At 38.9% G+C, this 119,840-nt stretch overlaps 1 long non-coding RNA gene across 6 annotated transcripts; it reads right to left on the reverse strand.

Moving 5' to 3' along the window:
- Window positions 1–13,893: 13,893 nt before the first annotated feature.
- LOC140639396 (uncharacterized) lies at window positions 13,894–117,523 on the reverse strand. 6 transcript variants are annotated; one of them, XR_012036129.1, is made up of 7 exons: window positions 117,415–117,523; window positions 117,109–117,234; window positions 97,905–98,015; window positions 86,995–87,077; window positions 55,697–55,809; window positions 43,058–43,352; window positions 41,184–41,634 (listed from the first exon to the last, which is right to left on the reverse strand). It is a non-coding gene; the product is annotated as an uncharacterized lncRNA (long non-coding RNA). The 6 variants fall into 6 exon arrangements; XR_012036124.1 differs by lacking the exon at window positions 117,415–117,523 and having other exon boundaries at window positions 117,109–117,310; XR_012036126.1 differs by lacking the exons at window positions 55,697–55,809; window positions 117,415–117,523 and having other exon boundaries at window positions 117,109–117,310.
- Window positions 117,524–119,840: the final 2,317 nt, after the last annotated feature.

Below are 119,840 nucleotides of genomic sequence, written 5' to 3' on the forward strand. Positions count from 1 at the left end.
CCCTTACTTCAGCCAAGGAGACTGCATGTGGATCTAGTGGAGCTGCCTGATAGAAGCAGGTGACCCTGAACCACCATGGGAAGAAAATTTCCTATGGAACATCATCAAAACCTAAATGGACTGTATGAGCAAGAAATACATTTTCATATGTAAGCCGTTTAGATTTTTAGTTTTGTTTGTTACTGCAGCATAACCTAGTCTATTCTAGCAAATACATCCTTCACCAGCATCTCTCTGATGCAGGAGAAAAGCTGTGCCAAGTGGGGAAATTAAGTAAAATACACAGTTATATAGGTCACATCTTCAGATCCTCAAATATCTGATGGGGTAGTTAGTAAAGGGACACTGGGGAAGAGCCCATGAGAAGAAGATGGCACCATCCCAATAGGTCTGATGTAGTGGAAAAGTGGAATATTAAGACATTTTGCTATGCAGTGTTTAAAGGATCAGTCATAAATTGTCAAGAGGTAAATTGATACAACATTTTCAGAAGGTACATTGACAACATATATGAACAAGTAAATTGTGCAGATACTTGGGCTCATGAATTTCATTCATTCTAGAGAATGAATCTTCAGAAATAGAGAAGTGTGAAAATGTATGTGTTCAAGGATGTTTATTGTAAAACTGGTGGGAAATTATAAACTTCCTAAATATCCAACAATAGGGAATTGTTCAAATAGCCAATTGTTTCATTTCTGCCTTAGAATATTATGTAGGTGTAACAACAAAGACATAGAGTTTTACATATCGACATGGAGTAGTCACTCACAGCAGTAAGCAGCTTTTGAGATGATCCCCAGTGATCCCTGCCTCCTGGTATTTATGCCCTGGTTTAATCCTCTTCCTTTGGGTGTGGGTTGGGTCTAGTGATTTGCCTCTCATGAATAGATATGACAAAAGTAATGGGGTGACACTTTTGAGATTAGGTTAAAAAGAGAGTAGCTTCTGCCTTATTGTCTTTTGCTCTCTTGCTTGCATGCTCTTAGGGAAGTCAGCTGCCATTTTTGCAAGCTGACTTCTTGTAATATTGTGATTTAGAATAAGAAATATATGTTTGGGCTTCATCCCCATTCCTCACACAGAGCTCTTAAAACCATTGGAATTTCCTAAATGATTAGAGTGACAAAGGTGTCTTAGGTAACACAAGGATGGGGCCTGGTTGTCAGGGGACCAAACTATATGATTAGAGGCTTGGGACTTCCAGGGAGGGAAAAGGGGCTGGAAGTTGACTCAATTGTCAATGGCCAATGATTTAATCAATCGCAACTATGTAATGAAGCCTCCATGAAACCCCAAAAGGATGGGTTTGGAGAGCTTCCAGATTGGCAAACATGTGGAAATTCAGGGAGTATGGTCCTCACCCTTTCCCACATATCTTGCCCTGTGCATCTCTTCCATCTGGCTATTCCTGAATTCTATCTTTTTATAATAAACCAGTAATCTAGTAAGTAAAGTGTTTCTCTGAATTCTGTGAGTGGCTCTAGCAAATTAATTAAACCCAAAGAGGGGGTTATTTGAACCTACAACCTAGGGACACCTGAGTGGCTCAGTGGTTAAGCACTTACCTTTGGTTCAGGGTGTGATCCTGGAGTCCCGGAATCGAGTCCCACATCAGGCTCCCTGCATGGAGCCTGCTTCTCCCCCTGCCTGTGTCTCTGCCTCTCCCTTTCTGTATCTCTCATGAATAAGTAAATAAAATCTTAAAAAAAAAAAGAACCTACAATCTATGGCCAGTGGGTCAGGGAAACAGGTGACAAACCTGGACTTGTGACTGGCATCTGAAGTGGGAGCCTTCCTTGGGACTGAGCCCTTAACCTATGTACTCTGATGCTATCTCTGGGTAGATAGTGTCAGAATTGAGTTAAATTGGATTTGGCTTCAGTGCAAGATAGTGACCTATGAAGACACCAAACTCAAACTCCTCCATGGAACACATCAAATTATACCTACTGATAGAACAATTCCTTTTGAAGAATTAAGCTGAATGGTAGGACACACTCAGCTGGTGTCAGAGAATTGCTTGGTGTTGGGGGATAACCTCACTTACTGGAACTGGATGTACAGTCTTACCTGAAGATATCTACACATGTATCTCCATATTTGGCACATAATACCTTCAAAAGATACATGTTGAATGTTTGTATTTACGTATTCATCAAATATTTACCAAACACTTATAAGCCAGCTAGCATTTTGCTGGCTCTGTGGGTACAGTGTTGAGCTGTTGAACACTCATAAAGGACGCAGTCTAGGGCAGAAGGCCAACATCGAGACAACAAAGAGAGCAACCTGTGGGGAATTCTGAGGTAGAGGTAGTCTTGGAGTATTTGGGGAAATGAATAATGGTGGCTGAAGCCAAGTGAGGGAGAAGAAGATGGTGAGAGGTGAGGCTGCAGCAATGGGCAGAGGCCACACGAGGATTCTCAATTTTATCCTAAGGGCCATGTGATGCACAGGAAGGATTTCGAGTAGGTATGAGCTACTTTATTTTGAAAAGATTATTGTGACTGCTTTGTGGAGAATAGGTTGGCATTGGGTAAGAATTGAAGCCGGAAGTCTAGTTATGAGGTGATGGCGTTGGTCCATGTGAGAGAGCTGGCCATGGAAAGGGGGCGGGGGATGTGGCAGGTTTGGTATACATCATGGAGACAATTGTATTGACAAGGTTGGTGATGGACTGAGTATAAAAGTTGAGGGATAGAAAGTGTCAGAATAACCCTTATATTCTGGTTGTTATAGTGCCATTTACTGAGCTGGGGGAACATTGTAGAGGTACTGCTATATGAGGAGAGATGAAAAGTTCATGTTGAGATGCCTGAGAAATATTCAAGAAGAGTTACCAACTAGGCAGTTAGAGAGTGGGTCTTGAATGTAAATAGAAGTCTAGGCTAGAGATAGCAACTTGGGAATGATTAGCTCACAGATGTTTTCTAAGTCCATTGGGGAAATGAGGAGGAAGAAGAATGTGAGAAGTCAGGGCTTAGGACTTGAGGTAACACATAGGAATATGCTCAGTGCTATGTTTGGTACAGAGGAAGCACTCAACACATATAAGTTATTGTTATAATTTATAACAGCTTTTGCTGTTGCTGTTTCTGCTGTTGTCACTAGCAGGGACACAGATAAAAAGCAGGAGAGTGTAGGAGAGTGTGATGTCACAGAAACTGAAAGGAAGGCATGTAGAGGAGGAGGTGGCCAAATGCTGCAAGAAATAAGAGCTAGACACGTTGCACTGGAAACATTTAACTATTTATAGAGTGATGTACCTATACCTATGAGGTTCCAATTTGGGACCTGGCTTCAAAAAGCACAACAGTATTCCCGATTCCCTTCCTGTCATTGAGCCATCAATACTTCTTTGCCACTTAAACTGGGTTTAGGAGACCCTCAGGACCCTCCAACCATATTGGCCTATTTTCATCTTTAACTAAAACAACAGTGATGAATCTAAGTGGCACTGAGGTAGGTTTGTTCCCATTTTGTTCTGAATTGGGTAGGATCAAGACATAGGTGGATTAAGACTACTTATATGATGATATCAGAGAGAATTCTCATCTTGTCCCCAATTCTCCCCTGATTGGGGGAGGGAGGGAAGGAGGAAGAATGATGTCCACGAGCATCTGGAAAATGGTGTGGTGATGCTGAACTTCTTCAGGGAGGCCTTGTTGTGGAAGACTATGATAACTAGAGAGTATACCCCCAAGACACAGAAAATTGTATGAGTATGTAGAGCGTGTGTGTCCAGCTAATGTGTGAACAAAGGACAATTATGGCATGGGAAGCTGTTGGATGGAGGAGGAGGAGTAGCTGCTCAATCCTAGACAACTGCTTTTGCAAATTAGATGGCCCAAAGTATCTAAATTTCAGGACTGTCCCAGCTATGAGAAAGGAGCATTATCTGACCACAGGGCCTCATCACAGGCTGCTTCCCTGGCATAAGGTGAGATTGAAACTTCTTAGATGCTGTCTATTGCACAGGTGGCCTCATTTTAAATAAATTCAATAAATAAAAATCCAAATTCTTGAAACAATTCCTTGAGTTGGAGTTTGATTGAGGGCAAAGATTATGTCTTGTATTTCTTTCATATCCTTCACCCATTAGGCCCTGCATAAATACACATTATTTCTCTACTAAATAATTCATCTCAGGGCTCTTGGAAATAATGAGCTCCCCCAGTACTAAAAAAGATACATTTCTATTTTCAAAGATTTCCTGGCAACTCTTTAGGGGTATATCTATTCTACAGTCAAAAGTACATCTGTAGACAATTTTAGTTCAAGTGTACATATAACCAAACAGAATCAAATTCATGCATTTATAATGACTTATCATGATATTACTCAGCTTGGCAGTTTTGTTTTAATAGGCAAATATGTACTTTACAATCAATGATGATTATATTCCTAGATACACAGGAGGAAAAAGGAGCATAAGACATACTGTTATAGGAAACTGGGTACTTCGAATTGAAGTTAACTTTTCCAGGAAAATAGTTATAACTTTTTAAGGGTCCTCTTGGCTTTTAGAAGAATAAGTTTCTCAGGGCCCAGATTTGTTTAAAAGAGAAAAATTAATTTCCTGAATTTGAAGAACCTGCACTAATTCCACAGGCCAAATTCCTCTTCATCCTTTTTCTCTGTTATAATAGGGCAGAGGTGACTCATCTGGTGGTCGTGGCCCTCAATATCTGGGTGAAGCTGGGGGCTTACTATGGGCTGTGCTGACTTGCTGTCCTTCAGGCTCAGATTCTGAGGGATACACACCACTGCTACAACCACACATAGTCAATGGGAGCCTTCATTCTCCAAGTCTCAAAAGGATGAGACTTTTTACCTCCAAGGAATTTTTGTTAGTGCAAGGAATCAAAAGTTAAGAGCCTCTTTAAAAAAAAACAAAACAAAACAACAACAAAAAAACACCTTTGTAACTTTACTTTTTTATTCTTTCTAAAAGTCCAGATTTTAACTTCTGCTACTGTTGGGCTTATGGTTGGGTTCATAGACACAACCTTCCTTTTGGCATTTCTGTTGAATTCCAAGGAACTAAAATGTTTCGAAGGAGGATGGTAGGGAGGGGAGCAAAAGGATCCTATCTTATAAAGAGCTGGATTTATTTTCTCTTTGTTTTTTTTTAACTTCTCCTGGTGTGTGTCTCCTTGTACCATTGCTGTAGTACATTATGACCACAAATATTCCTCTCCCTGATGGAGTGCTGTGTAGCATGTTCCCAGAGAGACAAGTTGTTTGAAGTGAATACTTTCACTCCTTGAGCCATGCTAAGAACAGACTTTTATGCACTTATACCTGTGTGGCCACCCAGACCGTAAGCATCTTGGAACTGTGGGGCTCATAATTCAAGGAAACCACTTTTATGCACAAATGAGAAATACATCCCTGGTTCGTGCATCACTGAGGGCTGGGCCATGAGGAAATGGCAGCCACAGCTCACAGAAGGAACAAGAAAACCACAGCTTTGCCTGCAAAATTGGCTGCTTGAAGCAAAGTGTGCTAGCACTTTGGACAGGTTATATGCTCAAATTTGCTAAATCATTTATAAGAATCTCTTTTAAAAACAGAAATGTTTCCTTAAGCATCTGTGTTCTGAATTAGGCACATCTCTATTTAAACTTCTTTAGGCTTTACTATTATGGTGAAGTGCAGGTGCAAGTGTGGAAAAGCAAACATTTGAGAAAAGCTATGGTCTTTATAGAGCAGCAGGGCTCAGTTTTCAATCATCTGATGCTTTCCAACAGGTCAGCAAAGACCCTAAAGATTGTATTCTCTGTAGGATGATGAGATTGTGATATAGTCTATTATTTTGACTTGTTAAGACAAGTAATAGAAAACTATTTCACGAATTCTCTTTAGGCACAAGGGTATCATGGAAATCTTTTCTAACAGGCTATTATTTTGGAGTATGAGTGGGAGCTGGCTACAGCTGGCTGGGAAGAAGGTCTTGAAATCCAGCTAAAAACGAAGACTTAATTGATTCTCCAGGTCTGGGCAGGTAAAGAATCAAGTCCTTTTGTCTAGGCAAAAGGTGCAGGTAGATTACAATAAGTAGGAATAGAGGCATTAGAGTTGAGCACTGATCCTTGGGTACAAGTCAAGTTTTCTTTGCTTGCTTCTGTGCTTCCTGTTGGGTATGGCTAGACCTGAGTTAATAGGTTCTGATTCCTGACTGAAAGAAGATGAGGTCTGTGGGTGATGACAATGATGATGATAGCAAGCATTTACCTCATGATTACTCTGCTTACTATTCTAGACATTTTATATAAGCCATTAATTCTCACAATAACTGCTAGCTCATAGATGCTAACATTATTTCCATCTTATAGATGTAGGAGATGAGATAAGAGTTTACATAACTTGCCTAAGCACAGTAAATGATGGAGCTAGGATTTGAACCCAGGCTGTCTGTCCCCAGAGTTTGAGTACATACTCATAATTCTGCTTCTTAGCTTATATTGTCCAACATAATAGAGCTTGCCAATTAAATGCTTTTTGTGAGTTAACTTGGAAGCATAATACTTTAAAATACCAATGTTCTTTCAGCAAATACCTCTGGCAGCTGGGGAAATATGAAAATAGCCTCTATGATTTGAAGTTTAAATTGGTCCCATTCTTATTTGCCTCAAGAATGTCCCTTAAACACTTCTTTTGCACTGTGGCATGATTAAGAGTGCCACGAGGTAGGAGATCTCTGAGAATCTCTTCAGGCATTTGATTCTAATGTAGTTGGCTCTGAAGAGCCAATGGTGAATGGCCAATAAAGTAACAGTTACCACTTACTAAGCACTGCCTACATTATAGGCACCATTCTGGCGTTTCATGTGCATCACCTCTCTTAATCTTTGATCAGACTTGACAAGGCAGGTATTCTAATCCAAATTTTACAGATGAGAAAACTGAGGCACCGAGAGACAAATAAATTGCTTGCTTAACATCCCAAAACAAGAAAATGGTAAACCTTGGATTTGAACTTGGGTCAAGGATGACTCTCAAGTTCTTGTTCTTAGCTACTGCAGTACTAGGGCTTTAGAAAGTAGTGACATTTGTATGGTTAAGAGTGTAAAAATTGCTATGTCAAGTTCCCAATCATAATCAAGGAATTTGTGATGTTTTTTAGGGTCTCAACTTGGCTAGGCTGAACTACATTTCCAAGAATTAACTTTCTTGTATGTTTCTGGTCACAAAGGAACCACAAGGAAAATTCTTGGGAGATTTGGAGGATGGCCAAGAAGCAGCAGCCATCTTGTAACTCACGTACGTTGTTGCTCATCTGCTGAGTCACTTGATGATTGGTGTTGAACAGCAACGGGGCCTGGCCTGCAACTGCTCTACTTCCCCTGCTTCAGTTTCTCTTACTCCTGGGCCAAGAGTTTGTTTGATTAGCTCTCAGAAGTGTCCAGCTTCTGTCCATCACCAAGATCAGACGCAGGATTTATCTACCCTTGAGGGATTTCAGCATGTGCCTCTGGCTTCTAGCCTGTCCTTGATATCCTATACTTTATAGCCATCTTCTCTTCCTGACTGCCTGTCCTGTGGATGTCAAACTCCACATCACATGTGTAAACAACTGCCTTACAGACACTGTTTATTCAGCTCCTACAATTGTACAAGGTCAATCTCTTAGAACAAATTCCTGCTGGTTCTGCTTCTTAGGGTGAATCCTGACTGATACAGTTCTCTGTAGGTCAGCTCTACAGCATGGTCCATGCCTTAGCATCAACACCATTATTTAGGATCTACATTCTAGAATGCTGTTTTATTTGATTCTTACCTATAAAGTAAACAAGATAGGAACTCTTGTCCCAATTTACAAAAGGGAAGCTAAGGTCCTATGAGGTTTGAAGACTTGCCCACAGATTGCACAGGATTAGAACCCAGACCATTGGACTTTAGTTAAATGTCCTAGTCCTACTCTTAGCTTCAATGTTAGATTTTTTGGTGTTAGATCTTTTGTACAAGATCAGCCTTCTCCATGTATAGTTTGAGCTGAGATTTCTCAGTGGGAGTCAAATTAATGGAGCTTGATTTGGTCTTTCTTTCTTTCTTTCTTTCTTTCTTTCTTTCTTTCTTTCTCTTTCTTTCTTTTGCTCTTTCTTTTTTTTTTCTTTTTATACCTGTTGTTAAGACTGTTTGTTTTCCCTCCTCCCCAAATTCACATTTCATACCTTAGTCCCCAACATGACAGTATTAGGAAGTGGGCTTTTTTTTTTTTTTTAAAGATTTTATTTATTTATTCATGAGAGACACAGAGAGAGGGAGGCAGAGACATAGGCAGAGGAAGAAGCAGGCTCCATACAGGGAGCCTGACATGGAACTCCATCCGGGGTCTCCAGGATCAGGCCCTGTGAAGGCAGGTGCTAAACTGCTGAGCTACCCTGGCTGCCCGGAGGTGGGGCTTCTTGAGATGGGACTTTTTGGAGGTGATTAGATTGAGAGGGAGGAGCTCTCATGAATGAGATTAGTGCCCTTATAAAAAAGACCAGAGAGAAGTCCCAGGAGTCTTTTGTTAAGTGAGGACACAGTGAAAAGACAGTTGTCTATAAACCAGTGTATGGGTCCTCACCAAACACCACATTTGATGGTGCCTTGATATTGTATTTCTCAGCTTCCAGAACACTGAGAAGTAAATTTCTGTTGTTTGTAAGTCACCGAGTCTATGGTATTCTATTATAGCAGCCTGAAGGGACTAAAGAAGTTGCTGAGGAATTTTTTCAAGGCTCACATGCACACTGTTCACATTTTCTTATCTTGCATAGTCAAAGATATTACTGTCTAAGGTGAAGGAGTCTAATACTGCTTTCTCCTGATCAAGCACCTTGTGAAGAAAGCAGAACAATTTGAGGAAATCAATAATATAAAGTCTTCTAGGAGCTTATAAAACAGATGTGATGTATTTATATAGGAATGACATGATCAGGACAAAATTCTAGAAGGCATTAACACACAAGAGATTATCTTGTCTATGGACAGAGAAAACTTTTTGTTTCCTTCATTAAAACTGAATCTTACATGAAACTTCTTTACCATGGTTCTTGGCATATATGAACCACACATAGTGCCCAGCCCACTAGAATGTAAACAACATGAAACTGGAGACTTTCTCTGTCTTGCTTATGATGGTCTCTAACCCCTGGCATGTAAACCAGTATTACTAGTGTAAACCAGTGCTTAGTACATAGCAAGCATTCAAAACACATTGACAAAATAAATGGCTTTTAAGTGAATTGATTGGAGAGAAATATAGGAGGATGAGTATTTCTCTCATAACAAGAGCAAATACTCAGATACGATTTTATGCTTATTTCTTGATTTTGGAAAGTTATAAACTTAATGACAGTGACAACCATGATGACAATGACAGCAAACACTTACATAGCAATTAGCTCATTTCATCTTTATGAAAAACATAAGTAATATTGTCACCTCAAATGCTAAAATTGTGGCACAGTTTAAGTAGCTTACTCAAGGTCACACAGCTGGTTAGTAGTAAAGTGAGGTCCAATTCTAGACTATGGTCTTCACCAGTATAGTATATTACTACTCTGTGATTATTGTTCATAATTGAATTGGATGATTAATCCAGTTTAAGCAATGGATATGTTGATACCCATTGCCAGTTTGTGGTTATTTCAGCCCAACTCTTGTTTAAGAACATATGTGCATAAGACGTGTCTACACATACATACACACAGGCATGTGAATATGCACACAGATGTTTACTCTTATGACAAATCTCTTTCCCAAACACTGCATAATAATCATGTAGGGATTAGCCATAAAAAAGTTGACGATCCTTAAGTGCAGAAGTTTTCCTCTCATGTGACCATACTACCATCTTTATATTGACTAGCATTCTCCACTGTTTTTTGGAATAAAGTGCGAAATGTGAACTAGAAGAGAGTGGGTGGGGCCACCTTGAAGTTTCCTAACCACAGGGTAGAAAGGAAGAGAAGGAAAGGAGGGGTATTTGGAATAGCTTCCAAGCTGAACCGATGCAATAGACACTAAATGGTAACAGTCCTCCTTAAAGGAGGGAGGGAATCTTTTTTTTTTTAAAGATAGATTTATTTATTTATTTATTTATTTATTTATTTATTTATTTATTTATGACAGGCAGAGAGAGAGAGAGAGAGAGAGGCAGAGACACAGGAGGAGGGAGAAGCAGGCTCCATGCCCGGAGCCCGATGCGGGACTCAATCCCGGGACTCCAGGATCATGCCCAGGCCAAAGGCAGGCACTAAACTGCTGAGCTACCCAGGGATCCCCAGAGGGAGGGAATCTTTAAGACACAGGGGTCAGGACCACTCTGGGTGTGATGCATGTAAGCAAAGTCTTCAGGAAAAGCAACTCTCCTCAGTTATCTGTCACACTGAAATGAACTGAAGAACATAGTAAAGCAGTAATTTTGAAAATTTGGGAGCTGGCTAGTCTCTTTATCTCATTGGTTCCAATCCCCCCACTCCCACTGCCTTTCTCCACTGTTTGTCTCAACTACTCTGCTTTCTTGCTCAGCTCTCTCTAGTGATTCAGGTTATGCCACATTACCTTGGTCATCACATACACTGACCATGAGGTAGAGCTCAGCTCATTGAGTCTAGCGGTTCTCATTTGCTAGAAATAACAGGGATTTCTAGTGCTGTTATAAAGCTTATCTGCTCATGTTATTTCTCAGTATCAAATCACAGTAGAAAAACAGAATTCCCCCTGCTTAACACAGGTAGGATTACACTTGGGAGTGTTGATGACTTAAGCAAAGATTTTCCACCTACAGCCAAGTGATTGATGGCTTATCCATCTGCATATAAAACCATTGTTTAAGTCTTGGTTCTATTTAAAAAAAAAAAAAGGAAAGAAGGAAATAATAGGCCCAAAATGGAGTCACTCGTGCTTAGCCCATGTCACCAAACCGAGACTTAATACTTAAACTAATTGCAGTTTCAGCTTTTCCCAGGAATGTAATCTTAACTAGTCAGTCTGGAATTTCCTGGTCAGCAATAGTGAGGTAATCCACCTGATAGACCCCTGCCATCACCTAACGGAAGGTGATTTTGCCTGAAACAATCCACTCTTTGCTAGTAACTTCCTTGTTCCTGCCCTCTTCTGCCTATAAAAGTCTTCCATTTTGTACAGCTCCACGGAGTTCTTTTCTATTTGCTTAGATGGGAAGCTGCCCAACTCACGAATCAGCCAATTAAATCTTTAAATTTACTCAGTAGAATTTTGTTTAACAGTTTGAATGGGTCACATCACCTGCAGTTTCCAAACAACTGCATATTCCCAAAGTAAAATACAAAACAATGAGAACGAAGATTTGCAAGTTAGCTTCTTATTTTTCCCAAATTCGACAAACCTGGAGGAGCCTGTCATTTGTTATGTTAATTGCTCTGTGGCTAGATTTAGTCCGTGGTTTGTTCCCAAGTTGTCTTCTCACAGCTAGAAGAGAAAGTCATCCCAACAGGTGTCATAAACACAATTTAATTACTATTTAGATCTTATTATATGACTAGACACAATGGGTTTTTTACTTTCCCTAGAAAACTGTGAGAGTGTTTTGGAGGGGAATAAAATGAAAATTTTGCATGTTTTTCTGTTTCTGTTGTTGATGTTAAACTCTCCAACAATTTTCTCCCTATTTGGGTATCAGAAATTGCTTTCTATTCAACTTCTGTTCCCAATTTTAAAAATACTATGTGTATACTCCTCAAGGTATTATATATATATATATATGTAAGATATATATATCTTCCTCCAGATATATATATACACACACAGGCACAGTATTAAGCCACTTCTATTTTGAACAGCATTCAGATTGGTGGGATGTCTAAACATCTAAAGAATAGCCAACATGCTATTTGAATTATGCTACTCCTTGAGCCTTCATTAGTTCTCACTGTTCTAGATTCCTAATTAGACCTCCTGGTTTCACCCTTGACTCTTAACTGCTGTTTTCTACACAATAGTCAGCATAATTTTAAATAGTAAATCAGACCATATCACTTCCCTGCTTATAGTTTTCTGGTAGCTTTCCCTTGCAACGGGAGGAGAATCCAAATGTCTTCCCATGGTCTGCATAGTCCTACATCATCTGGATCCTGCTTTTCTCTTTGAGCTGATCTCAAAAGGACACCTGGACTTCACTCTATTTCAGGATATAGATATCTGCCTTAGGAATCCTTCTACTTCCCCTTTCCCCTGCCTAAACCTTTCTTCCTCCAGATCTTAACATGACAGTTCTTTTTTTGAAATTCATTCAGGTCTTAACCTCAAATGACATTTCCAACAGAGGACTTCCCTACTCACCCTGGCTAAAGGGAGCTGGAGGGGCATGCTTCTCTATTACTCTACTTTTATATTCCTTACAGAATTTGTCACTGCCAAAAGTTATCTTACATATTATTTGTAAAGATGTCTATTCTGTGGTACCCCATAAGATTTCAAGTGCCATGAAGGCAGTGCCCTTATCTGCTTTTCCGTTACTTTACTATGGTGTTTAAAATCATACGGGCATATTTTAGGGCTCAAAGAATTATTTGATGAATGGATGAACCAATAAATAATATTGGCAGCTAAATATAATATAAATAATATTGGCAGTTAAATATAAACTAAATAAATACAAATATAAATAAATAATATTGGCAGTTAAATATAAACTTTAAAGGCAGTTTTGTGTAAATTTGTGGATTTGGTGCCAGCTTCTTTACTTGAAAAACTTTAATCATAATTACCAGTGCTGATTGGTAATTAGGGAATATTTTAGTTGGAAATACTGTACAATCATTTTTCCAAGGAGGCATTCCCTTAGCAACATCCCTGTCAAGGGTCATCTAGTTTCTATTAAAATATTTCCAGTGTTGAAAAGCTCACTCCTTATTTATGCAGCATGTTCAGATGTTAGACAACTCATTTTTTCTCTTAAAATAAACTAAATTCTTCTTCCCATTATGCTGAATCTTAGCCCTAATTCTGTCTGGAGGGGTTACATAAGATGTCTTTTTTCTCTTCCACACAGAATCACTATCTCATGTAGTCTTTTCTCAGCTAAGCTTTTTTTATAACCCAACAATTTCTTATATGATACTTTTAACAGGACCTTCATTTTTATAATATTTTTCAAAAAATGTTTGCTTCCTTCTCCTTTATCCTGAATCCATCCTTCATTGTTAACATTCTTGTTAAATTCTGCCACCCAAAGTGGAGTATATAAAGCCATTTGAGTATGGAAAAAAAATCAGGGATCAAAAAAATCATGAAGAGGTTGAGCACCATGAGAGTTCCCTAGTGAAGAAAAGTCATTTTTACCAAAAGACTTCTTTTTTCATTTTATCCTTTTTTTTTAACCATATTGGTGTTTCCTTAATTATAGACTTGAGGGAAAGGAATCATGAGAGGTCATTAGATCTCTCCCTTTATACCACCATGCAGATGGATGGACTTTGCAGGGATAACTCTTTCCCCCTTGACCCTCAGTAAGGACAGCATTCTTTCTGGGAGAAAAGGAGCTCTTGACTCCTTGACTTTAAGGTCCTGTTCCATCTTCAGTCCAAAATCTCAATGAATATAGATTATTTTTCCAACACTTAGTATTGCCTAAAGGTAATATTCCTTTATTTCTTTCTTACCCTCTCTCAACTTCAATAACAGCCACAGTACAAAAGCTAGATTCATAGTAGAAACTAAGTGGTGACTCTCTTTCAAACAGAAAAGTGATCAAATGGATAATCTCTCCTCTTTCAACTTCTCTAGAAATACATTGGTCTGTATACTTTGAATGGCATGTGAATTGCATGGCCATGTTGAAGTGGCTTGAATGAATTCCAAGAAACCACTGAAGTCAAAGTAAGAATAAACAAACAAATAAAAGACACTTAAAAATTTTTTTAAAGTGGGCCAAGAAATGTTTATTTTTTTCTGTTCCAGATGACTAACTTTCTTAAAATCTATTTCTGAATAATCATGTACTTTTCTGAAAATCAAAATCCATTTGATTCTATTGTCTTGAGTGGTAGTGATTATTTTCATGAGAAAAAAGAAAACTTCGATTGACAAGTGGTTCTCTATAAACACTGTTGTCCCAATCATGAGGTAATTGATCTTATTCAAGCCTCATGGCTTGGGGACCCCTCTGCTATAAAACTATGGGCAGAGAAAGAGAAGATGGCTTCACAAGCCTAAAAGGGACATCATACTTTTAGACCTATTTTCAGTCATTGAAGTATTCACTGCCAGCATCTTGCTCAAGGCCCAGAGTTGGATGACACTTCCTACGTCCATACCCACCTCTTGGCTGGCTTCTTGGACTTGGACAAGTGACTTCTTTTCCTCTCCAAATCCACCCTTAATCTCTATTTCAACCACATAAAATTTTACAGCAATAGCGATGGCAGATAGAAGCTATGAAATTTACCCTAGTGATGTCTGTGGGCACCTCATTTAACTAGTTTTATGAATAGACCACCTCCAGCTCTCCTAGCCCTTCCTTAAAGATCTGATGGTCAGCTGATGTGGAACCCAGACATCACTAAGCTGGAAATTCCAATTGAATTCAGTTTAAGATTTTTTACCTTCCAGGTGATTCATTTGTGCACATTTGAAGGAAAAGAAAGATTTCAATATCAGGCTTATTATTGATTCTGGATATTTGTGGTTAAGGGTAACAGAAGGGATAGTTTAAATATTTTTAGTTTTCTCTAATGGTCATGGTGGCTTTATGTGAACAAGCGCCATGATCTTTGCTAATGAATTGTCCTTGATGAAATGAAGGAAAAAGGAGAAGGGTGTATGGAAGAGGATAAATGAAATAACAATGATGTTGTAGAGGCTGGAGTGAGAATTCAAGGACATGAGCTAGGAGGATTGGTAGAGTCCAAGGAAATTATTGTAGCATCTGTTTAATAGTACTCCTGGGAGAAGATGCACCAGTTTGCGAAGAGAAGCCAGAGCAGATTTATTTCGTAATGTGTGGCCCATCTTCCACAACAGAGAAAATTAGATCTAAATCCATTAAGTAGAGCTGGAAAATATAGGTTAGAGATCTTTTCTTTGTTACTGGAGTGTCACCATTCTATGTAAAAACCAAAAGTTCCTAAAGACAGTGCAAGAAATCAAAGATACACAAATCTCAAAAATTATACCTCTGAGATAGATGATGATATTTTACAGGAGAGTGTTCTATTGTTATTACTCATGTAGATATTTAACTTAAATGTTCTTGAAGAATCTCTGTAGAATGAGAATAACATTAATAAACAAATGCAAAAATTGTATGGTAATTGGTGTTCTGTGATCAAGATCCTTAAATTGCAGTCTTTATCATAAAATCAGAGCTAGTGTAAACAGAGTCTCTTGTGAGGTAGCCAATGTTTTGTACCCATTTTGGAGGTAGTGCACTAAAAGGAACTTAGAGTAAATTATACCTAAAGACAAATTTTGGTTATCTTCATTGGATAATTTCTTCTTCTAGGATAAATCAAGACCACCAATAATTTGCAAGACAGTGTGTAGGGATGAAAAGATGAAAAGCAGAAGACCTGGTAGCTGTAATTTCCTCTGAATGCAGACAGCTAAAATTACAGAATATAGCACTTGTTCTACTGGATTTGCTCTATTTATTTCTTGTTTAGGAATTCAGACAGGCCTATCACTGTTTTTTTTTTTTTTTTTTTTTTTTTTTTTTCCATTAGGGTTTGATCTCTTCTTTGTCTTTACCTGGGGTCTCTGTTCATCTATAGTTGAAGTTGGTTTGGGTTCAAATCCCAGTATTGTGCAGCATTAAAAATGTCATTACCTTAGCCCACTTAGCCTAGAAAACAAAGCCTGAGGCAAAGTTGTTGATGTTGTCACTTTGGTGGGAAGCATCATCTGAGAGAAACACAGTGGTAGAAAAAGGGAGGGAGGCAGCCCAGGACGAAGAACAAATGCAAAGGAGTACATTCTCAAAGTGGCCAGAATTTGTAACCAGAATTGGTGATTGCTCAATCTTTCAGGACAGCTTCAGAGAGTCTGCGTGAGTCATTATATCTCAGAACAGTTCACCTGTGTGAAGAAAAAGAAGGAATTATCCATCATTTTTCATTTCCCTTTGGTCATACTTTGACCCATGATCCCTCTGCACTTTTGGGTTGTACCAGCTGGTACTCCTAACAGCCGCTGTGACAGTAAAGGTCCAAGATGGCAGCTGCCTCTTCCATGTGAGTCACAGTCCAGAGAGCACACTGTAGGTAGCAGCAAGCCAGGGGCCTTCTGGCTAGCCTTTCTCTACACTACATTAAGGGGTGAACTAGTGCCTATACATGAACACCAAAAGGGGCATATGGTGCCTCACACCACAGTGAATAAAACATAGTCTTTGGCAAGAGGCAGAAGGTTCCAGGAGTGAGGTGAAAGAAAAGATGGCTTTCAGTTCTGCCCACAGTAGCATCAGATTCCAGAAACAGCTGTAGCGGCAGTTTCAGCTGGCTTAGCACACAGACCACCATGAAGACAAAGATGAACTTTCCTCTCAGACTGTGCTTGGTCCTAGGAAAGCTTTCTGAAGGGTCATGAGCAATAGGAAATAATTTCTGAGTGAATGTTGGGTGAGGAAGTATATAACCTGGGTCTAGGACATTATCCATCTTTTCTAAACCTTGGTTTCTTTATGGGTAAAGAGTAGTAGCTACTATTATTTCCTCTTTTCCCCCCTTTCCATGTTTCCTTCCATAGCATCCTCTCCCCCTAGTCACATGCCCTGCTCAAATCTAAGTCTGATGGCTTGTGGTCTCTTGCCTTTAGAATCCTTTGCCAGGCTTTCTAAATGGCCTCACTACTAGTTTTCAATGATCCTAACAACCCATTTTCTTGTATGATGCCTTCTCTGACTGAATAGGAGCGCCTCCTGTATATTTCTCAACTTCCAAGCAAAATACATGAGTGTGTTATTTAGGCTTTTTATTTTTTTTATTTTATTTTTTATTTTTTTTTATTTAGGCTTTCCTAATGCTTTGTTTGTGGCCTTAACAATGACTTTATTTGGAGCCTCTCTAAAAATATTGTGGGTATTGATATTTCCCATATTATTCTATGAACACCAGAGACTGTTTAATGTATCTTTTATAAGTAGCAGCAGAGTTCTCTTCTTAGGAGCAAACTTATTGTAGCTTTTGGCTGTTTACAATGAGAAGGTAGGAATGTTCTTTGCTGCAACTGTTTTTTTTTTTTTTAATAATTTCACTAATACTCGTGAACATCCCCTTATTTCACTCTGATCCTCTCACCTGAAGAGGGTAATCTTTTTGTGTATTTCCATGGCATGAGATTCCCTAATAAGGTAACAAGCTGCCTTGCAAGAGAACAATGGATGATATGCCCGAACACCACCCCTAACTCCACTGGGATTGGAGTTCGACGGGTCAGGATTGCAGTTTGAGTTCCAGGGACCAGAGCTGGGCAGGGGAAAGAAGAAGTTACCATCTGTGTGTCCAAGAGTGGAACAAGTCAATGGATGATTCTGATTCACTGTCCTTAGGGAGCATGGAGGATTAACACTAGCACACACAAGTGCTGCCATTAAATACAAGGAGCTGCTTTCAGGTTGGCCGATGGGAGGCAAAGTCAAGAGTTAGTTGCTGGGTGGAACCAGAATGATGCAAGATCAGGAGCAATAGAGGAAAGTTTTGGATGGTTGCAAGACAGAAGCTGGAGCACAGCAGCCTGCCTTTCATGGCATTGGCTGGACAGAAATCAGCATGTGAGAATGCTGAAATAGATGAAAAGTACAGCATCAGGGTAGGGCTGATGCTGGGAGTGCCTGCGTGGCAAGGGACATCTTAACAAGGGGCATATCTGCCCTCATATATCTAGTTGCACATAGGCACTGAGCTGTACATTCATGGAAGATTAATATATGTGTAAATAATTCAAATTTGGCCAAGGAAATGATGTAGCAGCAGGTAGAATTTGCCTACTTGCATTGACTTTCCCCTGGCTGGGCGATGAACATATTTCATAATTGGTAAATGCAGAGTGGCATTTGCCACCCCTCCCACACGTACGCCTTGGCTTGTTCTTGTCATAGGTTAAAAAGCCAAAGACCCCTTGTTTCACACTGTTTCAGTGTTTCATGTTCCTTTATGTAGGAAACCTCCCTTTCTTGTTTTTAGTATGGAGACTTCTTAGCTCACAGCCTGAGCAGGGAAGTAATATTTGGTTAATGTCAAATTTACTCTGAACTTCGCTGGCCTCAAAGTTCATGTCTTGGAAACTGTAGCTCTTCCCATGGTTTGGATATTTTACATCTACACATTACATTCAGAAAGCCAGAGTTTAGACTAATGGAAAAAAATAGCTAAATTGATGACTAATTTTACATCAGAAGCTTTTCAACCAGAGAAATAGTGTGCTACAGAGTAAGCAGAGCCACCCCACCCCTGGCCCCCTGCCTTCTGCTTGAAGTGAGATTTTCAAGTGTCTCTTTGAGAGAGGGTGGAGGAACTACAGAGTGGAGGCACAGCTGCACAGACCCACACAGCAGATGGTCCAACTGAAACACAGGCGGCCTGAAGTTACTCTCCACTGGGTACTACTGACCAAGCTATTGAGTCATGCAGCCACTTGTTATGCTGAAGAGGATTGTTTAGGAAGAAAAAGGGGGTGGTTTTCTTTGCTTAATATATCCCTATTGAAGGTCATGACCCATCTTTCTTATTGCCCACTTTTATTTATACACCATAAGGAATAATTTTCAGCTCACCTTCCCCACTCCACTCCTTTGCCAGAACATATAGAAATGTTCATGTTTAAAATGAAAAGCTCTTGTTTTCTTGGCTGAATATCAAGATTTTTCCAGATTGTCAACTCCTTAAGAGGGGAGAAGCATAAAATCCAGCTGTAGAAACCCAAAAGTGACCTAACATAATCCAGGTGTTTCTAGTTTTCTTAGGAAAGAAGGTGAATGTATATACAATGCCTGACTGACCGTACCTAGAGGATACTGCCCGGTAACAACTAGGTTGTTCTGACAGGGGGTTGTGAGCGAGTCCATAGGGTGTGACAATGATATCTGATTTATCAAGACCGGTTTTGTAGTGGTGTTCTGAAAGTTTGTGACCTTGTATATATATCTTCCTCCTTATGATGTAATGCTCATAAAAATGAATTTGAAAGCTGTAAAGTTGTAAAGACAACATGGTCATATAGAAAATGCAAGGAGTGGGAAAAAATGAGTTTTAGCTTCAGTTCTGCCACTTGTCAGCCATATGTCCACGGACAAGTCTTTAATTTCTCTGATCATCATTTTAAAATCCATAAACAAATAAAATAATATTTTCCTTTACTGCTCTACTATAAAATGAAAGTGTTGTGTTGGGACTGATTTATATGAATAACTTTGACAAAGCTATGAATTAATGTGCATTTAGTAGTCTGCAGGCTTATCTGTTTAGTCTGTAGAAACATTCTGACCCACCATTCACTGACCAGATATAGTCTACGATATTTTTCGATTATATTTTTTATTGGTTAAAATGGAATAAGTTGGGCAGAATGAACTAATTCTCCAGAACAAATACCAAGCCACCTGCCAAAATCTTCCTCAATGCCACCTACTTCACAAAGCACTCTGAAGGTGTGTTAACCTGGAAGGACTCCCTCTTAACAACTGTTCCTTCCCAGCATGGGCTATCTCTATGGCAGCTCTTCTGCAATACTGATAGTGGCTAATGATCAACCAGGAAAGTGTCTTCCTCCCAGGATAGGAAACTAGACTTAGTCAGCTTTATATGTATCCACCTTACCATCTGCCATGTGTGTAGGTACACAATGAATACTTTCTGACTTAAATTACTACATTTCTTCAGTAGAATTTGCATGAAATGGCAGCTGCTGAGAAGCCTCCATCTGATATTGGTGGAGGATAGTGTAGGTGAAAAAAATCAGAATAAGAGTCAGGGAACTGGATTGTAGTTCCAGCTTTGCCACTGCATTGTAGTATGTGGCTTTGGATGAGACACCAAACTCTCAACCTTTGTTCCCTTCTCTTTATAATGAGAGAATGGGATGAGTTGGCGTTTAAGCTCTTCACAACATGTCTACATTTCCTGTTCATGCTACCTTCATCTTTAAGCAAATCAGGAGAGGCTTTAAAATGAAATTATCCAATAGGGTGATTCGAAGGCAATAGGAATCTATTTTATTTTGAGTGGTAAGGATTATTTTATATAAATATGAGATTCAGTGTAAGGAGTTGATATCAAGTCTATCTGTGGACAGTTTATTTTTTAAAATTTTATTTATTCATTCATGAGAGACAGAGAGAGAGAGAGACAGGCAGAGACACAGGCAGAGGGAGAAGCAGGCTCCATGCAGGGAGCCTGACGTGGGACTCGATCCCCGGTCTCCAGGACCAGGTCCTGGGCTGAAGGCGGCGCTAAAACGCTGAGCCACCCAGGCTGCCCCTGTGGACAGTTTAATATTAAAAAACTATCATCAGAGGAGTAACCCAAGATTACTACATTTGGACTATTATACATATTGTGAAACACGTCGTACATATTAAAGATAAACATAGATTATAATTTTAATAAAGTCCATGAATGTTGGCAGTATTTATTATTTAAAAAATTTGATCACCCTTTTTTTCTCCATTTTTTCATATTAGAATAACTTGGAGTTACCCTGAAAGTTGAAGTATCCTTTACAATAGCATTCTGTGAGATGTATCTTTAGTAGTGGAGAAACATAGAACTCTTTTGCATGTTTTGGGTTAATTTCAATTCCAAACTGTAGAATATTTTCTTGTGGAGTCAAATCAAAGTTGGTGGGTTCTTAATTGTAGTCTTTGAGCAGCATGCTCTATACCATATTATTTTATTGCTAGGTCCTTTGTAATTTATTGAGACCACTGTAATATGATTTTATTGGATTATATATATTTATATATATGAATATATGAATATTTCACTTCTCTCTGTATCAGTTGTATTGAATCTACAGTATAAATTTGGCAATATAGTCAACTTTGTAGAACTTTTATCAAGTTTGACTTTCTTTCAATCTATCTTCTTGAGGACCAAGAAAGAAACTCAATAAATATCAAGCTTTTTTTTTTTCTTCTTCTTCTTCTTTTAAATGCAGTGGAATCTTCACTAGATGAAGTCAACCTTTAAATGAGTGAACTATTTCCATTGTTCAGTTGTCCAAGTAAATTTAAAGCAGAAGGTGTTTTTGACAGCTTTGTTAATGCAGCTTTTTTTTCTCTCTGGTAATTCAAGCATTATTGACATCTCGTGTTGAACTTTAATTATGTGCTTGAGACTTGAAAAGGAAGCTTGATGAGGCATGTACTGCAGCATAACCTCTCAATTATTCACACATTTATATGACTATACTCACCAAGGCCTCTCATTGTAAATATTATGAGCGCTTTTATAAGACATTGATATGAGCTAATAGATAGTGAATTACAACTCAAATGGTGAAACTACAAATAGTAATCAGAATATGGTCAGGGTCATCAATCATAATTAAAACCATCATTGTTCATTTCTAAAATCTCTGATGCTGTATCAAGTCACATTTGAGTCTTAACTGAGTCATTTCCAATACTTAAACTCAAAAAGTTGGGTGTGTTTGACAATGACTGTAGACCTTAAACATAACACTCACTGGCTTAGCTGAGGACAAGGAAGATGGCCATTTTTGTGTCTTGCTCTTTTAGATTCAAGTAACTTAGCAGATCTCTATCATTCAGCATGATCTAACAGCTGTATTAAATAAAGTGTCTAAATTTGGATTCAGTTAGTAAAATAATATCTAATAAGATGGGAGGGAAAACCTACAAAACATGTTATTAGTGATTCTTACCTCAATCTGTCCCTTTCTCCTTTCCTGCTTACATCAATTAATTAATTTAATCATTCGAGAAATACTAATTGAATCATTGTCTTGGGTCAAATATATACTAGGCACCAGGGGAACAATCCAGGTAGACTTTCTCACTGTCCTTCAAGTGCTTATATTCCAGAGCCATAAAGGAAGATTTGGAGTTTCTTGAATCAGTTTATCCTGGACACATCTCTAAGTCATTAAAAAAAAAAAAAAGGAATCAGTTGAGATATATTGTTAGAATAAGTCTGGGTAACCCACTTCCTTTTCCTTGCATGGTGGATTGAGAGTGCAATTATAAGTAGAAGATTGCTGGCCATTTTTTGTTTCTTTCCTTGAAACAGTTGGGGAGATGACTGAGAAGATGATAAATTATCAGTTCCTTAAAACATTTTGAAAGAAAAAGCTCCATACTCCTTTGCGGTAGTTTTTCCATTTCTTGAATGCTCTTGGGATGAGCAGCAACAGAAGTATCCATTTCCAGGTTAAATGAACAAGAAAGATGTGTGTTTAAGTTCCACTGTGATTAAAAATCATATACAGCTTATTACATCCAGTTAATGTAAGTGTAATTATGGGTAACAAATGATCATTAAGAACACAAGAAGGTTTAGACATTCTTTCCTAAGTCCCTCCTCTCTAAGGATTGTTGAAAACCCAGACCAAGGTAACTAATAAGAGACATTAATGCGGAGACTCGGGATGCCTGGGTGGCTTAGCAGTTGAGCGCCTGCCTTCAGCTCAGGGCATGATCCTGGTGTCTCAGGATTGAGTCCCACATCAGGCTTCCTGCATGGAGCCTGCTTCTCCCTCTATGTCTCTGCCTTTCTCTTTCTGTCTCTCATGAATAAGTAAATAAATAAAAATCTTTAAAAAAAATACAGAGACTGAAAATAACTACTGACCCTAACAGTAGCAGCATCTTCTTAATTTTATTTCTCCTCTTGGGTCCTCTTGGGTCCCTCTTGGGACCTTCTCTTGGGTCCACAACAGTGGCTGTTGTTCCTCTTCGAATGTCACCCTCACTCTTCTGCAGACTGTTCTGGCATGAGCCTTTTCATGTACCAGAGTCCTGAGAGAATTTGCTCCAAGTTTTTTCCAAGTACAGTTTTGTTCTTGTTATTGTACTTTGGTTTTAACAAATTTGATTTCCAAGAATACCTTGCTCCACCCACCATCATAGTCTGAAAAAATGTTTACCTCTCATCACTCAGTAGCAGGGAATGCCTTCCTTATTTCTATGTACTTGTATAGGTTGAGATTTTTTTTTTAACCAAAATATACAGAGGAGAATACTTATTTTCAAATTGTTCACAGATCAAAATGAAAACAGAGTTCCCCATTCACTGGAAGCAAAGCTGCCATAGCATTCATGATCTGTGTCTTCTCTTAAGTGCCCTCCCTGACAGCAACTGCTCAGTGCTATAGTGTTCTGCTATGTTCATGTCCTCAGTATGGTGAGCTCTGCTTGGGTATCCCTTTACAGTTTCTGCCCTGATGAATCAATGACTCCATGGGATGATTCGACAAGACCAGATTCAATTGTTGGGGCACATACGGTCCAAGAATGACCTCCAGCAGGGTGTCTGGGTAGAAAAGAGAAGACATCTTCTCTTTGCTCTCTTGTTGGAATTTAGAATTGAGGAAATTCAGAACCTGAGCATGTTAGGTTTAGGAAACTGATTTGGAAGCCCACCAGATTGACCTAGGCAGTAATTACAAATTATAAGGATGAGGACCAAAAGAATGGGGACAACACAGCAGAGATGCACTGAGAAGGTGTGGGTGAGGGTGCCTGCAGTCCCTGAAAGAAAGGGAGGAAGACAGATTGACACAGAAGTTTGTATACAGGCACCTAGCAAAAGCTACTTAACTCCTGATTGCTTTTTGTTTCCAATTTAAGGTCCCCCATGCTTTTATTTCGGGACACCTTGACTAAGCCAACTTTGCCTCTTATGACCAGATGAGTCTTGACAACATTAGTAAAATTTGTTGAGTTTTTGTTAAATATTATAACACTGTAACTAATGGTATTATAGCAACCAAGATAAGTTAACCAAAAGATACATAATGTAATTGTTGTCCTCCTGCTACCACTTGTCAACTGCGAATTTTTTTTTCTAAATGCCTTGACATTAGAGAGTAATTGGAAAACTCCTAGAAATTGTCTCTTGCCAATGTTCATTAAAAAATAAAATAGCATCAATATCAGAACTCAGAAGTCCATAGCATATAGTTCTTTATTACTTCATTTTAATGAATATTTTATGAAACTAGTAAGTTGTTATATAGGACATTAAAAAAGGCTACGACAAAGATTTGTGCTGAATATATGATCTGGAAATCACAATACGTTTGTGTTTCATTCTCATGGTGTGATAGTTGACATCAAATTACTCTTAGTAAGGAATGCCATGTTCTTTTTTTTTTTTTTTTTTGAGATTTTATTTATACATGAGAGACACACAGAGAGAGGCAGAGACATAGGCAGAGGCTCCCCAGGATCATGCCCTGAGCCGAAGGCAGACATGCAACCACTGAACCACCCAGGCGTTCCAGGAATACTATGTTCTGATGGCAGCTGAATGCAGAACTCAATGCTCTTTGGGGTAAAGTGAAAGAAGAGTATTTGGGAGCACTTACATATATAGATATCTTAAATATCTTACTGTTCATTTGTGTGAATATGGCTTGGCAATGGGGTATAATAAAGCTGTTATTTTGGCAGGTGGAGGATATCACTCACTGAGTAGGTCTTTCCAAACGAGTTGTATAGAATTTACAGCATCTGTGCTCACTTACATATTTCTCTTATGCAGTGTGTGTATCTTCTTTTATCAGCTTTCTGTGACTTTGTCATTGTTTTTGCCTTCTGTCAGCCCTCAGCTGTCATGGAAAGAGTAGATGACTTAGAGTGGAGTGGAACATAATGCCATCTGTAAGTGTAAGCAGGTAAATACAGACTTAACTCATTGGTCAAGTGAATAACAGGCATTCATGTGTGTTAATATCTATCTGTTTGATCATCTTTGGTTTATATTCCCTACCCAGCCTTTCTAACTACACACATGCACACACACAGACACACACACACACACAGGAAAAAAAAAAAACAAGAGAACATTAATTGACTTAGAAACTATGTTTTTGCTCAGACAATGAAAAGGAAAATTTTCCTCGGGTAGGATAATTCTAATGGTAATTTCTTTTCCTTTAGAATTTTTAACTACAGAAGGCACACTGAATTCAGTGCTGGAGGCAGCCATCATCCCATGAAGAGATATTATTTGTCTCATTAGCACTGTGGGAGTGCCATGAAAGGGTCCATGACCTAGAGCCCATCTTGCTTTAATAATGGCTTAACACTCATAAAAGATTTTAAATGGCTACATGAGACATATTTAAATATTAAACGCCATTCCTCTTTGTTGATTCACAAACCCCAATGAATAGGACTCCTTTGTCGCTTCCAAGATTGAAGAAATGTGCCTGGCTTCTCACGCCAAGGAGTGAACAAAACAAACCCAGGAACGGAAACACCTCACCTCTGCCCTGCTAACCCACTTGCTAACCTGAAAACCGTGCATCTCCAGGACTCACCAGCTGCCTTGAGTTCTCAGAAACAATTTTCATCTGTTTGATACCCATTTCTAATCCTTTCATAGGAGAATTAGGAAGATGGGCATATATATATGTATGGAGACTTTTTTCCCTAAATGCAACTTTTTGGCTTTCATCATAATGCAATCCATTTGCTATGGTTCCCTAGTGTTGCCTCAGATGAGATGGATCATACTTCTACTTGGTAAAACACTTTTTGTGATATCTAAATTTGAACAGAATGACGTTCATTGATTCTTCCGTGTATTTAAGTTTCAGTAAGGACTCACAAGCCTGGTAACAATGGGACTATTTTTCCAAAGCCTCGGGATGGAGTGTGACATTACATGAGAATCAGTGCTGTTTGTTTAAACAGAATGAGTCCTCCAAAATCAGCACCTGTCATCTAATTCCTAAGTGTGTGACGATCCTGTGAGGATGACAAGACCCAAAAAGGTTGTATTTGCCTTTCTTTCTTGCCTTCTGGTGTGGATGTCAGACCTATACTTTTAGAAATGCTTTTATTTACAGAAGAAAAAATTGAATCACAGACCCCTGTTCTGAGTAGAGCTGCCTGGAGAAAATGAGGTGGAAAGGTATTCTCAAGTACAGAGCAAGGCTATATGGGCCCAGAAACACTTGGGGTTTGGCAAGCTTTGTAGTATTCTTTAAATATTTGGGGTACAGTGGAACCAAACAGGTATTTTGCTCTAAATACCATTTCTCTTTCTTTTTTTCCCCAAACTGTATATGTTCTAGGGAAGGTTAATCTGTATATTTTGGAACCATTTGACCAGCATTCATCAAAATATTGCAAAGTAAATACTAGATCTGGGTTCAGGGCATCTCTTGAGCTCTCCAATAAGCAGTTTTTTCCTTGGAATGCAAAAGTAAAATTTTGCTTCTTAAATTATGTCCCAGCCAGTGTGCAGAGCTTTATATGCATCTTGTATAAAACAGTGATGGGGACAATGCTTTTCCAGGGGCAAGGCCTTCAAAAATGGAACTTGCACATCTACGGGCTTTTCCACTGGAGCCTCCCCGCTTGGCTCTGCTGGCATTAGATCTCTCCTGGTGCAGCCACTGCCCCAAGTTTTTCCCAGCTACTCCTATGCCTGGTGTTTCTGAACCCCAACATTCCATGTTTATTTAAAGTTATATTTTGTTCATCATGGAGTTTGATGCATTAATTTTATTCTTAAGACAGAAATATTATTTACCTTGATGGCTAAGTTTTTTGACGTCTTCTTACATTTTGTGCCTGAGGCATGTACCCTACTTGTTTCACCCTCATCCCCATCTCACCTCCTTCCTGGAGCTTCCTTGTCCCTTTCATTCTGTGGCTCACATCTAACTGCACATGGCATCTGGATAAGTCTTACAGGAAGGGTGGTGTGGAGACCTTGGGAAGAGGTTAGTTAATCTCAAAGTGGGTCTCTGGGCCCATAACCCAGTGGAGGCTCCCCAGGACATTGTGTGAGGTGGGAAACAGTGGTAGAGCTTTGGTACTAGCCCATTCTTGACGTTTGGGTACTGGATGGTCTGTATCCAGTGCCAGTCATGTGCCCCCTTCTCACATTGATTTGAGTTAGTGCTTAGGCCATGGGATTTGTAAATTTCCTCTTGTCGGGAATTATCTGCGAGTGCAGAGTAAGCATGGAATAAATACACTTGCTCCTAGGACATGATCTTCTCCCCTCAATATGATGATTTCATTTTAATCTAATACAGATTGAAAACAAGCAACATTTCATTCCCTCAATTATCATTCCAGTGATACCTACGGGTAGATCCAGAGCCAGAGAAAAGGGAAGAAATTTGAGTTCACAGAGAATGTTGTTGTCAAGATTGGCTTTTAATTCAAGATCTTTCTTTTTTTTTTTTTTAAGATTTTATTTATTTATTCATGAAAGACACAGAGAGAGAGAGGCAGAGACACAGGCAGAGGGTGAAGCAGGCTCCATGCAGGAAGCCGGATGTGGGACTCGATCCTGGGACTCCAGAATCACCCCCTGGGCCAAAGGCAGATGCTCTACCACTGAGCCACCCAGGCATCCCAGTTCAAGATCTTTCTATTCATGATGGCTTATTGGAAATGGTTATTGCCAATAATGAGTGAGCAGGACCAGACCCTGTGTCAAGTATCTTCTTAGGTTCATGTGTCATTTAAACAATACAACAGTCTGGAGGTGGGACTATTATTGTTTCCATTTTACATTAGAAAACTGAGCCTTAGAGAAGTTACCCAGATAGGTAATAGTAGGATCCAGAACTTCCTAACTCAAAGCTTCAGTTCTTATTCTTGTTCCACACACTTCCGCTCCACATAGGAGAAGAGCTGTTTCCCCTCTTTTATGGGCATGCTAATAGCAGTGTCTTTCATATTAAGACACTGAAAGAATAAAATGCTATAATTCTTTTATTACAATTTCTGTTTCAATGTTTTTTTCAGTCTATTTTTTTAATATTTTATTTATTTATTCATGAGAGACACAGAAAGAGAGAGGCAGAGACACAGGCAGAGGGAGAAGCAGGCTCCATGCAGGAAGCCCGAAGTGGGACTCAATCCCAGAATCTCGGGATCACACCCTAAGCCAAAGGCAGACGCTCAACTGCTGAGCCACCCAGGCGTTCCTTTTTTCAGACTATAATGAAAAAAATTTTCAGTATCTAAATCATAGCAAAGCCAAGTCTTTTTTTTTTTTTTTTTTTTTTTTTTTTGCCATGTTATAGCCCTCACGATACTTTTCTTCTAGAGTTCCAGAGCCTAGGTTCATGCAAGCAGGTGCCCTTGATCCAGTTTCTGCAAGCCTAGATGGAATCAGACAGATAGCATTTTACTGTAAGCATTTTGGGGATGAGCTGAGGGATAGGAAACTCTCAAGAATTCACATTCATCTGGCAGCCAAGTATGCCTGTCTGCTAACCTTAAAATCCTGGATCTAGACCTATTATGTATTCTTTACTGGCTCCTGCTCTAAGCACACTACAGATTCTGTGAGGAATTCCCAGCAGATTGCTCTGGTCATTCTCTTCTGGGAAGGCTTTGCACCTGGCCTCCAAAACACCATTGAGAGCATCCCCTTGACTATTTCTTCAACCAAATCCCCAGTCTATAGACTTGGCTTATTTCTTGGGCATCTGATTTAAAGAATGTGGTGCCTTGGGTCCTTCCTTCATGTGGGACACTGTCCCCTCACTCCCACCCCTAAACTTGTGAAGTTCAAATGAGGAGGTTTTAAAGGAGGAGCTCTTTAGCTTAACAAGGCAATTTAAGGGTCTGGGATTGAGAGCACAACAGCCTGTGTCCAGGACTGGTTATGTAAGAGAGTCTCCAAGAGAGGACAGACATGGTTTTTTACAAATAAATAAGGCAAAAAAAGCCTACACTCACGAGTGCCACAGCTGGGAAGCAACTATGAGCAATGAATTTCTCATGCTAACAAATCCAAGCTCTTTGGAAAACAGATGTTGAGCCCTGGGACTGGCACTGGATCTCCGCTGGCAATAACTGCAAGGTTCAGAGATGGAAGGGTATCTAGAGACCATTTGTTCATAAACACAGCTGAGGGCCAGTAACCTGCTTTAATGCCCTGTCTGGGCTGCACTGGTGGACTCCTTCCATCCAGCATTTCCACAAGAAGACAGGCATGCAAGGCTTCTGCAGCCCACACTCTAGAGAAATAATTAAACAGTTTTTCTTAACCTCTTGAACTTTTCATTTATTATTGCCATCCATTATGTCTACCTTCTCAAATCGCAGAATCCCGAAACTGAGCTCTGGGGTCAAGGGTTTATTGTTTAATGGAGATAGAACATTTTGTAAATTGCACGAAGTCACAATGTTTATAATAGAAGCTTCTGGTGTACTGAATCTTTTCCATTTAACAAACAGTGAGCTTTGACATGTGTTCTTCTTACATAGCAAGAAATTTGGGGTAAGTGCAGTACTGGCATGAACACGTTACCAAATCTTTCCTGTAAACCAAGTGACATCCACAGTCAAATAAAAACATTCTTTCCACCAAATACCAGGAAATGCTAAAAGTATCACTATTCTTCTAAGGTCATGCTAAAATGAAGTTTTGGCTTTTAGAACACAAAGTAAGGATGAAGAAGGCCAACATTTTTGTCCAATACACATTTGCTGCTACAAGTCCTCAGGGACAACCTTCTGGTTCAAATATGAACATGTGTATGGAGGATTTTTCCTGGGACTTAACCTTCAAATGAAAAGTGTAAATATTTTAAGAAAATGTATGAATGTTAAAAAATATTCCTGTTTTCTTTGTTTTTACTAGAATTTGTACTTTCAAGTCAGAAACGGATTTACTTAAAACAAAGCAAACATCCTCAAAAATGTACCCAGCCAAAATAACCAATGTATAAATTCCAAAGATTAACAAAATATGAATATTCTTCAGTAAAGAATTCAAGAATTGGAAGTTCTTGAGAAGAGACAGAAAAGAATGTCTTCAACCTATAGTTTTAACCCTTTGTGTTGGAGCTCTAATCCTTTCCTTCCTCTTTTGAAGGAAAAAAATGTGCATGTATTTCTTTTGGGAATTTTTAAAGTTAATGCTACATAAAACATTTTGGACCATCAGTGTAGCTGATAAAAACCTATGTAGGGCAACCCGGGTGGCTCAGCGGTTTAGCGCTGCCTTCAGCCCAAGGCGTGATCCTGGAGACCCGGGATGGAGTCCTGTGTCAGGCTCCCTGGATGGTGCCTGCTTCTCCCTCTGCCTGTGTCTCTGCCTCTCTCTCTCTCTCTTTGTGTGTGTGTGTGTCTCTCGTGAATAAATAAATAAATAGATAGATAGATAGATAGATAGATAGATAAACAAACCTACGTAAAAAATCACCTTCCAAGAGTAACTAGCACAACAATGTTCTTAACGCTGAATAATTGGTTCTAGGTGCAGGATGTATTTAGGGCTCATTTTCATGAGGTCAAAACATATAAAATCCTTAAAATTTATATTTATAATGGTTCAGGCTGATTTCCCTGCAAAGCTACCCCCTCCCAAGCTGCTCACGGAAAGACAATGCTCACTCAATTTTTTCTCGCTAAGTTTCTAAAATAATATTATAGTACTTAATATTTGTTTCAATAGACTTATTTGTTTATGCCACTGGACTCAGAGGCCTTTGCCGAGACTGTATTGCCATTCCTGCTTGGCCAGCAGGTGTCACTGTGGGTTTGGGTGGTAACCCAATTGACCATAGAAAAGAGTGACTCATGGGGGGTGGGAGGTGGATAATGACAGAAAGGGAAATATAAAAGCAGGTTCTTAGAGGAAGAAGTTAGTAAAATTCCCTTATGTTTCCATAGCCCTTTTTTTAGAAGCTTGGAATTCTTTGTACTACCATCTTAGCTCCTGTAGACTCTGAAATGAATTCACTTGTGTGACATCTAATGATGCTCAATTAGTCACTGAAGATTAACTTCATTGGATAAAGTAGCAATAAAGATGAGCAAAATTGAGAAGTGGATTCTTGTAGTCCTTGTCTAATCTCATGTCTTACCTGTGTGTTTCATGGCTGTACATCTTTTTGAGCCATAGGCCCCTTTTCGTAACCTCAGAAATGTTACAAAGTCTTCCAGCTCTTTGATAGGTCATAGACACATAGCTTAAAATAAGATCTGGGCTATCACTAACCCCAGTGGTAAAATAAATTCAGTTTCATTAGTTGAAGGGGCATCTTGTCTGGAAAGTTGGTTCTTACAGTTCCTCCAAATCTGGATTGCTCATTTTCAAAAAAGCTAGCCTACCCAAGTCATATATCTTTCTGAATACATGGAATTTCTTAATAAATAAAATTTCAATTGGTAAAATTAACACATATTTCTTGAACAACTGTCAACTTTTCAAGAATGGATGACCATAAAACCTCCCTGCACAGAGAGGAATTCACAGCTGGCCTCATTTGAATAACAGGCTGTAAATTGATTTCTTTTTTGGCTTGGTACTTGGAAAGGACATCCATGTGCTGGTGCAGAAAGAAGACAGTTTGTTAAGAAAAGATACATGGTTTGACTTCTCCAAATAAGACTTAACGCATGTGTGAAACATCCCAATTTTAGTTGAGGTCTGAGGAAAACAATGCAGAAAAGGGTTTTGAAGGAAAATAGAATTCTTTTCTACATTCGGAAGAGCTTCTTGATTATGTTAACTCTAATATCTACTCTGAACTCTACCCATCTCAGATGATACGCCATTATCTCATGATGGAGTTGTAGTACCTCATTGGTTGAGGTTCTAAAACCCCGGGGTGGGGTGGGGGGCGTTGAAAACAAAAGCAATGTGCACTCTGTTATGAAGGTCCTGTGGTTTCTATCTGGTTTTGATTTCCTCACCTTTATGTGCAAGTCAAGTTCTTAATCATATAATACAGTCTTCTAGTGTTGGTTCTAATTAATAATTAAAATAATAAAGCTCAGGAAAAAAATTGATTAAATATGCCAGTTCAGAAATACTCGGAAAACTTAACTACAAAGTATGAATAATTGGTTTCCATCTAGCTTAGTCATCCATTCACAAAGATAAGTCACTCTGAAGTAAGATGATTTGTGTTCAGGAAAGAAAAATACAAAGGATAGCTTATAAGTAACTCCAAGTAAAATTTCCTCAGAATATCCATGCATATATATATGTCCCTTTCCTGACTCTGAGAAGGCTGTTTCCTTTGTACAGAACAATGTGTCATTAACGTAACATCATTTTCTCTGGTGCTCAGAGATTAAGAATCACTTTTGCTTAAGGATTTCTGGCAGGATACATAGGAATCATAGCAACAGCCACTATAAGCACAAGCAGCTGATGGGTGTGGGGTGGGGAGAAGAGAGAGAAAAAAGAGGGATGTTAAGGTATAAAAATATTTATCCAGGGTAACAGAGCATCAACAGAATTTTCTTTTCAATGGCATGTATACATCTATGAAGAATGGAGTCCTTGACATTGGTTTATCCTTTGGAAAAATGCCCACTATTTCCATGACAACTTTTGAGACTGTTAGAAATAATGATGATCCTTATTTCCTCTGAACCACCATGCCCATTGTGTATTGTAACTGCTATTGAACCCTTAATCCCATATGGCTGGGTATTTTGTGTATGTGTAAGCATGTGTGTACACATACTTGTGTGCTTTCCCCAACAGGAGTCTAGTTTCTAGGACAGGAATTGCATGTTATGTATCTCATGTCCCTTAAAACTTGTGCCTTGATACAAAGCACGTGGTAGGACTTAAAATGAATCTTTGTGGAGCGAATGAAAATTATAAAGGATACTTTTGTTTGGCAAGCATTAGTATTGCTAGATTACTTTTATGTAGTCCATATAAATAATTCACTTCTTGTGGCTCCATATCCTGATTTGAAAATTATGCATTTACTGTGTTTTCATAGATATTAATGGGAGCTATTAAAATGAGAAGTTGTTTCTAGGTTGGTGGTCTTAGGCCTGGTATTGAATGAAAAAGATGAGGTAGATTTTAATTGTGGAGGGACGCCTGGGTGGCTCAGTGGTTGAGTGTCTGCCTTCACTCAGGGCGTGATCCCGGAGTCTGGGATCGAGTCCGGCATCGGGCTCCTTGCATGGAGCCTGCTTCTCCTTCTGCCTGTGTTTCTGCCTCTCTCTCTGTGTCTCTCACGAGTAAATAAATAAAATCTTTAAAACAATTTTTTTATTGCAGAAAAAATAAAACTCCACTCATTGCTTTGCTAAAGTTTGACAGTGTGCACGATTTTTCCTGTTTATTTCAGAAAGAACAACAGTAAGACATCAATTTTCTTTAACTTCAGCATGTAATGTAAAAAGGAAAGAGAATGGAAAAAAGCGGGTAGAAGTAACCAATCTGACATTGTGATATTTCTTGTCCTTAATGTCAAATATTTTGTTTAAAAAGCATAGTTTAAAAGTAAAACTATAAATATAATAACCTAATTGAAAATCTAAAGAAAAATGATTATATTTATGCTTTGGTACATGAGGTTTAGCTATTATGAACCAGATGGTATTATGTTTCTGTTGGAAAAATATTTTTAGAAGTTATTTAAAGAATTATAAAATGAAACAAATCAAATCATTACTTATACTTTTTTTGGGTGGAGAGGACAGTGTGAGGAAAAAGTGCAGAAAAGACTAATGTTTGTATCTAATGATTTCATTATCATGTTTCTACTTTCTTTGTCATCCAGGGTAAACTCTAAGGATATGTCATGAATTCCTGAGCCACAATAAATCTGTGAATGTCAGACTCTGTGTGTGGGTAAAATGGATAATTTTCTGACCTTTAGTAAGCTTTCACTAAAGCAAAGGAAGTCCCTCCACATAATGTTTCCCCACTACAAAATACTGGCAAGAAGCCAAAGTATGCCCTTTGGCAAATCTCCAGTCTGGATGGCTTTCCTGGAGCTAGAAGACATTCATGAATCTACCCAGCCCTGCACTTTTTTTTTTTTTTCTTTTTTCAGAAAGGCCTTGGAAAGACCTTTCCAATGTGTAACCTGCTGAGGGAGATGTGAGAACACATTAATCATGGATTTCTTCAAAAGAAACTTGGGGCTGTACTGCTCTAATGCAACAGGTCCACCTTCCTGCCCAGTGTGAGCCGCAAGGCTATCGCAAAAATACTGCAGATAATCTAGAATGGATCCAGCTGAAAACTAAGGGTATGATAAAAATGAATTAGAACTTATTGACTCTTGGAGCTGAGGTTCAGCCACGGTTGGCTTTACTTCTGAAGGACAAAACTGATAGTAAGTAAAATATTTTAGTAAAGATATTGTTTATTCTTGTTATTCCTAAGTTTTATTCCAAATCTCAAATCATTCCCATCAAACAACAAACAACAAAATGGGTTGTTTATAATTCAACCCATTTTCATTTTTAGTCATCACAAGTTAGAATACTACAGTTTTTTTCTCTTAAGACTCAGGTGTCTGGTATTTAAAACTTGCTTGGACATTTCCAGAGCCTGACTAAGGTGAACCTATATTCCAGTGTTATCTCTTGCCATTCCACAAATTTACACCATCATCCAGCTAATTCACATGACTTTCTCTTCCTCTGTCCATGACTTTATTTCAGCTTGGAACATCTCACAAGCTTCATTTAAGCCCAACTCATCTTCTATAGCCCAGGTAAAGTGTACTGCCTCCCCAAAGCATTCCACCCCACCCCTTATCTAATAGAGACTCAAGCCTCCCAATTCTTGGGGTATTTGAGGTGATTCTACATTAGTGACACAACCTGAATTGCATCAGAATTATTTGTTTGTGTGACCTACAACTAGAAGGCAAATTTCTTGACACTAAGTGTGATTTTTCATTTGCATACCTATAATGTTTAGTATAAACTACCTCTTCAACATTTGTTGAAAGATTAAAATGTGAAAAATGTGAAACTATCTTAAATATTGGCAATGAAATGTTCAAATTCCTTCTTTAAACATAAATGGTTCTGTAGAGAATATGAATTATAGACTTGTTTCATTTCCTTTAATCATGAATTACTCACTTTTTAATTCATGCTTTCGATAAGGCTTTGATTGGCTTTTAAGGACAATACATACTTACGGACCAAGAGGGCTTGACAATAAATGGAAAAGATTGTAGTTAAAATTTAGGTGATAAAACATACTTTAAACAATGTGAATATTGCTGATATATATTAGCACCAAGGTAACAGGTATCTTGAGCTACCATGCTCTGAATATTAAGGCCTTACTCTTTCACCTCAATTCAAAACAAGTCTTAAGGGTCATCCTATCTTCAGAACACCCTGCAGGCTTCTTACAGCTTCCATTAGGACTGCACTGTAGCTCAAATTCTCCCTCTACCTAGTCCTGCTTCCTTTCTGTCTCTTCTCTTCTTCTCTATTGATGTTGTCCTCCAGAACCCAATAAGCTCCATCCTATCTCTGTCTCAGAGTCCACATCCTCAGGCCACCCAGCTTGTCTCTCTGCCCCACCCCACCACTACTCCGATTTTACTGTCACTCCAAATATAAATAGATTTCCTGCCAGATTCAGTCCTGTTAAGCCCCCTACCAGCTAGGCAAGATGTAACCCTCTCCCAAACTACAGATGATGGGGATGGCCAGGTGTTCTAGGTTAGGAAGGAAAGGAATGAACAACTGAACAGGAATCAAGAATTCAGACTAAAAACAGGTAGAGAAAGTACCAAGTGATATCAATTATAAAGGGGCCATGTTGGAGAAGCCATGAATAGACATTTTTCCAAAGGAGATTTACAGATGGCTAACAGACACATGGATCAACATTATTCATCATCAGGGAAATACAAATCAAAACTAAAATGAGATATCACCTCACACCTGTCAGAATGGCTAAAATTAATAACTCAGGAAACAACAGATGTTGGCAAAGATTTGGAGTAAGGGAAACCCCCTTACACTGTTGGTGGAAATGCAACCTGGTGCAGCCACTCTGGAAAACAGTATGGAGGTTCCTCAAAAAGTTAAAAATAGTACTACCCTATGATCCAGCAATTGCATTACTAGGTATTTATCCAAAAGATAAAATAATACTGATTCGAAGGGGCACGTGTGCCTTGATTTTTATAGCAGCATTATCAAAAATAGACAGATTATGGAAAGAGTCCAAATGTCCCCCGACTGATGAATGGATAAAGAAGTTGTGGTATTTACATACAATGGGATATTGCCCAACCATAAAAAAGAATCAAGTCTTGTCATTTGCAACAATGTGGATGGAGCTAGAATGTATTATGCTAAATGAAGTAAGTCAGTCAGATAAAGACAATACTATCTGATTTCACTCATATGTGGCATTTAAGAAACAAAACAGGTGAACATAGGGGAAAAAAAAGGGAGAGAGGCAAGCCATAAATCAGACTCCTTCAATAATAGAGAAGAAACTGAATGTTCCTGGAGAAGAAGTGGTTTGGGGATGTGCTAAATGGGTGATGGGTATTAAGGAGTTCACTTGTGATGAGCACTAGGTGTTATATGTAAGTGATGAATTACTAAATTCTACTCTGGAAACTAATATTATACTATATGTTAACTAGAATTTAAATAAAAACTTGAATAAATAAATAAATGAGCAATTTTGGGATCAAGTAGGTAAAGAAGTTAGGAGAAGTAGGTAGTGAGCTAGGCTGTCACTGACAACCTATGAAGGATAATATGGCCCCAGGATTGGTTAGCCATGTGGATTTAAAGGTGTAAGGGATCTAAGTGATTCTAAGGTGGTTGTATCTCTTTGCCATGATGAAACAAAGTTTATAATATTACCCAGAGTTAATTCATGATAGAGGAAATGAGGGCAGGAAGAGTGAGGATCTGTGGAAGGAAGAGGTAAAACTAGAAACCTCATGATTTGATTAGAAACCAGCAACAGGGTTTACCTCAGAACATAGAACTTTTTATGATAAACATTACCTGTATATGACATTTAGGTATTAGGCTGAACCATGTGCAATTGTCAATATTTCATGTATTTGACCTACAAAAATGACCTACAATTTCATGTAGTTCAGTCTCAAAATTTTATTTCTTGACTGTCTTCCCATGCTGGAATGAAAATATTAGTTTGTTCAATACTGTATCACAGTACCCAGCACAGTGTCTAACACAAAGTAGGTACTCAATGCAAATCTTGGATGAATTAATTAAGAAATGAATTACTTAGCTCCAAATTTTTTAAACCACAATTTACTATATTACTTAACCCTTCCTCCATTATAAATAACAGAATTCCAATTTACATTAGATAAGCAAAGAAGAGAATTTATTGGTTCACACAATTAGGAGTTCTACGGAGATCAGGTTACTAGTTTCAGGTACAGTTAGATCCAGAGGCTTTAATAATGTTATAAATATTTGATCTCTTGCTGGCATTCACCTCTGGGTTTTTTTGTTTTTGTTTTTGTTTTCCATTTTGGCTTAATCCTCAGGCAAGACCTTTCAATTTGATGATTCCTAGTGGCTCCAGGCTTATTATCTATCATTAGCTTAGCAAATGCCGGTGAAAACAAAATGCCTCTTCAAATCAAAAGGCCCTGACCTTGACTCTCAAAGAAATTACTCTGGCAATATCTGAGAAGCTAAAGTAGGGAATCAGTCCACCTCAGTTAACTGGACTAAGAATGAAATGGTGGTTCCCTGAAGGAAAATCATGGTGCTGTTACCAAAATAATAATAGCCAACAAACTGAACCCTTATCTCCCAGGCACCAATCCCCTCAACAGCCCTGTGAGGAAAGCACTATTATTATCTCTACTATATACATGAGTAAATCAAAGTGTAGAGAAGTTGAGTAACTTGTTCAATATTGTAGCTGGGGAAATAACCCAGGATTAAAACATCAATAGTCCAATCTATGGCCCATTCCTTTAACCACCTCACTCTGCCATCTGAAAAATGTTTAGGGATAAGGGAAAACATGACCGTCTACTTAGCTTATTAATTTATAGAGCCAATGATTTGGAAGCATCTAATTCACAGTGGTAAATGGAGAGTTACTGGTTCACTTGTCAAAATGTTGCTGAGGAGATAAGGCCATCCCAGAAGTTTTCTGGTTGCTAAGAAAGTAATTCCCTACAACTACAGGTCTTTCATTTTTTATTTCCTCCTACACCCTTCTCCACAGCTTGAATAATTTCCACCAAGTCAATTGATTCTGTTCAAAAATAATATTTGGAGCATCTTCCATGTGGAAGAACACTATTTGGTTGTTAAAAACATATTATTAAATATATGAGTTATATTATGTTTAGGTCCCTTTTAGCTTGGACATTCCAGTAGGTTCCGGATTTTTTTTTTAAGATTTTATTCCTAAGCAATCTCTACACCCAATATGGGGGCTCACACCTATAGCCCCAAGATCAAGAGGTACACGCTTCACTGACTGAGCCTGCCAGGCACTCCTGTTCAGGATGTATTTGAATCATCCATACTCTGGTTGACTCTTTAGAAGCTGGAGTTGCTCCCTGTAAAGATCATATGCAGCTCTCTTTTGTCTCTCTTTTCCCTAACCATTTCCTTGAGACTAACTTATCAAAGCTTACTTCTAACAAGTGGGGCATAGTGGAGGCTCAGATGTTCCATTTTCCCTCAAACATGGTGGATGGTGCCTGGTTGGAGGGAGTTCTGGAGAAATGAAGAGAACAGAGTCCTGAAAGTCAGTCCCCTTGCCTGAGATTGATGCATCTTGTCTTTGAAGTAGAATATCTAATTGGCCTTATTTCTTATAGAGTGGCAGTTAGGTGAAGGAGTTCTTCCCAATAAGGTTCCTTCCCAGCTGATTCATGTACTCACAGCTGAGTGGTAATCTGTACTCCTTCCTGCAAATCAGAAACCTCTGCAATTTTTTAATTTCTGCCCTCTCATGACATCAGGTCTGTCTTGCCCAGGTGCTAATTCTGGCACTCACTGTGTCTAATTGGCTCCAACTCAGTTCAAGGTCATAAGTTTCCTGCTGGTTTAATCCAAATTATCAGTGAGTTTGATGTTAGATCAATGAATTTCTCTCATCCTATAAAATGTGGCCAGGGACCAGGATCATGTGGTATTAACATGGCCTTAGGACCACTCCTTCAGGATGGACCATGGTTGGAGAGCAATTTCCAGAGGAGTGTGCAGGAGTGGGGGTGGGATGACATGGAAATCATAAATATGTCCGCTGAATCTTCCAAAATTGTTTCCTATTGTAAAACAAAGTGATTTCTTTGCTGATATATCTTCAGTGAGGGCTAATTTTCATGATGATAGTCTATAGATAATACTTAATCCTGAAGTGACTTCTGAATTCCTATGAGAACTAACTATGCTCACAAAGGTTTTTTTTTTTTCTTTTATTCTTTTTAACAATTACAGGTTGTTCACTTTCTTTGAAAATGGTAACCTGGGTATGCCCTACAGATAGCTCTCCATTAATCAGGACATTGGGTTATTCCCAATACCCATTTAAGCTGCACATGAAATTTTCCTGTATTTGGTCATTAAGTATAATTTCATGAAATAGAAAATACAGCATAAAATAATGATTTAAATTACCATATCAAAAGTCTTATAATTAATGAAGAGGGAAGACTGGCTGGCAATAATTAGAAAGTCATGCAATACCAGATGCTAATAGGGATGGGAGAATTCTATATTACAGGTAGGACAGACATTCTGGAGATTAGCACGCAAATACGAAGTGAAAATAAATATACATCTTTCCCATGACCCAGTAGTCTTACTCAGATATATCCCGCAAAAGAAATGCTTTCATTGTCTGAAGAGGTACAAAGGAGAATATTCAAAGCAGTATTACTATGGTATCTGGGACTGGTGGCAGCCTAAGTATCCATTCCTGGAAATAGTGGATAAGAAAAGTGTTGGGATGCATTCTATGTGAGAATATACAGCAGTTTGAAGTAATAAACCAGAGCTACATACAGGAGCATTGATGGGTCTTAATAAAAGAACTTTGAGTGAAAAAGTGACAGAAGGAGAGCTTCATGCAATATTATTTATGTAAATTAAAACAGGTACTGCACAAAACAATGCTAAATTATCCAAGGACATGTGGATATCCAAGGACATAGAGTAAACACCCTAGAAGGACTGCCTATGGGACGAAGGACAATGGAGTGGGGAATGAAAGATAAAGAGGGAAGATAACAAAACTTAAAAAGAGAGAGAGGGCTTTACATAAACAGATGCTAGTGAGCCACAAACTGAGGAATATGATAATTCTCAATATTATATACCCAAGTCCAAAGAAGAAAATAAGACAAGTCGAAGGGTGCAACATTTAGCTAGCCTAGGAGGGAAACCCACTTATAAGTGGGGAGAAAGCTCGAAGCCAGTGCCTCCTGGCTCTAGTTTCCTCCCTTCTTCTGGTCCCCAGCACTAACTGGAGCTGAGGTTATCTAGTCCTTGCTGCCCCAGAAGGTAGGAGAGGTTGGAGGCCACTGGTGAGGTTGAGTGCCCACTGGAACACTGACTATGAGATATGGGGGAAATGCAGGTAAGTCCTGAGCTGCAACCAGGGATCTCGATGAATACCAGCAGGAAGTGGCACCACTGCCACCTATGACTCTTTCAGACCTTGGTTTCTTCCCTGAAAAAGTGAAATGGTCTTATCTCAGACCTTTGTCCCAAAGTCCCGATGGTTTATGATTCTCCCTCACACAAGCTCATCACTGATGAAAACATGTGGACAAACGATGCCCAGAAAGTACAAGCCCTCTCTTCTCTGTGGCCCAACTAAGGAAACAGCCTGCTGCCCTCCACATCCCAATGGCCAAGTGCACACGGGATCTCGTCCCAGTTGCCTTCCTTTTAGATAGAGGAGTCAGGCAAACACGTTTGCTCTGATCCTTTAAAAAATTCTTCCTTGGAATTCTTCTAAGGAAATGTGATATGCAGAGATAACTGATAAAACTGGCACATTTAAAGTTGCCATTTTAGGGGCTGTTTTATATTAATTATCCCTTTGGGTGATAAATTATCCAGGATCATCTGAAGAATAGGAAATAAGGTAGCATTACACTTTGTATAGAAACCATGTGAAAGTAAGCTCTTTTTTTAAAAAAAGCTGAAACTACAAATAGCGAGGACATTCTAAAATAAAGTGCTCTTTTCATCAAAGACTTCTTTTATTAGGAAAATACTGAAACTTCCCTGCTTCTTTATTTCTTCTGAGTATTTTCATTTTCTCCCTAAGACTTTAACATCTCTTGCCTCAATAGAAATGGACATTTATTCTGTAAGACAAAGCTCCAAGATTATTAAAATGAATATGAACACACAGCACCTCTTTTTCTGATAGTCAGCTCTCAGCTGCTCTCTAAAGATGTCAGTGTCCACCTTACCATTCAGAGTGATGAGCTTCATTAGAGGAAAGCTGCCAAGGGGTTATGCTCACTATGTAGCATGATCATGTTGCCTGAGCAGGGAAAAAAGTGTCTTTTAAGTGCCAGTGTTGAGTTGCACATTTACATTTCTCCTGATGAAGAAAGGCCCCTGCCAGATTTTCTGGTTTGGGAATACGTTCCACAGATTGACAGAGATGTTCTCCCCTGTAGAATCTGCACATTGCGGCACATTGTTGGGTCGGTGGTCAGATGGGCTGCTCTTTCCCCAAGGAAGATCCACCTCTCTATTGGTGATTACTGCAAAGGACCAGATGTTTTTCTTTAACCTCCTATTGGTTCTAATCTCCCTCAATCTTTGATCCCAGCCTCACTTGAAAGTAACCCCTCATTTAGCTCCTCTTGGGTGGTCCTCGTGGAGATTTAGTTAATTCTAACTTCTTGTACAGTCTTCCCCCATGTGCTTCCATGGTAAAATTCTACCTTTCTAATTGCTAAGAGGAAAATTGTTAATCCTTTTGATTCAGGGAGCAGTGTAATAGCCTGAAAATTGGCAACTTAATTGAAAAACTCAGAAATTGCTGACTCCTCGTGGTAGCCCTGTAATAGCATTTCCTTCCCCATTCTTTGTTTTTTTTTTCTCCCAAAGTAAAATAAAATAAAATATGAAATGAAATGTTATTTTATACGTACTTATAAAAGATTCTCCTCTTATTATCTCTCTATTCCAAGATTCTGTTTGGATTTCTATGCATGCTCTCAGGTATTTTATAGGTCGTTATAGATCAGCTTAATGGGTTATTACAGAAAATACTCATCAGAATACAGAAAGGACATGTGACGCTGACAAATGGGAAATAGAAATTCTTCCCCTCCCTCCTTTTCCATTATGTAAGAATAAACAACTTAAATTGCTACTCTTCAATTCCCAGGGTTGTCTAGGCTACATATGTCAAATGTCAGTGTGTGTTTTGGAGATTAGGTTATTCTGCAAAGCGACTGGTATATATTAGTATTCTCTTGACTTCATTATCAAAAGTGAACTAAGCAAGCTAGTTTTTTGAAAGAGATTTCCAATTTTGCTTTGGGTTCATAAAAGTAAATTCTCTAAAAATTCTGGGAATAAAAAGGTTTCTGGGTTCTTGGCATAGACCATTGATCTAACTTATGAATAGAGAAAAGGTCAAGGATTTTGCTTATTTGTTTTCCATAGGCACTTTAAATTTTAAAAGATTTGGAGACTTTTAAGGGACTTTTAAGAGACACTTAATTTGTTACAGATGCATTAACATATTGAATTTATGTGAAAGAGTGAAGGCCAGGCAAAGGATATTGGGTTCATTATTTATTAGTGGAGCTAGTGAAAACTTCCCTGTTTTAACCAAGTGGTGGTTTGGCCCCTATTCAAGAAGCCATCTCTTAATATTGCTGTCCCCAGCAATTATTGTACACTAAGAGGGTGGTTGTGCCTTTACTATACCCAACCATATTGGATTCTAGACTCTGCAAGTCTATCTTGCCTCTGTCTGGACTGGACATGATGCTTCTGGGTAATCATTTCAAAGTATGAAATGCTACTCTTGCTTTCTGCTCAAAATGAAACTCATGAATGAGGCCTACAATTGTGCAGAGTTGGAGTTCTCCCCATCATATCTCATTTCCTGTCATATCCCCCATACTTTCTCCATGCCCGATACACTGGCTTTTTCTCAGTGTCTCTTACCATGCTCTCTCCTCCTGAATGGAAAACTATTCTCTGATAGTCACACAGTTTATTCCTGTTCAGTGTCTGTCTCCTCATGAAAGTCATCCCTTCTTGACTGTGTCATGTTGATTATGGCTAGCTCTCATATTATCATGTTCTTCACATCACAGTTTTAATTTTGCATTTGTGTCTTATTTAATTGTCTTTCTACTCCACTATTTTGAGAGTTCCACAAGGGCAGAGGCAGGGTTAAGTATTCTTCGCTCTTCTGTCTCTAGTGCTTAGGAAGCTGTAGTAAGTATTTGCTAAATGTCTGTGGAATGAAAGAAAGAATAAATGAATTAATAAGGAATGACTGAATGTATAACATTAAGATTCCCTTGAGCTATATCTGACAATTTCATGTATGAATTTCAACACATTTTTTTTTTCTGAAGTCTTTACGTTTGGATGTATCTGCATCTCCTCTCTTATATTATTAAATTTCTAGAGGGTGAAGACTGGCTTTCAGTCTTCTGAGATGTTTCTCTTGTCCAGTTCTTGGTGCAGTCTCAGACAGTGGTAGGGGCCAGGACCACTCCTATGAGGTTATAGAAGAAACAACACAATAACATGCACTCTGCTTTTTCCTGCACAGAGAATTGCATTAAAATTAAAAAAGAGGAGAAGAAGTAGAGACAACAAAAACGACAAAGGCAGCCTGAAAGGTATGTGGGGAGGTATGTGGGTATGTGGACCTTGGTTAATGCCTCATCAGAATTTCAAGGCTGATTTAGTGTGTAAAAAGTCTGGAGTTTCTCTGAGCACCAGCCTGCAGTGGCCACTTTTGTATTTTACCCCTCCTGGGGAAATATGCCTTGACTCCACTGGAATCATAACTGTCAAAGTCAGGGCACCTGGATGGCTCAGTCGGTTAAGGATCTGCCTTCAGCTCAGGTCATGATCTCAGGGTCCTGGGATTGAGTCCTGCGTTAGGCTCCCTGCTGAGCAGGGAGCCTGATTCTCCTTCTCTCTGCCCCTCCCCCTGCTCATGCTCTCTCTCTTTCTCTCAAATAAATAAAAATCTTAAAAAAAAAGTAACTGCCAACGTCATATGGCATTAGCTATGCAAATTGCTAACCATAAACAATTCTGTCCTGTAATAATATAACTCAAAATGGAAAATTACAATTGACCATGCTGTGTTCCAGTTGCCTATCATTCTCTTTATCCTCTCATTTAGTCTTATGAAGCTTCTCTCCCTTTACAACTTTTTTCAGTTACAACAGAGTTCGAATACCCTCAGTGTGACCCCTCAGGGACCCTGACCACACTGGTTGATAACTGAAGGACAGCTATCAACAAGTGACTTCCCTTAAATAATTGCTCATAACTGTAAAGTTTTATCAGATTATCTCAAGCAGAATCCAAAGTTTCTCTTACAAATTAGCCTTCACTGTAGGAACAGAAGCTAGAATCCAGTATTAAAATCAGTTTTATGAAGTTTTCCTACTTATTTTTGCTATTATTTCACATTTTAATTAATATTTTTCTTTAAAATTATATTATTGGGGAGCCTGGGTGGCTCAGTTTGTTAAGCGTCTGACTCTTCGTTTGAGCTCACGTCTTGATCTCAGGGTTATGAGATCAAGCCCCATGTCGGGCTCTGTGCTCAGGACAGAGCCTGCTTGGGATTTTCTTTCTCCCCCTCTATCCCATCACCACCAGCCTGCAGTGGCCACTTTTGTATTTTATCCCTCCTGGGGAAATAAGTAGTATTAAAATAAATAAGTAAATCTTTTTAAAAAGCTTAAAAAATTAAATTGTGTTCTTGAGAGATTTAAAGCAAGAATCCATTTTTTTCCTCCTACCCACATTTGTCTATGTAGAATTTATACTGTTGCATTGAATGAGACAAACTTTACCTTTTTTTTAATAAGAAAAGTTTATCTTTCTTTTGGTTACACCAAAGGGACAACATAATTTTATCAAGTTATTTCTTCTCTACTCTATCCAGTACTTGTCAAATTTAGAAACAAAAATTAGAAAATCTCACACTTCCCAAACAAGTCCCTGTGGTAAATAGAACCTTAGACCTATCTTACCACACTGCTTATGATAGTGCTTCTAAAAAGCATTTAAACATAGGTAACCATGTGTCCTAAGAACTGGAACTATTGATTTATAAAGTTAAGTGTGAATAAAATCTAAAGATAAATAGCGTATCATTAAAAAGTGAAATAATATTATTTTGATTCATACTTGACAATTTTTGAAAGAATGTTAAGCTCTTACATAAATACATGGCTTCCCCAGCTGTTCAAATAGTATGATTAATTAAATGGATTCTGTCTGAAAACCAACACTGGCTCTTGTTCTCAAGTTGCAAATATGTCCAATGTAAAGGGAAATGAAAAAGTATTTCTGTAGTATCTACTGCATTTGAGGTAAAGAATTAGTATTGTTAAAATACCAAATACCAAAGTTCCTTAGTATGTGTTTGTGGGGTGTGTGTGTGCGTGTGATACTTTTTTTAATGGCAGGTAATTTTACCTATAATGAGCTTAGCGATTTGACAATCTCATCAATCTAGAATAAAACCAAGAATCTGTTAAAAGCCAACAAAGAAGACTGCTTAGAAGCCCAGATAGAGGTGATCAAAGTCCACTCACTACATTTCTTGCATTTAAATATAGAAAGAAAAAAGTCATAGATCTTCAATTAGAAAACTATTTTTATTTTATTGTGATTTAAATAATTTGCCTAGAGAGTACAAAGCATGAAGAAGTTGCTGAAGCAGATTGCAGTGGTTAACTGGGTTTGGAGAGTGGACAGGCTTAATCCAGAATACACTGGGGAGTCAATAAAAGCTTTGAGTAGGAGAGAGACATTATCAGACATGTTCTTTGGGAAAATTAATCTAAGTGCAAGAACATATTGCACAGGCTAGAAATCAAATGCAGTTATCAGACTATTTCATTAGTCCAGAGACTATGGCATTAATCCAGATGAGTAGTAACAAGATTCCAAACAAGGGTACAGGGAAGAAAGTAAAGTCTTAAGAAATTTCATGAAAAATGGGCAGCCTGGGTGGCTCATGGTTAAGCGCTGCCTTCAGCCCAGTGCGTGATCCTGGACACCTGGGATCGAATCCCACGTCGGACTCCCCGCATGGAGCCTGCTTCTCCTTCTGCCTGTGTCTGTCTGTCTGTCTCTCTGTCTTTCTCTCTCTCTGTCTCTAATAAATAAATAAAATCTAAAAAAAAAAAAAAGAAAAGACATTTCATGAAATAGAATAGAAAGGACTTGGAATTGTTCAGGTTGGGAGACAAAGAAAAGAGAAAAATCAAAGGTATCTTTAAAAATTCGTCTATGATAGTGAAATGGTGCTCCAGGCAGAATTTAAAAACACAGGAAGAAGAATGAGTTTGGTGGGAGGTAGAGGACAATGGTGAACTCAAGTGTAATTTGAGGCACCAGCAGAATATCCAGGAAGGGATGTCTAACAGCAGCTACAAATGCAGCATCATACCATCTCTAGGACCAGCCAGAACAAAAGCTGTATCAGCTAATGTTTCCTGAGCACTTCCTAGGTGTGCAGTCCTCTCCTACAGATATTTCATGTATTTAATATTCATAGCTCTCCCATGACATAAGTACTATTTTAAAATTCATTTACAATTTTTATTTTTGATTAATTTTTAACATGTAAAAATAATTGCATAACCATTGCAAAAATTCAAACCATAGATAAGCATGAAAAGTCAAAAGAAAGAATTAGAGGTGTTAAGTGAATCACAGGTGTCCTAAAGAGACACTTCCTTCAAGAGGAAATTAAAAGCTGCATAGAAAAGGAGAAAACATCAAAACTACAATAAGTAGAAAAAAATAAGTCAAACATATGAATACACCACCCCCACTAATAAAACAGAAAAACTACTGCAATCTTGGCCTCTTTAGGAGAGAAATGGTCTTTCCCCCCTTATTAAGATCTCGAGTTCTCACTCTACAATAGCCCAGTGGATAACTGATGTTAAAATGATACCAAGAAAAAAGTTAAATGATATTTAAGTAATCCTTTAGAAAGGCAGGAAAATTAAGTTCCAATAATAGATAAAATAAAAGATCTTTTGCACAATGGATTAAATTGTAATGTAATCAACAAAGTCAGCACCACATGAATTATTCCATGATGGTTCCACACTGTTGAGTTTCATGTTATGTTCCGAACAAGCGAGGTGTCAGACCTTTCTTCCCAGGCAAGCAGGGACTGGGTCCAGGTTGAAATTCTACTAGCAGGGACTGGTATTGGAGTGGGTGTGGTTTTTCTGCACTTTGAGGGCTCTAATTAAAGGGGAATTAGAATCAAAGTCTGAGATGAGCGCTGGGGTGGGCCCAGGATGTAAGGGAAGTTCCAAACATCTAGTCCAAAGGTAATGAATGAAAAAACAAAAACTAGATTTAAAGCAATGAATCACATCAGAGAACTGCAGACAAAATGGAGTTTAACAGGGTTTGGGAGTAGGGACCAGAAGGATTTCCCAGAAAGAATGGCATAGAAGGTATAAGACTTTTTCTAGGGTAGCCAGGGTCAAGCATAAGGATGAGGAACTTGTGAGGGGGCCTTAATTCTTTAAGCAAAGAAGTGAAAGTCTCATGAATATAAGAAAATGAAAGAATTCAAAGAATTTGTAAAGAATGTGGAGAAACATCTGGAAGGCAGGAAGCAGAATGATAAATATTTAACTAGCTAGCTCACATATATATCTCATATATGTATATGAGTTTATATATGAGAGTATATCACTAGTGATCAAACAGGAGAGAAAGGAACTTAACTTCAAGTGAGAAAAATTTTGTTAGTTTTTAAGTTGCCTTTTAAATTGCTTACCAAGGGGCACCTGGGTGGCTCAGTTGGTTAAGCATCTGACTTTGACTCAGGTCATGATCTTGGGGTCCTGGTATAGAGCAGCGTGTCAGGCTCCCAGCTTAGGGGAGAACCTGCTTCTCTCCTTCTGCCTGTCACACCCTCTGATTGTGCTCTCTATCTCCATCAAAATAAATAAATAAATAAATAAATAAATAAGTAAATAAATAAAATGTATTCTGCCCTTTGCATACAAAGACAAAGAATGTAAAGAATTCACAAAACTCACAAGAAAGCAAACAATTCAATAAAAGTGTAGGCAAATGGTTTCAGCTAATTTGCAGATACACAGATGGCACATAAGTGCATGAAAGATGCTCAACATTATTAGTCATTAGGGAAATGCAAATTAAAACAACAATGAGCTAAACTATTAGAATGACCAAAATAAAAATACTGAAAATAGCAAGTGCTGGCAAGGAATTTGAGCAACTGAAAGTCTTATATATTGCTGGTGGGAATACGAAATGATGTAATCACTCTGGTGGTTTCTTACAAGTTAAAACATACATTTAGCATATGACCCAGAAATCCCACTTCTAGCTATTTATCCCAAAGACATTAAAATTTGTTTTCAAACAGAAACTTCCACCTGAGTGCCTAAAATAGTGTTACTCAAAATCACCCCAAACTGGAAACAATCCCAAAATACTTCAGTGGGTGCTAAATTCACACAGTGGGATACTACTCAGCAACAATAAGTAACATACTACTGATACAACATGAATGAATCTTAAATGTGTTATGCTAATTGAAAGAAACCAGTATTAAAATATCGAATTCTATATGACTTCATTTATGTGACAGTCTGATAAAAGCAAAACGATAGGTTTAGAGAACAGATCAGTAATCCTTAGGGCTTGGGGGGAATGGAATTATGACTACTGAGGGACAGTACTAGGAAATACTTTGGGATGTTAGAATTATGCTGAGTTCATTTGTATGCTGGTTTCAAAAATCTATGCATGTGTTAAAGTCCACAGAACTTTTTTTTTTTTTAATTTATTTTTTATTGGTGTTCAATTTACTAACATACAGAATAACACCCAGTGCCCGTCACCCATTCACTCCCACCCCCCACCCTCTTCCCCTTCTACCACCCCTAGTTCGTTTCCCAGAGTTAGCAGTCTTTACGTTCTGTCTCCCTTTCTGATATTTCCCACACATTTCTTCTCCCTTCCCTTATATTCCCTTTCACTATTATTTATATTCCCCAAATGAATGAGAACATATAATGTTTGTCCTTCTCCGACTGACTTACTTCACTCAGCATAATACCCTTCAGTTCCATCCACGTTGAAGCAAATGGTGGGTATTTGTCATTTCTAATAGCTGAGTAATATTCCATTGTATACATAAACCACATCTTCTTTATCCATTCATCTTTCGTTGGACACCGAGGCTCCTTCCACAGTTTGGCTATCGTGGCCATTGCTGCTATAAACATCGGGGTGCAGGTGTCCCGGCGTTTCATTGCATTTGTATCTTTGGGGTAAATCCCCAACAGTGCAATTGCTGGGTCGTAGGGCAGGTATATTTTTAACTGTTTGAGGAACCTCCACACAGTTTTCCAGAGTGGCTGCACCAGTTCACATTCCCACCAACAGTGTAAGAGGGTTCCCTTTGCTCCGCATCCTCTCCAACATTTGTGGTTTCCTGCCTTGTTAATTTTCCCCATTCTCACTGGTGTGAGGTGGGATCTCATTGTAGTTTTGATTTGTATTTCCCTGATGGCCAGTGATGCAGAACATTTTCTCATATGCATGTTGGCCATGTCTATGTCTTCCTCTGTGAGATTTCTCTTCATGTCTTTTGCCCATTTCATGATTGGATTGTTTGTTTCTTTGGTGTTGAGTTTAATAAGTTCTTTATAGATCTTGGAAACTAGCCCTTTATCTGATATGTCATTTGCAAATATCTTCTCCCATTCTGTAGGTTGTCTTTGAGTTTTGTTGACTGTATCCTTTGCTGTGCAAAAGCTTCTTATCTTGATGAAGTCCCAATAGTTCATTTTTGCTTTTGTTTCTTTTGTCTTCGTGGATGTATCTTGCAAGAAGTTACTATGGCCGAGTTCAAAAAGGGTGTTGCCTGTGTTCTTCTCTAGGATTTTGATGGAATCTTGTCTCACATTTAGATCTTTCATCCATTTTGAGTTTATCTTTGTGTATGGTGAAAGAGAGTGGTCTAGTTTCATTCTTCTGCATGTGGATGTCCAATTTTCCCAGCACCATTTATTGAAGAGACTGTCTTTCTTCCAATGGATGGTCTTTCCTCCTTTATCGAATATTAGTTGCCCATAAAGTTCAGGGTCCACTTCTGGATTCTCTATTCTGTTCCACTGATCTATGTGTCTGTTTTTGTGCCAGTACCACACTGTCTTGATGACCACAGCTTTGTAGTACAACCTGAAATCTAGCATTGTGATGCCCCCAGATATGGTTTTCTTTTTTAAAATTCCCCTGGCTATTCGGGGTCTTTTCTGATTCCACACAAATCTTAAAATAATTTGTTCTAACTCTCTGAAGAAAGTCCATGGTATTTTGATAGGGATTGCATTAAACGTGTATATTGCCCTGGGTAACATTGACATTTTCACAATATTAATTCTGCCAATCCATGAGCATGGAATATTTTTCCATCTCTTTGTGTCTTCCTCAATTTCTTTCAGAAGTGTTCTATAGTTTTGAGGGTATAGATCCTTTACATCTTTGGTTAGGTTTATTCCTAGGTATCTTATGCTTTTGGGTGCAATTGTAAATGGGACTGACTCCTTAATTTCTCTTTCTTCAGTCTCATTGTTAGTGTATAGAAATGCCACTGACTTCTGGGCATTGATTTTGTATCCTGCCACGCTACCGAATTGCTGTATGAGTTCTAGCAATCTTGGGGTGGAGACTTTTGGGTTTTCTATGTAGAGTATCATGTCATCGGCGAAGAGGGACAGTTTGACTTCTTCTTTGCCAATTTGAATGCCTTTAATGTCTTTTTGTTGTCTGATTGCTGAGGCTAGGACTTCCAGTACTATGTTGAACAGCAGTGGTGAGAGTGGACATCCCTGTCTTGTTCCTGATCTTAGGGGAAAGGCTCCCAGTGCTTCCCCATTGAGAATGATATTTGCTGTGGGCTTTTCATAGATGGCTTTTAAGATGTCGAGGAATGTTCCCTCTATCCCTACACTCTGAAGAGTTTTGATCAGGAATGGATGCTGTATTTTGTCAAATGCTTTCTCTGCATCCAATGAGAGGATCATATGGTTCTTGGTTTTTCTCTTGCTGATATGATGAATCACATTGATTGTTTTACGGGTGTTGAACCAGCCTAGTGTCCCAGGGATAAATCCTACTTGGTCATGGTGAATAATTTTCTTAATGTACTGTTGGATCCTATTGGCCAGTATCTTGTTGAGAATTTTTGCATCCATGTTCATCAGGGATATTGGTCTGTAATTCTCCTTTTTGGTGGGGTCTTTGTCTGGCTTTGGAATTAAGGTGATGCTGGCTTCATAGAACGAATTTGGAAGTACTCCATCTCTTTCTATCTTTCCAAACAGCTTTAGGAGAATAGGTATGATTTCTTCTTTAAACGTTTGATAAAATTCCCCTGGGAAGCCATCTGGCCCTGGACTCTTGTGTCTTGGGAGGTTTTTGATGACTGCTTCAATTTCCTCCCTGGTTATTGGCCTGTTCAGGTTTTCTATTTCTTCCTGTTCCAGTTTTGGTAGTTTGTGGCTTTCCAGGAATGCGTTCATTTCTTCTAGATTGCCTAATTTATTGGCGTATAGCTGTTCATAATATGTTTTTAAAATCGTTTGTATTTCCTTGGTGTTGGTAGTGATCTCTCCTTTCTCATTCATGATTTTATTAATTTGAGTCTTCTCTCTCTTCTTTTTAATAAGGCTGGCTAATGGTTTATCTATCTTATTAATTCTTTCAAAGAACCAACTCCTGGTTCTGTTGATCTGTTCCACAGTTCTTCTGGTCTCGATTTCGTTGAGTTCTGCTCGAATCTTTATTAACTCCCTTCTTCTCTTGGGTGTAGGATCTATTTGCTGTTTTTTCTCTAGCTCCTTTATGTGTAAGGTTAGCTTTTGTATTTGAGTTCTTTCCAGTTTTTGAATGGATGCTTGTATTGCGATGTATTTCCCCCTTAGGACTGCTTTTGCTGCATCCCAAAGATTTTGAATGGTTGTATCTTCATTCTCATTAGTTTCCATGAATCTTTTTAATTCTTCCTTAATTTCCTGGTTGACCCTTTTATCTTTTAGCAGGATGGTCCTTAACCTCCACGTGTTTGAGGTCCTTCCAAACTTCTTGTTGTGATTTAGTTCTAATTTCAAGGCATTATGGTCTGAGAATATGCAGGGGACAATCCCAATCTTTTGTATCGGTTCAGACCCGATTTGTGACCCAATATGTGGTCTATTCTGGAGAAAGTTCCATGTGCGCTTGAGAAGAATGTGTATTCAGTTGAGTTTGGATGTAAAGTTCTGTAGATATCTGTGAAATCCATCTGGTCCAGTGTATCATTTAAAGCTCTCGTTTCTTTGGAGATGTTGTGCTTAGAAGACCTATCGAGTATAGAAAGAGCTAGATTGAAGTCACCAAGTATAAGTGTATTATTATCTAAGTATTTCTTCACTTTGGTTAATAATTGATTTATATATTTGGCAGCTACCACATTCGGAGCATATATATTGAGGATTGTTAAGTCCTCTTGTTGAATAGATCCTTTAAGTATGATATAGTGTCCCTCTTCATCTCTCACTACAGTCTTTGGGGTAAATTTTAGTTTATCTGATATAAGGATGGCTACCCCTGCTTTCTTTTGAGGACCATTCGAATGGTAAATGGTTCTCCAACCTTTTATTTTCAGGCTGTAGGTGTCCTTCTGTCTAAAATGAGTCTCTTGTAGACAGCAAATAGATGGGTCCTGCTTTTTTATCCAGTCTGAAACCCTGCGCCTTTTGATGGGGTCATTAAGCCCGTTCACATTCAGAGTTACTATTGAGAGATATGAGTTTAGTGTCATCATGATATCTATTCAGTCTTTGTTTTTGTGGACTGTTCCACTGAACTTCTTCTTAAAGGGGAATTTTAAGAGTCCCCCTTAAAATTTCTTGCAGAGCTGGTTTGGAGGTCACATATTCTTTTAGTTGCTGCCTGTCTTGGAAGCTCTTTATCTCTCCTTCCATTTTGAATGAGAGCCTTGCTGGATAAAGTATTCTTGGTTGCATGTTCTTCTCCTTTAGGACCCTGAATATATCCTGCCAGTCCTTTCTGGCCTGCCAGGTCTCTGTGGAGAGGTCTGCTGTTACCCTAATGCTCCTCCCCATAAAAGTCAGGGATTTCTTGTCTCTTGCTGCTTTAAGGATCTTCTCCTTATCTTTGGAATTTGCAAGCTTCACAATTAAATGTCGAGGTGTTGAACGGTTTTTATTGATTTTAGGGGGGGGATCTCTCTATTTCCTGGATCTGAATGCCTGTTTCCCTTCCCAGATTAGGAAAGTTTTCAGCTAGAATTTGTTCAAATACATATTCTGGCCCTCTGTCCCTTTCGGCGCCCTCGGGAATCCCAATTAAACGTAGGTTTTTCTTCCTCAGGCTGTCGTTTATTTCCCTTAATCTATCCTCATGGTCTTTTAATTGTTTGTCTCTTTTTTCCTCAGTTTCCCTCTTTGCAATCAACTTGTCTTCTATGTCACTCACTCGTTCTTCCACCTCGTTAACCCTCGTCGTTAGGACTTCTAGTTTGGATTGCATCTCATTCAATTGATTTTTAATTTCTGCCTGATTAGCTCTAAATTCTGCAGTCATGAAGTCTCTTGAGTCCTTTATACTTTTTTCTAGAGCCACCAGTAGCTGTATAATAGTGCTTCTGAATTGGCTTTCTGACATTGAATTGTAATCCAGATTTTGTAACTCTGTGGGAGAGAGGACTGTTTCTGATTCTTTCTTTTGAGGTGAGGTTTTCCTTCTAGTCATTTTGCTCAGTGCAGAGTGGCCAAAAGCAAGTTGTATTGGGAAAAAGAGAAAAAGAGAGGAGAGAAAGAAGGAAAGAAAAGAGAAAGAGAAAAAAAAGGGAAGAGAAAAAAAAACGAAAGAAAAAAAAAGAAGAAAAAGAGAAAGAAAAAGAAAGGAGAAAAAAAAGGGGGGGTGGGGGAGGAAACAAATCAAAAAGCAAAACAAAACAAAACAAAACAAAAAAAAAACACAACAACAACAACAAAAAAAAAAAACTAAAAAAAAAAAAAAAAAAAAAGAACCACCGGGGAGTATCTTCTGATTCTGTGTTCTTTAAGTCCCTTGGCTTCTCCTGGAAGTTGTCCGTCTAGCTGGTGTTCTGGGGGAGGGGCCTGTTGTGCTGATTTTCAGGTGTTAGCAGTTGGGGGAGCTGCTGTGTCCCTGCCTGGTGCAGGGCTCGGTGGGGGTTGTTTACCCCGTGAGGCCGCAGGAGGAACAGCCCCAGTGGCGGGGCAGCTCTGGAAACCTGGATTCAGCTCCGGCAGGAACTCCGTCTGCAGGGCCTGGAGGCTCCGGGGCGGGGCCGCTGCTCTGCTCAGCTGGGGCAGGAGCGTCCTCGCTGTCCTGGGCCCTCCCGGCCTCTGCCTGTCCCGGGGGGAGGCCGGATCCTGGGCTGTGTCCCGGCGCCCTGTGCTCCGGAGCCTGCGCTGTTGGATTCGCGCTCCCGGGCCGCGCAGCCCCCTCCGCGGAGCCGCCGCCCGAGCCCCTCCGAGCTGCTCCTGGAACCGCGCAGGCCCCTCTGCACGGAGCCTCTTCCTCTGCCCGAGCCCGGCCGAGCTGCTCCCGGGGCCGCGCAGCCCCCTCCACGCAGCCCCCTCCACGCAGCCCCCTCCGCGGAGCCGCCGCCCGAGCCCCCCGAGCTGCTCCGGGTCCCGCCGTGCGCGCTGCAGCCCTTAGGGAGCTCGGCGCACTCTCCTGGGCGCGGAGTTGCTGTTACTGTCCCGGGGAGCCCGAGGGCATCCCCGCCCTCCTGGGTCCTGCTCCAACTCCCCGCGAGCCCCTTTCCGCCCGGGAAGGTCGGTGCAGCTCCTGCGTCTCCCGGACGGGGCTCTCCTGTCCTGGGGACACTCGCCCCGGCCTCAGCCCGGCTCCTCGCGGGCCCCTCCCCCTTGGAGGCCTTTGTTTCTTTACTTCTTTTTCCCCGTCTTCCTACCTTGATAGAAGCGCGAACTCTTCTCACTGTTGCATTCCAGCTGGTCTCTCTTTAAATCTCAGGGCGAATTCATAGATTTTCAGGATAATTTGAAGGTTTTCTAGGTAGTTTGGTGGAGACAGGTGATTTGGAGACCCTACTCTTCCGCCATCTTGCTCCTCCCCTCACAGAACTTTTTTTTTTTTTAAGATTTTATTTATTCATGAGAGACAGAGAGAGAGAGAGAGAGGCAGAGACATAGGCAGAGGGAGAAGCAGGCTCCATGCAGGGAGCCCAATGTGGGACGTGATCCCAGGACTCTGGGATCACGTACTAAGCTGAAGGCAGACGCTCAACCATTGAGCCACCCAGGCATCTCAAAGTCCATAGAACTTTAAACAAAGAAACAAAAAAAGAATTTTACTGTGTATAAAACTTTTTAAATAAAATAAATTTAAAATGGCAATAACCGTTCAATGCTTCCAATTTTGTGAGTCAGGAATTTGGCAGGATCATACTTTTGCTCCATATGGTACCAACCATGGGGCTGAAGAGCCCAAAATAGTCTGAGTCTTGTTGCCATCTATCAACTAAGATACCTCGGTTTTTCTTTACATGGTGTCTCTTTCTACATATTCTTCAGGAGAATCTCTCTCTTCATGTGCCTTCTCTCTTCAGCAGGATAGCTTGAACTTTATATAGCAACATGAGTCTAAAAACAAAAATGGAAGCTATAAGGCCACTTAAGACCTGGTTTCAGAAGTTCCAGAACGCTATGTCCATTGCATTGTATTAGTCAAGCCCAGATTAAAAGGAGAGAAAATGGCTTCCACCACTTGATGGGAGGAGCAGCAAAATCTGATTGCAGAAGGGCATGGACACAAGAAGGTATGATTTGTGGGAGAGGGAAGGGGGGGGAGTGCAATGAATATTCTAAGCAGAGGGAGCAGCATATCAAAGGCTCTGAAAAAGCCGAAGTCAGAGGAAACTAAAAGAAGGTCACTGGCTGATGATGAATGAAAAGAAGTTTCAAGAGGGATGAGGTTAGAGGAAAAAGTAGAACAAGATCATTCGGGGCCTGAAGGCTACTGTTAAGAGTTTGATTTTATTCTAAGTACAATGGGAAGCCAATGAATAATTTCAAGTAGGAAAGATCTGATATGATTTTTCTTTTCAAATGACTGTTGGCTCCTATGTGAATTCCAATGTTCATTAATTAGCCACCAGAAGAGAAACACTATTCTAAAGTACTTCGAATATGGAATATGGATCTAAAAACACATTGCATTACAATTTAATGTGAAAATTTCAAATCACATGTCTTATTTACATTTATTTAATGCACATTTTAGGGACCAATGTATGTCGGCCACTTTGGTTTAAAAGGCAAATGAACATAGTAATTGCTAGATGTAATCTTTTGGAAACCAGTGAAACCAAGGGAAAAAATTAAATGTCCTGAGGTAATGTGAGCCTTTCCCCTGCCCAAAAGTCAAGTTTCCAAACCAATTACAACACTACTGATTGCTTTGAAAACTGGAATCAGAACAAGTCTACCTTTGGAGACAGGGTAGTGATAAGCCATAAAAGGTATGCTGCGTGAAGCTGTACTTTTACCTTTAAGAATACATAGGGAAGAGATTGAAGAAGGATCACAGGCTAAATACAGACACACTGGGTTCTCAGCAGGTTGGTTCTGTGTGAATGGCCATGTGTAACCTGTGTGGGGGCAAAACTAGTACTAAATATATGAGAGGGAAGTATGTAATTAATCAGAATCATGCTTGAGAATGTGTTAGACAAATCCTCTTTAAGAATTCAAAATCTACATAATTTACTAAGCATTTATTGTGTGCTGGGCATTGTTATAAACTCTGAGGCATAGAAAATAAATATTAGTATAACACGATATAGGAGAAATATAGGGTGGGGAGTCAGGAGATGGGATTTTGGTCCCATCTCTGTTGTTAACTTGGTATGGAAAGTTGAGCAAGTTATTTGTCCTCAGTGGCTGTCTGCTTTCTATTCTATAGATTGCTTCCAGCTATGATATTCCATAACCCTTTCATTCCTAAGACATACTTTCTACCATTGAGTTTACAACTTGCAATTGCTGAGAAGCAAGACTAAGACCAATGAAAACAAGGAAACAAGTTTTCAATTCAACTCAATTCTACTAATGTTTCTTGTAAGAAAGTGGATTAAAATATTTAGAGGCTTACTTTCAATCTTTCTCTTATTGACTGAACTAGGAGGATGGTTGTACTTTTCATTAGAAATTAAAATGGCAAATTCCATTTCTAAAAGATCTTTTTTGGAGGGGGGTTGTGGCTAGGGAAAAGGATCTTTGTGTGGCCATTACAATAGAATTCCACCTGCAAATTCCATTACCACATATTTTAGGGGAAAATAAGCTTGAAATAGTTTGCTTATTTAGAAGATGATTGCTTTCTAAAAGTGAATTAAATGCAACTAATGTTGAGTAAAGAAGAAAATCAATTAACATCTCTCTTCCCCTACAAGCACCATCAGCAACTTTAGGATAAAAAAAATAGAGAAATTCTCTTATTTTTGTGCTTCTTGTCTCACATTTTCCCAGGCTTCTCTTATATAGTCACAATAGAATATGAAGTGGTGTATGTTTCAAATCTACTTTGAATGGTTTTTCAATGACTGGTGGATTCTCTTGGTTATCCTATTGTGCAATTGTACCTGCTCCTACTGCAGAGGAGCTGGTGCTAACTTCATGTCTGCTAATGTTCTTTCCATACTTGTGAATAAAGACATGGAGATGGAATTCACCTACCAACCAATATTTAAGTATATTAACTACATCTCTGGACCAGTGTAAGGAATTAGCTAAGTGTAATGAATAAGACAGACCTTATCTTTGCCCTTACAGATCTTACAGTCTAATGAGGAAGACAAAGAAAAAGTAATTATGAGTATGATGAGTGTAATAAAAACAAAAGCTAAGTGCGTTCAACAGAAGGAACTGACCTAGAATTAACTGATCACGGTCTGAGGACAATGAGAAAACCAGTCATATAGGAGTAGAGGCCTGTCATCCAATACAAAATTTGGCTGGACTTTCATCCCTGGAAGGTAATCTCTAAATCCTTGGAATTTCCTGAGGGATGAGTGTCTTTGTTACTCATGGTGGAATCCAACTCTATGCCTGAGCTTATGCTAAGGAGATGACTCAGGATGGGGCTAGCTAATCTGGAAGAACCAACCATGTGATTCCAGAGCCTTGGGGCTTAACACACATGACTTTCAGGGAGGAGAGGAGTGCTGGAAATTGAATCCAATGTTACTTATACAATTAAACCCCAACAAAAGCCATGGACACCCTTGGCTCAAGTAAGCTTCCTAGTTGGTGATACACATTGATGTGCTAGGAGGGTGACAGATCCTGAGGAAATGGAAGCTTTGTATTTGGAATCCTCTTAGACCTCAGCTATGGGTCTTTTAATGGTTGGTACTAATTTGCATCTTATAGGTGAAACTGTAATGATAAGTATAGTTCTTTCCTGAGTCCTGTGAGTCATATTAGTGAGTTATTGAACCTGAGATGGTAGTGGGAACCTCCAAGCTTGTAGCCAGTTGGTCAAAAGTGCAGGTGGTCTGAGAACTTCAGAGTTCATGACTGGAGTCTAAAGTGGGAGGAGTCTTATGGAGGACTGTGTCCTTGACCTGTGAAATTTGACCTAACTCTGGATAGTTAGTATCAGAATTGCATGCAGGAGTGTCAGGAGTGTCAGAACTGCATGCTGCAGTTAGTGCAGAAGGCCAATAATGGGAAATGCAATTGGATTGACAAAACTGAGGGAGGTTATGGAAGATTTGTATATGAGGCATAGATATTAGATTTGGAAAGGGAAGATGATATGATAAAATAACAAAAGCTTAAATTATTAAGTGTTTGCAATGCATCATGAACACATGTAAGCATTTTTAGGTTTCTTCTCATTACCTTTTACCTCCTTCTATCCTATGGTGTGGGAAGCATCTTTATTTCAAAGATGAGTACTAAAAAACAAAACAGAACCATGAAAATAACAAAAAACACTGGACTCTGCTAATCTGAGAGTTGCCATGCATGTGCTGTTGACCTTGGAAAAACCATAGCATTATATGACCTCAGTATGTTCATCAGCCCTTGCATCTCTAGAATTTTAATATTCCAGATGGTGCTGTCTGAAAAGTCACAGGTTATTTAAGTAGTCTGTAGGAAAAATGTAATTTTGGACATTCATTTGTATTTTCAGTAAGTGCTTACTGAACATTGCCATGTGCCATATGCTGGGCTCTGCGTAGGAAATGCAGAGATAAGCACAATGGATATGGTTCCTTCCCTCTAAGAGCTAATAGATATTCCCTCAATATCTATAGTATTGTGTAAATTCCCCTTTTATTTCAAATGAGATTACTTTTAAACAGTCAGTATGAAGGAAAGCTGGTGTATTAAAAGAAAAGCAGCCTATTGCATGGGGGTGCAAGAGATTGGGAAAGAGCTTTGCCTTGCTATTAGGAAAATGGAAGTTTGAATGGAAATGGAACATTATGGACAGACTGTGAGCATGTGAGAGGTCACCTTTAACATTAGATAGTGATCTTGGGGAGCAAACCCCAACAGTAGTGTGTGTGTGTGTGTCCATTTTGTTATGAGTGACAAAGAAGGCAAGGCATTACTCTCTCTACATATTTACTCTCACCTTACTATACGAGGAACAATACACTAGTTTCACAGCCTAGATTAAGAAGAGACTTTCAGACTTGGAGTAGAGAATTCAAGCAGAGGAATACATGAGACTGGATGAGCAGAGTGACATTAAACATGCATAAAGACTTTACCCATATTTCAAAGCCTCCAGAACCATTTGGAGGCACTTTGTGAACACACAGATTCTACTGCGGATTTTTAAAATCAGAATTTTTAGTGGAGGAGATTTAGGAATAAGGCTTTTGATTCTGATGCTTGTTAGATTTGAGAACCACTGGTTTATCTGACTAGCACACAACGATGGCTCTCAAAGACTCAAAGAGCCCTGTCATCAATAATGACCACTTTGTTTTGCTCTCCTGACATTATTCTTCTGAATGGGCCAGTTTGGTTTCTAAAGCTATTGATTTATGGATACTGCTTTCTCCCTTCTTCCATCTGTAGATTTTTATTCTCAGTTTCTTTTGTTGGCATCTAAAGTTAAGGAGATGTTTTTTGCATTTTTTTGTGATGGAGTCATTTCTGCCTTGTATAGTAGACACAGATTGGGTACTTTTGGTGAGAATCTCAAGGATGGGGCAGAAGGTAGATCTAAGCCATCAAAATCATTTGAACTAACCAAATCAACAATAAATCACAAACTCCAGATTTTTGTTTAAAGGGGAGGAGACCAAGGCAGTGGATGTGCAAATTAGCCAGGCCACGACTTGCTGGCTCTGGTTCATTTTGTAAACAAAAGCAGGCCTGAATTCAATCAAACATTACTTGTTAAAGTAAACTAGCAAAAAGCTGGTGAAAATTAAAGTAGAACAGAAGATGGTTTCAATAATTTCATTCTCCGGCTTTTAGCTTAAAAAAATCTACCCACCATTCCATTCTATGCGGCTTGTCCTTTCTTTCAAGATACTTTCATGAAAATTAAAGAGCATTTTAGTTATGCATATACTGAGAAATGCTACCTGTAGTATTGCGTAAATTGCCTTGGGAACACATGTCTGAATACTATCATTTGTTGTTTTGACGGTATTTTTGTAGGCTTTTAGAGATTTTTTAAGTGACAGAAATGGGACCCAATAGGTTGGCTAGCTGAGAGACTAAATTGTTTGATAAATACCATGTGTCTGGTATGCTATACTTGTTTGAAGTGACACTGAGAGATTAGTTGTTTCTAGACATTTTTTGGTTAAATCTTTAATGTATACATTTTTTGGTTACATCTTTGAGTTTCTCCTCAGAACTGAATAAGCCTAAGGGGTTTTGCTCAGTGGGCCATGGTTTTTGCCTGAGGTTAAGTTTGTCACTGAGGTGACGTGTTTTACTCAAAGAGGGACAGTCAGAATGCCATCAGAATCCCTGCATGAAGAAGTTCTAATTATTAAGCCTGAACTTACAAGTTTTGGTAGGAATTTTCTTTGCATGGAGAACTGTCATTTGGGGGGTTGTGTTGGGGCAGGGATCCAGAAGATCATTTCTAAGAGTTTTGGGACTAGTTGTAGCTGTCTAGCTGTCCACCTAGGCCAAAAGTAATCCCGAGTCATTGCCTGAAATTCTCTCCACCTGTGAGCTTGTGCTATGTTCCAGCAACTGAAAGAGGTGTTGATTCATTTCAGGCCTAGTTTGTCTATGATGAAGTTCAACCCACCACAGAAGGACTCAGGGGAACTGCACTGTGGGCTCTAGGTCTGTGATTTATGTTTTCCCTGTGCCTTTCTCTGTTACTCTGCATTGCTGACAGTGAGGCAGACATCATATGTGTTTAGCCCAAAAGATAATGCTCAGTACCTTATAAGAATGTAGAACAGAGGTAGGTAAGAATATCTGATAGGCGCAAATCAACCGTTGGTGATAAAACAACCACCAAGGTCAAACAGTAACAATACTCCCCTGCTCTGGAATCAGATCCAGGAGGCAAACATTGGTGATGGCCTCCCCCAGGGCTACTTGCTATCATCAAAACATGGTGAAGAACTTGGACTTCCTCCTACTCAGGTCTATCAGTTGAGTGTAGAATATTCAACTTGGGGTGGATACAGAAAAATATGCTCCCTGCCCTGCCCACTCAGAGCTCTTAAGTATTAGAAGAGGATTCATTTAATACTTAATGATGATTTGGATCTAAAATAATTACCAATTAATCTTCTTTAAATGCTTTTATTGCAGGTCCTCTTAGAGACAGTACACTGGATGAAATGACCTCTTACAATTCCTTCTTATTCTTTGGTCTCATGATGATTTGTTTCAATGACATCACAGGGTGGAAACCGCTTTCTCCTGAAAACTTTAAATATCAGCTATGGGAGGAGCTTTTTCTATTTCAGGGTTATGTCATTGCTCTGGTAGTTGACGGTTCTATTTTGAGAAATACCAAATTCTTATCTTCCATCCTGGTACCTATCTATGGCATTGGCCCAACAACTAGTTACAAGAGCAGTTGAGCTTGCAGAAGGTCCTTGGGAGAAAAGTCCCTGGCTCATATTCTAATAGTCCAAGGAAATAAGAACCAATTTCCTGACACCCCTACGTCGGTGCCTGCCCTCCTGGAGTGATTGAGAATGATGTTTGTACTCTCTTGTATCTCAGCTTTTACTCCTTTGTGTTTATTCCATTGCTGAAAGACTCAGAACATCACTTTTCTAGTACACATTGTTTGTCTGAAAATACACCTGGAGACTTGCCCAATTTGGAAATGACTTAAATTACAAAAAAAGCACAGCTGTCTTTAACAGCTCTAGGAGTTCATGCAACGAGCCTACAATTTATTGAGTAGGATTAGATGCTTATTGCCTATGACACTTTAAATACCATTACATTGAAGTTTATACAAGAAAGTCCAAGTTTAAAACTGGAATCTTAGCAATAACAGCTGGGCCATTTGTTTATGTGATAGGCAGGAAAGAATGACTTCTGTAATCTTCGTATTTGGCTTCAGGATTCTGCTCAGGAGAAAAAAAAGATGGGGAGGGGGGAGAGAGAGAAGCTAATTTCAGATTGTCAAGCTGAGCTGAACACTGCTGGCTAATTTGTCCCTCATGTTAAGACCTCTGCCAAGGTTCCTCTTGTATCCTCTTGCTCTCTCACACCTGACAAACCAGCGCTTGAAATACTGTAGCCCACCTCTCTGACAGCAAGGGGTATGTCGCTAGCTCGCTTGCAGCTCTCTCCCCCAGGCGGCTCACATTCCGCATTTTGTTTCTAGCATGAAAGACTTTGTTTTAAATCATAATAGCAACCAGGCTGTAATCACATTAGAGCGCACATGGAGAACTTGCAAACAGTCATGTGTTTTGGATTTGACATTCTGATTTATGGTTGTGTGCTCCAGTTACACAGCTGCAATCTCATTTTCCGACAAAGATGTTTTCTATTTTTCTATTACTTTGCTTCACCCTGTCTTTATGTTGGGGAAAATGAAAGCCACCAGGTGAAGTCATAACATAAGTACAAATGTTTTCGTGTTTGGGTTGGAGAGCGTAATAAATGGTGTATACCAGCATTTCAAACACAGCTTGTTATTTTTGAATAAAAGTGTAAAGGGAATTGCTTACTTAAGGTAATCGCAAATTAAAGAGGTACGTGGAAATTTGTTTGTAAAACCCAGAATTGTCCTACAAACTTTCTATGTCTATCACCTGATATCAATTTCCTAGGAGGGAAATGGATGGTAATGTTCCATTTTAGATATTTGGGTAAACTGAGCTCCCTACTTAGGTATATTCATTTCACAAAATTCTAATAAATTCATGATAGGGAACTTCTAAAGATAATCTGTACATAAGCTGTACATTGTGCAACCCAGAGACATAAAGTAGTTTGCCCAAGGTCACAGAGCTGGATAGTGATTGATAGAGCTTAGTCTAGAACTCAATTTTTATCCGTCCTATTCCAACACATTTTCCACCTCTCCATTTAAATGCAGGGTGAACAGCACTTCCTGTGGTAAACTGACCACCACCACAAAGACTGATTCCACATCAGTCTTTTGTGAACATATGAAAAAGGAAATTCCTTTCACTTTTTTGGGTTTTATTCACATTTAAACATTTTATGTTGTTGCTGTTAAGTCTGATGAAAATTCAAGTCCATACCTGGTTCACCAGTGCAGGACACAATATTCTATCTTGGTCTCATATTTGGGGTACAATGTTGGCAATAAATGTAACAATCTTAAACTCAGATGTGTTAACACTGAACACATTTCAATTCTTCACAATGAGCAATTACAAATGTGTTTCTGGCAATTCAATAAATCTCAATAAAAGGGTAAAAAATATCTGTATAAGAAAATTCAAAAGATATATACTATGAAGGTGTGCATGGGTGTAAGCAGTCAGATTGACTTGGAAATCTCTATAAAGAATAGAAAGAACATTAAGATCTATTATCTGGATCATTATTTTGGGGCCCATTTCCTCTTGCATAAATTATCTTTGCTTTGTGAGAAGATTTTAACTTCAGTGGTCATTAGGTCACCATGGTTTTCTCATAGAGAAGAAAATCCATATACCTAGTAATTAAATATAGCATTTCTTAGTAGGATTTTCTAAATCGCAAATAATGATAAAAAAAATTTTTCCTCTTGTTCAGGAACTGGAAGGAGAATGAGGGACTAACAATTTTGTTTATGATTTTTACCTGAATGCACATGAACAGATGCTATGTTAGAATTTTAGGTTCTCTTATCTAGCTAGGAATAACACTTAGCAGGTAGAGTAGACATGTATTTGATATCTATACTGGTCTCTCCCGCCTCCATTCTTCCCTTTTCTTGACCACAGCACCAAAATTTTCCTTGTGAGGAAGTTATTTCCACTTCATTTTCATCCATGAGAATTATCATCCTACCCTGAGACCAAAGGGTAAACTGATTCCTTAAGCCAGTTACCTTATCTTATCTGCTCCTTTGTGACAGTGATAGTATGTGGTTTGGGCACATGACAATGAGAGTCAAAGAGATGAGTCCAAGAACTTCTGAGAATGTTATTAATCAATGTGCCTGATGAGAATGTGAGAGTCGTAGAATTTAGCAGCTTTCCTTTTTCTCTTCTTCCATTTTTTAATCTCAAGGGGAAAGCCTGGAGCTTTCTAGAGCAGCTAAACACTGAGGAAGGCAGAATGGAAGAACAGGGAAAAACACATGTTACACGTCAGATCAAGCTTCCACTGAAGGTGGTCCTGGAGGGCAACCGGATCAGGTGTAGGCTGGTGGCCTGGGTGGTGAAGGGATTTATCCAAGGCAGAACCAAAGAGATGGAAGTTTACTGAATACATCTCAAGGAAGCATCAGGCAGGACAGCAAAGCAGACACTGTGTGTCAAAAGGTGGTGGGGGAATGGGAGGTGAGGAGCATATGGAGTTCTCCGTTTTTGGTACCTGTGCCCAATTGAAAATAGCCCATTGGTCAACTATGGCTTATGGATATTTTGAGGTGGGTCACCTAATGGGCCTGTTTGTATTCAGCCCAGTGGTCACTGTGGACCCTTCTAGCTCACTCAGGTTACCATTGTTCAGGTTGGCTGCCTAAAAGGGCCTCTACAGGTCCTATCAGGATTTTTAGTGACAGATGAAAAAAAAATTCCACTTTCGTGTTTCCTGGCACTTGTTACTGGAAGACTCCTAACTGATATACCAGGGAAGTGTAAAGACAGTGAATGTCTGCTCTGAGCATAGTTCTCAAAACAGTCTTTAAGGAACATGTGCCTTTGTGCGATCTCATCTATCTCACAGTAAGGAAGGAGCATATGCATGTAGTGCTCAGCAGAGTGACTGATCAGAGAGGGGCTCCTAGGAATTGTAGCAGACATTATGGTAATGATGATGGTGGTGACTCTGATTGCTAGAGTTTAAGTCAGAGAAATTATTTGCCAAATACACAGAGAAGATGCCGGGAAATGCGTCTTTGCCTGACCTAATAAGATAGAATAAGATTATTGTTAATTTAAAATGTCTTACTTTACCAGAATATTTATGTAAAGACCAACTTTACAATCTGCCTAAATTCCCCCATTTAATATTAAAAATAAATTCTAATAAGGTTTTCTCAAATTCTCATTGCCTCTATCATGGGTCTTCAGTGACTGTGAGTATTCCCACCCCATTATGTTAGGATAGGCCTATGATTGGCTTGAGATCCACATTGTTCCAAGACACTACCCTTAACTACAAGCAGCTTTCCATAAGCGAAATCCGAAGTACTATTTCTATTGTCCGTACATTTTTCAAGGGAATGTCAGTGTGTGATCTCCAAAAGCATGAGGCACTGAAAATAGTGTAAACTCCAATAATCACAGTGTTACTACAAGGGAAACAATTTTCTTTTGCTACAGGTATTCTAACAGTTGTAAAGTTTGTTAACTAAAACGTGTAAAATTTGTATTGATAAACTCTTACAAATAATAGAACTCCTCTTTTGTTTTAATCAGTGTTGTCATAAAACGGGATCTATCTGTATTCATTAAATTTGTGGATCCTTAGAAGGCACTGCATGTTTCACTGTTTTTTCTTTTAGTATTAAGATGGATTTAGTTTACTTTAACCATGACCTATAGGATGTACCTTTTTATCTTAGGGCAATTTAAGGCATAATATGTGTTCATATACCCCATTCTTAGGTAGTTACTTTTTTTTTTTTTTTTTTTAGTTCTTAGGTAGTTACTTAAGTCACCATCATCCTAAGTAGTTAATGTTTACTAAATTACACAAAGTGCCCTGTGAGTCACCTGACAGTGGATGTGAAATGATTAAACAGCCCCAGGTGCACATTTACTGATATGATACCTCAAGCAAATGGGATTTATCAAGAGCATAATGAAGCTTGAGTTTTAGGACTGTACACTTAACATGTCTCTTCTAAGGATCTCAGTCAGGGGGGACCCTAGCAATTCTTACCTGTAACCTCTAATTTGTTTTCCTAAGGAGGGCTTTCTAAAATAATAGAAACAGTAGACTCACAAAAATAAGGAATAACTTGATTTCTTTGTTTCTTTCAAGGGGTAGGAACAAAGGGAGAACAAAATCCGTTTTTGGCTTGAACCCCCATTCATAGTGGCCTTTATAGGAACAAGGAGTTAAAGATATTCCTCTCTTCTGGCATGCAGAGAACATACCATTCAGAAGCTGTGGCTTCTGCTCATGTTAGTGAGAAGTATAGTTCTGTGCAGCCATTCCTGGCTAATATACAAAGCAATGGGCAACACTGGGTTGTGATGGTTAACTTTAGGTGTCAGCTTGACTAGGTAAGGGATACCCATACAGCTGACCAAACATTATTTCTCTATAAGGGTGTTTCTGGATGAGATTGATTAGCATTTCATCTGTACACTGAGTAAAGAAGTGCACCAGTGCAGATGGGCATCATCCAATACACTGAAGCCGTGAGTAGAATGAAATGGTGGGAGAAGGGAGAGTTAGTTCTCTGCTTGAGCTGAGGCATACCTCTTCCTCTGCCCTCAGACCTTGCTGCTCCTGGTTCTTGGACCTTTAGACTCAGACTAGGACTTAATATCCTTGGTTCCTTTTGTTCTCAGGCCTTTGGGTTTGGACTGAAACTATACCACTGGCTTTCCTGGACTTCCAGCAGAATCATGGACCTCACAGCCTTCTGAATCATGTAAGCCAATCACTCATAATAAGTTTCTTTCTATATATCTATATCTAGGTTTTTGGTTTATTTCTCTGGAGAACCTGCTTAATATTTATGTAGATGTAGAGAGTAAGGACTTCTGTAATTTCTCCTCAGTCCTGGGATAGGATAATGATAAGACAGGGCAAGTGTAACATACAGGCACCTGGACATTGAGAAGAGAACCCATGGAAACAGGAAGAAACTGAGCGTTACCATAGCGAACAGATTTCTGTTTTCGACAGGCTACTTAATGTCTGTGTCAGTCTTTCGTGAAAGGGAATCAGACATCTCTGCACATCCTTTGGTAACTACAGCTTGAAGCTAACCTTATAATATAGTATACTATACATATAGTATATGTATAATATGCATATACAAAATATGTAGTAGGATGTAGTCATTTTGCAGCACAAGTCATTTATGTAAAATGCTTCTACAATGACAGTAATACATGAATAGGAGCTCATTTAAAATATATTAAGACAATACAAATAAAAGAGAAGTCTCCTATTGGCTGCCCCCCACCTCTCCGTCCCCCTACGTTTACTGTGCCAATTTCAATCATTGCCTTAGGAGGGAGAGCCCATGTTACCAGTTTGCAATATGTTCCTCTGTGCCTTTTTACACATAAATTTACATTTGCAACTGCACTTAAATGGAGATAGTATCTTACTGACTTTCAGGATCAGCTTTCAAAAAAGAATGAGAGAATATGCTACAATACAGGTGCAGCAACTTTCCTTTGAAGCTCAAGAATATACATTAAAGATCCTTCATGTCAGCCTATATAGATGTATCTCATAATTAACTGCTGTATGAATACCCTGTAGCATGACCATATCCATATTCGTTTATATCTTCTCCTTACTGATAGGTCTTTTGCTATGGCACTTGATGATACAATGAATATTTTTGTGTATTTTTCGGTATATTTGTATGTGAATCTCTCTGAGAAGGATACGAAACAGTAGAGTGACTGGGTCAGTGAATTCTTACACTTTACATTTTAATCTATCACCTTCCTCCAAAACTTGTTCCAGTTTATGCTCCCATCATATCCGGGGGTGCTCATCTCAAGTAACATATAATGTTACTCCTTTTAATTTTTTGCTAATTTTTAAAAATTATTTATTTATTTATTGATAGTCACAGAGAGAGAGAGAGGCAGAGACATAGGCAGAGGGAGAAGCAGGCTCCATGCACGGGGAGCCCGATGTGGGATTCGATCCCGGGTCTCCAGGATCGCGCCCTGGGCCAAAGGCAGGCGCTAAACCATTGCGCCACCCAGGGATCCCAATTTTTTGCTAATTTGATGAACATAAAGTTTTCTAATTATTGGATCATTTAATCTTTTAAAAAGATTTTATTTATTGATTCATTCATTCATTCATTTAGAGAGTGCAAGTGGGTGGAGTGGCAGAGGGAGAGAAAGAATCTCAAACAGACTCTGTGCACTGAGTAGGGAGCCAGATGCAGGGCTTGATCCCGGGACCCTGAGCGCATGGCCTCAGCTGGAACAAAGTCAGATGCTTAACTGACTGAGCCATCCAGGTACCCCAAGGATCATTTAATTTTTAAGTAAATATTTTGGTATCTTTCTAAGTTCCTCATTAATGAATAATCCTAAATATTTTTATACTTGGATACTTATATTTACAGCTTGTGTAATATGGGTAAGATTCTGGAACTCAAAGTTAGCAAAACAAGATAAGCAGCCTTTCAAAATGCAGACACGGCAGCTTAAAATTTTGGCTAGCTGGGTTGTGTATTATATCTACCTCAGAGATGATTTCTGCCTCAATAATCCAAGGGAAGACAGCAAAAATATTAACAAACTAACCTTAAATACATCTAAGAGACCTAGCTAAAGTAAGTTTAATTTCACAAACATTTACTCTGCAGCTATTTTGTTCATAGCTCTCTGCTAGGACTAAAAAGATAAGTGACATCTGATACTTATCAAGTATTTTACAGTTTAATAATGAACGCTGGTAGGCTAAAAAATAAATGTAAACGCAAGGAATATTTTATTAAGGGTCACATGACATAAAAACTGGGTGCTCCAGAAATTTTAAGAGAGGAATTCTAGTTTGAGATATTAGGACTGGCTTCAGAGCTAGGTAAGACCTCAAAAACAGATTTCACATGGTGGGAGGATAGAGAAGGACATTCAAAGCTGAGAGAACAGGAGGAGCACACAGGTGAGGCTGTGTGTCATCTTTTGGGGCCTAATGTCTGTGTGTGCGTGCATGTATGTACACACACACACTAAGGCTGGGATTTGGGAGTTAATGTAGAGATAAGCCTGAAAAGTTATTTGGGTCCAGAATGGACATTATTCTACAGGACAGTATTTTTCAAAAGGCAGATCAACTACACCTGCATGGGTTAGCTTGCATATTTAAAATGCACATCCCAGCCTCACCCTAACTGGATTAACAATATTTGGGATTTGGGGCCCAGGAGTCTTCATTTTTAACAATATCCCATAAAGGTTTGGTTTTTATGTTTTTTTAAGTGCATTAAATTTGAAAATCACTCTTTCAGACTAGAGTGAGCCTTTGAAAAACTTGGACTCTTCTGGAAGGGGTCTAAGGAAATCTAAGGGGACATCCTGCAGGTGGTTCAGGGAAAAGAAAGAGAAATGACCCTGGGGGTGGGGGGGAAGTCCTACTGACTAGTGCCCTTGGGACATACTGTCTTTGGGATTGCTCTAATATCAGGATGTATGTTGCTCAGAGCAGCCCAGGTCAAAAGCAGAGATGCATTTAGGACCATTTAAAACCAATATTAGCTTTAATGCTCTTTGAAAGAGGCATAATTAGGAATGTAAAAGTCAGGTTACCTCTGATTAGTGAGAAACAGAGTGAAGGGTGAATCTATTAGGAGCTACTTGTAAGACATTCACACTTTAAGAACATTGCTTTGATGATTTTGAAGGAACTACATTGGGGGAGAAAGGCAGCTGAACCAGTTCCTACTTCAAAGACCTATTACACTGTTTATCTTTTTAGGGCAATACCCTTAATTGTTTTGAATGACACTAAAAGACTCTTAATTTGAATATGAATGACTTGGCCATTTGCAGGTAAATTTTGGTTAACTCCATACTATGAATCAACCAATAATTTTTAAAGATTGTTTGCATTTACCTGTATGTATTTATATGTGTATGTGCATAATTCCATGCGCCTTTATGCACTTTCAAATCATATTAAAGACGCTGATCCTTGCTACTGTGAGCTATTTGGGAGAAGGATCTTCACTTATTTGCAAATAAGACAAAGATTACATGTTTTCCTTCATTCAGTACTAGAAACCAGGTTTTCCAAAGTCTCAACAGGATTCTTCTAAAAGCCTTGAAGACAATTAAAATGTGATGGCGATGGCCTGTGGCAGGTAAGGAAATTGTTTGCCATTCCCTGCAGATAGAAACACTGGGGAAATTCTGCAGTCTGAAAAATGGGAGGGGAGGCACACACAAAGGATTTTGAGAGGCTTAACTGTGAGGATGTAGATATAAACAGAAAGAGGCAAGTTGCTGGACAACCTTAAAATTCTTTCTGTAGGTAGGTATTTCAGTTGGATTTTCGGTTGCCATAGTAAACCCCTGAAGCAGAAGATGCTCTACCAAAATACCCTTCAACAGGGATATCATCTTATGTCACAGTGACAATAGAAAAGAAAAACTGCATAAAATGGGCTTATGGTTTTTTACTGCACCAGGTCCACGTTGCAATAAAAGGAATCAGGAATTTAATGACATACATTGTGTACCTACCAAAGTAGGGTGCTATGCTATTTATACATTTAGGAATTGGAAAGACAGATAGGATCCAATAAATGTAAACTTCCAAACATTACCAAAACTTCAAAGTTTTCTTATTGATGGAGCTGCCAGTTTCCATTAGTACATAGCACAACAGCTTTCTAAAAAGGAAAGGAATGTGGGATGTAAGAACCATGGTGACAGTCTCTAGAAAAGGTATATGTGGTCAGAGCAATCTACAAGGATCATGCTGTGTTTTCAACACTCCAGCCCTAGAAGCCTAGTATTTTCCTTTATTGCCTTCAGCACCTTGATGCTTAAAAAATATTCTTGTGTCTTCCTTTAAACCCTTCTCTGAATATGCATATAGACATCTCTTTGGGCTATGAGCTCATACGTGAAATAGGATCCTTGCCTTGATGAAACTGCATGGGAGACATCCAAGAAATATCTGCTCTAGGAAATGATTTGATGATTCAACAAGTTGGCACTCTTTCTTCTGAATCAAGACTGTGCCAGCCTTCGTGTCAGGGGCCACTGTTGGAAGGCTTGGCTTTCAACTGAACTGTAACATAGAGTCCTTAACTGCCCTGGTCAGTAAATGTCCAGCCGCTTTTTCTATCCATTTAGAGATCTTAACTTCAATCATCTGGCCAAAACGCAATCTGGGTAATCTATAAACCCAGAATTCCCCAATAATTTCACTTGGATGAGACATTGCATTTTCTGTCCTCTTTGCCCCCCAAACTTGCATCACATTACATGCTATTAAACATGTTCCACTACCAAGCTGGCTGAGGCAGCAGGTAGCACAAAAACTGTGCTTTGTACTCACTGACTCCCTTCAGAAGCCAAGTCTATAAACTGCTTGTTTATTTGGCAAGAATGCAAAAGGAGTGTCTTTCATTTCTTCCTTCCTCGTTTTCTACCTTTGAATTGCATTTGTCCAAAAGAATTCCACAGGTAATAAATAGATTTATATGAAAGGGGGTTCACAATGACATCTTGATTTTTTTCAATTAAAAGTATTTTTTATTAGGGGCACCTGGGTGGCTCAGTCAGTTAAGTGTCTGTCTTCAGCTCAGGTCATGATCCTGGGGTCCTGGGATTGATGAAGTTTTGGAATATAGGTGAGGTCCGGAGCTGATGACCAAGAAAGAATTCTTGAGACATCTTTGGTGCAAAATAGTAGTTTTATTAAAGCACGGGACAGGACCCGTGGGCAGGAAGAGCTGCTGCCCCGGGGCCTGTGAGGGGTAGCTGATTATATACCTGGGAATTGGGAGGGTATTGGGAGGGAATTGAGGATAGCTGTACTCTCTAAGGAATTTTGGAAGCATGGTTTCCAGGACCTTGAGGGGGCTAGCTACTGTTGGGAAAAGGTCACTTATTACCGTCCAATAAAACCTGAGTCATGAGACCCTTCAGATGTGTATCGGTGGACCATGTGCTTGGGGGATGATTGCCAACATGTATCTTAGGAGTTTAGAGATAAAGGAAATTTCTAAAGGAATTTTTATAGGTTAAAGTAGACTTACAGGCTCCTGGGAGTTGGGCAAAGATTGCCTTCTGCCCTTAGCAAAGTATGAACATCGAGGCAGTTGAGTCTGAAGAGGAATGTCCCTTTGCCTGTTTCAAGGACTTGTCAATGTGCTGCCCCAGGCTCGTGCCTTGTCCTCAGCTAGCCCTGTGTTCCCCCTTCAGGATCAAGCCCCATGTTGGGAATCCTTGCTCAGTGGGGAGTCTGCTTTTTCCTCCTCTTCTACCTCTCCTCCTGTTTATGCTCTCTATTAGTCTTGGAGTGCCTGAGTGGCTCAATCAGTCAAGTGTCCGACTATTGATTTTGGCTCAGGTCATGATCTCTGGGTAGTGAGATGGAGCCCTAGGTCAGGCTCTGTGCTCAGTGGGGGAATCTGCTTCTCCTCGTCTCCCTTTGACCTTCTCCCCACTTGCACTTGCGTGCACACATGCACATTCTCTTTCTCTCAAATAAACCTTAAAAATTTAAAATTTAGTCTCTATGTTGCTGTGTCAGAGAAATTAAGACTGGAACATACGGTTGTGTAGATGAGCTATAGTTTGCCTTTTAGAGATCTATGTCTAGAGAACAAGCCTTGAAAATCAATAATATTGATCTCTAAAGTACTCCCCCTGGAGAGTTCGGTGCTTATATAAATACATTTGACTTGTTTGCTTTCTTTATGGTCAGCATCCTTAATCCATAGCACCATCTTGGGTATTTTTGAAGACAAGTAAAAGAAGTTTTAGGAATGTCTTATGCTTGCCCCTAACACGACTAGAAAGCAACTGTACTATCACCGAGGAGACTAAACACACATAAAATGCCCACAAAACAGAACATGCTAAAATGCGGTAGAGAAAGCCGGTATAGAAGTCGTACTAACTGTATTTGAATCCTTACTCTACCACTTATTAGGTGTGTGATTCTGGGCAAGTTATGTAACTGCTCTATGCCTCATTGTTCCCACCTATAAAATGGGAATAATAACAGTTAACACATCTAAGGGTCTCAGGACAGGATATCAATATTAGGGATATTTATAAAATATTAAGTAAAAGATGCATGCAAACAAAATGTGAATTTTTGAAGGGAGAGTTTTCTTTGAGTTAGAATATTTAAGGGAGTTTCCATGGAAAGCTCAATGGATCAGGTTGAATTTGAGCTCTGAATTTCAAAATTAGAAATGTATTTTTCAAAATACATTGTATTTCAAATACAATGTATTTCAAAATACATTTCAAAATACATTTTCAAAAAATGTATTTTTTGCACTTACTGACTTCCTTCTGAAACCAAGTTTATATCCCATTGATCTGACAAGGATGTGTCAATAGTGCATCTCTATTTTCATGATTCCAAAATCAGAATTTTTTTAAAGAATGTTTATTATAAAACATATAGAACATACAGAAGTACAGAGAAGAAAATATAGTATTCCTTTATGCTCTGTTGATATATTCTTTTTGTTGTTGTTGTTGATAAATTCTTTATTTCCTTCCTGTCTTTTTTCTATGCATGCATTTTAACCAAAATGTGGTCATGGTGCATATATAGTTTTGTGTCCCACTTTTTCATTAAGTCCATGGGTAGCATTTTTTATTGTCATCACTTACTTTTAGAAACATTTTTTTAAATGATAACATCATATACCATCCTGTGAAATCTCTTGGTTATTTATTGCTATAATTTAGATTATTTACAATCTTCCACTATTATATGAAAACTGCGTGTATTTTGCTACATAAGTTTTGGTGAGTTTCTTTGACTTTTTTTTTTTAAGAACAGAACCTTATAAATGAATATACTGACTTAAAAAGACTGTGTTTTAAAAATTCTTTTAGAGTTTATAGTTAGAATTATTTCAGAAGGGGCAGCCTGGGTGGCTCAGCGGTTTAGCACCGCCTTCGGCCCAGGTTGTGATCCTGGAGTCGCAGGATCAAGTCCCACGTCGGGCTCCCTGCATGGAGCCTGCTTCTCCCTCTGCCTGTGTTTCTGCCTCTCTCTCTCTCTCATGAATAAATACATAAAATCTTAAAAAAAAAAAGAATTATTTCAGAAAAGTTAAACTAATTTACACTCTGCCTAGAAATGTTGAAGAGTTTATATCTCACTGCAAATTCACTATAATGAATATTATCATTCTTAAACATTTGTCGGCTTACTAGATAAAGCATAGCATTTTTCCTTAATTTATAATTATTTGCTTACTAGTGCAGTTGATTTTTTTCCATGTTTCTTTATTTTGGATTTCTCCATCTGTGAGAGTCTGTATCCCTTGTTCAGTTTTGAAGGGATGATTTTGATGTTCTTATGTACTTATGTACATGCATGAGCTTTTGCACAATAGTGAAAGTAACTCTTGGTCACATTTGAGCCAACTTATTTCTATTTGTTTTTCATGTATAGAAATTTACATTCTTATAAAGTTAGTTTAAGAATTTTTGACTTGTGATTTCTTTTAGGTTGTTAAATTTAGGTTGTTAAATTTGGTTTGTCTTAATAAAATCTAATTAAGAAATTAAATTTTTACTAAGGAGAGGTGGAAGAGATATTTCTTTCTCATTCTGATTTCTTTTCTCCTCTTCTCTCTCCTCCTTCTTCTAAAGAGTCTGTCAATCAAAGATGACTCATAGTTAATTTTGAAAAAATACATTTTTGTACCTTTTAAGTCTTTAACTCTTGGTTCACACCAGTATCTTACAGAGGCTGTAGTAGTCAAATAGTTAAGTAGAAAATATTTTCCTATGAGCTGGAAATAAATTATGGGCATTGCGTGACAAAGATTCAAACTTTAGAATAGCAATTAAAAAAAACCACACACATTTTGTTCTTGCTTGGTAGAATCCAGTCCTCTTTATTGAATTTGCTCTTGTGGCTGTTGGTTAGGCTCTGTTCAGTGGATAAATCTAAAATGCACATTGTCCTATCATTTGTTTTTCTAGGGGACATTGACTTCTATCCTCTACATTGCTTCCCAGCAGGTCTGCCATAAGTGGGGAAGAGTTGGGGGAAGTTTGTACAATCATATCTCACAGGAAGTTTGATGTAAAAGAGATTAAACCTTAGCATTGTTTCCCAAATTATTTTAAATGTCAGTTTAAGAGGCTTTTAAGGTTTTGGTTTTGTGTGTGTGTGTGTGTGTGTGTGTGTGTGTGTGTGTGTGTGTTTTGAATGGAAGTATTAACTAGAACTGCCAGGGGCAGTTAGTTTGAGAAAAGCAATACTGTGCATCTTAAATTGGGTAGAAATTTTTATGACTCAAATTCTTCATTTATTATACCCAGATGGTGGAACAGGCTGCTGTCTCTGATGCCCTGGTGGAAATAAACCATCAAGGGATACTTTTCTAAGACGGAAGCCTCACTAAGAAGTTTGAACATGGTGCCTTGGTTGCCTTTTCTTTGGCATTTTGACTGGTGCTTCATACTGCAGCATCTTTAACTTAAATGTGATTCATTGAATTCCCTGAGATTTAAAGCTCTTCCTGAAAATTGCAGTTGCCTATATGTACATTGGCTAAGGAATTAACTGAAGGTGTTGCTTTCCCAAGTAATTACCCACCTGAAACCTGAAAAAAGTGAAGCAATCATTTGTTCAGTTAACAAATTATTTGTTCCTTACCCATAAAGTACAAGATATCCTAATGCAGCCAGGAAAAGAAGTTGCCGGAAAAAAGTCAAGTATGAAAACTGAACAAACTATTTAAAAGTACTATTTATAAATCATATCTTAATGGGAAATTCTTTTGTTTTGAGAAAACCTTTACTTAAAAATTAAATATACTAACAAGCTATAAAAAACAAGGATAGAGAACAGACTGAGGGTTGCTGTAGAGGAAGTGGTGGGGGGATGGGCTAAATGAATGATGGGCATTAACGGGGACACTTGTGATGAGCACTGGGTGTTCTATGTACGTGATGAATCACCAAATTCTGCTCCTGAAACCAATACTACATTATCTGTTAATTAACTTGAATTTAAATAAAACTTGGAAAAAAATACTGATACAATGTGGCATTCTTATTAGTTTAATATGTATAGCACCTCATAATTATAAAGTGTGTTTACATATGATATCTCATTTAATTTATACAACATTTTAGTGGTAGATAGGGAAGACATTACCATCTTATTTTTACCCATCAATGAGTTGATAGCTAAAGCTACCTGCTAGTAAGAGATGGAGCAAAGAATCAAAAGTAGATCTTCTGAGACTTAGGCTGGCTCATTTCTTCTCTATTATAATGCTGAAGGAAAAGATAATGAATATAGCTACATTTGCATGTGTGACATCTTAGAGTTTAGGTGAATATTTTAGTGATAGTCGCTGTTACAGTTTTTCCTTTTAAAAATGAATGTAGGGGCACTGGGTGGCTCAGCGGTTGAGCATTTGGCTTTGGCTCAGGTCATGATCCTGGGGTCTTGGGATCGAGTCCTGCATCAGGCTACCTGAAGAGAGCCTGCTTCTCCCTCTGCCTGTGTCTCTGCCTCTCCCTCTGTGTCTCTCATAAACAAATAAAATCTTTTAAAAAAAGTTAATGTAAATTAAGGCATTGCTAGGATTTTATCTCTTAGTATAAATGGGTAAGTAGCTATGGTTTAACTATGATAAAATAGCAGAAAAATATGTCATAATATTTTAAGTTTAAACATAGAATATTTATTATTGCAGATTTTTTTTTTTAGGAAGGAAACCCCCAGGTTTGGTTTTATCTAAGCATTGTATCAGGATTTCCTTTGTTGTTTTTTCCTATTTCATTTTCTAGTACAGTTTATTGGGAGTTGCAAAGCTGAATTGGCAAATAATTATAGCCACAATTATCTAATTTTGCTGCTTCCTAGGTAAAAGGATTTCCTCTCTGAGGGTAATGTGGGTAGACAATGATAGGCTGGGTTGTATGCTGCTGAAACCACTATTGTATGTCATAAGAATGAGCAACAGATAGAGAGTTTTGGTTGTTTGAGTTAGTACGGATTTCTGCTAAACCCAAAGCTTGAGAAAAATTCTACTCATGGTCCCCTTTCTCAGTAGAAAACAGATGGGAAGAGTACTGCCATCATTTATACTTGGAATACTGTGCAACATGGATGAAGACCTGGAAAATAATTGCCTGATGGTCAGAAAATCAAGGAACTAGAACATAATTCAATTCAACAAATGTTTATCAAGTGCCTCTTCTGGGGCAGGCACAGTTCTGTGACCTAGGACTACGGCAGAAAGCAAGTGATATACAGCCTCTGCAGTCATGGAACTACAGGCTAGGGGAATTAGTGATACTAAACATTCCTCATTACAAGGATGAGGAATTATATAAATAAAAAAGGATAGGGGACTATAGGAATGAAAAGTAAGGGGATTTAATCTAGTTTGTGGATGGAAGGAAGACTTAAATCTTTTAAACTTTAAAAAATTCTTAGGAAAAAAAGCAGAAGAATTTAGAAAAGCCTGGGACACCTGGGTGGCTCAGCAGTTGAGCCTCTGCCTTCAGCTCAGGGCATGATCCTGGAGTCCCAGGATCCAGTCCCACATCGGGCTCCCTGCATGAAGCCTGTTTCTCTCTCTACCTATGTCTCTGCCTCTCTCTCTCTCTCTCTCTCTCTCTGTGTGTGTATGTGTCTCATGAATAAATAAATAAAATCTTGTGTGTGTCTGTGAGGATGTTTCTAGAGGGGCATCTGAGTGGTTCAGTCTGTTGACCATTTACTTTTGCCTTGGGTCTTAATCTCAGTGTCCTGGAATGGAGCCTTACATTGGGCTCCCTGCTCAGCAGGGAGTCTGCTGCTCCCTCTCTCTCTGCTACTTCCCCTCCATTCATGTTCTGTCTCTCATTTTCTCTCACTCTCAAATAAATACATAAAACCTTAAAAAATATTTCTAGATAAGATTCACAGAAGACTGAATAAAAGAGATTGCCTTCCCTAATGTAGATGACCTTCATCCAACCAGTTGGGTCATAACTTAGAATTAACATGATTTATCAGAAGCATAATGTTACTTAAAGCTACTTAACATTAAGCTAATAATTATTAAAATTTTAAAACACTTACTGAATTTTAACAATATTGATTTCATGTTACCACTCAGCTGATAGAGGAATCTATCAACCATAAATATATTTTTATGTAACTACACAACTATCTATATGAATCTATCTACTATATATTGCCATAGTTAAATCAAGAATGGGATATTGTAGAAAGGATGAATCATGAAAATAAATACAATTGTCTAGGAAAAGCATGAGTTATCAGCCAGCCAGTAAACATTAGTAAATATGATTTATAGTATTAGGAGCGGCAAATGTGTGGTGAAAGCAAAAGAAATAGAAAGTGTGGTGCTTTTCCACACAGAGCTTACAATCTCATCCTTAACCAGATCAAATACCTTGACTATACCACTAAAGGACTTTGGGACTAGTAGAAATTTCATCTGTGCAAACCAAAACTTACATGGGAAGGGACATGGGGCAGGAGTGCACAGAGGTAGGTTGGATTAATTAATTGAAGACATTTTTATTAAGAGCAAACCAGACTGAGGCATTCCTGCTAACAAAGGGGATTCAGCAGTGAGCAAGAGATACAGTCCCTCTTGGAGTTTAGGTATATGACGTAACTAGGAGCTAGTAAACAAATAGTCTTCCCTAAATTTTTCAGTGATGCTTGTGCTAAGTGTCTAAAGGAGTTTAGGTGCTGTGAAGGTGTAGGAGGAAAGTTAGGAAAGGCTTTTCAGAAGAAGTGAGTTTTCAGCTTTGACAAGAAGGAAGAACAGGAATTAACCCAATTAAGGGAGAAGAGGAGAGCCTCATTATTAACAGAGGGAAGACCTCCATGAGTAAAGGAGATCAACTCCTCTGAAAAATGGAAAGAGTAGTATGTGTGGTGCATGGTGAGATAGAGAGAATGTAACAGGATATGCTAGATTATGTGGACCTTGTAGGACCCTAAAAACATTAGAAGACCACTGCAAGTCTTCAGTAAAAGGGTGATATGATCAGATGTTCATTTTAAGAAGACAGTTCTATCATGTGGCAGATGGACCATAGGAGATGAAGAGTGAAAACATGAAAAACATTACAGGTGGCACAGGCCTCAGGGAATAGTGGATCAGCCCAGAGTGTTAGTGATGCATGTGGAGAGAAGAAGATGGATAAATACATTTGTTGTCGAAGTAGAATCAATAGAGCAATTAGATGCAGGGGACTATGATAAAGGAGAAACCAAAGTGACTCCAGACTTTGGGTGTGAGTGTCTGGAAGGTGGTAGAGTCATTTATTAATCTGTGGAGGAAGATAGAGGGATGAGTTTTGAAGAGAGAATAAGATTTAAACCAAGAATATTTCTTGCAGGAGATGAGAAGTGAGAAAGTACTCCACCAATACCAGAAGAAAATGCTATAGAGAGGCATGAAGGCAGAAAGAAGGCCATTGATAAATGTGTCTGTTTACAGAAGAGTGAAGAGAAAGGAGGAATCTATTGTAATGAAGAAAAGGGGAAGACACCCTTAAAGGAAAGGCAGATATATTTGAAGTCAACCTTCGTTGAGCCTATGAAGAGATGGTCCTGAAGATCATAGCTTAAAGGTTAGGGTAGAGATGATCCCAATGTCAGGGATGCCTGGCTGGCTCAGTGTGGAGAGCACTCAACTCTTGATCTCAGGGTTGTGGGTTCGAGCTCCACACTGAGTATAGAGATTAGTTTAAAAAAAGATTATCCCAATTCTTTGCTCATGTGGCAGACAGGAAGGCACTTTTATTCAATTTGACACCCTGAAGAGATCCAATGGTGACAAAAAATAAATAGAGCCAAATACTTTTCTTGGATATTCAGTTCTATACAAATACTAGTAGTATGGCAAAAGGGGTTGTAAATAGTAGAGAGAAGGACTCCAGTTATCAGAAACCTTATAGGAGCTGGTTTAAAAACAAGAACAAGAGCAACAGTAATAGCGAGGAATACAACTGCTATTCATGGTGCTTCTAATATGTGCTCACCAAGCACTTACCATACTTGACCTCATTTAATTTGTGCCATCACTTTATAAGTATATATTTAAATCTCCATTTGCAATTAGAAAATAGAGCTCAGTGATACAGTTAACTTCCCAAGAATTAAGCAACTAAGAAGTGGTAGAGGCAAGATACAGGTCCAGATTTGATTAACTCTAAAATCCTTGTGCTTTCCCACTAATCACTCCACAACACTTCTGGCCTCAGGAGGAAACATCAGGAAACTCATGGTTTATATTTGCTCCAGGAGGAACCTGGAAATGGCTCTGAGTGCCCGACCTATACCAGGCTTCTAGACCCATCTGGGGTCCTGCTGTAGTGGAAGTAGCTGCTTAAGGATGAAGGGTACTTGAGAGGGACGAACATAAGAATAGGGAAGGAACAGAAGTCTCTCCATTTCTTCACTCCCCAATACAGTCAACTATCTGGATTTAGACTTTATACATTGATCACTAACTATTCTGGTTTCATTTTCTGAATTTCTAGGGTAAGAAAGAGTTTTTGTCCAGACAGCACTCACCTCCCATCCTACATGCCTTTCAGGAAGTGATTGTACTGGAATTTGAATCCAAGTCTAGTAGAATTCCAAAATGCATGAGCTTTGTCACACCCCACACAGACCTTTGTGAGACCGGAGAAGGTCAAAAGGACAAAGACAATGACTGCAGAGGAACCTTTTAGTTTGAACAGCCAAGACGCAACGGCTTCCATGGAGGTTTGTGACTAGAGGGAGCTAGAAAGTCTAGAATTTAAACCGTACTCCACTGGCCACAGATAGACAATGACCTCAGCTCCTTCCTACTTTATGGAAATCCAGCTTGTGGTATATATCACAGGAATGTCAAGAATGAGGTTTGTGGCCTCAGCAATTTCATTGTTAAAAGCCATGAGCCGAAGTATAGGATAGTAATTATAGTAGAGAAAATGGATTTTACCAAGTTTAACTCAATTTAACACTGTATCTTAACAAATCTTGAGTTCCAAACCAATCCCCCACTCATTGGGGATTCAAGTTCACATGTCTTTGCAACACACAGCTTCCTGCCACTAAGGAAAAAGGGCTTTAGAAGACTTACAAGGCTTCATAGACGTCAAATAAGTCTTATGAAACAACATGTTCACGTGTTAAGTGTAAATGAGTCAGAAACATAAGGATTAAATTTCCTTAAAATACACAGGGGTTTGAAAATGAAGGGAAAAATGCTGAGGGCAAAACGTGTTTTGGATTTTGGCAAACCCAAAACATTTGAAAAAAAAATGGTTTGATGTTTGATGAAACCTAAATACAGCAGAGTTTGCTCATCTCTTATTATGATGAAGGCCAATAAACCATTTTTGTGTGAAAACAGAATCCCATTGGAACTGCATGTGGACCCTCACTACTGTAGAATTTGACTGATTTTTTTCATTTCATTAGTTCACAAACTTCCTTACTCACACAGTGGTTGGTGGTCTCCCCCGCATGAGTTCTCAGCAAAGACATAATAAGAGAATACTGGAGAAGATGTCTGGGATTACTAAAACTTCATTTGTCTTATAAAATGTACTTCAGGGCATAACCACTATACAATAAAACATTAACATAAATCATCAAAATAGAATCATGCCTTGTCAAGATAAATAAGAGGAATGTGTTTCATGTGGCATGTCCTCATTTCTTTAAATTGGTTTGTTCACATGCTAATCTGCAAAACTGAACAATCAGACATTCTGGGGTATGAATTATGGCAGTGAGATTTCTCCATTCATAGATTTCGTGTCACTACTCCTGATTTTCACTGAAGTTTCTAAAGTAGTCATAAAGATGGGAATAGGGTCTGGTGGATCCTCTAGGAGCCATGGCAGTAGTAGGAGGTGAAAACAGATGGCAATACTCTTTTTCTTCTTGAAGTGCTTTCTTAGGGTCTATGTGAGATCAGAATAGGAAACATCATTTTTATTCCTCCAGTCTTAGATTTCTCATGCAAATAGAGGCTCCCTCGTGAAAAGTATTCTGTCCGGATTATTTGGGTTGGCCTTTAATTTGAACTGAAATTACTTTATCCTTGTGATGCTCTAGTAGTCAGATTTGTGTGACAAGCGACTCACTTTTTAAAAGACTTTCACAATGTGTATCAAGAAATGTTTCAAAGACAGATATAAAAATAACAAGAGGGACCATGGATTGAGCGAGTGCTATGTGCCAGCCCTTATGCTAAGCTCATTGCATACACCACACTTTTGAAAGTTCTCTGAGAGAGGGATCCCTGGGTGGCGCAGCGGTTTGGCGCCTGCCTTTGGCCCAGGGCGCGATCCTGGAGACCCGGGATCGAATCCCACATCAGGCTCCCGGTGCATGGAGCCTGCTTCTCCCTCTGCCTGTGTCTCTGCCTCTCTCTCTCTCTCTCTGTGACTATCATAAATAAAAAAAAAAAAAAAAAAAAAGAAGAAAGTTCTCTGAGAGAAACAAAATCATCTCCATTCTGCAGATGGGGAAACAGAGAAACAGACGTTCACTGAACTATATCATGGTGGTAGAGTTAGTATTTCAACTATTCATTTATTTGAATGGTTACAAAACAATTGATTTGCGTCAGGCATTATGCCAAGTGTTGGAATAAGACATATCTCCTGCCCTCACAGACTTTACATTCTAGATGGGAGAAGACCTTTCTGATCCGAGAACCTCATTGACCACTGTACACATTTGTCATGGTTTTTAAGTATAATGAGACAGTAGTAAAGACTTCATATTGATTTATCTTGGACTTGGTTCATAGGAAAGTGTTACGGGGAAAAGGCCATTGGGGAGATTATCATTGTGGAGACAGAGGAGAGTTGCCAAAGCAGAAAAGAAAACCCCTTATGTAGGAAATCACCCTTCTGCATTTTACGAATTAGATTACTCTGAATTTAAAACCATTTCTAAATACACAATATTGACTTGGACCTTAAATTTTTAAGAATTGTAGGTCTGGAAGATGTCCCTCCTGCTCTATATGTTCAGCTGAAAAGAGCTTTGTTTTATAGTGCTGTTAGCAAATACTTACTGCCATCCTTGTGATTTTCCTGACTTATTTGAGGTTTTATTGATTTGAGGGTAAATTATCAGTGAAAAAAGCTTTCAACCCAGAAAGCTTTGGATTGAAAACTTGAGCTGCTTGTTTTTAATCCTCCAGGGTATAAGAATTTTGGCATGAAAAAGGATCTACACTAAACTTCTCACTTTTATGAAACCGAGAAACTAAGGTTAGAGATTTGAAATACATAACAGTCCTCATGAGAGCAGGCCTGGTCTAACTCTCATGTAAAAGAAGCAATAATGATCTTCTTTGGACCAAGTTGTACTGACCACTCACATGTTGGAGTCACTCTTGCCCTTAAGATTTACATGGTATTGGGATCCCTGGGTGGCGCAGCGGTTTGGCGCCTGCCTTTGGCCCAGGGCGCGATCCTGGAGACCCGGGATCGAATCCCACATCGGGCTCCCGGTGCATGGAGCCTGCTTCTCCCTCTGCCTGTGTCTCTGCCTCTCTCTCTCTCTCTGTAACTATCATAAATAAAAAAAAAAAAAAAAAGATTTACATGGTATTATTTAAAAATTCCATTCCGTGGTCATAGGAAGTCAAGCATGTTCCTAAAGTTTTCTGCAAATTTTTGCAAATTTCTAAGGGCTCACATTCCCATGCCCACCTCTGGCTCCACACTGCAGCTGCTCCCATATTAGCTCTGATTATAGATGGATCACCTGTCACATTATATTCCTATTCCATGATGTGTTGACCTACACTTAGAACTCAGAACTTTTACTTGATTTCACACTCTTACATACACAGAGGAAGACCCAAGCAAACAAACATTTATACGAAATCTTTATGTATTTATGAGACTTCACTGAGGTTTTGGTAAGATAGAAAGTATATTCACAAAGTCGTGCAACAATCATCACTGCCTAATTTTAAAAGATTTTCATAACCCCAGATGAAGACCCATACTCTTTAGCAATTCTCATTCCTCTGTCTCCATTCCCCGCCCTGGCAATGGTTAATCTACTTTCTGTCCTTATGTGTTGCCTATTCCGAGCATTTCATATAAATGGAATCATGTAACATATATATAATCTTTTGGGTCTAGCTTCTTCCACTTAGCACAATGTTTTCAAGCATCATCCATGCTGTTGTATGCTTCGGTACTTCTTTCTTTTTTATGATGGAATAATATTCCATTGTATGGATAGGCCTGTGTACCCTTCACCAGCTGATGAGTATTAGGTTTGTTTTCAATGCTTAACTATTGTGGATAATGCCCCTATGAATATTTGTGCAAAAATTTTTGTATGAACATATATTTTCAATTCTTTTGGGTATATCCCTAGAAGTGGAATTGCTGTGTTAAATGGCAAGTCTATGTTTAACTTTTTGAGAAGTTGCTAAACTATTTTTCAAAGTGGCTGTACCATTTTACATTCCCACTGACAAGGGATGAGAGTTTCAACTTTTCCACATTATTGTCACACATTCTTTTTCTACACATTATTTTTACTATTGCAGTCATCCTAGTACATGTGAAGTGGTATCTCATTATGGTTTTGATTTCCATTTCCCTAATGATTAGTGATGTAGAGTACATTTTCAGGTGCTTAGTGGCTTTTCTATGTCTTCTTTGAAGAATGTCTATTTGAATCTTTTGCCCACTTAAAAAAATGTATTGTCTTTTTATTGTCAAGTTGTAATAGTACTTCTGCTAGACCTTTATCAGAAATATAATTTACAAATATTTTCTTCTGTTTTATTGGTTGTTATTTCCCTTTTTTGATAGTGTCCTTTGAAGCCCAAAAGTTTAAAATTTTGTTAAAGCCCAATATGTTTAGTTTTCCTTTGGTTGCTTTGCTTTTGGTATTATTCCTAAGAAACCATTCCCTAATCTAAGCTTATGAAGGTTTACACCTACATTTTCTTCTAAGAATTTTATAGTTTTAGCTCTCTTATTTAAGTCTTTGATCCATTTTCAGTTAACTTCTATATATAGTGTGAGATAAGGGTCTAACTATTCTTTTGCATGTGGATATTCAGTTGTCCCAGCACCATTTGTTGGGAAAACTATGCTTTCCATATTGAATTGTCTTGGCATGTTTGTCAGAAAACCTCCTGACTATTAATTGTATGGGTTTACCTCTATGTTCTTACACAGCAATTCTGCAATCTCCAGCCCTCCCCTGCAAATTTAGCTCTGGATGTTCCTTTGCATGTTCAGGGAGCTTACTAAAGTATGAATATACTTCTCCCAGGTGTGCCTCTGATTAAGGTATTAGACAAGAATTAATCTCTAACATAGTGAGAATGGGGAGTGAAGGGGAAGGATGGCTTCCTTGTCCTTCTGGTCACACAAGAATTGACAATATTGTATTGTAGCCAAGTGGTTGATCAGAAAGTCGCACTAGTTGTGTGATTTGGAACAATAATTTAACTGCTTTGAGCCTCAATTTTACTTTCTGTAGTGTATATCTTATAGTAGTATTTCTGTGTGGCAATTCCTTCCCAGAATTTCCCAGGGAATGTATGCTTTCTTGAATCTTAGAACCTGTGAGAAATCAGTTGAGAAATTGGGAAAATAGCACAAACTATTATAATTCTCTTATGAGAATTAAAACTTAATAATAAACAAAGAAATATTATAGGCTTTAAGATAATCACTGATGTCGCATTGAAAGCAAGAGCAGGAACTGCTATCAGAATGAAAGTCAAGATAGACATTTCCAGAACTGTGCCAGGACCGTGTAGGAGAAAAACAGCCATAATTGAATTCTGCTCAGCCCAATATAGCATGTGTCTATTGATTACTTGAACTGAGACTAGTCTGCACTCAGAATTGCTATAAATGTAAAATACAATTTAAAGACTTAGTGGGGGAAAATAATGTGAAATATCTCTATAATTCTTATTGATGACATACTGAAATGATAATATTTTGAATATTTTGAGTTAAACATATTACTAACATAAATTAGGCCTGATTTCTTTTCTATTTTTAATCTGGCTCCTAGAAAATTCAAATGACATAGGTGGCCAGCATATGTAGCTTGTGGCTATTGTCATATGTAGTAGGAAAATTATTATATAGTCCCGAGTTACCAGATCTCTGGTATATCCACACTTTCTCCCAGTAATTCAATCAAACACTAATCTAACTGTTATTGTGATGCGATTTCGGAGATGTAAGTAAGGCCTTAAATGTGTTGGCTTTAAGATGGGGGAATTATCCACATGGATCTTACCTAGTCACAGGAGTGTTTTAAAAGCAGAGAGTTTTCTCTGGCTAGTCACAGAAGAAGAAAACGGAGAGAGCACTCCAGCTGGACTGGAAGAAAGAAAAACATCCAGGTTGTGAATTGCCTCTGGGGCCACAGGCAATGAACTGTGGGTGGTCTCTAGTAGCTAAGAGTGGTCCCTGGCTGACAGCTAGCAGGAAAATGGGGACCTCAGTCCTAAAACCACAAGGAAATAAATTCTTTCAACAACCAGTGAGCTTCGAGAGGACCCTGAACCCTTTGATGAGAACTGTGGCTTTTGATTTCAGCCCCAGGGACCTAACTTACAGAAACTATGAGATAAATTTGTGTTATTTTAAGCTGTCAAATTTGTGGTGATTTGTTACACAGCAATAGAAATCTAATGAAGCATGTTACAAGAGCTTGTTTGTGGCTCTCTCTGTGACTAATAATGAGTCATTCTTGTGAATAAAATAAGTATCAATAAATTTGTATATATGCTATACTTCATACAAATCCTATGTATTTTAAGAGAGAATGCGTATGGAAGCAAAGTAAGTCCTTAAGTTAGCTGTTTTGACATATGATTCTGTGTAGTGCTGTTAATCTTGCTAGAATATCTGAATGTTAGGTTTTTCCAGCATTATTCAATAATTTTTGCTGGCTTTTTCCAGTTTCTGAATATTCACTATAGGGCATAATTCTTTATAAGTTTGTCTAAAATATGTTCTTTATAGTTTGTCTAAAATACTAAGACAAAACAAAATAAAACAGCAACCACTACTAAAAGCTTTTCCTTGGTAAATATCACTAACATACAGAATAATTTATGATTTCAGGAACTCACAAACATTTCTGGGATTTCTGATTTTTTGTTTCCTAAAGATTAGTATCTATTGGGAATTTGGAAAAACTGTTTAGTGTTGCTATAAGGATTAAATGAATTAATGAATGTAAAGTACTTAGGCCTGGTCCTGGACAGTGTTAAGTGCCCAACACATGGTATTTATTATTAGTCTCTAGCCTCAGACACATAAATAATGGGAACATAAAGTTGACTATGAACATTTATGTATGTAACTGATGAGATAATAAGAAAGTAAATGATCATTTTCCCCTGCAAACCCATGTCTATCTTCTTACCATTATAAAAGAGTGTGAATTGAGTTTGGAGAGTTTGATATGATTTTATTTGCTTGTTGCTAATAACAATAATAAAAATGCTTTGCAGGATCTGACAATAATCAAACAATTAGTTTGATTCTGCTTTTTGTTTATTTTTTTAAGATTTTATTTACTTATTTGAGAGTGAGAGAGCATGAGCTGGGGGAGAGGCTGAGGGAGAGGGAGAAGCAGGCTCCCTGTTGAGCCTGGAGCCCAATGCAGGTATCAATTCCAGGACTCTGGGATCATGACCTGAGCCGAAGGTAGATGCTTAACCAACTGAGCCACCCAGGCACCCCAGTTTGTTTATTTTTTAAATTCCATTTATGAGTGGAATTTTGTGGTATTTGTCTTTCTCAGTCTGACTTATTTCACTTAGTATAACACCCTCTAGGTCCATCCATCTCTCAAATGGCACGATCTAGTCCTTTTTTTGACTGTGTAATATTCTATTGTGTTTATGTAGCACATTTTCTTTATTCACTCGTCTATTGATGGACAGTTAAGTTTTTTCCATGTCTTAGTTATTGTAAATGATGCTGCAGTAAGCATAGGGGTGCATATATCTTTTTAAATCCGTGTTTTTGTTTTCCCTGAGTGGGAATTTCCAATGGTAGACTTATTGGATCATACGGTATTTCTGTTTTTAATTTTTCCAGTAACCTACATACTGTTTTCCACAGTGGCTGTGTCAATTTACATTCCTACCAACTGTGCATGAAGGTTCCTTTTTCTCCATGTCTTCACCAACACTTTTTGTTTCTTCTTGATTTGGGTCATTCTAACAGTCATCTATCTTATGGTTTTGATCTGCATTTCCCTGATGATTAGTGATGTTGAGTATCTCTTCATGTTTCTGTTGGCCAGCTGCATGCATGCTTTGGAAAAATGTCTATTTAGGTCCTCTGTCCATTTTTTTTAATCTCTTTTTTTAATATTTTATTTTTTTTATTTATTCATAGAGACAGAGAGGGAGAGAGAGGCAGAGACACAGGCAGAGGGAGAAGCAGGCTCCATGCAGGGAGCCCGACGTGGGACTCAATTCTGGGTCTCCAGGGTCACACCCCAGGCTGCAGGCGGCGCTAAACTGCTGTGCCACAGGAGCTGCCCTCTGTCCATTTTTGAATCAGATTTTTTTTGGTGTTGATTTGTATAAATTCTTTATATATTTTTGACATTAACTCCTATTGGGTATATCATTTGCAAGTATCTTCTCCTATTCAGTAGGTTGTCTTTTTCCTTTGTTGATGGTTTCCTTATTGTGCAAAAGCTGTGTGTGTGTGTGTGTGTGTGTGAGAGAGAGAGAGAGAGAGAGAGAGAGCTCTATACCCAATGTAGTGCTTGAACTCATGATCCCAAGATCAAGAGTTGCATGCTGTACAAACTGAGCAAGCCAGGCATTCCTGTGCAAAAGCTTCTTATTTTGATGTAGTCAATCCCAATAATTTCCTTTTGCTTTTGTTTCCCTTGCCTTAGAAGATGTATCTAGGTAAATGTTGCTATGACGTCAGAGAAATAACTGCCTGTGCTTTTTTCTAGAGTTTTTCTGGTTTGGGGTCTCACATTTAGGTCTTTAATCCTTTTTGAGATTATTTTTGTGTATGGTGTTGTAAAGTAGTCCAGTTTCATTCTTTTACACGTAGCTCTCTAGTTTTCCCAACATCATTTATTGAGAAGACTGTCTTTTCCCCATTGTATAGTCTTGCCTCCTTTGTCATAGATTAATTGACCATATACATATGGATTTACTTCTGAGGTCTCTATCCTTTCTCTTGATCTATGGGTCTATTTTTGTGCCAGTACCACACTCTTTTGATTATCATAACTTTGTAGTATATCTTGAAATCTGGAATTCTGACACCTCCAGCTTTGTTCTTTTTCATTACTGCCTTGGCTATTCAGGGTTCCATACAAACTTTAGGATTATTTGTTCTAGTTTTGTGAAAAATGCTGTTGGTATTTTGGTAAGAATTGCATTGAATCTGTAGATTGCTGTGGGTAACATAGACATTTTGACAGTATTAATCCTTCCAATTCATGAACATGAAATATCTTTCCATTTGTATCATCTTCAATTTCATTCATCAGTGTATTATAGTTTCAGAGTACGGGTCTTTTGCCTCTTGGTTATTCCCAGGTATTTTATTCTTTTTGGTACATTTGTAAATAGTGTTGTTTTTAAAATTTCTCTTTATGTGACTTCATTGTTAGTGCATAGAATGCTACTGATTTCTGGGCATTAATTTTTGTATCCTGCCATTTTACTGAATTCATGTATTACTTCTACGAGCTTTCTGTAGAATCTTTACAACTTTTTACAATATATCCATGATATATTCAAAGTGCTGAAACGAAAAAACCTACTACTGGCAAGATTATCATTCAGATTTGAAGAGCTTCCCTGACAAACAAAAGATAAAGGAATTTTCATCACTAAACCTGCCTTGAGAGAAAAGTTAAAGGGACTTCTTTAAGTGGAAAAGAAATGGAAATCAGTCATAATTAGACAGAGGGAAAATATGAATAAAAAGATGTAAAATATGACAATATATACATAAAATGAGAAGGGAGTAATAAGGGAAGAGAAGGAGAAAAAATAAAACAGTAACAATTTAAAAAAGAAAAAAAAAACTTGTTTGTTTTCTGTTCCTTAGCACCACTGTGTGGCTGGTGGGGGCTTGCAGACTTTGCATTTGCTGAGGTCCTAAGCTCACCATGAGCTGGTCTGCTCTGGTCTGGGCCCTTGAGGTGGAAGGAGAGAGAGAATTCCCACATTTCCACAGCCCCTCTAAACACAGCTTCTCTTCTGTGTCCCACTGTATCTGGGGCTGGTGTGGACCTGTGGATCCTGGGCTTGCTGAAGTCATAAGCCCATCCAGACAAAAGGACTGGCCCACAGTCCTGTCCATGCTTCCAAGTGTGTGAGAATAGAAACCTTGTTGTTCTCCAATCCTTCTGATCTGGAGAACTTTTCCACAGCTCCTCTGCTGCTTGGCAGTGTTTTAGTATTGTCTCTTTTATATGTTAGTTACTCTTTTAAATTGCAGCATTTTTTTTCTGTGCCCAGGGATGAAGAGATCTGTTCCTGGCCCCTCAGTCCTATCCCTCCCTACTGCTGTTCCCAGTTGGGGGGTGCAGTTTCCCTTTGTTACTATGTCTCTGTCTCTCTTACTGTTCTCTTACCATTCTTTCTGTCTTTGATTGTCCAGTAGCTTTTCAATCAGCCCTCAGTTGTTCTTCAGGAGAAATAATTCTATTAATAGGTGTAATTTGGTGTGTTTCATGGAGGAGGTGGGTTCAGTCTTCCTATATCACCATCTTGAACTGGAACCTACCCTTCAGTCCTTATAACTTAACCATAGAAGTGATATCTACTCTTCCTTTACTTGTTAGGAGGAGAGGAATAGGTTGCAAGTTAAGGTAGAAGGAAAAGAATAATGAAATAGATTGTGCTTCAGGGTCTTCACTTCCACTGAAATATCTTCCTTTCTCCTATCCATCCAGCCATGTTATCCTCTCAAATCTACCCAAAACCTCAAGTTTCCTTGGAAAAGGTATCCCTGACTTACCTTGTTTGTTCTTATTGATTTCTACTTGCCTTCAGGGCCTTTGTTCCTCTGTTTTTTGTTTTCATTTGGAATGGTCATCTCTGAGATCTTGTGTGTTGTTAGGTCTGTGTGAGCTATTTCTTTCCATTAGATTATGAGGTCCTGTGACAGACTAAGCAGTCAAGTTTTTTGTTTGTTTCTTTGTCTTTAATCCCTAGTATTTTACACACAATTATCACTTCATCAGATGGTATCTAGTAACTATATCTCAAATAAGAGTTAATGGTACATGGTGAGATATTAATTTAACAAGTAGAGAACTGTCTTTTTCTACTAAGTCTAGATTCTTACAAAGATTCTTACAATATGAAGATTCCATTTTTTTGGTGCAGTTTTAAGTAATATGTTTTTCCTCTGCAGTCATTAAATTTTTGCTATTCTCAGACTTTCAAGATCTCCCATCACCATTTTACTCCTAATACAAATGAGAGCTGGAGGAGCACATAAATTAATAGACTGGAGATATTCCAACATTATTTCAACCTTTGTTTTTAGAAATAACATAGTTGTTATATTTCATTGAACAAGTGATGGTATTAGAATCCCAAAAAGCTCTCTTTTATAACTAAGTTTCCTACTTTCTACTGAAACTGAGTGAATATGATGGCATTTCACCACTTTAGGAGTTTTGGGTTCCAGAGTTCATTATTCCACCTCTGCCACTCCTATGTCCTCAATGTGGGACACACAGTATATATATTAGCAGGTGTCGGCAAATCTCACATATGTGGTTTCTTCCCTCTACCCTTTACCCAAACAAAAAATATTTCCATTCATATTAATTCAATCTTGAATTTATTTTAGAATCAACTGGAAAAGCCTCATTTATCTTTGTCATTGTGCAACTGGCTAAGAATTAAGGAAATCATGTGGTTAGATGATTGCTGAAAAGACCCAGCTCGTTAGAGACGGGCAAACCTTGGAAGGGTTGACTAGGTTTTGAGAGGACCCCTGAAGTGTGGCTACTTCTCTGAAAGGCAATCAAATTAATAACCTGTGCATAGTAGTAACACTTAGGAGTTCCCAGAAAGTTACTGCCTGGTGAGGTTATCATCCTTTCGCATGTAATTGTCTTTCCCAGCGAGGGCTCTGGCTCCGTCATGGGAGAACTCAGGCTAATAGCATTATGCTGTGACTTCAGGCAGTCTCCACCCCGCCCTTCCTTTCTCAGAAATGGTGGGCCCTTTGTCCTAGTGACAGCAGAAAATTCAGAACAAGAAAAAGCCCACAGGGTCAGATCTTTACTACTATATTGTAGGGATGGTCCTATGCTGGGCTGGTACAAATAAAATATGCTGCTATTGTTGCTGCTGCTTGCTGCTGAGTATGTCTCTGGAGAAAACCATCTAGGTGCCTTTTAGAACAAAGAATTAGACATGGTCTCCAGTGAGTGGATTTTCTAGGCCTATGGCTGGTGGTAACTTCAAAGTGAGGTCTGTGCACAGAGGGAGGCATTGAGAATATTGGAGACCAAAGTGTTATATGACCTCAGATGTTTCCCTCGCTTGCTTGCTTTCTCTTTTAAGTCTGATAAATAGTTTCTGGAAAGCCAGTTCCATTAAGGAAGTTCAAGAACCAATGAGCTTTTCTCTCACTAAAGCACTATTTTTCAATGTTATTTGCAGCCCTTTGTTTCACTAGAGTAAAGTGAGTCCAGGGTGAGAAGATGCCAGGATGGGAGATAAGAGAGAGCCCACCAAGTAAGCCTGCTGGTCTTGTCCTTCCTTGTCTAGGTGTCTCTGTGCTATCATCATGTAAAACTGGAGATATTTCCATACTCTCATAAATGCCAGTGCCAGAAATCAAAGATACTTTCTTTTAGATGTAATTGTCTTCTAGTTTGCCGGTAGGCTTCATTTAAAGAGTCTTTGGATGTGTCACCATTTGGGGTTATGAAAATTCATATCTAATTATTTTGAAATTTGGTACCCTTTTATACAAAAGATATTAAAACAACAACAATGAAAACATTGTCCAATTCTATGTACAATAAAAATATCCTTCAGTAATTTGATTTGCAGGAAATGAAAAGTATTATCAACAGAATATGCTTTTCAAAAATTTATAATCCTTTAAACGGGCAAATCCTTTCCCTGGGATTAGTAGCATGGTTTGTGTCCTAGGAGCCAAATCCTATTCTCTGATTCAATCCTCAAATCCTTTCTAACAGTGCCTATATTGATTTCAGACCCAGTTTTGCTTAAGAATCTGAGGACAGTATTTGGTGCTGTGTTTAGAGGTCCTTAAATAAGGGTTGTTTTTTTTTTTTTTTGAATAAGGATTTTTTAAAACAGAGTTTATCTAAAACAGCCTCTAGTTCCCAAAGTTAAATTCTTATGTCTCAATGAGCGTAACAGATGTGGTTAATTTCCAGGCTGTCCTTTATTTTCCCCATACCTAGCTGAGTTTATACTTCTCTGATCTGGAGGACCAACCTAGAAAGTTAGTGCTTAACTCCAAAGGTTTTTGGTGATTCCAGGTGTTTCTTTAATCGCAAATATTGACCCTGAATGTGCATATAGTTTTTCTCCCTGTCATATTTTTAATGTTCTTGGAACTTGGTCTTTTTGAATACAATGTACATGTAAATGTTTATTATACATATTTATATTCACAGAGGTCAGATGTTCTGTTACAAGGAGAGTAGCTGGTGTTCTGCTCATCTACAGGAGATGAAAATAAATGCTGATAATGATGATATGTAGATAATGAAGACAGTAAAAATTCTGTTTTTAAATCACTAAATTTACATTATGAGGAGGGCAGTTTTAGTAAATGTGTTATATTATTACATGCTAATTATTCAGAAAATTATTATCCACATGTGGTATATATAATAGCTCTCTGTAAAGCAGACTATTTGTTTTATCAGGACACAGTATTCTCTACCTAGAGTAGATAACAGAATTTGTTGTACTGTCTCACAAAGTCTTGTCTGAGAAAAAGAACTAGTATATACAAAAGTGCTTTGAAATAGGCTACATTAATTCAAGAAACCAAGAGCAGAGAGTAGTAAGAGGATCACCAAAACATGGCTATATCATGAATACCTACATAGAAGAGAAGTTTACAAAGAAACTTGGGGCAGCCCGGTGGCTCAGTGGTTTAGCACCATTTTCAGCCTGGGGCGTGATCCTGGGGACCTGAGATCGAGTCCCACGTTGGGCTCCCTGCATGGAGCCTGCTTCCTGCTTCTCCCTCTGCCTGTGTCCCTGCCTCTCTCTCTTTATGTCTCCCATGAATACATAAATAAAATCTTAAGAAAAAAAAAAGAAACTTGGCAGATTACAGTAAAGTCAACTATGCAATTTGTATAATAGAACATTTTTGAATGTATACTGTGAGCCAAGTACTGAGCAAAACTATTTATAGGATTGCGTTTGATTCTCAGAACAACCTATAAAGTAGGCATTGTTATTGTTATCATTTTCCATAGAAGGAAAATATAGCTAGTTAACATGGAAAAACTTGTCTAAGATCACACAACTAAGTGACACAGCCTGGATTTGAACTCATTTGTGCCAAACTCCAATCCCCATGATCCTAACCCCACCTTCTGTGCCTCCTTTTCTTCTCCCCAGTCCTTTATCCCAGCAACGTGCTCTGCACATTGTACCTGTCTACTAGACCATCTCTTAATGCACAAATCCAATGATGACTCCTTGACCTTAGGCTTTCTTGAGTTCTATGTTAATTGCCCTGAAATGTAATAGAGATCATTCATGTGCATGATGGTACATTTGCAAAGTAATTGTAATAATACAGAAACTGCTTCGGACATCATGTTTGTTATTAAAGTAGAAAGCCGTGGTCAGGGTTAGGAGCTCATGTGGTGTGACCTTGGATAAGTTATTTTGCACAGCTATGTCTCATTTTCCTCAGTTGTAAAGTGTCAGTGATAATAATACTTGCCACTTTAGGTTGCTGAGAAAATTTAGTAGGACAATGCCTGTGAAACTGTTAGCACTGTGCTTGGCTCATAACTAGCATTTAATAATCATTAGTATATTACATAGCATAATCATTAGAGTTATTATGTATAAATATACTGTGTAAATTCTTTCTACCTGAAATTCCCTCTCTTCTTGATCTCCATAACATGGTCATGTTCTGTTTTTTACCTCTCTCATGGTTCTCTCTTCTTTGCTTGCTTCCCTTCTTCCTGCCCCTTTGCACATTTTTTTAGGCTTGATTCTTGGCTCTCCTCTCTTCGCCACCTCCAGGATCTTATAATCTTTGAACACTCTTCTGATTAATAATGCCCTTTCTACCTCATGCCCACAAAGCCATTCTGTCTTCACTAGACCCTCCAATTCCAAAACGTGTACTTGTTTCCCACTTCTGTCTTACTCCGTTATTTCTAGCCTGGGGCAACCAGGCAAGATCGTTCCATGTGAAAATCTGTCCACTATGGACTTGATTCTCCCAAGCCTGTGATCTCCACATGCCCTCTCACCATTCTGTAAAATGGGTCATTACTGGAGGTTGTGTTTGGATTCCCCACAGATCCCTGTTATGGCATCTCAGTTGGGTGTTCAGGCTTAACTGGATAACTATTTATGTCCAGTTGATGCCATATAATATTCCTCATAGTGGTAGTTCTAAAGTTTTCCATTTTTCTTATGTCCCCAGAGAGATTGCTATATCCTCTCTCCATCTATTTCTTTATCAGGGAAACCAAGGACATTTGACCTGAACTTCCTCACATTCACTTTTCCACCTAACAATTGTCTGTCAATATTCTTCATCTCATTGCCCTTCAGCCTCCACTGGAAACTTCTTCATCAGTTATACTCTATTTTCTATACATTTTCAAGCCTCCTTCTCTGGTGATTCTTTTTTAATCATGTGGCTTTCCCATATGATAAAGATTTTTTTTTTAACCCTGCTAACATCTCCAGGTGTCATACTCCATATTTTCTACTTTTATCTTGATTTTCCCCAGAGAACACTCTCCTTAACTTCTGGTAATCTGACTTACCTGAAACTTCTACTAAAACTGAAGGCCACCTGGGTCTCCTAATCCGTTGAACCATTGTCCCTTTCTTAGCCTGTGTCTGTCTTAACTTTCCTGAAATACATGACACTGTCATATGTCCTTTTTCTAGACTACTTTTTTTTCCCATTAGCATTGATGGCACTGCATGGTTCCATCTTCTGAACTGGTTCCTCTTCTATTCAATCTAATTTAATTCAATCAACATGTATTCACCATTCACTTATTTCAACTGAGGCTGATGAAGAAGTAAAATATTTTTGGATAATCTGGCTATTAGCAGCATTACCACCAAATAATTAAGCTTTCCTTTCTCTAAAACAAATTACAGGCATAACAAATTATGTCCTCTTCAGCTCCTGGACTTGAAAATTTGGTTGATGGTAATGATGTAATTTATTTGAAATAATCTCAAAAAGGATGCTTTATTTACTATCCATGCTTATACCTGGTACATCTCATTTTAATTCAGCAAGTACTACATCATGTGTGTTATCTACTAGGTGCTATTTCCAATGCTTTACAAATACTAACTCACTGAACACTCAAGACATGTGGGTTATATTATCTACAGACAATGAATGGAGTGTGCCCTTAATAAAACACAATTGTTTATTGTCGTTTTACTGATCAAATCTGTTTGTAGTTGGATAATCTTCACTACAAAGTATTTTATTTCTCTTCTACTTAATGGAAAGCTTCATTCTTGTATATATTCTTTAAACAAAATTCAAAAAGCAAAAAAAAAAAAAAAAAGAGTGAGTTTATGATTAATCCCATTATATAAAAGAGAAACTGAGGAATATTTAAATACCTAACTCAAAGTCATATAGCCAGCAAGTGACTCAGCTGGGATTTAAACCCATGTAGTATGGTTCTAGATTTGGTGCTGCAAAGGTACTTAATAAATGATGATTGAATGAAAAAATACTTGAAGAACAAATTTTCAAAAGCTAATTTAAGATTTTTCATTTTCATTTAAATTGTTTATTTCTGGTATTTTGCATGTTCTTACTGCTTCCTCTCATCATTTGAGGAAAAAAAAATTGTCTTTAAAATTTAGAACTCGAATATCCTGGATTTCTATTTTCATTTTCAGTGTGTAATGATGGGGAATCTTTGGAAAAGATATGCTGAAGAATTATTACCTTCTCCAGATTCCTCTGTATCTGCTACTTCTTTGGTAGGCTTCAGAACACAGACTCCTTCCTTGTAGTTGACCTTGGTGGTGGTAGGTCCTGCTATGTTGACACTGCTATCTATAAAGGATTAATACTTTGTCAAGAGGCTTTTTAAGGGGGCAGCCCAGGTGGCTCAGTGGTTTAGTATTGCCTTCAGCCCAGGGCATGATCCTGGAGACCCAGGATCAAGTCCCACGTTGGGCTCCCAGCATGGAGCCTGCTTCTCCCTCTATCTGTGTCTCTGCCTCTCTCTCTCTCTCTCTCTCTCTCTGTGCCTCATGAATAAATAAAATCTTAAAAATAAAAAGAGGCTTTTTAAAAACATACATTAGTGGAGGAGGAATCCAAGATGACAGAGGAGTAAGAGACCTTAGTTTTATCTGGTACCAGGAATTCAGCTAGATAGCTATCAGATCATTCCAAATCACTCCAAATGAACTCAACTGGAGATCTATGAAAAGAATAGCTGCAACTCTACAGATAGAAAAGCAATCACTTTCTGCAAGGTAGGAGATGTGGAGAAGTGAATTCCAGGTAATATATAGGAAGAGAGGCCGCGGTGGAGAGGGAGCCTCCAGCAGCCAGCACTGGAAAGTGATATAGCAAGAGAATGCAAAATCAGAACTTTTAGAAGTCTGCTTCAGTGAGAGATGTCCCAGCTTGAAAGGCATTCATGTGGCGAAGTGGGGGTGCAGAATCCTAGGTGGGACAGTGTGGTCTCAGAATCCTCAAGATCACAGGAAGGCCAGGGGTGCTGATTATATTTTCTTTTTCTTTTTAATTTTTTTTTTGGTCTCTTCCTGTTTGTTTAGTATATATTTCTCTGGGGTTGTTGTTGCCATTTTAGTATTTTGTTCTCTCGTTCATCTATTATTCTTGGATGACAAGACAGAAGAACTTGCCTCAAAAAAAGAGAACAAGAAGACTGCCAAAGACCTAATCAGTATGTATGTAAGTAAGATGTTGGAACTAGAGTTCAGAATAACAATTATAACGATATATTAGCTGGACTTGAAAAAGCATAAAAGACCCTAGAGAATCCCTTTCTGGAGAAATAAGAGAACTAAAACCTCTTATTCAAGTCAAAGTCCAAAAGGCTATTAATGAGATACAATAAAAAGTAGAGGCTCTAACTGCTAGGCTAAATGAGGCAGAAGAGAGAATTAGTGATATAGAAGACAAAATGATGGAGAATAAAGAAGCTGAGAAAAAGAGAGATAGGGGGAGGAGCAAGATGGCGGAAGAGTAGGGTCTCCAAATCACCTGTCTCCACCAAATTACCTAGAAAACCTTCCAATCATCCTGAAAATCTATGAATTCGGCCTGAGAATTAAAGAGAGAACACCTGGAATGCAACAGTGAGGAGAGTTCGCGCTTCTATCAAGGTAGGAAGACGGGGAAAAAGAAGTAAAGAAACAAAGGCCTCCAAGGGGGAGGGGCCCCGCGAGGAGCCGGGCTGAGGCCGGGGCGAGTGTCCCCAGGACAGGAGAGCCCCGTCCCGGAGGAGCAGAAGCTGCACCGACCTCGCCGGGCGGAAAGGGGCTCGCAGGGAGTTGGAGCAGGACCCAGGAGGGCGGGGATGCCCTCGGGCTCCCTGGGACACTAACAGGGACCTGCGCGCCCAGGAGAGTGCGCCGAGCTCCCTAAGGGCTGCAGCGCGCACGGCGGGACCGGGAGCAGCTCGGAGGGGCTCGGGCAGAGGAAGAGGCTCCGTGCGGAGGGGGCTGCGCGGTTCCAGGAGCAGCTCGGAGGGGGCTCGGGGGCGGCTCCGCGGAGGGGGCTGCGCGGCCCGGGAGCGCGAATCCAACAGCGCAGGCCCCGGAGCACAGGGCGCCGGGACACAGCCCAGGATCCCGCCTCCCCCGGGACAGGCAGAGGCCGGGAGGGCCCAGGACAGCAAGGAAGCTCCTGCCCCAGCTGAGCAGATCAGCGGCCCCGCCCCGGAGCCTCCAGGCCCTGCAGACCGGGAACTCCGGAGTTCCTGCGGGGGCTGAATCCAGGGCTCCAGATCTGGCCCCGCCACTGGGGCTGTTCCTCCTGCGGCCTCAAGGGGTAAACAACCCCCACTGAGCCCTGCACCAGGCAGGGGCACAGCAGCTCCCCCAACTGCTAACACCTGGAAATCAGCACAACAGGCCCCTCCCCCAGAACACCAGCTAGACGGACAACTTCCAGGAGAAGCCAAGGGACTTAAAGTATACAGAATCAGAAGATACTCCCTGGTGGTTTTGTTTTTTTGTTTTGTTTTGTTTTGTTTTGTTTTGTTTTGTTTTGCTTTTTGATTTGTTTCCTTCCCCCACCCCCTTTTTTTCTCCTTTCTTTTTCTTCTTTTTTTTTCCGTTTTTTTTCTTCCCTTTTTTTTCTCTTTCTCTTTTCTTTCCTTCTTTCTCTCCTCTCTTTTTCTCTTTTTCCCAATACAACTTGCTTTTGGCCACTCTGCACTGAGCAAAATGACTAGAAGGAAAACCTCACCTCAAAAGAAAGAATCAGAAACAGTCCTCTCTCCCACAGAGTTACAAAATCTGGATTACAATTCAATGTCAGAAAGCCAATTCAGAAGCACTATTATACAGCTACTGGTGGCTCTAGAAAAAAGTATAAAGGACTCAAGAGACTTCATGACTGCAGAATTTACATCTAATCAGGCAGAAATTAAAAATCAATTGAATGAGATGCAATCCAAACTAGAAGTCCTAACGACGAGGGTTAACGAGGTGGAAGAACGAGTGAGTGACATAGAAGACAAGTTGATAGCAAAGAGGGAAACTGAGGAAAAAAGAGACAAACAATTAAAAGACCATGAAGATAGATTAAGGGAAATAAACGACAGCCTGAGAAAGAAAAACCTACGTTTAATTGGGGTTCCCGAGGGCGCCGAAAGGGACAGAGGGCCAGAATATGTATTTGAACAAATTCTAGCTGAAAACTTTCCGAATCTGGGAAGGGAAACAGGCATTCAGATCCAGGAAATAGAGAGATCCCCCCCTAAAATCAATAAAAACCGTTCAACATCTCGACATTTAATAGTGAAGCTTGCAAATTCCAAAGATAAAGAGAAGATCCTTAAAGCAGCAAGAGACAAGAAATCCCTGACTTTTATGGGGAGGAGTATTAGGGTAACAGCAGACCTCTCCACAGAGACCTGGCAGGCCAGAAAGGGCTGGCAGGATATATTCAGGGTCCTAAATGAAAAGAACATGCAACCAAGAATCCTTTATCCAGCAAGGCTCTCATTCAAAATGGAAGGAGAGATAAAGAGCTTCCAAGGCAGGCAGCAACTAAAAGAATATGTGACCTCCAAACCAGCTCTGCAAGAAATTTTAAGGGGGACTCTCAAAATTCCCCTTTAAGAAGAAGTTCAGTGGAACAGTCCACAAAAACAAGGACTGAATAGATATCATGATGACACTAAACTCATGTCTCTCAATAGTAACTCTGAATGTGAACGGGCTTAATGACCCCATCAAAAGGCGCAGGGTTTCAGACTGGATAAAAAAGCAGGACCCATCTATTTGCTGTCTACAAGAGACTCATTTTAGACAGAAGGACACCTACAGCCTGAAAATAAAAGGTTGGAGAACCATTTACCATTCAAATGGTCCTCAAAAGAAAGCAGGGGTAGCCATCCTTATATCAGATAAACTAAAATTTACCCCAAAGACTGTAGTGAGAGATGAAGAGGGACACTATATCATACTTAAATGATCTATTCAACAAGAGGACTTAACAATCCTCAATATATATGCCCCGAATGTGGGAGCTGCCAAATATATCAATCAATTATTAACCAAAGTGAAGAAATACTTAGATAATAATACACTTATACTTGGTGACTTCAATCTAGCTCTTTCTATACTCGATAGGTCTTCTAAGCACAACATCTCCAAAGAAACGAGAGCTTTAAATGATACACTGGACCAGATGGATTTCACAGATATCTACAGAACTTTACATCCAAACTCAACTGAATACACATTCTTCTCAAGCGCACATGGAACTTTCTCCAGAATAGACCACATATTGGGTCACAAATCAGGTCTGATCCGATACCAAAAGATTGGGATTGTCCCCTGCATATTCTCAGACCATAATGCCTTGAAATTAGAACTAAATCACAACAAGAAGTTTGGAAGGACCTCAAACACGTGGAGGTTAAGGACCATCCTGCTAAAAGATAAAAGGGTCAACCAGGAAATTAAGGAGGAATTAAAAAGATTCATGGAAACTAATGAGAATGAAGATACAACCGTTCAAAATCTTTGGGATGCTGCAAAAGCAGTCCTAAGGGGGAAATACATCGCAATACAAGCATCCATTCAAAAACTGGAAAGAACTCAAATACAGAAGCTAACCTTACACATAAAGGAGCTAGAGAAAAAACAGCAAATAGATCCTACACCCAAGAGAAGAAGGGAGTTAATAAAGATTCGAGCAGAACTCAACGAAATCGAGACCAGAAGAACTGTGGAACAGATCAACAAAACCAGGAGTTGGTTCTTTGAAAGAATTAATAAGATAGATAAACCATTAGCCAGCCTTATTAAAAAGAAGAGAGAGAAGACTCAAATTAATAAAATCATGAATGAGAAAGGAGAGATCACTACCAACACCAAGGAAATACAAACGATTTTAAAAACATATTATGAACAGCTATACGCCAATAAATTAGGCAATCTAGAAGAAATGGACGCATTCCTGGAAAGCCACAAACTACCAAAACTGGAACAGGAAGAAATAGAAAACCTGAACAGGCCAATAACCAGGGAGGAAATTGAAGCAGTCATCAAAAACCTCCCAAGACACAAGAGTCCAGGGCCAGATGGCTTCCCAGGGGAATTTTATCAAACGTTTAAAGAAGAAACCATACCTATTCTCCTAAAGCTGTTTGGAAAGATAGAAAGATATGGAGTACTTCCAAATTCGTTCTATGAGGCCAGCATCACCTTAATTCCAAAACCAGACAAAGACCCCACCAAAAAGGAGAATTACAGACCAATATCCCTGATGAACATGGATGCAAAAATTCTCAACAAGATACTGGCCAATAGGATCCAATAGTACATTAAGAAAATTATTCACCATGACCAAGTAGGATTTATCCCTGGGACACAAGGCTGGTTCAACACCCGTAAAACAATCAATGTGATTCATCATATCAGCAAGAGAAAAACCAAGAACCATATGATCCTCTCATTGGATGCAGAGAAAGCATTTGACAAAATACAGCATCCATTCCTGATCAAAACTCTTCAGAGTGTAGGGATAGAGGGAACATTCCTCGACATCTTAAAAGCCATCTATGAAAAGCCCACAGCAAATATCATTCTCAATGGGGAAGCACTGGGAGCCTTTCCCCTAAGATCAGGAACAAGACAGGGATGTCCACTCTCACCACTGCTGTTCAACATAGTACTGGAAGTCCTAGCCTCAGCAATCAGGCAACAAAAAGACATTAAAGGCATTCAAATTGGCAAAGAAGAAGTCAAACTCTCCCTCTTCGCCGATGACATGATACTCTACATAGAAAACCCAAAAGTCTCCACCCCAAGATTGCTAGAACTCATATAGCAATTCGGTAGCGTGGCAGGATACAAAATCAATGCCCAGAAGTCAGTGGCATTTCTATACACTAACAATGAGACTGAAGAAAGAGAAATTAAGGAGTCAATCCCATTTACAATTGTACCCAAAAGCATAAGACACCTAGGAATAAACCTAACCAAAGATGTAAAGGATCTATACCCTCAAAACTATAGAACACTTCTGAAAGAAATTGAGGAAGACACAAAGAGATGGAAAAATATTCCATGCTCATGGATTGGCAGAATTAATATTGTGAAAATGTCAATGTTACCCAGGGCAATATACACGTTTAATGCAATCCCTATCAAAATACCATGGACTTTCTTCAGAGAGTTAGAACAAATTATTTTAAGATTTGTGTGGAATCAGAAAAGACCCCGAATAGCCAGGGGAATTTTAAAAAAGAAAACCATAGCTGGGGGCATCAAAATGCCAGATTTCAGGTTGTACTACAAAGCTGTGGTCATCAAGACAGTGTGGTACTGGCACAAAAACAGACATATAGATCAGTGGAACAGAATAGAGAATCCAGAAGTGGACCCTGAACTTTATGGGCAACTAATATTCGATAAAGGAGGAAAGACTATCCATTGGAAGAAAGATAGTCTTTTCAATAAATGGTGCTGGGAAAATTGGACATCCACATGCAGAAGAATGAACTAGACGACTCTCTTTCACCATACACAAAGATAAACTCAAAATGGATGAAAGATCTAAATGTGAGACAAGATTCCATCAAAATCCTAGAGAAGAACACAGGCAACACCCTTTTTGAACTCGGCCATAGTAACTTCTTGCAAGATACATCCACGAAGGCAAAAGAAACAAAAGCAAAAATGAACTATTGGGACTTCATCAAGATAAGAAGCTTTTGCACAGCAAAGGACACAGTCAACAAAACTCAAAGACAACCTACAGCATGGGAGAAGATATTTGCAAATGACGTAGCAGATAAAGGGCTAGTTTCCAAGATCTATAAAGAACTTATTAAACTCAACACCAAAGAAACAAACAATCCAATCATGAAATGGGCAAAAGACATGAACAGAAATCTCACAGAGGAAGACATAGACATGGCCAACATGCACATGAGAAAATGCTCTGCATCACTTGCCATCAGGGAAATACAAATCAAAACCACAATGAGATACCACCTCACACCAGTGAGAATGGGGAAAATTAACAAGGCAGGAAACAACAAATGTTGGAGAGGATGCGGAGAAAAGGGAACCCTCATACACTGTTGGTGGGAATGTGAACTGGTGCAGCCACTCTGGAAAACTGTGTGGAGGTTCCTCAAAGAGTTAAAAATAGACCTGCCCTACGACCCAGCAATTGCACTGTTGGGGATTTACCCCAAAGATACAAATGCAATGAAACGCCGGGACACCTGCACCCCGATGTTTATAGCAGCAATGGCCACGATAGCCAAACTGTGGAAGGAGCCTCGGTGTCCAACGAAAGATGAATGGATAAAGAAGATGTGGTTTATGTATACAATGGAACATTACTCAGCTATTAGAAATGACAAATACCCACCATTTGCTTCAACGTGGATGGAACTGGAGGGTATCATGCTGAGTGAAGTAAGCCAGTCGGAGAAGGACAAACATTATATGTTCTCATTCATTTGGGGAATATAAATAATAGTGAAAGGGAATATAAGGGAAGGGGGAAGAAATGTGTGGGAAATATCAGAAAGGGAGACAGAACGTAAAGACTGCTAACTCTGGGAAACGAACTAGGGGTGGTGGAAGGGGAGGAGGGCGGGGGGTGGGAGTGAATGGGTGACGGGCACTGGGGGTTATTCTGTATGTTAGTAAATTGAACACCAATAAAAAATAAATTAAAAAATAAATAAATAAAAAAAAGGAAAAAAAAAAAAAAAAAAAAAAAAAAAAAAAAAAAAAAAGAAAAAGAGAGATAAACAATTACTGGATCATGAGGGGAGAATTCAAGACAAAAGTGATACCATAATGCAAAACAATATTAGAATAATGGGGATCCAAGAAGAAGAGGAAAGAGGAGTGGGGCAGAAGGTATGTTAGACTAAATTATAGTGGAAGATTTCCTTAATCAGGGGAAAGAAACAGGCACCCAAATCTAGGAGGCACAGAGAACCCCCCTCAAAATCAATAGAGTATAGGTCAATATCCCACCATATAATATTGAAACTTGCAAATCTCAGAGACAAAGAAGAAATCTTGAAAGCAGCTCTGGACAAGAGGTCCATAACCTACAAGGGTAGAGACATTAGACTGGCAGCAGACTTATCCACAGAGACCTGAGAGGCAAGAAAAGACTGGCATGATGTATTCAGAGTGTTAAATGAGAAAAATATATGCAGCCAAGAATACTTTATCCAGCTACGATGTCATTCAAAAGAGAAGGAGAGACCAAAAGCTTCCAGGACAAACAGAAACTAAAGGAATTTGTGATCACCAAACCAGCTCTGCAAGAAATATTAAAAGAATCCCTTTAAGTGAAGAGAGAGCCCCAAAGTAATAGACCAGAAAGGAACAGAGACAACATACAGAAATAATGATTTTATAGGTAATACAATGGGACTAAAATCACACCTTTCACTAATTACTCTGAATGTAAATGGGCTAAATGCCCCCAATCAAAACACACAGGGTATCATATTGGATAAAAAAGCAAGACCTATTGATATGCTGTTTGTAAGAGACTTATTTTAGGTCCAAAGACACCTCTAGATTTAAAGTGAGGATGTGGAAAACTATTTATCATGCTAATGGACATCAAAAGAAAGGTGGAGTGGCAATCCTTATATCAAACAAATAAGATTTTAAACCAAAGACTATAATAAGAGATGAAGAAGGACACTATATAATTAAAGAGTCTATCCAACAAGATTTAATAACTGTATATACTTATGCCCCTAACATGGGAGCAGCCAATTATATAAACCAATTAATAACAAAATTAAAGAAACCCATTGATAATAATATAATAAAAAAAATGGGACCTTAACACCCTACTCACTGCAATGGACAGATTATCTAAGCAGAAGATCAACAAGGAAACAAGAACTTTGAGTGACACACTGGACCAGATGGACTTCACAGATGTATCTAGAGCATTCTGTCCTAAAGCAAGAGAATACACATTCTTCTTGAGTGCACTGGAACATTCTCCAGAATAGATCATGTTCTAGGTCACAAATCAGGTCTCGAGTGATAACAAAAGATTGGGATCATTCCTTGCATATTTTTAGACCACAATGCTTTGAAACTGGAACTCAATCACAAGAGAAAATTTGGAAAGAATCAAATACATGGAGGCTAAAGAGCATCCTACTAAAGAATGAATGGGTCAGCCAGGAAATTAAGGAATCATTTTTTTAAAAAAATTCATGGAAACAAATGAAAATGAAAACACAACTGTTCAAAACTTGGCATGCAGTAAAGGCAGCCCTAAGAGGGAAGTATATAGCAATACAAGCTTTTCTCAAGAAACAAGAAAGGTCTCAAATACACAACCTAACCTTACACCTAAAGAAGCTGGAGAAGGAACAGCAAATAAAACCTAAACCCAGAAGAAGATACTTAATAAAGATTAGAGCAGAAATCAATGAAAGAGAAACCAAAAGAACAGTAGAACAAACAAAACTAGGAGCTGGTTCTTTGAAAGAATTAAGATCGATAAACCACTGGCCAGATTTATCAAAAAGAAAAGAGAAAGGACTCAACTAAATAAAATCATCAATGAAAGGGGAGAAATTACAATCAACACCAAAGAAATCCAAACAATTATAAGAACATATTATGAGGAGGTATGTGCTAACAAATCAGGCAATCTGGAAGAAATAGATGCACTCCTAGAGATGTATAAACTACTAAAATGGAAACAGGAAGAAATAGAAAACCTGAACAGACCCATAACCAGCAAGGAAATTGAAGCAGTCATCAAAAATCTCCCAACAAAGTCCAGGGCCAGATGGCTTTCCAGGGGATTTCTACCAAATATTTAAAGAAGAATTAATACCTATTCTTCTGAAGCTGTTTCAAAAAATATAAATGGAAGAAAAACTTCCAAACTCTTTCCATGAGGCCAGCATTACCTTGATCCCAAAACGAGACAAAGACTCTACCAAAAAGGAGAATTACCATTATCCCTAATGAACATGGATGCAAAAATTCTCAGCAAGATACTATAGGATCCAACAGTACATTATACGGATTATTCATCATGACTAAGTGGGATTTATTCCTGGACTGCAAAGATGATTCAATAATAGGTGATAATGAACTATTGGGACTTCATCAAGATAACAAGCTTTTGCATAGCAAAGGGAACAGTCGACAAAACCAAAAGACAACAGACAGAATGGGAGAAGACATTTGCAAATGTATTATCAGATAAAGGGCTGGTATCCAAAATCTAGAGAGAATTTATCAAACTCAACACTCAAAGAATAATCCAATCAAGAAATGGACAGAAGACATGAACAGATATTTCTCCAAAGAAGATAGACAAATGGCCAACAGACACATGAAAATATGCTCAACATCACTGGTATCAGGAAAATAAGATCAAAACCACAATGAGATACCAACTTACACCAGTCAGAATGGCTAAAATTACAAGTCAGGAAATGACAGATGTTGGTGAAGATGCAGAGAAAGGGAAATCCTCTTACACTATTGGTGGGAATGTAAGCCACCCTGGAAAATAGTATAGAGATTCCTCAAAAAGTTGAAAATAGAGCTGCCCTATGATCCAGCAACTTTTTTTTAGGGATTTACCCCAAAGATACAAATGTAGTGATCTGAGGAGGCATTTGCACCCCAATATTTATAGTAACAATGTCCACAATAGCCAAACTATGGAAAGAGCCCAGATATCCATCAAAAGATGAATGGATAAAGAAGATGTGGTAGATATATACAGTGGAATACTACTCAGCCATCAAAAAAATAAAACCTTGCCATTTGCAACAACATGGATGGACTAGAGAGTATTATACTAAGTGCAATAAATCAATCAGATTTAATTATCAGAAAGAGAATTATCATATTATCTCACTCATGTGGAATTTAAGAAACAAAACAGAGGATCATAGGGGAAGGGAGGAAAAAAAAAACAAGATGTAATCAGAGAGGAAGACAAACCATAAGAGACTCTTAATCATAGGAAACAAATTGAGGGTTGCTGGGAAGGAGGGCCGGTGATCTAATGAGCACTTGGTATTATATAAGACTGATGAGTCACTGACCCCTATCTCTGGAACTAACAATACATTATATGTTAATGAATTGATTTTAAATTAAATTTAAAAAAACCAAAATATGCATTCGCTGTTTGTTCCATCTTGTTTATATCCTTGCATAAGTACCATACAGTTCTCAAATCTCTTTTGAATCAAGGGGTTTGTCTGTGGCTAAAGAGAATTGATCACAGTGGCTCACCATCTTTTGCTGGTCACTAGTTAATCTGTAACATTATTCTGTGCTAGAATTACTTCCTAAGCATACATACAAATAGTGTAAATCATTCATGGCATCTTTCTATTTTTTCCTTGAAAATGATAATTACATGATGTCTTTCTTTCCTGATTTTTCCATTCTATAAACATTTCTTCAGTGAGTTCACTGTGATCACTGTTTGAGATTCAGAAATCCTTCAGGAAGCCAGTAAAGCAGAAACCTAGTTGAATTCATCATTCATCCTAAATGCTGTCAAATTAAAAAATAAGATTTCTATTCCTTTTTGCTGATCTGGATATCTGCTATATGAGATACAAAGGAAGCAAATATAATAACATTACTAACTTTTTGTGAAGAGCAGAATATAATTTAAGAAAAACTTTCTTCGGCAGGGGTGTAAACAACTACATAAAGAAGAGAATTACAATAAACCATTATTTTGTCTTGTATTATCACTTAAATTTTTATAAACATGTGCATTTGAAAAAGATGATTCTTCCTAGTTTATCTAGTAAATGTATTTTCTTTCAACATTTGTGTTAGCTGTGAAACTATTATTTTATAGTTACCTATTAGAAAGTTATTAATTTTAAAAATAAATTAGTAGTTATTATAATCATGATTAGTCAGTAAAACATTTTACTTCTATAATGATAAATATATTTTGTATTTCAATTGACTGATACTATATTAGCACATAAAGCAAATAAGGTAATTTGTTACTCTAATGATAATTTTGAATATAGACCCACACTTGAAAGTTAATATCGAGATATTAAAATTGTCTGATTTTGTCTTATTTACTTTTTTGGTGTGACAACATCCTTTTATGAAATGATAGTGTTGCTTTTCCTAATGTACTTACTTAGCAAAATAAAAAGTTGGTAACTCTATCAAAAAAATTAATCCAAAATGTTGTTTCAGCTATCATCCTAGTGTTGTTATACTCATTAGATAAAATTGTAAACTGTAAAATCACAAGATTACTGATCATTTACAAGTTCTGGGATACTAAAACATGATATTGAAGTAGACATTCAGCTATTTGGCCTTCTAGAAGCCAAGGCTGTAGCTCATGCCAAGTATTAGTCTGATTCTGAAGTTCAGTGCATATTTAACATTTATCTTTTCCTTCTCAATCCATTACTTCTTATTCTAGGTCTTGATTCCCTTGGTGTCTACATTTCTAGGTGACCTATGTCTTTTCTGAACTCTTAGATCTTAAGAGGAGATCTTAAGATCTACTCATTTGACATTTAATCATTGTATTCCTTTGTAGCATTTCTGGGTCCAATGTCTTGCATGGCCATTTAGTTTTTGTGTGCATATTTCTATTATTCCCAGCTCAATAATAAACTAACTTGAAGTTAGGCATGGACATTATTTTCTTTAGATCCCTTGCAGCTCTTAGCTCTGTGTGCCTGAGAGAACATGTGCTTTGTGAATGAATAAATGAATGACATAATTCAATCTTTATTAGGCATTCAGATGAGAAGGTTTGTTGGGTTTGTCTTGTAGAGGGGACGTTCTAGTGCTAGAAAGATTTGGCCAAGCTTACTCTATGACTAGTCCCACAGACTAGAGTCATATGAGCAAGCTGGCCTGGAGCTCAGTTACCTGTGACATATGCAAGTTATTAGATCTTATGACATGGGAAGTCAACAAACACTGGATCACAAATACAATGTAGTGAGTGCTGGGTCTGTGCCCATGTAAAAAGTCTGTTTCAGAGCTCTCTTGATAAAGAAACTGTATATAGGTTTATATACCTCAATTAAATGATATAAAGAAGTGTGACAGAATCAGGATTTGAACTTAAGCAGTCCAGCTCCAAAATTCCAGTTTTTAGTTGCTCTACTACACTGCAGCTTCATGATGCAATGCTATGTAAAATTAGGGCAATCAACATTTAACTCTCATGGGCCCTCATGGTAGAAAGATCAGCCTAAACTCAGGCAGTGCCACAGGGCCTCTGCCATAGGCCAGATGCTCATTTTCTAGACCACAAAGGCTAGTCCCAGAGAGAGAACAACCTGTAGCAAGTTAAGGTGCCCTCAGGTGGTTCAGAGTCAGTCTGAGAGGCTAGCAGAGAGTCAGCCTGCCCTATCAGTAGGGTGACCATATAATTTACCATCCAAACCAAAATACTGTTGAGAGCAAAAGGAACCTCTGTAATAATTATGTGGGAATGACAAATGTAAACTGACTATTCCAGGCAGTCTTCACTGGCTAAGTCTATCCAAACCTCCCAGGAAAGGGAGAGAAACATGTAAGTAAACTTGGTAAATGTGGGAAGCCAATTATCTGAAAGAGGAGGATAAAGTTGGGATGAGGGCATTAAACCTAGGGATTGAAGTTGGGTGCAGTCAAGAATGTTTAAAAAAGAATTGGGTAGATACATATAATAAAAAGAAGCAAAAAAGGTATCTGGATTCGCAGGACAATGTGGTCGTTTGTGCGTGTGACAAGTCGGGAATAAAAGACACTGAGAGTAGATTTCCAATGATGATTTGGGAGTGAGACTGATCAAATATGGTGTGGATACATTATGGTAGGGACTCTGAAACAACTCCTGGTCATCAAAGGTTCATCAAACCCTGGGTGGCTCAGCGGTTTAGCGCCTGCCTTTGGCCCAGGGCAGGATCCTAGAGTTCCGGGATCGAGTCCCACATCGGGCTCCTGGCATGGAGCCTGCTCCTCCCTCCTCCTGTGTATGTGTGTGTGTGTCTCTCTCTGTCTGTGTCTATCATGAATATATAAATAAATAAATCTTTAAAAAAGAAAAGGTTCAGTGTGAACTTGAGAGGGAGTCCAGGCTTGCCATATCAGTATCTTCTTGGGACCAGGATTGTTCCTTATCTTTTCCAGGTGATGTGTAGCCCTCTCTTCTCAGCTGGTTGACTTTTCTGAGAACTCCCATGACAGAATAATAAAAGTAAATAAACTCAGGAAAAGTGAAAGGCCAACTGTCTGAAAGAGGATAAGGTTGGGACCTCTCTGTGCACCTAGGAACAAAAACTGTAGGGAGGCAATGCTGTTAAGGAAAGGATTGGGTGAGTATATATGACAAGAAGAAACCTGAGATCCAGCTGCAAGCTGAATGTAATTCAACAGTATATTTTCAGATTGAAAATGACAGAAATTCTACATCACCAATCAGAAAGAACCTTTCCTTGCTCCAAGACTTGCCAAGGACCTTACAAGAACAGTATGTGCAGTTCTGACTTTTTAAAAATGATGCAAAGAATTGAAGTCCAGGAAAGGATTACCAGATAGATTATAGTGGTAGGAGCACGGCCTTTCATGAAATTTAGTAGAGAGAGAGCGAGAGAGAGAGAGAGAGAGAGGAGAGAGAGAGAGAGAAAGCTAAGGGTTGATTTCACTGTTTTCAGAAATCATGAAGAATTTGGATACTCATTATTTTGCTTCCCCACAGTAGGTTGAAACAAAGAAATGAGCTGACATTGCAGCAAGAGATATGTTAGTAATGCTTAAGGAAGAACTTCTTGACCAAATGCTGGCGCACAGAAGTGCTGAAATGTCTGACCCTGTAATCTTTATATGATAGGATAGAAAATCACTAGTCCAGAGTTGTCATTATACATGGTATTTGATGTAGGAGGTCCTGAGGAGTAAGTGGAGGAATCTGAGTGCAAGGGTGTCTCTTAACAGACCTGGAAGTTCTGAAACTGATTGGAGAGAAGAAAGAGAAGTCAAAATCAATTAACCATAAAAACAATCATGAGGACTCTACCCAGGTCATGAGTGTGTTGAGATGATTCTTCATACACGGCCCAGTCCCTATTTCTGAAATCCAGATAGTGACACTCTGACATTGCCCTGTGACTTCACCAGTGTTATTCCTCTTCATTCTACTTTAGTCCCAGGTGATTCACCTGGGTGGGGACCCTGCCTTCAGCTGTGAGTTAAGCATCACTTCTCCATTTTGAGTGGGAAGGAGCAGCTTCTACAGCTGTCCCTTCCAGAAACTCTATGGCTTCCTTAAACCTCAGAGGATTTTCTCTGTCAGGTGAGAGACCTAAGAAAGAATGTTTACTACATCTGCCTTGGTAACGTGGTCCTTCCATTAGGAGAGGAGACATACTCTTGCACAGGGCAGCAGCCAGCATCAAATCAGCTTCAGTTGAGACACCACTTCGGGCTCAGCATCTAGGCTAAGTCCCACTGGCCACTAGCCTTGACCTCCCTCCCCAGATCCTGAAGCCCCAAATCTGTAGAGCTGCTCATCTGTCCTCAGCAGTGAGGAATCATTCTCCTTAGGTGGATATGCTATTTCCTGCTTGTGGGGCTGGTAATAGAATAGCACAGGATGTGCCTGAAGATTCATGTCTCTGAGAAATAGAAGGTCGGTAGGAGAAAAAGGATGTGGATCTGCACATAGTCAGACCTTTGCTCTGAAATCACTGAGTTGAGTAAGAAAGTATAGCACTAAGGGATTCTTCTGCTCCTCTATGTGACTTTTAGGAATCCTATGGCTCTAAGTCTTGGGCTCCATTTTGCCTCTACTGCAAGCACTAGACTTGCTGGGCTGTGTGGCTATTGTGCTCTTATGTAGGCAATGGAGACCTAATGACAAATAAGACAGATAATGCCTCAATCTCACAAGAGTTTATTCCTCATGAGAGGAGACAGACTATAAACAAAGAAGCAAATAAATAAACAAGAAAATATCAGATGGTGACAGGTGATAGTAAATCAGAGTGATTGATGGAAAGTTAGTGCTGGGTGTAGGAATAGTTTAGGAGGAGATGTTGGGGACAGGCTCACTGAAGAGGTTAATCAGTAACTTGAATGACAAAAAAAGAGTCAAGCAGACGATGCAGGGAAAGAGCTTGCCAGAGCAGGAACTGCTAGTGGAAAGGCCCTAAGCTGGAAAGGAGCTCAGTGTTTTTGGAACAAAGAAAAGAGGCCCATGGGCCTGGAGCTAAGTGAGTCTGGGATACAAGATGGAAAAATTTGGAAAGTTTGTCAGGCACCAGATCATGAGGAGTCATGGGGCCAGGATGAGAATGAATTCAAAATGGTCCTAGAATTGGATTAGATCCTGGAGGTCATCTAGCTTGTCTTCTTACTTCAAAAATGAGGAAGCAGAGCCTAAGGAGGTGTCATTTTATAACTGCATCTCTGCCAGCCAAACTTGGTCATGCTATGGTATGGAAGTAAGATCTTCTGACATATGGTCCTTGCCACTTTCCATCAAATTCTTCCTGAATGCTAAGTGGGACTCCTGAATGTCCCACTTTCTTTTCTTTTCTTTTTTTTTTTAAGATTTTAATCTATCTATTTATTTATTTGAGAGAGAGAGAGAGCATGAGCGAGCGCTTGAACCAGGTGGAGGGCAGAGTGGAGGAATAAGCAGATTCCCTGCTGAGCAGGGAGCCTGACAACTGAGAGCCCCACCCCAGGACCCTGGGATCAAGACCTGAGCCAAAGGCAGATACTTAACTGACTGAGCCACCCAGGCCTCCCTGAATATCTCACTTTAATAGGGAATTAAATAAAAAAAAATCTGTAAAAACATTTAGAATAATATTTGTTTCATTATATTTGTTATATAATAAACACTATATAAATGTTTCAAAGATAAAAAAAAGACCAAAACATGGAATTACCCTTCACTTATCCTGTAAAAAAGGGGTGCTTATAAACATCTATGTAGACTAGTTATGCTTTATCCCAATAGCAAGCACTTAGTTTGACTATTTAATGCCACAAACCAAATGCAACCCATTTACTCTACGATTGGGACACATTCCCACTATAGGGACATATGGTGTAGCTTCTATATCCAGGAGGAGTTAACATTCCACTGTACACACAAACATTCAGAATCAGAAAATTATACTGTAAGTTATGTACACACAAGACACATGTGTGTATATACATCTTGGTTTTTCAAATAGCAATGACATTGCCTAAGGGAGCAATAGCTTTCACATCCTCCTCTGTGTTGAAAAGAAGGCTTTATTGAAGAGGACATATGGATGGAAATTCATTTTGGAATAGTCAAGATCTTCAGTTCTAAAAGGATTTGAGGCTGGCTTGATTAAGCACAAACCCACAGCAAGAGATGTGCTGGTGGAATAGAAGCTTATTATTACTGCCCTGGCCCTCATTCAGGATTTATAGCCCAAAGATCTGCCACCAGCCAGGTGCGATGGCAAAATACATTCTCATTCTCTGGCCTGAATTGCCATTCAGCCTACTGCCTTCTAGACTACCTCCTGATTCGCTCCCACTAACTGTGACAGACTTTCTATTTTCTCTCTCTTTATTCCTCTTCTATCTCTGTCTTTGAGAGATAATGTAATAGAGAAAAGTCTCCCTCTTTTCTCCAGATCTTACAGAGACAGGAAGAGCATCTTCCCTGACTTTGTCTAGGGTGGATGGAAGTATAAATGAGGCAATGGATTTGAATCAAAGATGGTAGGGCAGGAAGAAACCTCAGAGTCGATGGGAACATCTCTTTACTCTTTGGTTTTATGGCACATGTGGAAGGAGTTGATGTTTGTACAGTGCACTAAGGTAAATGGAGGAGCTTGCTTATAGCTGAGGTATCCAGGCTGGGCACTCCAGCTGCCCTAGATTCTCCAGCTACCCTGAGATGGAGGACAACCCAAGCTTGAGAGAGGCTCTGTGAACTTCAAGGTCAACCCTGGGTATCTGCATCCAGCTGAAGACAAGGGAAAAGAGAGCATGGAGGATCATCTATGAGGATTATGATCCAGGTCTGTTTGCACACTTTGGTGCACATTCCATTGGCTGGAGCCTGTCATATGGACACATCTGGCTATGAGGAAAGCTGGAACCTGGGGTTAGCTGTGTGTCAAGAGGAATGGAACAAGGTTTGGTGAATGGGTAGCCAATCTCTGCCATTGGGAAGTATGTGACCGGTGATACTCTAGAGACAGCGGCAGAGATGAAACTAAGACACAGGTTACTTAACCCATAGCACAGTTCTCTCCTTACCAAATCACTCTGCCATATCTTTCATTTGTCCCCTACCTTTAAAAAAACACTACCCACAAAAGTTGGTTAAAGGAAACCAAGAAGAAAGTGATTTGTCTCTTTTCTAAGGCAGATTGGTATGATGTGAAAACATGTATCAAGACAGGAAGCACAGAACAATGCTCGTCTTGAGACCTCAAGGAACCCTCCGCCCCAAGGGTCATAAAGTGAGGCCTGTTGCTCTGCAGAATGATGAAGTTGCATTAGAAAATCCAGACTGGGACATCTGGGTGGCTCAACGGTTGAGTGTCTGCCTTTGGCTCAGGGCATGATCCCAGGATCTGGGATCGAGTCCCACATTGGGCTCCCTGTGGGGAGCCTGCTTCTCCCTCTGCCTGTGTCTCTGCCTCTCTCTCTATGTCTCTCATGAATAAATAAATAAAATATTTTTAAAAAAGGAAAATCCAAACTAACCACTAAGGATATTCAGGGCAAAACCAACTGCCCAACTTCTATGCCCTGGATCTTGCCCATGAAAAATGTGCTCCATAGTCAAGAATATGGCAGACCATGAGTGAAGCTTATGTCAATATCAAGAGTACCAGGAGTTACATGCTTCATTTGTTCTGTGTTGGTTTTACTAAAAAAAAAAAAAAAAAAGCAATTACCAGATTTGGAAGACCTCTCACATTCAGCACCTACAGGTCCACCAAATCAGGAAGATGGTAGAAATCATGACCCAAAAGGCACAGATAAATGGTTCTAAAGATGTTGTCAATAAAGTGATTCTAGTCAGAAATGGGAAAGAATTTCCAATCTATTTATCCTCTCTGATGGGTTCATTATAAAAGTAAAAATGCTGAAGAAGCCCAAGTTTGAAATGGGAGAACTTATGTTGCTTCACGGTGAAGGCAATAGTTCTGGAAAAGCTCCTGGGATGAGACAGGTGATACAGTTAAATGAGCTGATGGATATGAGCCACTAGTCTGAGAATCTGGTTAAATTCAGACTTTTAATGGTGACAAATAAAAAGTCTTATTTGCGGAGAGAAAAAAAAAGACAAGTGTGACCCAGTAAATGCAATTCCGGCATACCTTCAGTCAAATTCTACTCACAGGAAAAGCCCCAGTGCAACTTGTGGGAATCTCACAAAAAAGGGTCAAACTTACCTCCTGATAATAGAGAGGATTTCCACTGCACCATGAACCCTTTGTGAGGAAATCGGCATCCGAATCCTAAGTCTTGCTTTTTCTTACTTCTTTAGGCCCTTGCCCACTTGGTTGCTTCCTGAGGACCTGCGGAGGGAGGCAGGATGGGGGTTATTGCGCGGTTCACTGCAAACACCTGTCTCGTGGTATTACCTCAACCTTTGATTCCGATGTTTTCACTTCCTCCCCTTTTTACATTTGGCCCTTTGGTCTCTGTCCCCTGAGCTGACTTTCATCATCCAATTAGAAATAACACCCTCTTCTCACCACCAGCTTTTCTGGGAACCATAGGGAGGAAACCCCAAGCCTCCCTCACAGTCCGTGGGGCCAGCACTGCTTCAAAGGAGTGTGGTGGCGACACCACCTCACGGCTGGGCTTCTTTTCTGTTTAAACAGCTTCTATTGCTCACTGCTGATCAGTAACTCAATGATTCATTAAACACACAAACAATGAGTGAATCTGTTCCATTAGCCAGGCCACCTGTTGATCTCAGACATCCTCAGCTGAACTCAGCGGACGTGAACAACAGAATGGCTGCATCGGTGGAGGGCCCCATCCGCATTTGATGGCATGTTACAGCAGGAAAAGTAGAGTTCCAGCCTTGCTGGGGCTTTTATGCTTTTCCTTTCATCTGGTGGCAGGGCTGTAAGAATATACAGTGGAATACAATGCCTTCTCTATAATCAACTGGAAGATTCTAAGAGCTTGGTCATTATTGCTTCCTTAGGCTTGTGGAATTAGACAAAGAGGAGATGGGAATATACTGCACCCTTTTGCCTGCAGGTGCCAGGGCAACAGAATTAGCAGAGTGCTAAGCAAAAGCCAAAAAACAAAACAAAACAAACTATCTGTAAAAGCCATCTTACTTATTGTAATGATACCTTCTCCCCCCTTGAAATGAGACGGTCTCTTTGGTACTTAGCCCCTTGCTCCCAGAGCTGCTCCAGGCCTTTAGGAACTGGTCCACTAGTGTTCATCAGTTTATCATATATCAAGACTAGTAAAAATCCTATAAAGCTGACTGAGTGAAGCTTTGGATGCAGGCATAACAGTCAACAAAGTTGACATTTTGTTATTTAAAAAAGTAGTGCTTTCTCTTCTGTTAAACAAAGCCCTCTAATCATTGTAATAAAAAGAAGAGCTTTCATGAAGTCAGGAATGTTTGTTTAGAGCCTAAAAACTGTATCATATCAGGAATAGGGAGATGTATAATCTTTACTCTATTGAATTTGAAAGTGCCTCTTTAGGGGGAATTTCATTTTTGAATGGCACACTCATTAGGATTTGCACTACGCACTTCATAATAGCAATGTTGAAATTTCCCTATAGTGACACTTTGATTGAAAATCTTTGATTACACAGTCTAGTGTTTATGCTGTTGATGGATTTATTCTAGACTATCATGAAATGCTTTGTTGTTCGTTGGCTCTTTTAAGAACATAGATGAAGTAGAGGGAAACAACTCTCCAATGAAAATTCCTGTTTCTATTGGTTTTAATCAGGTAAATTTTTTAAAAATCACCCTTTTAAAAATTCCCTGACAGTTTTCAGAGATTGCCATAGCTAGTGGATGTTTTACTTTCATTTTTGTAGCCCTGGAAATGGTATGATGCCAGGTGAGGAATTCAGGTTATTCTTCTTTCCTGAATATTGTTTTGCTTTTAGAAGGTAGGCTTTGAGCTGCAAGCATTCAGAATGAACATCATGAACAGATGGAGGCAGGCCGACTCCACTGCTTGGGCTCTCCAGGCAGGTGTGAGCAGATCTCCCTCATCCAGCACATAAAAGGACCACGTGCACTTTCAAAGGGATTTCTGCAATCCTGGTCTTTTGACAACCACGACTATGATTTGATTGCCAAATGCAGGTGGTTGTGCAGAGGCCCAGTTGTGCAATCAAAAGAATCCTCAGTCTTCTGTATAAAATGGAAAAGCACAAGGAGAGATTTTAAAAAAAAAAAAAAGACTAACTAGGAGATAGCCACATAAGAATTAAAACTTAGGTGAAAGACTCATAGCTATTTTCTCACGTGGTTAAGCTAGCACCATTCAGTAGAATTTCTACAATGCTGAGGGTGTTCTGTGCCAGAGCCATCTAATAGGGTAGACACACGTGGCTACTGAGCACTTGAAATGTGGCTAATGTGACTGGGAAGCTAAATTCCAACTTTAGTTAACTCAAATTTAAATAGGCGCAGGTATTTTGTGGTTGCTGTGTTGGACAGAAAAGGATTATTCTATAACTCCATGAGGGACACAGACCAGGTTGGTCTTCACTGCAATGCTCCCAGTACTGATGTAGATTTTCTACCTTCATTGTAAGTCCTCAATAAATATTTAATGTGTGAAAATATAAATCTGATCATGGTCCATTCTTCCTTAACACTCCTAGCTGCTTCTCCTGGCCTAAGAGCTCCAACTCCTCCTGGCAGGCTCACTTTCTGTTCCAGCATGTCCAATTTTTATTTTTATTTTTTAAAAATTTTATTTATTTACTCATGAGAGAGATAGACGCAGAAGCATAGTCACAGAAAGAAGCATGCTCCCCACAGGAAGCCTGATGCAGGACTCAATCCCAGGACCCCAGGATCATCACCTGAGCTAAAGTGACCACTGAGCTCTACTGAGTCACCCAGCTGCCCCCAGCATGTCCAATTTTTAAGTCTACACTTTGACTTGCCCTCATCCTCCTG

Source organism: Canis lupus, chromosome 9 (assembly GCF_048164855.1).
Source record: "Canis lupus baileyi chromosome 9, mCanLup2.hap1, whole genome shotgun sequence".
In the NCBI taxonomy this organism is placed as follows: domain Eukaryota; kingdom Metazoa; phylum Chordata; class Mammalia; order Carnivora; family Canidae; genus Canis; species Canis lupus.